At 41.7% G+C, this 144179-nt stretch overlaps 2 protein-coding genes and 1 pseudogene across 5 annotated transcripts; 1 reads left to right on the top strand and 2 right to left on the bottom strand.

The window, feature by feature from the left end:
• Positions 1 to 50899: 50899 nt before the first annotated feature.
• Positions 50900 to 51297, bottom strand: LOC148778714 (protein mago nashi homolog pseudogene; annotated as a pseudogene).
• Positions 51298 to 53816: 2519 nt separating this feature from the next.
• Positions 53817 to 123965, top strand: CXADR (CXADR cell adhesion molecule). Of its 3 annotated transcripts, XM_055421898.2 has the most exons (8): positions 53833 to 53994; positions 81406 to 81572; positions 86292 to 86496; positions 94975 to 95130; positions 96206 to 96328; positions 97341 to 97479; positions 98552 to 98735; positions 123828 to 123965. In XM_055421898.2, the coding sequence occupies exons 1-8, from the start codon at positions 53952 to 53954 to the stop codon at positions 123867 to 123869; spliced, it is 1059 nt and encodes a 352-aa protein (XP_055277873.1). In that variant the 5' UTR covers positions 53833 to 53951; the 3' UTR covers positions 123870 to 123965. The 3 variants fall into 3 exon arrangements, with proteins under 3 accessions (XP_088692211.1, XP_055277873.1, XP_055277883.1); XM_088836085.1 differs by lacking the exon at positions 123828 to 123965 and having other exon boundaries at positions 53817 to 53994; positions 98552 to 103011; XM_055421908.2 differs by lacking the exon at positions 98552 to 98735 and having other exon boundaries at positions 123828 to 123952.
• Positions 120482 to 143189, bottom strand: BTG3 (BTG anti-proliferation factor 3). 2 transcript variants are annotated; one of them, XM_055421973.2, is made up of 5 exons: positions 142931 to 143189; positions 139446 to 139624; positions 134847 to 134984; positions 129979 to 130186; positions 120482 to 125021 (listed from the first exon to the last, which is right to left on the bottom strand). In XM_055421973.2, the coding sequence occupies exons 2-5, from the start codon at positions 139616 to 139618 to the stop codon at positions 124782 to 124784; spliced, it is 759 nt and encodes a 252-aa protein (XP_055277948.2). In that variant the 5' UTR covers positions 139619 to 139624; positions 142931 to 143189; the 3' UTR covers positions 120482 to 124781. The 2 variants fall into 2 exon arrangements, with proteins under 2 accessions (XP_055277948.2, XP_055277937.2); XM_055421962.2 differs by having other exon boundaries at positions 143003 to 143188.
• Positions 143190 to 144179: the final 990 nt, after the last annotated feature.

The raw sequence follows: 144179 nt of genomic DNA, 5'->3' as shown, positions 1-144179 counted from the left end.
AGAGAAGGGAAAGCTAAAGATTTAAGAAGTGCCATATTCGAAATAATACAATGATTCTCTCCACATTTTGTTTTTACTTCCTTATAAAGCCTAGCATCTATTTCAGGGGAAATAGATGGGGAAGCAGAGTCAGACTTTATTTTTTGGGGCTCCAAAATCACTGCAGATGCTGGTTGCAGCCATGAAATTAAAAGACGTTTACTTCTTCGAAGGAAAGTTATGACCAACCTAGATAGCATATTCAAAAGCAGAAACATTACTTTGACAACAAAGGTCCGTCTAGTCAAGGCTATGGTTTTTCCCGTGGTCATGTATGGATGTGAGAGTTGGACTGTGAAGAAAGCTGATTGCCGAAGAATTGATGCTTTTGAACTGTGGTGTTGGAGAAGACTCTTGAGAGTCCCTTGGACTGCAAGGAGATCCAACCAGTCCATTCTAAAGGAGATCAGTCCTGGGTGTTCATTGGAAGGACTGATGCTAAGGCTGAAACTCCAATACTTTGGCCACCTCATGTGGAGAGTTGACTCACTGGGAAAGACTCTGATGCTGGGAGTGATTGGGGGCGGGAGAAGGGGACTGATGGCTGGATGGCATCACCGACTCGACGGACATGAGTTTGAGTGAACTCTGGGAGTTGGTGATGGACAGGGAGGCCTGGCGTGCTGTGATTCATGGGGTCGCAGAGAGTTGGACATGACTGAGTGACTGAACTGAACTGAAATGAACTGAATTTACCCTCTTGATTTACGTATCATTTTTTAAAATTTATTTTGGCAGCATTGGGTCTTAATTGAGGCACACGGGATCTTCACTGCATCAGGAGGAATCTTTCGTTGCTGAGCATGGGCTTAGTTGTCTGTCAGCATGTTGGAGCTTAATTCCCTTTTTGTTGTTCAGTCGCGACGTTGTGTCAAACTCTCTGCTGTGGACCACTGCATCCATCTTCCTCTGACCTCCATCATCTCCTGGAGTTTGCTCAAATTCATGTCCATTGAGCTGGTGATGCTACCTAACCATCGCATCCTCTGTCAATGCCCCCTTCTCCTCCAGCCTTCAATGTTTCCCAGCATCAGGGTCTTTTCCAATGAGTCACTGCTTGCATCAGGTGGCCAAAGTATTGGAGCTACAGCTTCAGCATCAGTCTTTCCAATGAATATTCAGAATTGATCTTCTATAGGATCTCCCTGCAGTCCAAGGGACTCTCAAGAGTCTTCTTCAGCACCACAAATCATGTCAATTCTTTGGTGCTCAGCCTTCTTTATGGTCCAACTCTCACATCCATACATGACTACTGGAAAAACCACAGCTTTGACTACATGGACCTTTGTTACAAAGTGATGTCTTTGCTTTTTAATACACTGTCTAGGTTTGTCATATCTTTCCTTCCAAGGGGAAGCATCTTTTAATTTTATGGCTGCAGTCACTGTCCTCAGTGATCTAGAGTGCTCAAGGTAAGTATCTGGATTGGAAGAAACAAGGTTGTTTGCAGAGTGATAAATTTCTGGTGGAATGGAAACTGAACTGACATTGGCAGGGGAATGTCAAGCCAGCTGAAATCCCTAGCCTGAAATCCAAGGTTTGAAAGGAACAGACAGAGGCTGAGCAAAACTTAAAAACAGGGTATCAAGACTAAAGCTGATTCCTCAAAAATAGCAGGAGGAAACGGGGCTGCCCCTAGAGCTCTGAGCTCTGGTTAAAGCAGGTATTCCTCTGTGAGGTCAATTCAGAGAAGCTGGATTAACCAGTGGGACAGCTGAGAAATGACACAGACCTGAAGCAAAAGTGCAATAGCTGACACAAGCTACAGAGGCACCATTCTGTTTTCCTTCTCAAAATATCTGCTCTTACAGATATCTGCCTAGTGGTTGCCGAGAGAGGGGAGAATGGGGAGTTACTTCTTAATGGGTATGGAGTTTCATTGGGCGGAGAAGGCAATGGCAACCCACTCCAGCACTCTTGCCTGGAAAATCGCATGGACGGAGGAGCCTGGTAGGCTGCAGCCCATGGGGTCGCAGAGAGTCAGACACGACTAAAGCGACTTAGCAGCAGCAGCAGCAGTTTCATTTGGAGATGTGGACAAAAGAAAAAAATGTTTCCTGCCATTCCAGTAAACAACAAGTGATGTCAGCTGGACTGCACTCTGAGGGGAGTTCAGGTTGGAGAAAAATAGGATATTGGCCCTAGATAGTTAAGATGCCTGTCTAAGAAATAACTTCAATGAGCCCAGGCTCCTGAATCTTCCTCTACACAGAAATGCATGAAAATCATTAACTTGAGATGTTTATCTTTTGTGATTAGCTGTAGTTGTTTGATGTTCGAATACACATTTTTTTGTTTTGTTTTGTTTCAGCAGAAACACCTAAATATCCTGGCTCCTCCCTTAGCTCTTCGGAACAGTTCCTCAGAGTTATCTGTGAGGCTGTTTTCTGGGCTAGAGAAGTTAAAGTTTTCTCACAACCACAAGTAAAAACGTTAGCTCCCAATATTACTCTCCCCAAATAAAAAAGATCTTTCAAAATAATAACATATAGAACTGTCTCCTCATAAGTTTTTAAAACATGCAAAATAAATAGGAAAGAGAGCCTTTTAGAATTGTTGCCAGGTGTCATTTAACAGTCAAGAAAACTGAGGATCAGAGAGGTTAAGTATCTTGCCCACAGTCACACAGTCTGAAAGAACAAGGTCTAGCCTGGAATCTAAAGTGGAAGTGAAAGCGTTAGTCACTCAGTCATGTACGACTCTTCGTGACCCCATGGACTATAACTCGCCAGAACCCTCTGTCCATGAAATTCTCCAGACAAGAATATTGGAGTGGGTTGCCATTCCCTTCTTCAGGCACCCAGGGATCGAACCTGCATCTCCTGCATTGTGGGCAGATTCTTTACCAGCTGAGCCAGCCTGGAATCTAAAGCAAACTCTAAATCTTTGTGATTCACAATTTGTTCCTCATATGCAAATGTATTTCTTGCTTCAGGCTATGTGATCATTGTAAATAATTGGGTAGGGACGGGAATAAGGCAAAAGCATTGAGTAATGCCCCAAATAACCAAAGTAAATTGCTTCTAAATAATGAGAGTTCTCATAAAACACTCCACCTGGAACTTCCTCCAAAAGCAGGCCATCAATAAAAAAATAGCAGTGCCAGCAAAAAGAAAGCCATTTTGCAGAGTGGAAAAAGGAGAGTCATAACACGTAATCAGAGCTGAGTGCAGCAAACAGAAATATCTAGAACCAATAGCATAATGTGGGTGAAATGTCTGTTTCCAACTGAACTTTGCACAGTTGTAGACTGTATACAGTTTCTGCATTTAGCCTTATGGCAGGAAGTTCCCAACCTGGCATGAACCCCTATGACACAGCCTAGGATAAAGACTGGAATAAAAGTTTCAAAAGGATTAGCAGGTGAATCAGAGCCAGAACAATCGAGAGAACAGGTACAGAACTGTTTATCTCACTTTCAATTACATGTTTTTCCAACACCCTACTGCAGCCATGAAATTAAAAGACGCTTGCTCCTTGGAAGGAAAGTTATGACCAACCTTGATAGTATATTAAAAAGCAGAGACATTACTTTGCCGACCAAGGTCCGTCTAGTCAAGGCAATGGTTTTTCCCGTGGTCATGTATGGATGTGAGAGTTGGACTGTGAAGAAAGCTGATCACCGAAGAATCGATGCTTTTGAACTGTGGTGTTGGAGAAGACTCTTGAGAGTCCCTTATACTGCAAGGAGATCCAACCAGTCCATTCTAAAGGAGATCAATCCTGGATGTTCATTGGAGGGACTGATGCTAAAGCTGAAACTCCAATACTTTGGCCACCTCATGAGACGAGTTGACTCACTGGAAAAGACTCTGATGCTGGGAAAGGTCGGGGGCGGGAGGAGAAGGGGACGACGGAGAATGAGATGGCTGGATGGCATCACCGACTCTGTGGACATGAGTTTGAGTGTACTCCGGGAGTTGGTGATGGACAGGGAGGCCTGGCGTGCTGTGATTCATGGGGTCGCGGAGAGTCGGACACGACTGAGAGACTGAACTGAACTGAACTGAACTGAGAAAGTGTTGACAGTCAACACCTTTGGGGTCATACATAGTCTAGCTATCTTGGTTCTCATATGTATCCAGAACAATATATCTGTGCATGCATTTATGTGTCCCTGGTGGCTCAAATGGTAAAGAATCTGCCTGCAGTGCAGGAGACCTGGGTTCGATGCCTGGGTTGGGAAGAACCCCTGGAGAAGGGAAAGGTTATCCACTCCAGTATTCTGGCCTGGAAAATTCCATGGAATGTATAGTCCATGGGGTCGCAAAGAGTCGGACACGACTGAGCGACTTTCACTGAAACTTAGCCAGGTCTAGGGTAAACTATGGGCAAGGAGAGGAGCTTCCTGCATAGCTCGGTTGGTAAAGCATGAGCTTGTGATGTGGGTGACCTGGGTTCAACTCCTAGGTCGGGAAGATCACCTGGAGAAGGAAATGGCAACCCACTCCAGTATTCTTGCCTAGAGAATCCCATGGAAGGAGGAGCCTGGCAGGCTACGGTTCATGGGATAGCCTAGGTATTTCCCCATACCCGTTCTTTATGTATCATTGAGGAGCTCCAGTTTCTCCTATTCCTCCCGAATTGTTCTGGAAGGGACTAGACACTATTTGCCACATCAGCTTGGTTTAGTTTTTAACACCATTTTTTTCTCTCTCCTACACCAACTCACTGTAGTTATTAGAAATGACTCTGGTCACTTCCAATCTGCTGAGTAGCAACTGTGATGCCAATGTTTGCTGAGGTTCCTGCCATTGCTGTTGAACTTGCAGAGGTATGCTGTTTGGCAGCCAGTGTCTGCTGGAAAAGGCGACATCTCCTTTCTCTCTCCTTTGAAGTCAGATGGCCTAAGTTCAAATTCCAACTTTTCCATTTAATAGGTATATCAATACTGACAAATCTTTGTATATTTATCAAGTGGGAATTTTAATAGCCCTTACCTGATAAAGTTGTGGTAATGATATGACATAATGCATACAGAAAGCTGAGCACTGAAGAATTGATGCTTTTGAACTTGGTGTTGGAGAAGACTCTTGAGAGTCCCTTGGACTGTAAGGAGAGCCAACCAGTCCATCCTAAAGGAGACTGGTCCTGAGTGTTCATTGGAAGGACTGATGTTGAAGCTGAAACTACAAAACTTTGGCCACCTGATGTGAAAAGCTGACTCATTTGAAAAGACCCTGATGCTGGGAAGGATTGGGGGCGGGAGGAGAAGGGGACGGCAGAGAATGAGATGGCTGGATGGCATCATCGACTTGATGGACATGAGTTTGAGTGAACTCCGGGAGTCGGTGATGGACAGGGAGGCCTGGCGTGCTGTGATTCATGGGGTCGCAAAGAGTCGGACACAACTAAGCAACTGAACTGAACTGAAGCAGTCTGCAGAATGATTGAAGCAATATATTGATACTGTCATTATTGGTAAGAAGCAAGGGGAAGATGCCACTCTCGTATTATATGCAATAAATAGCTCTGCTCATCTTGAACTTAGTCTCTGTACACAGCCCTCACTTTAAGACCTAGACCAGCCTAGAAAAACACTGTGCTACACTCAGAAACAGCCTTCTCCAAAGACCAGATACGACTCACTCCTGGGGTGAGCCAAGTATGAAGGGGACTTCATAAACTGTTCCTAGTTCATTAACTACATAACTCCAGTACAATAATAATTTGTTCATTTTTTAAAGTACCAATTAAAATTGTCATATAAAAGAGGAGAAAACCTCACAGTTTTCAGAGGTTTTCAGCCATTCTTAAGGAAGACCCCAAATATGATAAGTTCCTCTAAAATTTGAGTTGCCCAGGCTCAAAAAACACAAGTATATGGAAGTATTTCTTACAAAGACTCCTGAAGTCTTTTTCCTCCATGAAGAATTTTATGAATTCCTCCTGGGAATTTGTCCTATAAAGACATTTTCATATGTATACACATAGCTATATAAACAAAGGTGCTAACTGCAGCAGTACTGATACATGCATAAAAGGAAATAAATATTAATCTGCAGAGAACAAGGTAACTAAATCATGGAGGCTTTTTAATCGAATTAAATCTCTATGCTCTGATATGAAAGGATTTCTAATATCAATAAGTTTAAAAAGTAGGTACAAAAAACATCTGTAGTGTGTCCTCATTTACTTGTATGTACAAACATTTTTATATATTTGGGCTTATATACATAAAACAATTCCGGAAATATAGAACTTACCAATAGGAGATTCAGTGGCAATCACTATTTCAGATGTTTTGAAATACTTTGCCAACTTTGATTTCCATAAAATTGTGAATGGACAAAATAGACAAAGGACAAATCAATTATATCTACAACCTTTAGGAATCAAAATGATACCCCATACTTCTTCCTCCTGACAGTTTACTTATTTTAAACAATATTTAATATGGCAAAGTTCCAATGAAAGAACTTGGATAATCTCTAGGAGTTTGTTATAAGAAGGATCAATGATTACATAATTTGGGGGATAAAAGGTATTAGACATTATGGTAAATTCTGTTTACTAAACCTGAACTTAGGTTGTCTTCTCTGGGCTCTTACTAATAGCCCGGAACTGGTAGGGCCACATAGTTACTTAAGCATTATCCATTTCCTCACGTTCACAAGAGCTGAGAAATAAATTACTTGTTTGTAGTGCTTCAGACATGAGAGAATTGAATGTTATAATGAGTTATTTAATAGTATTTCTATATCCCCTCACTTCTGTTTGTCTGACCAAATCATATAGGGAGATATTTAGGACCTCATAGTATAAATAATGGAAAAGGAAATGGCAACCCACTCCAGTGTTCTTGCCTGGAGAATCCCAGGGACGTCAGAGCCTGGTCGGTTGCCATCTATGGGGTCGCACAGAGTTGGACACGACTGAAGCGACTTAGCAGCAGCAGCAGTATAAATAAGGCTGTATATGTTCACCCTGCTTATTTAACTTATATGCAGAGTACCTCATGAGAAACGCTGGGCTGGAGGAAGCACAAGCTGGGATCAAGATTGCCGGGAGAAATATCAATAACCTCAGATATGCAGATGACTCCACCCTTATGGCAAAAAGTGAAGAGGAACTAAAAAGCCTCTTGATGAAAGTGAAAGAGGAGAGTGAAAAGGTTGGCTTAAAGCTCAACAGTCAGAAAACTAAGAACATGGCATGTGGTCCCATCACTTCATGGCAAATAGAGGGGGAAACAGTGGAAACAGTGAGAGACTTTATTTTGGGGGGCTCCAAAATCATTGCAGATGGTGACTGCAGCCATGAAATTAGTCCTTGGAAGAAAAGTTATGACCATCCGAGACAGCATATTAAAAAGCAGAGACAATTACTTTGCCAACAAAGGTCCGTGTAGTCAAAGCTGTGGTTTTCCCAGTAGTCATGTATGGATGTGAGAGTTGGACTGTAAAGAAAATTGAGTGCCGAAGAATTGATGCTTTTCAACTGTGGTGTTGAAGAAGATTCTTGAGTCCCTTGGACTGCAAGGTGATCCAACCAGTCCATTCTAAAGGAGATCAGTCCTGTGTGTTCATTGGAAGAACTGATGTTGAAGCTGAAACTCCAATACTTTGGCCACCTGATGCGAAGAAGTGACTCATTTGGACAGATCCTGAGGCTAGGAAAGATTGAAGGCAGGAGGAGAAGGGGACGACAGAGGATGAGATGGTTGGATGGCATCACCCACTCAATGGACATGAGTTTGAGTGAACTCCGGGAGTTGGTGATGGACAGGGAGGCCTGGCATGCTACAATCCACTGGGTTGCAAAGAGTCAGATACGATTGAGCAACTGAACTGAACTGAACTGAATATAAATAAGAAAATGTCTTACAATTAAATTATAAAACAGTTTAATTAAAATATAAAATGAATAAATTAAGAACCTTCAGGTAATATGGCCAAATAACAGAATGATATTTTGGAAAGAAAGAAATATTGCAGTCCGTTGGAGAAGACGCTTGAGAGTCCCTTGGACTGCAAGGAGATCCAACCAGTCCATTCTAAAGGAGATCAGTCCTGAGTGTTCATTGGAAGGACTGATGCTGAAGCTGAAGCTCCAATACTTTGGCCACCTCATGCGACGAGTTGACTCACTGGAAAAGACTCTGATGCTGGGAGGAATTGAAGGCAGGAGGAGAAGGGGACGACAGAGAATGAGATGGCTGGATGGCATCACCGACTCGATGGACATGAGTTTGAGTGAACTCCCGGAGTTGGTGATGGATAGGGAGACCTGGCGTGCTGTGATTCATGGGGTCGCGGAGAGTCGGACACGACTGAGCGACTGAACTGAACTGAAAGGAAAAAAAAAATTAGAACCAAACAATATTAAGTTACAAGTAATGAATTGATGGGCTACCTTTGTGGCTCAGAGGTTAAAGCGTCTGCCCCCAATGCGGGAGACCCGGGTTCGATCCCCGGGTCGGGAAGATCCCCTGGAGAAGGAAACGGTAACCCACTCCAGTATTCTTGCCTGGAGAATCCCATGGACGGAGAAGCCTGGTAGGCTACAGTCCACGGGGTCACAAAGAGTCGGACACGACTGAGCAACGGGACGGAAGGGAATGAATTGATACTAATGACAAGGGGTAAGAAAGACAGGTAAAAGTTACATTACTAAAAGAAATCATTACAGTGAAAGCGGAATGAAAAAGCCAAAGATAGAAGCAACTAGCGAGGGGTGAATAGATATAGAAGATAAAGTATAACTGATGCTCTTAAAGAAGAGAACCTAAAAATGCAAGGAACAGTTTATTCAAAGGTATAATTCAAGAAATATCCCTGAAGTGAGCCAGAAACTGAAACCACAGAATAAAATATGACCTCCAAAGCAAATCTGACATGGAACATTCAACTCACAGACAAACGGATTTTTCAGGCATCTAGGTTTTGAAAGTGAAAGTGTTAGTCTATCAATCGTGTTGGACTCTCTGCGACCCCATGGATTGTAGCCCACCAGGCTCCTCTGTCCATGGGATTCTCCAGGCAAGAATAGTGGAGTGGGTTGCCATGCCCTCCTCCAGGGGATCTTCCCAACCCAGGGATCGAATCCAGGTCTCCCGCACTGCAGACGAATTCTTTATGCTCTGAGCTCCCAACAAGCATTCTAGGTTTTATAGGTAAAGTACTAGCAAGGAAGAGACTGTAGACTGTCTCCTGACTTCTCCATGATAACACTCGATGCCAGAAGGAAAATAGCAGTAGTGGTGAGCCTCCAAGAAGACCTTCGATGATCCCCATCTCCTGGTCTTCACACTGCTGTGTGGTCCACACCCTCAATTTAACAAGGTTGGTCACTGTGACCAACAGAACCTGGCAGATGTGGTGATGTGTCACTTCCAAGGTTAGGTGACAAAAGGCACTTCAGCTGGTGACCTGGTTTCACTCATACTCTCTCTCGGGTGACTCATTCTGGAGTAAGCCAGCTGGTGTGCCAAGGCAAAGGCAATGAGGAACCACCAAGAAAGGAAGAGTCTCCTGACAACAAACAACTGAGAGCCTTCCTGCAAGGAGATCTTGTGGGTCCGGCTAACCCTTGAGATGACTGCTGCTGTGACCCACAGCTTGAATGCATCCTGAGAGATCCTGCATCAGAATCATACAGCTCAGGCTCCCCCAGGCTCCTGATCCTCAGAAATGATGTCTAATAATAAGACTTGTTATAAATGGCTCACATTTCAAGTAATTTGTTGCACAGCAGTGGATAATTAAAATAATCCTCAAAAATGGAAACAGAGTATGACCCAAGGATAACACACAGGGTAACCTAAGAACAACCTACTCTGACAAGATGTTATTTAAGAATAAAAGTAACAAGCAGATATATTCCTGAAAGAAAACCAGGAGGCAATGCAAGATCTGTTAAAAGAACTTGGTAAGAAAAAAAATTCAGCCAGTTAAGAGATTAAAGCAAAAAATTCAGAAACAAAAATCGCAGTGAAAAAACTGACAGTGAGTATTAATTCTGTGAAAACGGAGGCATGACACTACAGACATTTTGCTACAGACTGGAAAAATAAATGTTAAAAACCGTACAATGTATAAACTATAATAACAACAACAATAATAACAGTCTAAATAACAAACAAGATTGGGACAAATTGCAGGAGTGGTAAGGTCCTTGATCTTTCTCAGCAGTATGAAAATAGATAAAGGAAACCTCATTTAAAATGAAGTTGAGGGGTTTCCCTGGTAGTCCAGTGGTTGAGAATCTGCCTGCTAATGCTGAGGACACAGGTTCGATCCCTGGTGCGGGAAGATCCCACATGCCGTGGAGCAACTAAGCCTGTATGCCACCATGACTAAGCCTGTGCTCTAGAGTCGATGGTCCACAAGAGAAGCCACAGCGATGAGAAGCCCGTAGTCCGCACCTGGAGAGCAGCCCCCGCTTGCCACAACTAGAGAAAGCCAGTGCACAGCAATGAATACCCAGCACAGTCATAAATAAATAAATATCTTTTTAAAATAAAAAATAAAATGAAGTTGGGAAACTCTGAAAGGGGTGCTCTCATGCATATCAGTCACCCCAGATTACAGATCTGAACAGGAAAAAACACTTCCTGACCCAGCAAGAGTAAGCTGCTTCTCACCTGCAGCCAGGGAATTATCACCACAGTCTCCCCAGTTTCCTCTGCTCCTCTGTAAAAGCAAGTCCAGCTCCTCTGTTCTTCAGGCCTGCCTATGGTTTGCCACAATTTGCTTGTCCCAAAATGATGTTACTCTGTTCTTCTTGAAAAAATTCATGTTTCTGACTCTTTCTTTTCTTAAGGCCAATAGCAGGATATTAATTACTATCAACTAAGATGCAAAGGCTTTCCTGGTGGCTCAGAGGGTAAAGCATCTGCCTGCAATGCGGGAGTCCCAGGTTTGATCCCTGGGTTGGGAAGATCCCCTGGAGAAGGAAATAGCAACCCACTACAGTATTCTTGCCTGGAGAATCCCATGGACAGAGGAGCCTGGTAAGCTATAGTCCACGGGTGTCGCAAAGAGTCAGACACAACTGAGCAACTTCACTTTCACTTTTCAAGATGCAAAGGGGTTTCCCAGGTGGCACTAGTGGTAAAGAACCCACCTGCCAATGCAGGAGACTTAAGAGATGTGGGTTTGATCCCTGGATTGGAAAGATCTCCTGGAGAAGAAAATGGCAACTCACTCCAATATTCTTGCCTGGAAAATCCCATGGAGAGAGGAGCCTGGCAGGCTACCATCCATAGGGTCACAAAGAGGTGGGCACGACTGAAGCCACTGAGTACATGTTCAAGATGGTTATTACAAAATAAACAAGACTCCAACTTCCTTGGATTTTTCACGGATTCCTTGTTAACCTAAAAAGAACTTTTTAGAAGATATTCTCTCTTGTATTGTAGAACTATGCTTTTAACCAACAAATTAGAGACTTCATTGAAATAAAAAGGTATTTAGTTGGGATTTGTTAGGACTGCAGCCCAGGAGACACAAATTTAAGAAGCACTTGTTTTCAACCTGACTCCAAAATGGAGGAGATTTATAAAGGCAAAAATCCCAAAGTTATAGTTCATTACATGAGTTGTTTATCAAGAACAATAATTGAAGCTGGCAAGAAGAAAGGATGCTTTTAAGTAAGGATTGGTTGGGGTCTAAACAGCTGCATAGTTACAAGGGGAGACCTTGAAACTGTAAAGTTGCAGCTGACAGATGTTCTGAATATGTCTGGCGGTGTCCTTGGGTCTGGTATGGTTCAAAGAAAGTTCAAGTTTTCAGTGGTGCAGAGACATGACCCAGACCAGATCCTCAGTGGCTGCCCAACTCCAGTTTTGTATGCCTGAACTGTGATTACTGCATTATAATTTCAACTTGTCAACAATGTCCTGATTTTGAACCTGTTCAACAATTCCTTTAGTTTCACTTTTCTTATATTGTGTATTTGAATTAAATTGTATTTAGAAATAGGATTATATAATCTCACTTGGAGAGAAGTTTATATTTTAGTCTTCCTTCTTACTTTAACTGTAAAATGTTTTAAGTGAGATTTGTTGTTGTTTAATCACTCAGTTATGTCCAACTCTCTACAACTCCATTGTAGCCTGCCAGGTTCCTCTGTCTATGGGATTTCCCAGGCTCCTGGAGTGGGTTGCCATTTCCGTCTCCATAAGTGAGGTTTACTACTATGATATTTCTTAATGCCAGAATTTAATGATTTTTTTCACTTTCATACTTTTCTGCATTACACAAATTCTTTGTAATATGTATATGTTGATTTTATAATAATAATTGAGTAATTTTTAGCAGTAATATAAAATACTAGAAGCGTATATAATACATTTAGTGATTTATTGTAAATGGGAATATTTGTGTTTGTGATTTTCCTCTTTGTATTTTTCAATATCTCAAAAGGTGAATGAATAAAGAATGATTTTTCAAAAATCAAGATTTTTCATAACATACATGTAATTACTGAAATTTTTTTGTTACATCCATTTTATTGCCATATTGACTATAAAAGCAACCCATGGTTAGTCTTTAAAAAATGTATACAGTGTAAAAATGTAAACATATAGAAATGCTTTAAAATGTAAGAAAAAGATGTAAATAATCATGACAGTTTATATTCCAATACATAGTGGTAGGCCCTATAAATAAGCATTTCCTTCTGGTTTCTCATTGTGTATATAATCAACTACTATGAATGTCCTCCTGGCGAGAGAAAGTGACAATCTGCTCACTGCTGTATCTCCTGTGCCCAGAACAGTACCCACACATACGTGGCACTCAATTAATACTTCCTACTTCAAGTTACAGTGTGAGCTAGCAATCCCCCTCCTGGGCATATATCCAGAGAAAACTCTAATTCAAAAAGATACATGTGTCCAATGTTTATGGAAGCATTATTTACAATAGCCAAGACATGAAAGAAACTTAAATGTCCATCAAGAGATGAATGGATAAAATAAGATGTGGTTTATATACACAATGGAATACTACTCAGCCATAAAAAAGAATGAAATAATGCCATTTGCAGGAACATGGATGGACTTAGAGATTATCATACTAAATGAAGTAGGTCAGAGAAAGACAATACCATATCACTTATATGTGGAATCCAAAATACAATACAAACAAACTTATTTAGAAAATAGAAATAGACTTACTGACAAAGAAAACAAATTATAGTTATCAAAGGGGAGACAGGGAGGGATAAATTAGGAGTTTGGGATTAGCAGACACAAGCTGCTATATATAAAATAAACAAGGGCCTACTGTATCGCACAAGGAATTATATTCAACATGTTGCAATAAACTATAAAGGAAAGAATATTTAAAAGAATATATATGAACAAATGAGTCACTTTGCTATACATCAGAAATACAACATTGCAAATTAACTGTACTTTGATTTAAAAAATAAATAAAACACTTCCTACTTTAATTAACAAATGGTTTTAAACTGAGATAATGCAGTACCTATGGGTTTGCATTTCCCTTTATTCATCTATTTCATATATTTAATAAACTATTCCCCATGTGACTAAACATTTTATTGAAACATTTTTATGTCTACTAATTGCCAAGCATATACAATTCATTCATTCCATAATTTCCCTCCTGTTAAACAGTTAAACTTTTTCTAAAATCTGATTCTTACAGAAGCTCAAGAAACAGTCTAGGACACGATTTTGTCTCCATATCTATTGCTGATTATTTCTCACAAAAGATTCTAAAAATAGAGAATTACTAAATCAATGAACATAGCATTTTTTAGGTACCATGATTTAGTAGTTTATGATACAGTTAAAGCTAACTTTTGAGAGCTTATATTTTACCAGACATTTCACCAAGATCTTCATTATATTGTCTCTCTTAGCTATTACAGTGATACACAATGTTAATACTATTACTATGACTATTCCGCGGACAAGAAAACCGAAGTTAAGAGTGACTTTCCTATTAGTCACACAATTAGTAAGTGGTGGATGCAGGACTGGAAACAAAGCAAGGCAACCCCAGGGCCTAACTTCATCCTCAAAAGTGAAAGTTCGGGAGTGTTTGCCTGGGTTTGTCTCTCACATCCCCAATTTACTAGCTGTGGGATCTATGTAGGTAGTATCTCTTTGGCTTTGGTTTTCTATAAAATTGGAGTTTGTAATAGTACTGTCCATGGTGAGAATTAAATGAGACGATGCACGTGAAAATCTTGCTGGTGCTGATATATAAGAGGAGCTCTTTTTTTTCCGAAGGGGGCCAGAACAGAACTATAATCTCTATAAAAAGTTGACTGTTTACAGAAATGACATCCAAGAAAAGCATTTTATAACAAGTACGTTAGGGGATGTTTTAGCAACAGACTAAAAGTCTGTCTTGCAGCGAAACATGAAAACCCTGACCAAAACTCAACAAAAGTTAGTTACCCAGTTGCTATCTTGTTATAAAGTTCTGAATATACCTTGCACATATTCTATCAAAGCCTCACACATTACATTTCCACCAGAAATGTTGTCAACAGATTTATGCAGCTGCGGATTATACTGGCTTCCAAGAGTGCCAAGAAAAATAATATACAAAGAGATGACCAGTATATAACAGAACATACTTCCTTTTGCTTGCACAACATAAATGCATCCTAAAGGTGTTATTTAAATTTCCCACACTAAGCTTCCTTTGTATGCCACAGTATTCATTTTGGAAAGAGGAATGTAAATAAGTAAAGTGGAGAACTGACAGAATAACTGTGGTAAATCAAACACTTAAAATCAACATGATATGAAACCTCTGGTTAATGGAGGGTAAAACTGAACTTGTTTGAAATTATTGATAATGTCATCCTTATTCTATTTTTTTTTCTATGCATACAAGAAGCCAGGGGAAGAGAAGAAATAATGGTACTCCTAAGACTCTGCTCAGTGTCTGAAATAAGGAAATAGGGGCATATTTAATTTATACATTACGACTTATGTCATTCAATTTTCTCATCCATATTGCAGTCAAATCAAACATCTTGATGTTATAATCAAGATATTCACATAATTTATAGACAACTGGTAGTAATGATCTCAAAAATGTTAAAAATGTAACTATATTAAAAGTATTCAAAATTTGATGATGAAAGTACAAAGTGTAGAAGGTTGGATAAGTATATCCACCAAAATACAGAAATTAAAGGTTAAAAAATCAAATGATAAAAAATTCTATATTTTTTAAAGTATTCAAATACAAAAAAAATTCAAAGATGTGTTGAGCTAAAGGTAAAAAACAAATTAGAGTTAAACAACATCACAATTTTAAATTAAAATGATTTTTTAATACGGAATTTTTATTTACTGTTTGGAAATTTAATTACATTGCATTCATTGTTTTAAACTAAGCATTTTAAACTAATTCACCGTTTTAAAATATGGACCAAACAAAAGCAGACGATATTAAGAAGAGGTGGCAAGAATACACAGAAGAACTATACAAAAAAGATCTTCATGACCCAGATAATGATGATGGTGTGATAATCCACCTAAAGCCAGACATCCTGGAATGTGAAGTTAAGTGAGCCTGAGGAAGCATCACTACGAACAAAACTAGTGGAGGTGATGGAATTCCAGCTGAGCTATTTCAAATCGTGGAAGATGATGCTGTGAACGTGCTGCTCTCATTATGTCAGCAAATTTGGAAAACTCAGCAGTGGCCGCAGGACTGGAAAGGGTCAGTTTTCATTCCAATCCCAAAGAAAGACAATGCCAAAGCATACTCAAACTACCACAAAATTGCACTCATCTCACATGCTAGCAAAGTAATACTCAAAATTCTCCAAGCCAAGCTTCAACAGTGTGTGAACCGTGAACTTCCAGATGTTCAAGCTGGATGTAGAAAAGGCAGAGGAACCAGAGATCAAATTGACAACATCTGTTGGATCATCGAAAAAGCAAGAGAGTTCCTGAAAAACGTCTCAGTTCAGTTCAGTTCAGTCGCTCAGTCGTGTCCAACTCTTTACGACCCCATGAATCACAGCACACCAAGCCTCCCTGTCCATCACCAACTCCCGGAGTTCACTCAAACTCATGTCCATCAAGTCAGTGATGCCATCCAGCCATCTCATTCTCTGTCGTTCCCTTCTAGTCCTGCCCTCAATCCTTCCCAGCATCAGACTCTTTTCCAGTGAGTCAGCTCGTCGCATGAGGTGGCCAAAGTATTGGAGTTTCAGCTTTAGCATCAGTCCTTCCAATGAACACCCAGGATTGATCTCCTTTAGAATATACTAGTTGGATCTCCTTGCAGTCCAAGGGACTCTCAAGAGTCTTCTCCAGCACCACAGTTCAAAAGCGTCAATTCTTCGGTGATCAGCTTTCTTCACAGTCCAACTCTCACATCCATACATGACCACGGGAAAAACCATAGCCTTGACTAGATAGACCTTGGTTGGCAAAGTAATGTCTCTGCTTTTTAATATATTATCAAGGTTGGTCATAACTTTCCTTCCAAGGAGCAAGCATCTTTTAATTTCATGGCTGCAATCAGCATCTGCAGTGATTTTGGAGCCCAAAAAAATAAAGTCTGACACTGTTTCCACTGTTTTTCCATCTATTTTCCATGAAGTGATGGGACCAGATGCCATGATCTTTGTTTTCTGAATGTTGAGCTTCAAGCCAACCTTTTCACTCTCCTCTTTCACTTTCATCAAGAGGCTTTTGAGCTCCTCTTCACTTTCTGCCATAAGGGTAGTGTCATCTGCATATCTGAGGTTATTGATATTTCTCCCGGCAATCTTGATTCCAGCATGTGCTTCTTCCAGCCCAGCGTTCCTCATGATATACTCTGCATATAAGTTAAATAAGCAAGGTGACAATATACAGCCTTGACGTACTCCTTTTCTTATTTGGAACCAGTCTGTTGTTCCATGTCCAGTTCTAACTGTTGCTTCCTGATCTGCATACAGGTTTCTCAAGAGGCAGGTCAGGTGGTCTGGGATTTCCATCTCTTTCAGAATGTTCCACAGTTTATTGTGATCCACACAGTCAAAGGCTTTGGCATAGTCAATGAAGCAGAAATAGATATTTTTCTGGAACTCTCTTGCTTTCTCCATGATTCAGCGGATGTTGGCAATTTGATCTCTGGTGCCTCTGCCTTTTCTAAAACCTGCTTGAACATCTGGGAGTTCACGGTTCACATATTGCTGAAGCCTAGCTTGGAGAATTTTGAGCATGACTTTACTAGCGTGTGAGATGAGTGCAATTGTGTGGTAGTTTGAGCATTCTTTGGCATTGCCTTTCTTTGGGATTGGAATGAAGACTGACCTTTTCCAGTCCTGTTCCCACTGCTGAGTTTTCCAAATTTGCTGGCATATTGAGTGCAGCACTTTCACAGCATCATCTTTCAGGATCTAAAATAGCTCAACTGGAATTCCATCACCTCCACTAACTTTGTTTGTAGTGATGCTTTCTAAGGCCCACTTGACTTCACATTCCAAGATGTCTGGCTCTAGGTCAGTGATCACATTATCATGACTAGCCTGGTCGTGAAGATCTTTTTTGTACAGTTCTTCTGTGTATTCTTGCCACCTCTTCTTAATATCTTCTGCTTCTGTTAGGTCCATACAATTTCTGTCCTTTATTGAGCCCATCTTTGCATGAAATGTTCCCTTGATATCTCTGATTTTCTTGAAGAGATCTCTTGTTTTTCCTATTCTGTTGTTTTCCTCTATTTCTTTGCATTGATCACTGAGGAAGGCTTTCTTTTCTCTCCTTGCTGTTCTTTGGAACTCTGCATTCAGATGCTTATATCTTTCCTTTTCTCCTTTGCTTTTCGCTTCTCTTCTTTTCATAGCTATTTGTAAGGCCTCCTCAGACAGCCATTTTGCTTTTTTGCATTTCTTTTCCATGGGGATGGTCTTGGTCCCTGTCTCCTGTACAATGTCACGAACCTCCGTCCAGAGTTCATCAGGCACTCTATCTATCAGATCTAGTCCCTTAAATCTATTTCTCACTTCCACTGTATAATCATAGGGGATTTGATTTAAGTCATATCTGAATGGTCTGCTCCAGGAATTGGTGATGGATAGGGAAGCCTGGCGTGCTGCAGTCCATGAGATCTCAAAGAGTTGGACATGAGTAAGCGACTGAACTGAACAGAAACTAAGCCTAATTCTAGCATTCACTGTCTGTCAAGTTGCCAACATAAAGAATCATTATCCCATGTCAATATGTCCAGACATATGTATGGACTTGTTATGAGTAACACAAACTCTTCAACCTCACTTGCCATTCTTCCAAATACCATGTGAACACGGGAACATGAATAGAAGCAAGAAAGCAGAAGCTCCCCGGTAACAGGAAAATGACACGTGCATTAAGCAAGGATCTACTGCATTCCCACAATCCGAAGGGAAGGATCTGAGAATCTGTCTTGTCTCTTATCTGGCATTCCTGCTCTGCGACTCCTCCTCACACCATAAGGCAGGGTGTTTTCCCAACACTGACAGCAGCAGACCTCAAGGCTTCAGTTTGATCACAGATGGTCTTCAGTTTCAAGAAACGGAGGAAGGACAAGTATCTCCCTGGAGCCTGAACGAAGTCAGCCACCGGAGTGAATTTAGGGTCACGGACCTCATGGAACCTCATGCCCATGATAATGATAAAGATTCTGTCTTGGGCAGTTCAGACTGCTACACCAGCGTGTCTCAAATTGGGCAGGCAGGAACAACAAACGTGCCTTTCTCCCAGTTCTAGAGGCTGGAAATCTGAGCTAAGGGTGTCAGCACATTTAGGTCTTCACCAATTATTCCTCGGTGCATGCACAGATATTAATTTCTCCTCTTGTTTTTATAAGGGGATTCATCCCATTGCCATTTCCCCTGCCTTTACTCAGCAAGGTCATTTTGAGACATCCACATTCTCCAAGAAGCAGGTAGCAGAAACAATATGATGCTTGTCCGAGTTATTTTCCAGGGACCTGAAGTCAGCTGTGTCTAGTTGGAACTGAGCCAGTTGAGACCGGATAGGACCACCATCCCTCCAACTGGACACAAGCGAGTGTCTGCTCAGTGACCTCATGACATCAGGGGACCAGAGATGATGGTCAGGGGACCACCCACAGATGACGCTGAATGCCTCCCTTTGTTAATGTGCTCAGGCCTGTAGCTTAGTTACACCTGCGCAGAATAACAACTGCCACATCTTTTCCAATCACCTTTCTCCATGTTCCCACACTCCCGAGGCCTCAGATAGCCCTGCTTCACTCTTCTTCTAAAACTGATCATTTTATTTATTTATCTATTTGGCTGTATCGGGTCTCTGTTGCAGCACGTGGAATCAAACTTCGGCCCACTGCATCAAGAACGTGGAGTCTTAGCCACTGGACCACCAGGGAAGGCCCCTGCCTCATTATTTTTTACCCCCAAAATACCTCAAGCTCCTTGCCTTGAAGGAAGTGGATCTGAGACTTGCTCTCCTGTCTCCTCATTTGGGTTTGGCTGCCTTGAGGATAAATCCTCTTTTCCTCTTTTGGTTGCAAACATTGGCATCTCTGGTGGCTCAGACAGTAAAGAATCTGGCTGCAGTGCAGGAGATCAGGGTTTGATCCCTGGGTCTCGAAGATCCTCTGGAGAAGAGAATGGCTACCTACTCCAGTCTTCTTGCCTGGAGAATTCCATGACAGAGGCGTCTGGTGTTCTACAGTCCATGGGATCGCAAAGAGCTGGACACAACCAAGCAACTAACAGTTTCACTTCACTTTCGGCATCTCAGTGTTTTGGCTTGCTGCACGTCAAAAATGAACCTAGTTCAGTAGGTTCAGGAGGCAGTTAACCCTAGTTCAGCAGGCAGCACCCTCAGGACCTGATTTAACCCCAATGCTCCCCAAAGTGCATGCGTGTGTGTGCTCAGTCGCTTCAGTGATGTCCAGCATTTTGCGACCCCATGGACTGTAGCCTGCCAGGATCCTCCGTCCATGGGGTTATCCAGGGAAGAATGCTGGAGTGGGTTGCCATTTCCTCCTCCAGGGGATCTTCCTGACCCAAGGATCAAACCCAAGTCTCCTGCGGCTCCTACAGTGGCAGGTGGATTCTTTACCACTGAGCCACCTGGGAAGTCTCACAAAGATCTGATGCTACATACCATCACACTGGGGGCTAGGGTTTCAGCAAATGAATTTGGGAGGATATGCAATCCATAGTAGGTACCCATGTGTTCTTTTAAAAAAAAATTGTGGATATTTTTGTGACATGCGTGGCCCTCTCCAGTGCGGGACCCAGGGCAGCAGTGACTCTTGACTGGTTCTGAGAGTTTATTACTGCAAGGGAGTGAGCATTGCTCCCATCATCAAAGTTTCTGTCCAGAACACCCAAGTTGAGATTCCTAGAGTCAGAGCTGCTAGCACAGAGCCCTTTGACATTCTCAGTAGGTCCTCTAGGGTAGGCATTCCTTCAGAGGCCAGAATCCCCAGTGAGAGTTCAAGGGGTCAGCTCTTCCATTCACAGTAACAGCAACTCAAAGAGCAGGAGGCCCCAGAAGAGCCAGCTCAGGACAGACAGCGGGGCGAGCCCCTCAAATGCCCTACTTTTCCTATTGATTTAATGTCCGAGGCAGCTCCCTGTTCCCATGTCTTATTTCAGAGGACCTGCTGCATTATTTGCACCCAGGCCTTGGTTGGGACCACCCTCATCCAAATCTATGAATCTACCTGAAATCAAACCTCAGGGAGAAAACTCGGGGTCGGGAGGGGCAAGGATTGAAGTGTTTATCTCTCCCTTTAAGATCCTTGGGCTCCTGATGAAAATGGTTTCCCTCAGAAGCTGGTGTTTAAACGAAATCCTTTTTACCTTTCTTCTGGGCATCACTCAAGCCCTCCTAGTATTCAAAAGGCACAACGAACTACCACCATCTCTACTGGTACAAGGAGGGAGCGGTAACATTTTTGCATAAGAAAAGGAAGAAAATATTCATATAATATCTTTCAGGGTATACATTTGGCAGATAATCCCATTTGGCAAGTCAGTAAAAGCTTGATATTTATATTTTTGTAACGGAGGGAAGGACTTCCCAGGAGGCTCAGGGGTAATGAATTTGCCTACAACACGGGAGACATGGGTTCGATCCCTAGGTCAGGAAGAGCCCCTGGAGAAGGAAATGGCTACCCACTGCAGTAGTCTTGCTTGGAGAATTCCCATGGACAAAGGAGCCTGGTGAGGTATGGTCTATGGGGTTGCAAAAGAGTTGGACATGACTTAGTGACTAAACAACAGATTTAGGGAAACCCTTCAAACAATTCTGAGATATTATCATAGTAATTGGATACATTTGGTAATTCAATGTTTTATCTAGTTAGTGTTCTTGGAGAGTCTCTTTATGGTTTGTCAAAACTAATACCTTGGTTGTTTATTAATGGTTATTGTTAATTAATCCCGATGTTGTATGTTGAATGCTTGTCAGGATTCTGGATTTCACCACAGAGAGGCAATCATAACATATACGTCTTTAAACATGACGTTTCTTAACACTTAGACAAAGAAAAAAATGAGTCAGTGTTTTTATTTCTTCTGGTGTGCACCTCGCACATAAATGGAAATCTTTACTGCCGAGGATGGGGACGTTATGCAATCACACTATAAAACACTTTAAAATTATTTTTATTACCTATAATATTTTTTCTGATTACAAAATTAATGCTCTCTACTGAAAACCTGGAAAATATAGAGGAGCACAGAGAAAAATTAAAATCATACACATTTTAAAATTCAGATATAAACCTCTCCACATTTTGATGCAATACCTACTAGTATTTTTTCAGCATATATATATGTATACATAATTTATTTTAAAAAACTGTGTTCTGAGTATATATTCGGTTTTACAGTTTGATGTCTTCACTTACTATATTGCAAATTTTTTCATGTTATTCAGTATCCTTTTGTGATATTTTATAGTTACTTATTTATTTATTGATCACTCTGCACAGCTTTTGAGGATATTCATTCCCTGACCAGGGATCGAACCCAGGTCCTCGGCAGTGAAAGCACGGAGCCCTAACCATTGAACCACCAGGGAATTCCCTGTGATTTTTTTTTTAATGGTTGAAGAAGATCATATCATATAGCTCTACTGTTGAACCAATCCCTATTTTTAGACATTTTAAATTATTACTAATATTTTACTATTATTATTAACTCCAAGCAAATTTCTAGAAGTAGAATTTTTGAACTTAAGTATCTATACATGTTCAGGTTCCAGATACGTACTGCAAATTGCGCACAGCCAATCACCACTACCTTTCACTACACATTTACCTGAAAGTCCTTGTGTACTCTTCTAAGAAATGCATATCTCTAGCACCTTCCATCATGGAGTGTTATATATGTTTCTCAGTACTGCCAATTTCTTTAGTTATTAAAGAGGGGGTCTCTCTTTTTCTCTTTTTTATATATTTAATTGCTTTTTGTGTATACCATTTTATTTGAGGTGTTAAAGTTTCTTAATGATAGTTTTACTTTGAAAAAGTAAACATTAATTATCCTTGTCATATATTTGTAAACTTTTTCCCAGTTTATCATTTTCTCTAATAATTTTTAACATTTTTTTGACATACAGATGTTTTAAATTATTTGTGCTGTCAACCTTATCAATATCCCCCTTATGTTTCCTTCCTTTGGTTTTATGTCATTACACAGAGCTGCTCACTCAGTGCAAATTTATCCAGCACACTTATGATCTGTGCACTTTTCCATATTGATATTTCGAAACAATTTACCACAGATAGTAGAGATCTTCTCTAGTCTATAACATGCATGTATACACACACCCAATCACACAAATATATATATATATATTTTTTACTTTTTAAAATATTTATTTTCTTTGGGGCTGTGCTCTGTCTTCATTGCTGCCAGCAGGCTTTTCTCTAGCTGTGGCAAACGGAGCCTACTCTTTGCTGCAGTGCACCGGCTTCTCTTCGAGGTGGCTACTTTTGTTGCAGAGCGTAGGTTCTGGGTGCTCGGGCTTCAGTAGTTGCAGCTCGTGGGCTCTGGAGCACGGGCTCAGTGGATGTAGTGCACGGGCTTAGCTCTTCCTCGACATGAGGGATCTTCTCAGACCAAGCATTGAACTAGTGTCCCTTGAACTGCAAGGTGGATTCTTAACCGCTAGACTGCCAGGAAAAATCAGATTTTTCTCCTACTGCTTTAATCCATTTGAGTATATTGCTGTAAAGGGAATTAACTAAATGTATTTTTCCAAATTGTCAATTAATTTTAGCAAAATAATTTTCCTTTGAATAGGAATAAGTTAATACCTACTTTCCCCCAAACCTAAGCATCCACATATGCAAAATTAGTAAGACGGATGGATCTCTTGGCTTTTCTCTGTGTCTGAAGTTCTCTGATATAGTAACATAGATGTTGGAGAATAACCTATGGTGATTGAAAATCATAAGTGGAGGAAACACTGAAATTAAATATAGTTCATCTAACAAGTACATATAGAGGTGAATAACCAACCTAACAGCAATTATGTTCAGATTAGCAAAGTCTATGATATTTAAAAAAAAAAAAAGATGCAGCTGAAGGTAGAAAAACTGTTTCTTCCAGGCTTGTAAGGGAAGTGGTCCAGGGAAGAAATTACCAGAAGCCAATCTAGCCGCATGGCAGCTGAGCAGTTCTTTATCTGATGGACGACCTGGCAGCATGACAGCACCTGCTGTTACTTTTGGTAATGGGGTTTGCACCTGGTCCTGTGGTTCCTGCGCATCCATATATCGCCCATCAGCTTCTGACACTGATTTTGATAGCACGGCAGATTCTGACCTTTCTGTTGTTTGCTGTTTAGTCACTAAGTCATAGCTCACTCTTTGCTACCCTGTGGACTGTAGTCCGCTAGGACCCTCTGTCCATGCAGTTCTCCAGAAAAAATCCTGGAGTAGGTAGCCATTTCCTTCTCCAGAGCAGTAAGCAGGAACCCTGCAAATTCATGGAGGCAGCTATGCTCCCATGTAGCCAGAGAATCACCTCCCACCATGGTAACCTGAGGTCCTTTTAACTCTTTGGTCCCTAGAACATAAGGCTTCGTGAAATTGGCACACCTCCTGTTTGACCTAACACCCAGTGTCAGTTGCTCAGTTCTGTCCAACTCTTTGTGACCCCATGGACTGTAGCCCAGTAGGCTCCTCTGTCCATGGAATTCTCCAGGCAAGAATACTGGAGTGGGTTGCTATTTCCTTCTCCAGGGGATCTTCCCGACCCAGGGATCAAACCTGGGTCTCCTCCATTGCAAGCAGATTCTTTATTGTCTGAGCCACTAGGGAAGCCTCAAAACACAGGTGCTCCAGGAATTCTAGGTACCAATGTTTATTAAAGGCTCATACAGCATTTAATATTATTTATAAAACAACCCATATTTATTGCTAGGGGTTCAGTTCAGTTCAGTTCAGTTCAGTCGCTCAGTCGTGTCCGACTCTCCGCGACCCCATGAATCACAGCACGCCAGGCCTCCCTGTCCATCACCAACTCCCGGAGTACACTCAAACTCATGTCCACAGAGTCGGTGATGCCATCCAGCCATCTCATTCTCCGTCGTCCCCTTCTCCTCCCGCCCCCAACCTTTCCCAGCATCAGAGTCTTTTCCAGTGAGTCAACTTGTCTCATGAGGTGGCCAAAGTATTGGAGTTTCAGCTTTAGCATCAGTCCCTCCAATGAACATCCAGGATTGATCTCCTTTAGAATGGACTGGTTGGATCTCCTTGCAGTATAAGGGACTCTCAAGAGTCTTCTCCAACACCACAGTTCAAAAGCATCGATTCTTCGGCGATCAGCTTTCTTCACAGTCCAACTCTCACATCCATACATGACCACGGGAAAAACCATTGCCTTGACTAGACGGACCTTGGTCGGCAAAGTAATGTCTCTGCTTTTTAATATACTATCAAGGTTGGTCATAACTTTCCTTCCAAGGAGCAAGCGTCTTTTAATTTCATGGCTGCAATCAGCATCTGCAGTAGGGATCAAAAAAGCAATCTATTTTCCATTTACTACTCGGGACAGACTGCCATTATCAACTAACACTGGTTTTCTGTTAGTTTCTTTAATCTCAGGCATCTTTTATAAGAACTCTAGCATCCCTGGGTGTATACTTCTGCATGGGTCTCATTTTGGGTAAAAGAAGTTAGGAGTGAAAAAATGAAAACTGAACAGTAAGACAAAACCAGACCACCTGACCTGCCTCTTGAGAAACCTGTATGCAGGTCAGGAAGCAACAGTCAGAACTGTACATGGAACAACAGACTGGTTCCAAATAGGAAAACGAGTACATCAAGGCTGTATATTGTCACCCTGCTTATTTAACTTATATGCAGAGTCCATCATGAGGAACGCTGGGCTGAAAGAAGCACAAGCTGGAATCAAGATTGCTGGGAGAAATATCAATAACCTCAGATATGCAGATGACACCATCCTGATGGCAGAAAGTGAAGAGGAACTAAAAAGCCTCTTGATGAAAGTGAAAGAGGAGAGTGAAAAGGTTGGCTTGAAGCTCAACATTCAGAAAACAAAGATCATGGCATCTGGTCCCATCACTTCATGGGAAATAGATGGGGAAACAGTGGAAACAGTGTCAGACTTTATTTTTTTGGGCTCCAAAATCACTGTGGATGCTGATTGCAGCCATGAAATTAAAAGACGCTTACTCATTGGAAGGAAAGTTATGACCAACCTAGATAGCATATTAAAAAGCAAAGACATTACTTTGCCAACCAAGGTCTATCTAGTCAAGGCTATGGTTTTTCCCGTGGTCATGTATGGATGTGAGAGTTGGACTGTGAAGAAAGCTCATCGCCGAAGAATTGATGCTTTTGAACTGTGGTGTTGGAGAAGACTCTTGAGAGTCCCTTGGACTGCAAGGAGATCCAACCAGTCCATTCTAAAGGAGATCAATCCTGGGTGTTCATTGGAAGGACTGATGCTAAAGCTGAAACTCCAATACTTTGGCCACCTCATGCATCGAGTTGACTCACTGGAAAAGACTCTGATGCTGGGGGGGATTGGGGGTGGGAGGAGACGGGGACGACAGAGAAGGAGATGGCTGGATGGCATCACCGACTCGATGGAGGTGGGTTTGAGTGAACTCCGGGAGTTGGTGATGGACAGGGAGGCCTGGCGTGCTGTGATTCATGGGGTCACGAAGAGTCAGACACTACTGAGCAACTGAACTGAACTGAAGACATAACCATGCTGTTTTGACTATATTATACTCAAGGGATCGTATAACGAGCTGCATTTTCTACCAAATCAAGGCCTGGTAATTTACTCCAGGAGCACAGAAAGCTTGTCTGTTCAGCTCCCTAATTTATTACTAATGTATATAATAATATCCATCACATACTTATTGAGGAGAATAAAGCGTATTTTTAAAGTTTATTTTCTGAATAGGTAATGTATACACACAGTGCAAAATTCAAAATATACTACACAATATACAATGAAAACTTAGTTTTTCTCCCATGTTCTCCCAGCCACCCAACTACCCTCCTCAGAAGTGATACCTATCATCAGTATTTTTCTATAATTTTTCAGAAATAATGATCATAGGCACATTCACACTCATATACATTTCACACAAATAATGGTATATGATAGACAGTTTTGTGCCTTGCTTTCTTCAGTTATCAAAAAGATCCTTGATACATCATTATTGCACAAAGAGAGAAATATTATTTCATAAAAAGCTGCCTCAATGAAAGATATTTTGGTTTTCTCTCCTAGTAAATATATGAAGTTAGTTAAAACTGGTTTTGCCTTCCAGTGAGAACAATTTTGTAAACTAAATGTATGGTTTTTTAAAAAAGATTTGAATTTCCAAGAAGGCAATAAGAGTCCTGACTTCCTGGACTGGAGTATAGTCTACAATTCAAAATTCTTCCAGAATGTGCTAGGTTTCAGATGGATTCAAGAAGCAGAGTCCTGTCAAAGATCTAAGAGGATCTCTCTCTCTCTGAACTTATGAGTGCTAAAAGCCACAAGTAGATAGTGCCTACCTAAAGTAAAGCCAAACTGAGAAAAGGCAGAACCAAATGATACAGCTAAGTCATGATGTGTTCATTTGAACCTCTGGATTCAGCCATGCCCGAATCAGGTCGGGACTAGGGTGAGGCAAGTGAGGCACTCATGTGTGGCACAAAAGTTGAAGAGGATGCGAACAAAACTTAGTAATCAAAAAAACAGAATTTATGCAAATCAAAACTACAATAAGGTATCATCTCTCACTGCTCAGAATGGCCATCATCAAAAAATCTACAAACAATAAATGCTGGAGAGGGTGTGGAGAAAAGGGAACCCTCTTGTATTCTTGGTGGGAATGTAAACTGCTACAGCCACTATGGAGGACAATATGGAGATTCTTTAAAATGCTAGGAATAAAACTATCATATAACCCAGTAATCTGACTATATATAAAGCGTAATTGAAAAAGACACATGTACCCCAATGTTCACTGCAGCACTTCTCACAACAGCTAGGACATGAAAGCAACCTAGATGTCCATCGACAGACGAATGGATAAAGAAGCTGTTATACATGTATACAATGCAATGTTACTCAGCCATTAAGAGAAACACATCTGAGTCAGTTTGGAGATGAGGTGGATGAAACTAGAGCTTATTATACAGAGAGAAGTAAGTCAGAAAGAGAAAAACAAACATTTATGCATACATATGGAATCTAGAAAGATAATACTGACGAACACATTTGCAGGGCATCAGTGGAGGTGCAGACAGAGCGAAGAGACTTGTGGATATGGTAGGAGAAAGGAGAGGGTAGGACAAATGGAGGGAGGAGCATGCAAACATATATATTACCACATGTAAAGCAGAGAGCCAGTGGGAATCTGCTGTATGACACAGGGGGCTCAAACCAGTGGTGGTCTGTGACAACCTAGAGGAGCAGGATGGGATAGGATCGGGGTTGGGAGAGAGCTTCAAGAGTGAGGGACACGTGTCTACCTATGGCTGATTCATGTTGATGTATAGCGAAACCAACACAATATTGTAGAGCAATTATCCTTCAATTAAAAATAAGTATTAAAAACCAGTATTTTAAATAATATTTTTAAGAATCAAAATTAATATAAAAAATTCCTGATGGAAAAGAATATTGACTTTTTCAATAAAAACAGGATCCTACTCTGTTTTTACACCTACCTCACTTTCCTCCCTCTAATCTCAGATCTGAGACAACCTGCTTAGGTGAGCAGGTAAATCTCTAGAAGTTCGTTTTCTTTTCACCCAAGTTAATTTTAGTTCCATCATGTCCAACTGGAACAGTCCTATCTAAAACAGAACTTCCTAATGTTATGGCAAATATTGCATGATTTGATGCACACATAGAGCTTAGCAAGTATTTGGTGCATATGTGTGTTAGTCACTTGGTTGTGTCCGACTCTATGCAACCCCACGGACTATAGCCCGCCAGGCTCCTCTTTCCATGGGATTTTCCAGTCAAGAATACTTGAGTGGGTTGCCATTTCTTTCTCCAGGAGATCTTTCCGACACAGAGATCAAACCCGGGTATCTCACATTGCAGGAAGATTCTTTACCATCTGAGCTACCAGGGAAGCTGTCAATATAGATGTCAGTTGTTTGGGCTGAAGTTATTCCCTAATGAGTCACCTTTCCTCCCCCACCATCCTGAAATACTCCAAACTCGTACACAAATTTACTACATATATTTTCAAAACTGTAAAACTAGCCCTGTCTACATGGTATCGAAGGGACATTCCCAGGTGCTGTAAGCTGAATTCAACACCATGTGAGTTCCAAAGTCAGGCTGCCCATGAGCTGCTCCCAGCCAATGGCCCCATGTGGTGGGGAAGTAAGGTAGGCTCCTTCCTCACCTGGTGACTTTCTCTTGAGGACTCCCCACTGGCTTGGCCAAAAGGTTTTGAACCCCACTGCAGTGCAAGACTCTTTCCACCCACCCTTCCTTCCTTCCCTCTCTCCTTCACAGGAATCAGATCAGTGTCGTTGTCTGAGGCCTCTCTCAGCTTCCTCTGCTCCGTTTCTCTTCATTCTCCCTCACAGGTATTTTCTCCAAGAAATTCCATGCGCTTCTAACCCTGATTTGACACATGATTCTTGAAGGACCTGAACTAACACAGGTTATAATCTGTCTTTTCTTTCCTGTGTGCATATTTCTCCCTAAATGACTCAGGCCAAATTTAACCATCAGACTTGTTACACACACACACACACACACACACACACTCAGAATCAAAGACCAGGGAATTCCTTGGCAGTCCAGTGGTTAGGACTTGATGTTTTCACTGCTGAGGACACAAGTTCAGGGTTCAATCCCTGGTCAGGCAACTAAGATCACGTAAGCCGTGAAGTGTGGCCAAAACCAAAGGCCAAAACTCCTTGGCCATCAGGTCAGCCTTAGGGACTTGGAGGTGTTACATAGGGGAAGTTGGGCTGTGGTTAAATCAGACTCTCAGGAACCATGAGTACAGGAGAACTATCGAGAAGCTGAATCATGGGCAATTGTTCCTCCACCTCTGTCTTCTGTTTTTGGCCATAATTTATCTACTTAAATTAGTTAAGAAATAGGAATAACCACAGGGTATTCCAGCTTAATTTTCTAAAACATATTCGTGAAAGTGTTAGTCACTCAGTTGTGTCCAATTCTTTGTGACCCATGGACTGTAACCCAGCAGGTTCCTCTGCCATGGAATTCTCTGGGCAAGAATACTCAAGTGGGTTCCCATTCCTTTCTCCAGGGGATCTTCCTGACCCAGGGGTCCAACCGAGGTCTCCTGCATTGCAGGCAGATCCTTTACCATTTGAGGCACCAGGGAAGCACTACTTATATTCTTGGCAATGCCAAACTGGAGCTTCTGACCCATAAACCAGAGTTCTCATTCCCCAACACCCATCTCCAGTTACTAAGACACCACATGGAAACCACAGGTCAGGGGTCCCCCATCTCTGGGAGCTAATGCCTGAAGATATAAGGTGGAGCTGACATAATAATAATAGAAATAAAATACTCAGTAAGTGCAATGTGCTTGAATCATCCCCAAACCATCACCCCTGCCACAGTCTACGGAAAAAATGTCTTCTGTGAAACCGATCCTGGTGCCAAAAAGGCTGGGGACCACTGATATAGCTCCAACACGTTGCCACCTTTTACTTTCCTTTGGATCAGCAGATCCTCTTGGAAAACACAGACACAGAATCCTTATACCTTCAAGAGTTGTTTTACGATGTCTACACTGACCAGCATTTGTTTAAGAGAAAGTCTGTATCCCGGCAGTGAACCAGACTGCTGCTGGTCTAGCCCCACAAGGTATATCAGAACCACAGAAGCGTTTGCTACTTCCCCACCAGGAGCTCACCACACATTCCTTAAAACATAACCCAGCGACAAGAGATATCCAGTGACCCCTGATACACCACAGAGAGGGAAAGCATGCATAACACATGTGCCAGGTCTGTGCCATGCCCTAAACCTCACCAGTAAACCCCAAAGCCTTCTTCTTAACCTAGAGTGGGCAGGGAGGGCTATATTTAGTGGTTTTGTGGTGTGGTCTTCGCTTCAAAGTCATGATGACACCCTGGAAACTGTGGATATTGTTTCAATAATGGTTCATTTTTCCTAGGTACTGAGAAACTACCAACACCATCATTCTTGAAACTGTTAATGGTTACTACTTCCGGAGAAATCAGAGATGATTAGCAGTCAGGGCATAAGTTGTGATTTTTCTTTTTATAACCTTTTATAGTGGACTGAAGCAATTTAGCATGCATGCATAGTTACTGACAACCCCTGTAGCTCAAACAGTAAAGAATCTGCCTGCAATGCAGAAGACCCCTATTCAGTCCCTGGGTAGGGAAGATCCTCTGGAGAAGGGAATGGCAATCTACTCCAGTATTCTTGCCTGGAGAATCACATGGACAGAGTAGCCTGGAAGGCTACGATCGTGAGGTCGCAAAGAGTTGGACACGACGGAGTGACTAACACACACACACTCACACGCACACACACATAGTTACTGAAGTTGGGGCTATATAGTTGCATTATCCCCTCAACAAGCAAACTGTAAAATAAAATAGGTGACTGTGTTGTTCCTATAGGGATTTCACATGGTCTTACTAAAATCAAACCAAGACTCAAAATTCACCCGCTAGGGAAGAGACTCACCTTGGTCTGTTTGGTCTGTACTCACAGACTAAAAGGCCTAAACAAGAAATATTTATCTTACAGCTCTGGAGGCTGGGAAGTCCAAGTTCAAGGTACCAGAAAATTCAGTCTCTGGAGAGGACCCGTTTCCTCCTTCAGTGATGCCTTCTAGCTGCGTCCTCACATAGTAGAAGGAGTGAAGTAGATCTCTGTAGTCTTTTATTACAAGGACTTTAACTCCACTCATGAGGGCTTAACCCCCATGACCTAATCGTCTCCCAAAGGCCTCACCTTCAAATACTGTCATTTTAGGGGTTAGGGTTTCAACAGGTGACTCTGCAAGCAACACATTCACTCTACAGCAACATTTCTCTGCAGTCACTAGGGATCTCTCTGGCACCACACTTTTACAGTGTCTTATTTGTGCCTCCTGCGACAAGAACACATGGGTCTTCCCACTTCACATCTCTGAATACCTCTCATAATGGCCTCCATTCATCCATCTAGAACATGGTGTCTCAAGAAAACTATGGATGCTTTCTCCCATAAGACTTTCCAAGATAGATAATTCCCTAGCTGGCCCCAGTCACTCTGTATTCACCTTTCAGCAGACTGAGACAAGGGGAAATTTTTCTATAGATCAGCGTAGATTCCCCAAAGATTGAGCTTCTTTGGCACTTGAAGTGGAACTTTACAATCCCAATAAATTGAAAAATGCACTGATTACTGTTTTTCTAATGAAAGGATCTATGACTTTGAATCAAATTCTCCAAGTGATTGATAACTGTCAAAAAATCTCAAGAGCATGTAACAGATACTGTAGGTGCCTGGTCTATATATATCCTGCATTTACTATACCCATATTTCCTAGCTCAGTTGGTAAAGAGTCCGCCTGCAACGCAAGAGACCTCAGCTCGATTCCTGGGTTGGGAAGATCCGCTGGAGAAGGGATAGGCTACCGACTGTATTCTTGGGCTTCCCTTGTGGCTCAGCTGGTAAAGAATCCGCTTGCAATGCGGGAGACCAGGGTTCAATCCCTGGGTTGGGAAGGTCCCCTGGAGAAGGGAAAGGCTACTCACTCCAGTATTTTGTCCTGGAGAATGCCATGGACTGCATTGTCCATGGGGTCGGACATGACTGAGCAACTTTCATTTTCACGTTCTATTTCCTATGGGTAACAACCAACGGCTGACTGACTGCCTAAGGACTTCTCCAGGTATGGAGTGTTCTAGGCCCCAAAAGGGCAGATGGGGAATGCTGGGGAGTTACTGTCTCCAGGAACAACCTTGAGCCATTGACAGATGAGAACTTGTGAATAAACGCCCCGACTCCTCACACATCATACGGGACAACTCCAAGACCTACTCTCCATATCTTCTAAGATCTTCCATTAAGATTAACTCATTATTCACAGAGCCAATCTTCTCATCAACATACCTTCCACTGGCTTCTTCCCATGGTTGTCTCACGTCCCCATTTCCCCTCTTGTGTGTCCTGTGACCTACTGAATAAAAACCTGTACTCAAATCTGTACCTCAGGGTCAGTCTAAGTCAAACCACTACCCTTTTGGTTCCCATATAGCTAATCCATTATGGCTGTCATCTGGGTCATCTATACTCCAGCCAATCAATACTAAAATCAGAAGGCCTGTTAATGGGCCTGGTCCTATATCCATCTTAGGAAGCCTATCTGCATCTCCCTCATTCTTCCTGAAGTGGTTACATTAGACCCTACTTCCTATTCAACCTCACCACATTCCACACCACACAAGGTAACTTAAGGGAAAATACATTACTCTCCCTCATATTTTGGGCTTCTATGCACTGCATCACTACTTTAAAAAATCTCAGCAATCCTTTGGTGCCTGAGGATAAAAATGAAAGGAGTGTAAAGGGAGCTGACCTAGGGTATCAGGAGGCTAAGTGTTTATTCCCTCATTCCTTTGAAGATTACAGCCTACTTTGGTTTATTTGTTTCTTTGACTTGAGACTCCTCCTTCTTGCTGCTGTTACTTGGCTCTCATGCTTCCTAAGAAATTAATAGGAGTCTTAGTAGCATTCTAAGAAGTTGGCCCCTGGAATCTGCAGGCGTGTCTTCTGGCAGATGGTTTTTTGCAGTTCTGCAGACCAAACCTAATTATCCTCTTTGAGTTGTCATCTGAGTTTCCATGTGAGTCGCCAATGTTTGTCCATTTGATTCTTCTCCTGTCCATTAAGCAATTTTAGTGCATGAAAGAGCATCTGTAGAAAAAGAACGTCAGGAAACCAACAGCTATTTATTGAGAGCCACATGGGATACGCTGAGACATTCACCAGGAATCCATTTATTTTCTTAATCAAGCAAGTAGGAAACACATAAGAATGGAGTAAAGAACTCAATAAAGGTATTATCTAGCACACCTACAGGTCAGTTTGGGAAAATCCTATCATGTTAACAGAGTCCAATGTATGCGCCAAATGCATTTCTACTTGGTCAAGCAGAGTGTACGTAATCACTATCGAAAATAGTAGAAAGTGAAGAGGAGCTAAAAAGTTTCTTGATTAAAGTGAAAGAGGAGAGTGAAAAAGTTGGCTTAAAGCTCAACATTCAGAAAACTAAGATCATGGTATCTGGTCCCATCACTTCATGGGAAATAGATGGAGAAACAGTGGAAATAGTGTCAGATTTTATTTTTTTGGGCTTCAAAATCACTGCAGGTGGTGACTGCAGCCATGAAATTAAAAGACGCTTACTCCTTGGAAGGAAAGTTATGACCAACCTAGATAGCATATTAAAAAGCAGAGATATTACTTTGCCAACAAAGGTCCGTCTAGTCAAGGCTATGGTTTTTCCAGGGGTTATGTATGGATGTGAGAGTTGGACTGTGAACAAAGCTGATCACCGAAGAATTGATGCTTTTGAACTGTGGTGTTGAAGAAGACTCTTGAGAGTCCCTTGGACTGCAAGGAGATCCAGTCCATTCTAAAGGAGATCAGTACTGGATGTTCATTGGAAGGACTGATGCTAAAGCTGAAACTCTAATACTTTGGCCACCTCATGAGAAGAGTTGACTCATTGGAAAAGACTCTGATGCTGGGAGAGATTGGGGGCAGGAGGAGAAGGGGACAACAGAGAATGAGATGGCTGGATGGCATCACTGACTCGATGGACATGAGTTTGAGTGAACTCCGGGAGTTAGTGATGGACAGGGAGGCCTGGAGTGCTGTGATTCATGGGGTTGCAAAGAGCTGGACACGACTGAGCAACTGAACTGAACTGAACTGAACTGAACTGATAAGCTATAAAGTGGAGCTACCTAAATACTTTGAAAATAAGTGCATATTAAATATGTTTAAATGTCCTTTCCTCAGTTTTGTTATGTTTCAACAAAGGGTCAACTGCCATGCACCTCCCTAACCAGCATCTCGTTTGTCTGACTCACAACAAAAATTAACCTTCTGAAATCACTGATTCTCCCTGTATTCCTTCCTTGCTTTAGCAATTGCAGAACCAGGAAAACAGAAAACAAACAAGCAAAAAACACCCTAAAATCAGCCAGTTTATTTTTATATACAACAAGGTTTAATACGAAAGTGAAATCACAGAACTTCCCTTGCAGTACAGTGGATAAGAATCTGCCTGTCAATGGAGGGGAGACAGGTGTGATCCCTGGTGTGGGAAGATTTCACATGCCTTGGAGCAATGGAGCCCGTGTGCCACAACTACTGAGCCCATGTGCTGCCACTACAGAAGCCCAAAGACCTGAGAGCCCACTTTCCACAACAAAGGAACCCTTTACCGTAAGAAGCCTGCACTCCACAACCAGAGAAACTTCATGTGCAGCAACGAAGACCCAGAGCAGCCAAAAAAAAAGTGAAATCACAGTTGTCAGTGATGACAAGAATACTTAAAAATAAATAAATAAAAGCGTTAGTCACTCGGTAGTGTCCGAGTCTTTGCGACCCCATGGACTGTAGCCCACCAGGCTCCTCTCTCCATCGAATTCCTCAGGCAAGAGTACTGGAGTGGGTAGCCATTCCCTTCTCCAGGACATCTGCCTGACCCAGGGATCAAACCGGCGTCTCCTGCATTACAGGCAGATTCTTCACCATCTGAGCCATTCGGGAAGCTCGTGACATAAATAAGAAGGACTTCTTAAATCTTTCAAGTGCTTTTGAATCAAGGATGTTTAGCTTACTTTTAAGCCCATAAAAGTAGGGACAGGTGAGATCACCTTGACAGCAGGCTCATCTTCACAATAGTAAAGTTCCTCCTAGGACACATTTCCTAGGTCTTCAGAGCTTGAGTTGTAAGTTGGGATAATTTGCTCTCAATACTAGAAATCCCAAACTAGAAGTATCCAACATACCTATGAATGGCTGTCCTAGATAGGGAGTCACCTGGTTATCCAAAGAACAGGCTTTCCCTGCCCATCCCCACTGCCCCGGGCCCTCTCCACATCACCTTTCTTCTCTTCTTCACTACTGATTAGCAGAATGGGTGGCTGATCAAGGTTCTGTTCCCCAACTCCAATGAGCTTGTATGTGTGTGTGGATGCTCAGCTGCTCAGCCTTGTCCAACTCTTTGTAACCCCATGGACAGTACCCAGTAAGACTCTGCTGTCCATGGGACTATCCAGGCAATACTGGAGTGGGTGGTCATTTCCTTCTCCAGAGGATCTTCCTGACCCAGGGAGCGAACCCAAGTCTCTAGTGTCTCTGCTACCAGGCAAGTCTCTGATACCATGTGGGTGTCCTACAATTCAACTCAATTCTGACACTGTTTACCTGGATAGTGCATCAGATTCCACAGGTTAAGAGCTCAGTCCTCCAAGGAGTACCCCTTCTTCCCCCTCTCCACACACACCCTTCAGAGGCTAGTTGAAAGCTCTTATCATCACTGTGGGTCTGATTAACTGGCTATAACCACCTCCATGATGGGTTTAATTAATTTGCTAGAGTAGACTGCAGATGCCAGTCACAAACCCATGTTGTCACCTGTACTTCTGACCAACTGACCATAAAGCAGAGGTTCCCATATCACCCCCCTTAGGTGGGTGAGCTAGTGTGGCTCCCAGAACTCAGGAAACCCACTAGATTATCAGTTGACTACAAAAGGATATTAAAGGATACAAATGAAGAGATACAGAGAGTGAAGTCGTAAACAAAGGAGCCTCTGTCCATAGAGTCTGGGGTCTGGCACAATGGCACATGAAAGAGTTTTGTTCCACCAAGAATTCTTTTGGATTTTTATGGAGACTTTATCACATAAGCAATGATTACATCATTGGCCATTGGTGACTGGTTCTACCTCCAACTCCTCTCCTCACCCAGAAATCAGGGGATGGGACTGAAAGTTCCAACCCTCTATTCACGGTTAGTTCCCCTGGCAACCAGCCCTCATCGTTAGGGGATTTCCCTTAAATCACCTCATTAACATAATGGTACAAAGTTGCTTATTATGAAAATCAAGACACTCATTCCACATTTATGCCTTCGAAGCATTTTCAGGAACTGAGAACAAGAAATCAAATTTTGTAACAAAAGATTCTCCCATTGCTCTTATTGCTAAGGAAAATTCCAAGAGTTTTGGAAGCTGTATGTCTGTCAGGTACTGTGGACAAAGAGCAAATCTATACGAGTTATATATTCCAATCATCTGAATGATATATACATATATGCGTGCATGCTAAGTCGACTCAGTTGTGTCTGACTCTTTGCGAGCCCATGGACTGTAGCCCACCAGACTTCTCTGTCCATGGGATTCTCTAGGCAAGCATACTGGAATGGGTTGCCATGCCCTCCTACAAGGGAACATCCCAACCCAGGGATTGAAACTCGGTCTCTTGTGTCTTCTGCATTGGCAGGCAGGCTCTTTACCACTAGCGCCACCTGGGAAGCCCCATATACATGTAAATGCATATCACAATATTGCAACTGTTATCATCCCAAACTCATCAACAAAGTCTCCAAAGCTGCCTGGGATCTGTGGTCCCAGGCTTTCTATTTTTCCTGATTCACCACTCCTGCTAGTCACTTAACTTTAACCAGGGTCCTTCACTCTGCTACCAGGCAAGTCTCTGATACCATTTGGGTGTCCTACAATTCAACTCAATTCTGACACTGTTTACTTTCCACAGCATCCCCACAAGCATCTAGCCATGTTAGATCACTTATCCCCACCTGAATGATCTACCAATTCTCTCCCTCACTTCTTTAAATGCAAATATAGTCCTCTCTCCCTAAAACTACAAGCAGTACTAGTCTACATCATAATATGTGTGACTTGCCCTTAAACACTGTATGCCCCATTATCCCTGGGGAAGAGAATAAGGTTTGGTATAGAAGTCTCCTCTTCCCTGATGGCTCAGACAGTAAAGAATCTGCCTGCAATGCAGGAGACCCAGGTTCAATCCGCAGGTCAGGAAGATCCCCTGGAGAAGGAAACAGCTATCCACTCCAATATTCTTGCTTGAAGAATTCCATGGATAGAGGAGCCTGGCCAGCTATATTCCACTGGGTCACAAAGAGTTGGACACAACTGAGCTACTAACAAACAACAAACAGAATTCTCGCTCCCAGTTCTATATCTGAGCTAGAGATGTTGCTCTACAGGGGTCCTGTGTTGGCCTTGTAAATTCAAGTCCCCATAGACGCATTCTGATGAATGACATTTCATCTGCTCTATCAGGAACACAATGGTCTAAATGGGTGTTTGTGGGCTTTCTGGGGAAATGAGCACGGCTGCTACGGGATTTACAAACACTATAAGAAAGAAACTCATTCCTCAAAGGAGTGTAATCTAGGTTCTGAAATCTGGACCTCCAGCCAGGTCGTCTCTCTTTCTGGCACTTCCATTTAGACGTCCACGAGGTGCCAAAAACCTAACATTTACACTGCACGGAACCTGCCTGTCCTCTATTCGCTGCTTAGTTAATAGTGCTTTCTCCAGTGACTGTCCAGACCTGGAAACCTGAGATGGCTGTCTGGCTTCCTGCTCCTCACAGGCTCACAACCTGCAAGGCCTTCCCCTGAAATGTGTCCCAAACCTCGCTCACCACCGCAACTTGAGTGCAGACTCCAGCAGCCTTTTCTGTGACTATGACAATAATTTCAATGATTTCCTTCCTTTGTTTCTCCCTACTTTCTTCAGATCTACCCTTGGTACTGCCTCTTCCCAAAATACAGGAGTATGACAAGCCTTGTTGAAAACAAAAGGCAATAGAAACACCACCACCACCACCACACACACACACACACACACACACACACACCTCCTGCTTTCAGAAGATTAATTTTTTTAGGTATATGACAGTGAAAGTCGTTCAATCGTATCTGATTCTTTGTGACCCCAGAGATAATACAGTCCATGGAATTCTCCAGGCCAGAATACTGTAGTGGATAGCTGTTCCCTTCACCAGGGGCTCTTCCCAAACCAGGGATCAAACCCAGGTCTCCCACATTGCAGGTGGATTCTTTACCAGCTGAGCCACAAGGGAAGCCCAAGAATACTGGAGTGGGTAGCCTATCCCTTCTCCAGCAGATCTTCCTGGTCCAGGAATTGAACCAGGATCTCCTGCAGGCAGATTGTTTACCAACTATCAGGGAAGACCCTTTTAGGTATATAATACATTTTTTTAAATTTATTTTTATTTTTTGGGCTCACTGGGTCTTCATTGCTGTGCATGTGACTTCTCTAGTTGCAGTGCAAGGGCTCCTCATTGCAGCGGCTTCTCTTATTGTGGAGCACAGGTTCTAGGGTGTGAGAGCTCAGTAGTTATGGCGTATGGGCTTAGTTGCCCCATGGTGTATGGAATCTTCCCAGAACATAGGTGGAACCCATGTCCCCTGCAGTAGCGCTTAACCACTGGACCACTAGGGAAGTCCTAAAATAATTTTTTTCATTGAAGTATAATTGACTTGTGGGCTTCCCAGGTGGTGCAGTGGGAAAGAATCTGCTTGCCAGTGCAGGAGATGCAAGCGATGTGGGTTCGATCCCTGGGTCAGGAAGATCCCCTGGAGAAGGGCATGCAGCGCAGTCCAGTACATGGCCTGGAAAATTTCATGGATAGAGGAGCCTGGTGGGTTACAGTCCATGGGGTCACAAAGACGCAACTGAGCGACTGAGCACACATGCATAATTGACCTAAAATACTAAGTAAGTTTCAGGTGTACAGTGTAGGGATTCAATATTTCCATGTGTTACAAAATGGTCACCGTGTATAGAGATTACTGCCCACACTGTGTCACTCAACTGGTCAGTACCTCTGCAGCTTTTGCTGGCAACAGCCCCCCAGGCTCTGATGTGAGCCCTATAACAAGGCCAGGGAGCAGACGGCTTGAATGCTTCTAGTGTCAGTCTTGCTCTGTAGTGAGCCCCTCTTGACGGACCAAATGAAAGAGACAAGAAGACTGGAGGCCACAGAGACAAAAGGAAACACAGAGAAGAGACCCGTTCTTGGGTTCAAGCAGGGACTCCTGATACAGAAATAATCTCCTGGCTTTTTCGTCTCACCTCAGATTTCCAAAGAACAGAGAGAAATGTTGTGTTGTTGTGATGGCTCCTCTTAATCAGTTTTTATGCGTTTCCCCCCTTTCACCATTTTCCTGATTTGTCTCTGGTCATATTATTATAATTTAAATGGCTCCAGTTTGAATTAAGTTATGAAAACAGTCTATATATTTTCCTATTCAGATAAATTAGAATAATGACCTAGAATGCCACCATTTTCTTTCTGCTCAAATTCTGAAAGAATTTTGTTCAAATTCCTGAAATTCACATTAATTCAATAAACAAATATATGTCGAGCCCATATTTAGCAGCAAGCACTAAAATTGGTGCTGGGGCTACAATAGTAAGGAAACCAGGTGTGTTTCCTGCCCTCCTGGAGCCTACAGTAGGGAGAGTTGACTAGGCACTAACCAAACAATCTCATAACACGTTCAAGCATAAAACCTCAAGTGTTCTGAAGGGGAGGTGCCTGGTATTTTGAAAAATTATAAAGCTGAAATTTGACTTAATCCACAGGTCTCCTAGGTAGGGACACCTGATCTGAAGCAGGAAGGATGACTAGGAGATATCTACTTGAGAAAGTCAAGTATTCCAGGCAGAGAGAACAGCTTCTGCAAAGTGGGTGTATAAGATGAGCTTGAAGAGGTAGGTAATAGCTAATCCCATTCATAGGTAAGATGTATCTACCATTATCATAAACACAATGGGAGCCCTTCAAGAGCTAACTTGACTGGGAGGGAATGTGTGCCTCCATGTGTGATTATGGTCTAATCAAAGGGAGGGGAAAGTGCAAGTGTTAGTCACTCAGTTGCATCAGACTCTGTGAGAACCCGTGGACTAGCCTGCCAGGCTCCTCTGTCCATGGAATTCTCCAGGCAAGAATATTGGAGGGGAGAATACTGGAGTAGCCATTCCCTTCTCCAGGGGATCTTCCCAACCCAAGGGTTGAATCTGGGTCTACTGTGTCCTAGGCAGATTCTGAGCCACCAGGGAAGAGAGGGGAACTTCTCAATTCTATCTCTGGGATGCCCTGTTTACCCTATAATGCCTCCATGACTCAAGTGTCTTTACCTATAACCAGTTTACTTCAATGAGTGCAGTCTCAAGCGTTGTGAGATATTTTAAGAAACAATGAGTCATAATTGCCGAGCTCTGTGAACTCCTTGGATGAAAGATGCCGTACAGCCTATAAATGTAAAGCATTGTTATTACCTATCAGACAGAAAGCTGTCTCCAGCCAGAAAGAAACCAGCAAAATATAAAGTATTTGAGGCTCCAACTACTTCTATAACACATTCATAATCTAGGTATAAATTAAATGGGTTTAACGCTGGGTAAACTCAGCATCTTTGATCTAAAATGCCCAGAGCACTCTGCAAACATGAGGTCATCTCTTCTTAAAACACCAGCCACCATAATTCATTCCTGAGAGTTATGATCGAGTTCACAAAGTTTACATTTCTTTTTAAAGGTCACCAGCCAAGGCAGGATAAAAGCCCCAGAAGAGGATATAAACTCCTGGTTTATTCTGCCAGTCCTGTTGTTTGTTTGTTTTTCACTCAAGCAAACAAAAATACCTCAAAACCAAAATATAAACTATAGAACATGGAGATGGTGACTTCCCTGGTTGTCCAATGGTTGACTTCACTTTCCAATGTGAGTTTCATGTGAGTTTTTGATCCCTGGTCGGGAAGCTAAGACCCTACATGCCTCATGGTCAAAAAAAATCAAATGTAACCCAGAACAATATTATAACAACTTCAGTAAAGACTCCAAGAAAATAGTCCACATTTAAAAAACATCTTAAAAAAAAAGAACATGGAGATGAAGGAAGAGTTTTTTGTTTTTTTTAAAAAAAAGCAATAAACTTTCCTCCTAGGTAAATGTCTTCTCTCACTGGATTGCCATTTCCGTCTCCAGGGGATCTTCCCGACCCAGGGCTTGAACCCATGCATCTTACGTCTCCTGCACTGGCAGGCAGGTTCTTTACCACTAGGGCCTCCCGGGAAGCCCCTATCTCTTCCTTTAGTACAGGGAAAATTAATACCTTATGTATTGTTGTGGCGTAAGAGGAAAAGTAGAGAAAAGGAAGTGTAGATGAAGACACGACAAGGATAGAGACTTTTGGCAAAAGAAGGAACATAAAGACAGAGATGAGAAGGAAGTCTGCAGGTTGACTCCTCTTCTTTCCTTTCAAAGAAAACCTTTAATATTATTGGTATCTTCAGAACAGCTTATCTTAGGGGTGAAGAAAGGGAGGGAGACAGAACCAAGGCCCAGAGGAAACTTATCCAGGGTCTGTGAAAATGTTTTCATTTCTTTTAAAATTATCTAGTCTGGATTAAACTTGTCTCTATATCAACACAGCCATAAAAGATAATGTAAAAAAAAATTTTTTTATTGGTGGCAGGGGTTCATGGAGGCAAAAATACCCAAGGCCTGTGAAAGTTAGCACGAGCCCTTAGAAATGCATTAACTTAGATATTTTAAAGAAAACTTGCTGAGAAAATCATTGACAAGGATTTATTTATTCTACCCAGGCACTGGAGAATCTCATGAAAACAACTGAATGTAATGTTTTTCAAGTGATGCAACAAGTCAAATGGAGCCAGCTAAATGAAAACATCTGGAGGGCAGTCACCAAAGGAAGACACGATTTGATTTCTCTATACAGCTAATCTAGAGTGTGCAGGGTTGTCATTTTATCTAAAAGGGCTACGGAAGCGATGCAAGTGATGAGTCTCACTGAGAATTCATAACTTCAAGCTCTTCCTTGTGCTGGTTTCTGACCCTAATTTACATTAACTGTGCTATCTGATAAACCTGTTGCAAAAAATTATTTTTTACATTTTCCTGGATTGGTAGTGACCCTAAGATCCCCAAGGAAGCTAATACAAATTATCTCTCAAGCAAGGTATTTAAAAATCCCTCAGATGATTCACACAAAGTTCCACAAATAAGAAGCCAACGATAAGAAACAATCACAGAACATTGAAAAAGGAAGCCTAAAATAATCAAGAACCTGTATAAACAACAAAGAAAAACATGAGACACACAGATTTCAAATAAAATAATTACTGTATACCTAATCTATATTCAGTATACTTAGAGAAACATGAGAGGTATTTGGAAGTACGAATAAGGATTAAGAAAGCAAACAAATAGGAAAAAAGATTAAATGTCTATAAATGAAAAATGTAGTTGAAATGAAAATCCATTCGGAGAACTGAATAGAAGACTCAACACAATTGAAGAGCAAAGTTGTTAACTCAAAGAATAAATTGAATAAATTACCTGAGATTTAGCTCAGGATACCAAATACCTGAAAAATAAAAGAGAGTAAGATATGAAAGTTTGAATGAAGAGGTGTAATATATATCTAATTGATATCTCAGAGGATGATAAAAGAATATGGGGAAAGCAATATTCAACAAAATTTTGAATACTGAGCTTTTTCCAGAATTGAAGGATTACAGTAATTCAGGTTCAGGAAATCCTTGGCTGGATAAACAAACAGAAACTCCAATCTAGACACACTGTAATGAAATTAACAAATTAAAGAGAAGATCTTAAAAACAGCCAGATTAACTACAAAGATCATTAGATTAACTTCATTCCAGCAGCAAAGGAAGACAGAATACAGTGGAACAGAATTTTGAAAGCACTGACAGAACAGACTGACAAGACCCAAACTCTATACCAAGAACTCTACTTTTTAAGAAGGAAGGCAAAACAAAGACATATTTTTGACAAACAGAAATCATTTCTCAGTAAACAAAGTTTCCTCAGTAAAGGAATTTGTAAAGGACATACTTCTGGAAGAAGGAAAAGAAGTGGTTTGACACACAAGAAAAAATGAGGAAGAATGTGAGAATTGTTGACTAAAGAAAAATGCAGAACCTAAAAGTTGTGAGTAAGGTTTTATTTGTGGACCATACTGAGGACTAGAGCCTGGGGCGCAGGCTCTCAGATAGTTACAGGGATCTGTTCCAGGGAAGTAAGGGGAAAGCTAGGACATACCTTATATAGCAATTTGCTGTTGAAAAAGGAAAAAAAAAATACATGTAGTCAAACACCAAAATATTACTACTAACAACAAAAAAAAACCAGATCTCTCAAGTTAGTAATTTTAGTGCTTTGCTATATGTGGGAGAAACATCAATAACCTCAGATATGAAGATGATACCACCTTTATGGAATAAAGTGAAGAACTAAAGAGCCTCTTAATGAAAGTAAAAGAGGAGAGTGAAAAAGTTGGCTTAAAACTCAACATTCAGAAAACTAAGATCATGGCATCTAGTCCCATCACTTCATGGGAAATAGATGGGGAAACAGTGGAAACAGTGACAGACTTTATTTTTGGGGTCTCCAAAATCACTGCATATAGTGTCTGTAGCCATGAAATTATAAGATGCTTGCTCCTTGGAAGGAAAGTTATGACCAATCTAGACAGCATATTAAAAAGCAGAGACACTACTTTGCCAACCAAGGTCCGTCTAGTCAAGGCTATGGTTTTTCCCGTGGTCATGTATGGATGTGAGAGTTGGACTGTGAAGAAAGCTGATCGCCGAAGAATTGATGCTTTTGAACTGTGGTGCTGGAGAAGACTCTTGAGAGTCCCTTGGACTGCAAGGAGATCCAACCAGTCCATTCTAAAGGAGATCAGTCCTGGTTGTTCATTGGAAGGACTGATGCTAAAGCTGAAACTGCAATACTTTGGCCACCTCATGCGACGAGTTGACTCACTGGAAAAGACTCTGATGCTGGGAGGGATTGGGGGTGGAAGGAGACGGGGACGACAGAGGATGAGATGGTTGGATGGCATCACCCTCTCAATGGACATGAGTTTGAGTAAACTCCTGGAGTTGGTGATGGACAGGGAAGCCAGGCATGCTGCAGTCCATGGGGTCACAAAGAGTTGAGCACAACTGAGTGGCTGAACTAAACTGATATATGAGAAGATGCAAGAGTCTGGCCTCACTGAAATTATAAGTTAGACATGCTTCTTTACTATCCAGGGCCTACAGCCAAAGCACAGCATGCTTCCTGTTTTTCTCCATCCTGAACTACCCTCCAGGTGTACATTGGTAGGGGCGGGGTGGGTGGTAGGGGAGGTCGGCAACTGCAGATGTTGATGGCTTGATCCTTGTAGAACTGGAATGGCAGGCAAAATTCTTTGTTTACTGGAATGGCAGGCAACATTCCCTTTCCACAAGACAAATCTAATTAAACAGTGCTATGTAACAACAACAAAAAAATGACAATATATAATTATAAGGTAGACAGAACAAAAACAATGGATTACAATAAATTAGGAGAAGGATTTGGTAGGAGTTAAACCAGTCTAAGATCCTCGTATTATTGGAGAAGAGTAAAGATGTCAATTCTCTTCAGGTCTTAAAATTTTCATTACACATGGAGACACTTAGCCCCAACTGAGGGCAGAGTTTGAAAAAAGAAGGAGAATTAAACACATGCATTTGCCTCTACTCCTCCCAAAGAAAATCTCAATAAATTATAGTAAATGGAACTTTAAAAAAGGCCTCCAGGCATAGGGACAAAGGTAAAAAGGACAGAAGTTAACAATACCAACATTTTAGAAACTGAAAAGCAGATGATGAAAGTTTACAGACTGAATGCACTCAAGAAAGTTGAATTCTAAGCCAGCAGTGGTCCAAGTGAAGCTGGGTACAAATACTTTCTGTGTCCCCATTCCCTGTTTGTAGGAAATAGGCATTATTCGCTTCCCTTGACCTTCCCTGCAGTCCAAAAGGCAGATTCAAACAGTCGCCAATTAGAAAAGTGAGGGAGGGACTTCCCTGGATAGTCCAGTGGCTAGAACTCCAAGCTCCCAACATAGAGGGCATGGGGTCAATCCCTGGTCAGGGAATTTAAACCCACATGCCATAACTAAGGAGTCTGCATGCAACAAGAGTTTTCCTGTCAACACTAAAAGACCCTATGTGCTGCAACTGAGATCCAGCCAAATAAATAAGTAAATAAATATTCTTTGAAAGAAAGAAAAGTGAGGGAATGCAGAGACAAAGGAGGACCAATCAAGAAACAGTAGTACAGGGCTTCCCTGGTGGCTTAGTGGTAAAGAATCCACCCGCTAATGCAAGAGACATGAGTTCAATCCCTGTCTGGGAAGATTCCACATGCCTCTAAGCAACTAAGCCCTCGAGTGGCAACTACTGAGCCTGCATGCCCTAGAGCCTGTGCTCCATAACTAGAGAAGCCACTGCAATGAGTATCCCTCACACTGCAATGAGGACTCAGAATGGCCAAAAAAATAAATAAAATTATGTGTGTGTGTATATATATATACACATATATCAGTTCAGTTCAGTCACTCAGTTGTGTCCGACTCTTTGCGATCCCATGGACTACAGCACGCCAGGCTTCCCTGTACATCACCAACTCCCAGAGCTTACTCAAACTCATGTCCATTGAGTCGGTGATGCCATCCAAACATCTCATCCTTCGTCATCCCCTTCTCCTCCTGCCTTCAATCTTTCCCAGCATCAGGGTCTTTTCCAATGAGTCAGTTCTTCACATCAGGTGGCCAAAGTGCTGGAGTTTCCTTCAGCTTAAGCATCAGTCCTTCCAATGAATATTCAGGACTGATTTCCTTTAGGATGGACTGGGTGGATCTCCTTGCAGTCCAAGGGACTCTCAAGAGTCTTCTGCAACACCACAGTTCAAAAGCAGTTGATGCTTCGGCACTCAGCTTTCTTTATGGTCCACCCTCACATCCATACATGACAACTGGAAAAACCACAGCTTTGACTAAACAGACCTTTGTTGGCAAAGTAATGTCTCTGCTTTTTAATATGCTGTCTAAGTTAGTCATAGCTTTTCTTCCAAGGAGCAAGCATCTTTTAATGTCATGGCTGCAGTCACCATCTGCAGTGATTTTGGAGCCCCCACCCAAAATAAAGTTTGTCATTGTTTCCACTGTTTCCTCATTTATTTGCCATGAAGTGATGGGACCAGATGTCATAATCTTAGTTTCTGAATGTTGAGTTTTAAGTCAACTTTTACACTCTCCTCTTTCAGTGTTATCAAGCGGTTCTTTAGTTCTTCTTTGCTTTCTGGGATAAGGACAGAGATACCATAGGGGCAGAGATGCCAGGAGATACCTGGAGTAACAAGCAAATTTGGCCTTCAAGTACAAAATGAAGCAGGGCAAAGAGTTATGCCAAGGGAATGCACTGGTCATAGCAAACACCCTCTTCCAACAACACAAGACTCTACACATGGACATCGACAGATGGTCAATACTGAAATGAAACTGACCGTATTCTTTGCAGCCAAAGATGGAGAAGCTGTATATAGTCACCAAAAACAAGACTGGGAGCTGACTGTGGCTCAGATCATGAACTCCTTATTGCCAAATTCAGGCTTAAATTGAAGAAAGTAGGGAAAACCAATATATCATGCAGGTATGACCTAAATCAAATCGTTTACGATTCTACAGTGGAAGTAACAAATAGATTCAAGAGATTAGATCTGATAGACAGACCACCTGAAGAACTATAAACGGAGGTTCATGACATTGTACAAGAGACAGTGATCAAGACCATCCCCAAGACAAAGAAATGTAAAAAGGCAAAATGGTTGTCTGAGGAGGCCTTAGAAATAGCTGAGAAAAGATGAGAAACTAAAGGCAAAGGAGAAAAGGAAAGACATTCCCATCTGAATGCAGAGTTCCAAAGAATAGCAAGGAGAGACAAGAAAGCCTTCCTCAGTGATCAATGCAAAGAAATACAGGAAAACAATAGAATGGGAAAGACTAGAGATCTCTTCAAGAAAATTAGAGATACCGAGGGAACATTTCATGCAAAGATGGGCACAATAAAGGACAGAAATGGTATGGACCTAACAGAAGCAGAAGATATTAGAAGAGGTGGCAAGAATACACAGAAGAACTATACAAAAAAGATCTTCATGACCCAGATAACGACTATGCTGTGATCACCTACCTAGAGCTAGACATCCTGGAATGTAAAGTCAAGTGGGCCTTAGGAAGCACCACTACAAACAAAGCTAGTGGAGGTGATGGAATTCCAGTTGAGCTATTTCAAATCCTAAAAGATGATGCTGTGAAAGTGCTGCACTCAATATGCCAGCAAATCTGGAAAACTCAGCAGTGGCCACAGGACTGGAAAAGGTCAGTTTTCATTCCAATCCCAAAGAAAGGCAATGCCAAAGAATGCTCAAACTACCGCACAATTGCACTCATCTCACACATTAGCAAAGTAATGCTCAAAATTCTCCAAGCCAGGCTTCAACAGTACGTGAACTGTGAACTTCCAGATGTTCAAGCTGGATGTAGAAAAGGCAGAGGAACCAGAGATTAAATTGCCAACATCCACTGGATCATCGAAAAAGCAGGAGAGTTCCAAAAAAACATCTGTTTCTGCTTTATTGACTATGTCAAAGCCTTTGACTATGTGGATCACAACAAACTGTGGAAAATTCTTAAAGAGATGGGAATACCACACCACCTTACCTGCCTCCTGAGAAATCTGTATGCAGGTCAAGAAGCAACAGTTAGAACTGACAGAACAACAGACTGGTTTCAAATTGGTAAAGGAGTATGTCAAGGCTGTATATATTGTCACCCGGCTAATTTAACTTATATGCATCATGCAAAATGCCAGGCTGGATGAAGCACATGCTGGAATCAAGATTGCTGGGAGAAATATATATATGAAACAATAGTGCAGCCACAGGGCAGGGTCCTGGGGCCTCCTCAAAGTATATATATATAACAATATCTTTGAGTTCTGCAGGAACTAAGGCGTCCATGAAGCTGGAGGATGGTAACAAGTCTGAGAACAAGATTTCTAGATTACCAACCTGTTACTGTTGTTTAGTCACTAAGTTGTGTCTTACTGTGGCCCACCAGGCTCCACTGTCCATGCAGTTCTCCAATCGAGAATACTGAAGTGGGTTGCCATTTCCTTCTCCAGGGATCTTCCTGACCCAGGGATCGAATCTGGGTCTCCTGCACTGATTCTTCACCGTCTGAGCCACAAGGGAAGCCCAACAAAGACTGATCTCCCCAAATGATTAACTACAGTTAGCTTCCTTTTTCTCCCTTTAAAAGTTTTCATGGTGGAGCAGAATCTTGGGAGTTGGCTACAAGTCTGCCTTCTCCCCAGGTTGCCGGTCTCCTGAATAAACCACCTTTCCTTTCCAACCAACACTTGTCTGTGAGTGCTTGGTCCCTTACTAAGAAAGGGCAATTCATTTAACAACTGTGAGTTATCTGTAAGCTTGATTTGAGGATACCAAACAATCCATAATTTGCACAACCCAGAACTAATGAGATTATCTCACTGCCCATTCTAGGAACATAATTTCCAAGCAGACGGTAACAACAAAGGTTTTTAAGGTGTCGTTAATAAGTTTCAGATTATTGCATAATTTCAGCTACTGTTTATAAGAAATAATGCACTAGTAAACCAAAGTCTAAAGATGACTTCAAATAATTTTTTCCCCTTTTTACCCAGTTTTAATGTAATTTCTAAAAGAAAAAATACTTCATTAAATAGGATAAATGGCTCATTTCAAAGTTATTTAATTCTTAGATATACTCAAGTGTGTGTGCTCAGTTGTATCTGATTCTTTGTGGCCCCATGGACTGTAGTTTGCCAGGCTCCTCTGTCCATGGAATTTTCCAGGCAAGAATACTGGAGTGGGTAGCCATTCCCCAATCCAGAGGATCTTCCTGGCCCAGGGATCTAACCCTCATCTCTCTTACATCTCTTGCATTAGAAGGTGGGTTCTTTACCATGAATGCTACCTGGTAAGCCTTTTAGAGATGATTCATTTGGAAAAATCTATGTTCAGTAATCTAAAGAAGAAAACATTAATTTAGTGAAATTTACCTTTTAGAAGTACATTCTAAAAGCTATATTAAGACGTAATGATTTGTGAGTCACTGTATGGATATTTACATACTCTATTAATATAGTCAATATAATAATTAATACATGAATCAATTCAACAAATCCTAGGGAACCTACTGTGGGCTATGCTCCCCAGAGTAAAAAAGATGAGTAATGTGCCTTTTGGCCTTCTAGAAATATTCGGGAAAGAGAAGTGATTGATAGGAATGAAAATGCCTACCACAGAGGGAGGCAAAAAGCAAGGATTGTATGAGGAAGTACCAGAATAAAAGAGATTAAGATAAAACTAATTTGGGGTAATTTCTAAAGACTTCCTTTAGTAAGTGACTGAGATGACCCCGGAGGGTGGGTTTGATTTCCACGGAAGGAGACACTCAAGGTATTAACAGCAACTTTATAACAAACGTGTGCTGCTTGGAAGTGATTCACTGGAAGAGTCCTCGGAAACAGTCTGAAACTTTACTACGTCCCTGGTGGCTCAGATGGTAAAGAATCTGCCCGCAATGTGGGAGACCCAGCTTTCATCCCTGGGGCTGCCCAGTTGGCTTCCTCCATCCAGGTGGTGATAGCAGTAAAGAACCTGTCTGCCAATGCAGGAGACATAAGAGAGGTGGGTTCGACCCCCAGGGGGGTCAGGAAGATCCCCTGGGGGAGTGCATGGTAACCCACTCCAGAATTCTTGCCTGGAGAATCCCGTGGACAGAGGAGCCTGGCGGTCTATAGTCCATGGGGTTGCAAAGAGTCAGACATGACTGAGGGATTAACAGGTCACAATTGTTTCTCATTTCATAAAGTATAATGTGAAGTGAAGTGTCAGATGCTAGAGCGGGTTGCTGTTTCCTTCTCCAGCAGACCTAGTCAACCCAGAGGAATGGAACCGGGGTCTCCCATATTGTAGGCAGATTCTTTACCTTCTGTGCCACCAGGGTGCATGCTAAAGTATAATTTGGGGCATAAAAATTCAACTTCCAAATATTTTATACAGTACCTTCAACTATGGGCTTCCCTGGTGGCTCACTGGTAAAGAATCCTGCAATGTAGGAGACATGAGTTCAATCCCTGGATCAGGACGATCCCCTGGAGAAGGAAACGGCAACCCACTCCAGTCTTCTTGCCTGGGAAATCCCATGGACAGAGGGGCCTGGCAGGCTACAGTCCATGAGGTCGAAGGCTAACTTCTCCATATGGTTTCCTTTTTATTTGCACTTTTTTTTGTTGTTATGTATTTATTAAAGACAATCACTTATAGTTTATAAAAAAAAATATTGCCCTGATATACACAAAAATGTCTAGATAATGGTAATTAAAAGCAGCACTCCCACCCCCATTGTGTCCACACCATCTAGATTGGCTTAATCTTGAAGTGTAATCCAATAAATCTGAAGACCAAACACTTCAGGTCCTGGACAAGATAATAAAACACTCGTAAGCCTTCTGGATTGATTGACATCAATAAGGGAACCAATTTTTGATGTTGTGAAAGAAATGTGTTCGTCTCCAATGACAATTTCAAGTTCCTGCCGGCCCACTCAGTCAGGAGGAGGCCACAATGCATCATCCTCTTTGGTAATTTCACTGTCATCAATTATTCTCTTCAGTTCCTCCATCACACTTTTATGTACATAAGCCTCTTTTCTGATCATGACATCATTTTTGTAATTGCTGTTGTTGGCATATCTCAGTTTCTCATTGGGCCAGAACTCAAATTCCAGGAATTTGTGGCCGAATTTGCCTTTGTGCCCCACGCAGTAACACAGGTAAACGCAGGAAATGACTTCACCATCACCATCACCTTCAGTTATATCCAGTAGAATTCTTGTTTCCTCAACTAACAGGAAGTCCTTAGCAGTTACTCTGGACTCTTTAGACTTGGTGTTCAGGTATTTGTATTTCATAAAAGTTCTCCAATAATTTTAATGTGCAGCCAGGGTTGCAAACCACCCACCTAAATTGCAGGAGGGCAATTTTGGCCTTCCTGATAACTGTTTCACTTCTTTGCTGGTTCAATAAATAACAAGACTTCTCCATCACTTCTTATTAGCTTCCACTTTGATGAGCACTTACTGTGTGTCAGGCACCATACCAAGCAATCTTTCGAGAACTATCTCATTTAATTTTCATAGCTACCTGTGAAAGTGTTAGTCACTCTGTTGCATCTGACTCTTTATGACCCCATGGACTGTAGCCCACCATGCTCCTCTGTCCAAGGAATTCTTCAGGCAAGAACACTGGAGTGGGCTGCCATTCCCTTCTCCAGGGGAATCTTCCAGATCCAGGGATTGAACCTGGGTCTCCCACATTGCAGGCAGATTCTTTACCAGCCCAGCCACCAGGAAAGACCCCATAAGGTAGGTGCTATTTCGAAGTTACTTGCCCAGTTATTGCCCCTTTCTGGAGCCCAAGAACTCACCCACTGCTTTTCTCCTCTAATTCACTCCTGATAAGGAACTCCTGAAAACACCAAAGTCTCTCAGTAGTGATCCCTGGTGTTTCAGACAGTAAAAATCTGCCTTCAGTGCAGAAGACCTGGGTTCGAGCCCTGGGTTGGGAAGATCCCCTGGAGAAGAGAATGGCAATCCACTCCAATATACTTTGCTGGAGAATTCCACGGACAGAGAAGCCATGGTGGCTACAGTCCATGGGGTCACACAGTCAGACAAGACTGAGTGACTAATATTTTCACTTTCAGTTATAAATAAACATTATCTGCAAAGACCAACCAAGGAGAAGTAGCAAAATGACAGAAGAACAAGTATGGCCAGCCCCTGGAGGCAGAAGTGACATCGCAGGGCTTACCGGGAGAGTCTGGAGATTCGAGATCTCATTCCCAGGTCTCCCAATCACCGCCCTCTTCCCCACCCTGAAGCCTTTAGCCGTCCCTCCGTTCCGTTCAGTCGCTCAGTCGTGTCCGACTCTTTGCGATCCCGTGGACTGTAGCCTACCAGGCTTCTCCATCCATGGGATTCTCCAGGCAAGACTACTGGAGTGGGTTACCGTTTCCTTCTCCAGGGGATCTTCCCAACCCAGGGATTGAACCCGGGTCTCCCGCATTGGAGGCAGACGCTTTAACCTCTGAGCCACCAGGGAAGCCCAACTTATCCCCAATTTTCAAACTCACTAATCCTTGGCCAGTCTCAGGGCTGGAATAACCTTTAAATACAAAGGAGGAAACCCAATCTGGGTATTTCGCAAATTAACTCCATCATTATTGAAGACGCGGAAAAGCCTCTAGCCTTGTAGTACAACCCAAAGGACCCTACCTTATGGGAGCAAATGCCCGGGGACTGCCCAGTTGGCTTCTTCCATCGAGGTGGCGCTAGTGGTAAAGCTTCCCTGGTGGCTCAGACTGTAAAGAGTCTGCCTGCGACGCGGGAGACAGGGGTTCGATCCCTGTGTCGGGAAGATCCCTTGGAGAAGGAAATGGCAACCCACTTCAGTATTCTTGCCTGGAGAATCCCATGGATGGAGGAGCCTGGTGGGCTACAGTCCATAGGGTCGCAAAGAGTTGGACACAACTGACCGACTTCACTTCACCAGTGGTAAAGAACCCGCCTGCCAACGCAGGAAACATGAGAGGAGGGTTCGATCCCTGGGTTGGGAAGATCCTCTGGGGGAGGGCATGGTAACCCACTCCGGAATTCTTGCCTGGAGAATCCCATGGACAGAGGCGCCTGGCGGGCTACAGTCCACAGGGTCGCAAAGAGTCGGACAGTTCAGTTCAGCCGCTCAGTCGTGTCAGACTCTTTGCGATCCCACGAACCTCAGGACGCCAGGCCTCCCTGTCAACTAAGCACACAAGCCCACTCCGGGATCCTTAGGTGGGAGAGCCCGCCCCAGCAGCAAATCTCCAGAGGTAGGAGGAGTGGCTGGAGGCTCCTATCCCTTATCCCCGAGGGTGGGCTAAGTGCAGGCTGGGCCAACTGCTTTAGCAGCCCTTTTGCGTCGGGGGTCAGGTGGGCGAGGGTTGTCTCGTGCCTTGCCTTTAAGCAAGGGTGCGACAGCAGTTTCAATCGTCTGGGGAGAAGAAGAGCTGGCCCGACCCACGTGCACCAACCCGATTGAACTGAAGGCATGGAGGCGGGGATCCAGGCTGCGGCTTGGGGCGAGTGGCTGCTGGAGCACCTCAACTCCCGAGCTCCCGGGGGCAGGAGTGCGTTCCCGGGGCTCCGCGTTGCCATGGCAACCCCACGCACCCGACGGGGACGGCGCGGGCCGCCGGGGCTTGGCGACTACCGGAAGTGACGTGTTTCACCTGCCGAGCGAGGGCGGGGTGGGACCGGGCTGCGAGGTGCGGCCGCCGCCAGCCGGTCGGGAGCGCGCGAGGAGCCGGGAGCCCGGGACCCCGCGGGGAGAGCCGCCTACCTGCCGTCGTCTCCCGCGGCCGGGCCGCCACCATGGCGCTGCTGCTGCGCTTCGTGCTCCTGTGCGGAGTGGCGGGTGAGTCTGGGGGCGCTTCTGCGCCTCGGGTCCCCCGCGCCCGGCCAGCCCTCGGGCGCTCGCCGCCCGCGGCCGCCCGGGAACAATGAGGCTCAGGGCGGCGGCGGTCTGGGGGCGCCGCGGCCGGCGGCGGCGGTGCGCGCCGCACTGCGCCGCGGTGGTTTTGCAGGACCCGACGCGCGAGCCGCGTAGGTGGGGTCGCTGGGAGGGGGGCCAGGCGGGGACGTGGGGTGCCCGGGGCGGGCGGGCGGGCAATCTAGTGTGGGGGGTACCGAGTCCCGGGAAGAGGGGGCGGCGGCGGTGGAGGGGCGCCGCGGGCGCGGGCGGGTGGGCGCGGCGCAGTGGGTGCGCCTGGCGCTTTTCCCCGGACTATTCTTTGCTGCCGGTGCAGGCTTTGCTTTATTTGCTCTCGCCCTTCCCCTTGTTGGCTGCTGTGCCGTGTCCGTCCAGGGTGAATCGATTTCAAAAGCCTTGGGCATCAGCGGGTTTTCAGGTGTCGAGCTGCCCCAGCCAGGAGACCGAATTACAAACGCCATGATTAAGTGTTACACTGAGCTTCTCAGCCCCTCTGATCGTCCAGGCTACCTCTAGGAAAGAGGCGCAGAGCGATCTGTAGGCTGAGCATTCTCGGTCTCTTGGAAAAGGCGAGCTCGAGCTGTAAACTAGACGGTAACTCGGAGAAGTAAACCGTGGAAAATCGGAAGTAGGTTCCGGGAAAAAAAAATGCAGTATTGATTTCGGCAGTCGCCGGGCCGAGTGCAAAGGAGAAATTAGTAACCTTGAGTTTATAATGTTTTGATTCATGTTGATGATAAGATAGGATGACTTGTACGGGGTAATTCCGAAAGGATCCGCCAAGTACATGTTCGACTGATCCTTTGTCAAGGGAGGGGGAAAGGGCTTTTAAAATAATGTGGACAAAAGACGTGGTCATTTGATAGTTTTAAAAAAACGTGTTTGTTTCCATGTCCGTGCTTTAGCCTACTGATCTTGTTATGTCAAAGTAAGCACTTGTCGCATTGTAGAACCAAAAGATTTCCACATCGGTTGGACCCTAGGACGCACACTTTGTGTAGCCCCGGATGGATAATTTTAAAGCGCTCTGAAGCTGAATGGAGTGGCCCGTTGTGTTGGGATGGCTCTCTGCTTCCTGTTGAAACGTTAATTCCATTGTTGGATGCCACAGCTGTGAGCATTACTCATGGGATCAACATTCTATTAACAAGTCTAATTTTCGATCTGAGTCTATATAGCATTACCTCCACCTTCTTAATGCTTGTCATTTCGACATGGCTGAAATATCCAAAGTAAAGCTTCCGGAAAAGATGAAAGATCAGTAACCATTTTAGGTGATAGGTTTTCACCTTGTTTTGGTCAAGGGCTAAACTGAAGAAGTTGAGAACAGTGTGATTTCTGTGGAAAAAAGGAGACAAATGTTTTAGGCTACATCTAAAGCAGAGAAGTGGAGGAGTATAAACTTTGTAGAGGATTCTCCCTCCCCTCCTCCCAACCCCCATATCAGGATAATTTCATTTTTTCTGGATGCCTCACTTTGGTAGGCACAATCTAAACCCAGGATATTTTGATAGGTATAGAGTCCTGCTGCTTGTAAACTGCACCCTGTAGTACAGTGTACACCTCTTTAAAGGACTATTGTCTTCAACTAAACTAGTTTTATTTCAGTTTTCCTGCTTAAGCAACAACTCAAAAACTGTAATTGATATATGGCTTTGAGTATTTCTTCAGATACGTCTTGACACTTGGGAAATTTATTGTCATGAACTCAGTTTGAGTGGTAACACAATTGGAATCTGTTTTACAGTTGGCAACATACAGTGGAGGCTGACTTTAAAAACGAGCCATTAGTGGATCTTCCTCTAGAGTGTTCTCCATGTGGGTGCAGAGTTTTGTGGTGTACTTTGGTTGCTGGTGGAACACTTTTCATTGCCTTCCAAGTAGCAAGCCGTACCACTAGTAGTTAGTTGCATTACTAACAGAGTAGTAGCAGTAATAGTAAAAGTAAGGCTTGACTTTGCAGTTATTGAAGGCCAGTCGCTGTTGTAAGGGCTTTACATGCACTTATTTAATGTACCTTGCAGCCCTGGAGGTTATGTATTGTAGTGATCCCAGCTGCACAAATGGAGAAACTGAGGCACAATGTGATTGTACAGCTTTACTTGCCAAGATCATAAATTTCCTCCTAAATCCCTGCTTTTGTCACTGTGCTGTCACTTTCCTCTTTGATTACCTCTGATCGACACCCTAAATTAATGTCACTGGTTATCTGTCATTTATTAAGAACTTGCTGTTGGTTAGACCACATGCCAGGTACTGAAGCCTTTTATTAGTAGCCTTTTATGAATAATTTCATAATCTTAGTCAAATATTTTCGGACACTCTAAGAACACGAGGATCCAGGGCTTGGTTTGGTGTTGTAAGCTTATGTGGCACGTGACCCAGCGGCATTGTTGTCACCTAGGGATGGCAGTGTTAAAAATGTGAGGTGCTGCTGCTTTTCGCAGTATCAATCTGAGTGAGAGTAAAGTACTGGCCAATGATTCTGGTCCCCAGACTACTTGTTAGCCATTCAGCGACAGCAGGACCCTGTACTCTCTGAGGCTCAGTTGGTTTATGTGTCAAGAATACTTATTCCTTTGCTTTACCAGGAGTATTTTCGTTTACTTAAAAAAAAAAAATAAAGATTATTAGATGTGAACTTTATCCCCTCCATATGCCCGTGTCTTAAGTACATTCCTGTATTCATACCAGCACCAAAAGTCCCCATTATACCAGGGCAAAAGTTGCTTTTCCTCCAAGGCGAGCCACCCAACATTGGCTCCTTACCGTATCTGTTGTGGGGTTTCCATAACATTACCCAATATATCTCACTGCACTGGGTCGTGGGCCTTATCTGTGTTGCTGTCCACTGTCACAGTCCCAGTGTTAGCTTGCGGTGCCTAGCAGATAGCAAGTGTTCAGCAAATGTTGAACGACCAGACGTTTTTAGCCTCTTTGCCACTAGGCTTAAGGATATGATACAGTTGCCATCAGTTACATCGCTTATTCTCTCCTGGTCTCACCCCCCCTACTTCAGTTGTCAAAGGTATCAATAATCACATGCCAAATCCATCCATTTCTTTGGAGCTGCATGACACCTGTTTTGGTTCCTTCCCACTGTGTTCTCCTGCCCTTCTCTGCCTTCTTCACTACGTCCCTTAAATGTCAGCCTCCCCCATGATTTGACCCATGACCATCTTCTCAGTCTCCATCTGAAACCTGGATGACTTCATCTATCCATCACTGCATTCTCAAAATAGTCACTAGGGACTTTAAAATGTTGCCGGCACACCTCTCCTTTGATTTCTGGGCTACTGTTTCCAACTGCCTTCAACATTCAGCCTTCCACTTTGCATTCACTTGAGTACCTGAGACTCTGCAGGTCCTCAGCTGAACTTAGCGTTAGTTAACTGATTAAATGGTCCAGTCATTGAAATATTTATGGCCTGCTGCATACTGTGCTTGTGCCGGATGCCCCAACAATTGTACAGGATTTTGCAAGATGTGCAAGATTTGATGGAACAGTCCCAGCAGATAGAGATCTGGAAGGAAACTTAACTTGCCTTGGGAGCTGAGACGTTCAGGGCATAGAAGGCATCTAACTAGCCCTTCTTTTGATGTTCACCTGAGTCAGAGGGACGTGTGGGGTGGAGCTTGAGGTTTTGCATGTTAACAGGTTCCACATGATGTCATTGCTGACTGCACTTTGGGCAAAGGCCTGGAGACTGTGTGGAGAGCTTAGGGGAGGATCGCTGTCTGTCAAGTAAAGTGTTGTCTTGCCCCCTGCCACCCAGGAGTGGCACTAAGAAGCTCATGGAGGTGTTAAAGGAGAGAGGCTGTACACCGAAAGTGATTCTCTTGAAGAGTGTAGAGCTCCACTGTAGATCTGGAGGCAGGAAGAACCACAGCTCCAAGGCAGGAATCCATCTGGGATGACCTGGACATCTGCAGTCCCTGGAAATACAGCAGGAGTGGGCCCCCTCTTTCATCTGAAAAGTTGTTCTGTGGGAGGTCCAGTATCTGGTTGAACGAGTGGGCTAGAAAAAGCTGGAGGGAAGAGTAAGACTTCTGGCTTGAGTGAGTGGTGATGTCACTAATCTACAGGGAATCAAGAAAAAAGAGGCAAATCTTAGATGACTGAGCTTTGGACCAGTCGTATTTACAGGGGATGCCTGAGGGGAATGGAGGTGAAAGAAATCCAGTGGGAAGATTCCAACAAAGGACTGGATCTCAGGAGCGAGGCGGGGATGGATGGTACAGAATTGAGAATCACTGCTGATAGTTTGGTCTCTGTGTCAGGTTAACCAGGAAAAGCAGGTAGGACTCGAAGAGAAGGTGAAACGTGAAGCTGGGGAACATCAACGTCTTACTAGATGGTGGGAAGTGAGGACCTGGGGACGGGAAGGAGCGATGGGAATGTCGGATAACTGGAGGATGAGGGGTCCCAGGAACTGGTGAAGAAATGAGGCCAGTGGGTCTTACATTAGGAGATTGTTGAGAACATTTGGGGAGTTATTGATTCCAGAGAGAGGACAATTCCTGTACTGAGAGTAAGGCTAGATTTTAGTACATTGAGGAGTGGACATCAGGTAAGCAGAGAATGTACTTAGAGATGTACTTTGCACTTGCCGTTGGTTTAATAGTGTGTGTTGCTGGGACTTCGCTGGCAGTCCAGTGGTTAAGACTCCATGCCTCTATTGCCGAGTAGCAAGGGTTTGATCCCTGGTTGGGGAGCTAACATCCCGTATGTGTGTGTGCATGCTCAGTCATGTCTGACTCTTTTGTGACCTCATGAACTGTAGCCCGCCAGGCTCCTCTGTCCATGGGCATTCTCCATGCAAGAATACTGGAGTGGGTTGCCATTTCTTCTTCCAGGGAATCTTCTCAACCCAGGGATCAAACGGGCGTCTCCTGCATTGGCAGGCAGATTCTTTTACCACTGAGCCACCTGGGAAACACTTTTAAGATCCCACATGCCACCAAAAGACAAACACAAAAAAGTAAACAACAACAAACATGTGTCCTTAATTTCAGGGGACAGCAGCAGACTCCGTGGGAGAATGTAGAAACCAGCAGATAAGAGCTGTAACTTGTATGTGTGTGTTTAATGAAGTTTAGATGACTTACAGTATTTCAGGTGAACAGCAAAGTACATACACACACACATACACTTTTTCATATTCTTTTCCATTCTAGGTTATTACAAGGTACTGAATATAGTTCCTTGCTCTATACGGTAGGTGTTTTTTGTTTATCTAGAACTCTCACTTCCAGCCACCCCGACTTGGACCCTCGTTCACATGATTATTCTTCCTTAAAGCAGTGTATTCCTCTTTATACTCACTTCGGGACTCTGAACCCTTTGGCTTCCCATCTCATTTGTCTCTTACGTAGGGATTCCCATCAACTTTAAGGAAGCTTGAATATCCTTCCTGACATGCCCTCAACCCTTACATCCGTTACATCTCTCCTTAAGCACTCCCCCGTCTCTCTTTTCTCCACCAGATTTCTAGGAGGAGCTTGCTGCGTTTGCTGACTCCAGTGGCTTCCTTCATGTTCATTCCCGTACAACCTCACTTTCACCCCCTCTCCTCTTGTGAAACTGCAGTGGCCGCCGTGGCTGCATCGCGCCGTGGACACGTCGCACTGTCACCCTCTTAAAGCGAGAATGGCTCTATGGGCTGAGCTGTTTTCCCCTTGAGTCGTCCCTCATTGTCCTTAGCGGATCCACTCTCCTGCCTCTGCCTCAGTGTCCGTTTCTGGCTTCGGTAACCATTTCTGTCCCTGCAGCCTCCAGTTGGTTTCTGGTCTCACTCACCCGAAGCTTTGCCCATAAGGTCAAACCGCTCACTCGACAGCACTGCTTACACTCCGCACGCGCACCACCCGTCAATCTAACCTGTCTCCACAGCACTGTTCTCTGGCGCATTAAATGGCATTTTCAGCCACCAGACTCCGCAGGCAGAAATCTAGGTGCCTTACTTGACTTTTCCTATTCTCTCCCCAACCTACACCCAGGTTTCTAGGTCACTTGTATCCTTCCAGCCACCACTCATAGTTCAAAGAGTACTGCCATCTCTTAAGACGGTTGAAATAGCTTTATAAGTGGTTTCTCATTGAGTGAATAAACGGGGAAAGATGGGCCAGGCAGGAGTTCCTGCTTGTTGGCTTAAGAGACCTGGAGCAGGGGCAAGAGCATTTGAAGATCAAGAATCGGTACATCATTTGAGGAGGTGAGCAGGGCTGGGCCCAGCGTCCGGCACAGGCTTGCTTTGTGTGTCAGTTCTGCCGTGAGGACAGTGTTGGGGTGAATCTGTATCACTCCTCCAGTCTCATCGCAGTCCTCTGCTGCCTGGTCCCCTCCTCCCTTCAGTTCCTCTGCTCGATCATACTCAAATGTAAGTCATTAAGTAAAGGCAAGAGTTGAGACTGGGAGCTTTTGTTTTGTTTTTCAAACTTTAAACTTTTTATATTGTATTGGGGTGTGGCCAGTTAACAATGTTGTGGTAGTTTTAGCTGAACAGCAAAGGGGCTCAGCCAAACATGTACATGTATCCATTCTTCCCCAAACCCGCTCCCATCCAGGCTGGCATGGAGCGTTGAGTAGACTTCCATCTGCTGTACAGTGGGTCCTTATTGGCTATCCGTTTTGAACATAGCAGTGTGTACAGACCTTTCCAGACTTCCTAACTATCCCTTCACCCTGTTCCTTTTGGTGCCCAGCAAGTTTGCCAGGAAGCAATATTTAATTTTATAGTTATTAAAATAATTAACAGGCTTCCCTGGTGGCTCAGATGGTAAAGAATCTGCCTGCAATGCCAGAAACCTGGGTTCAGTCCCTGGGTTGGGAGGATCCCCTGGAGGAGAGCAGGGAAGCCCACTCCAGTATTCTTGCCTGGAGAATCCCTGGCGGGCTAAAGTCCATGGGGTCACAAAGAGTCAGACACAACTGAGCGACTAAGCACACCGCCCAAAGTAGTTAATTATTTAGGTAGCCTGAAAAATAATTAAAAAGTTAACTAAAATGAGCTTATGGCTTTATCTTACTGTCTTTCATCTACGTTGCTTTTTAAATGATTTATTAAAACATTTACTTATTTATCTATTTTGGCTTTGCTGGCTCTTGTTTGTGTCTCCAGAGCTCTTCATTGTGGCATGCACACTGATCTAGTTCCCCAGCCAGGGATCAAATCCAGGCCCCCTGTACTGGGAGCACGGAGTCCTACCCACTGGACCACTATGGAAGTACCTTGCATTTCTAAAGAAAATAAATCTAATGTTGTAGAATAATTGTTAGGTTGGTTTTGAAATTAGATTGTTAAGACTGTGATGCTAAGTGGAAGTAAAAAGCAGTCCCCTTCTCCAGCCCTGGCTCCTTTATCTTCTACCTAGTTTGTTCAGTGGGACCAGAATTGCAAATGGCAGAGAGTGAGGTGGCGGGGCACTCACCTTGGCACAGTGACGTCTATGCAGGACGCTGGTGGTTCCTGGTTTGGTGATCTCTTGGGAGCCTCTTATCGGTGTTCTTTGTAATTTGTTCAGTTTGTTGACTCCATTACTGTCTCCACACAAAAGAAAATGGCCAGGAAGTTGAAAATATTTCTGCATTGAGTGGCAAGATGGTGACTTAAAGGGACATTTTATCTCTTCACTCCTTTTCCACTGGTTATAGGCTTTCCCTCCCCTCATGGACTCACCCTTTCTGGTTTCTAATAATGAGTTAGCCAGTTGAAGTTTAAGCCTTAAAGGCCTTTGCTTGACTCAGCAGTATTTGCAGTTCATTTTAATTGGCAGGATTCCGGTAGAAGAAAAGATGATTGCCTTCTCTGTTGAACAAGGGAAAGTAGCATAAGGGACAGTAACAGCCTATTTTTAGGGTGGGTGTGACATCAGGGACATAGTTCAGTTTGTCCTTTGATAGTTGGTGAGAAAAAGGATTAATAGTCACAATTAACCCGTGTTTACATACTGAGACAATGCACTTTTCTTTAGAGACTATTAAATCACTTCCATTCTTTCAAAGGTACTTTACAGATTGGAGTGGGAATAACTTTGTTTCATTTCTAAAAAAATATCAATAAAACTGTTTAGATTTCGAGAAGAAGCAACAGAACTCGTAATGGTTCCCTTTTCACTTCCCCATAGTGTCACTGTATGTTCTGTGTGAGTTTATAGGTTTCTCCGAAGGAAGAAACACCGATAAAAATGCTCTCAAGGAATCTCAAGGAATATGCAGATGCAGTGAAATCAAATGTGCTGCACCACATCTTTGTTGAATTGTTAGAGTGACTCGAGTTGACCCTCCTCGGTCTCTCAGACTCCCCAGTGAAGAGTGCTTTGAACTCTTGAATACCAGGCGATTCCCAGGGGGGTTTTCTTTAATGAACCAGACAAAAACTTTCAAGTGTTTTGTGCCCTGGATAGTTCTACAGTAAGAATTGAGAAGACTCTTTGACCTACTTGGTTGTACAACGTGAAATCTGAGACTTATAGAAGGAATTGGGGCTAGAAGAGTATCTTACTGTGTTTTTAAAGACAATTTCACACGCATCTCATTTGAATCCAGTCTCCTGACAGCCTATGAGTAGGAGGGACACTTTTTTTTAAACGGGAATCAAGTCATAAAGCCAAGGCCTAAGTCCAGTAAATTATGGCATCAGTCCAGACAGTGCCGTCCCAGTAGAAACATAATGCAAGCCACATATGTCATTTAAATGTTCTGGTAGTCACATTTTAAAGTGAAAAGGAAAAGGTTGAAATTAATTTAAATATAATTTTGTTTAACCCAGTATATACAAAATATTAATTCTATGTGTGGTCAAACTGAACATCAATAACATTTTTTTTTCATACTAAGTCTTCAAAATCTGGTCTGTATTTTACCTGCAGCACATCTCAGTTTGCACTAGCCATATTTCATATGCTCAGTAGCCGGGTGTGGCTACCACACTGGTTAGCACAGGTCTAGAACCTGGAGCTTTACTTCCAGTCACTTTCCACTATATTTAGTTTCAGAACATGCTACTAATTAAAATAGCATGGGTGTGGTGTGCCATCAGAGCAGCTTTCTCAGTGGGAAGTGCCTTTGGAATTGCTGTCATGAGATTTTATCTAAAATATTTGTATCACATAATATTCCTGTTGGCAACAAGTTAAATAAAAGTCTCACTTCATATTTAGTTTCTTAAAATTATCAGAGAATTATATAAACTGTCTTTATTTGATAGTTATATGCATTTGTATTTTAGGTATAAGGCAAAAAACCAAATATAGGGGAAAAATAATATTTTCAACTTGCCTATGAGGAAAATAAGTGCATTTATGGAAATATCAAAAGTAAGAATAGAGTGGTCCCTGTTGATGGTTGCTAGGGAAATTTGAATTCATTTTGGGATATTAGAAAGGAAATCATGCCAAGATTGAGGCAGTCAAGTTAAATATACTTACAACAGGAATTTTTTTTTTTTTTGGTAACCTTTTCTTTATTAACTTCACGGATTTTTGTAAGATCAGTTTATTTGCTTGTTTTGCTATAATCTCTTTGCTTTTTTATTTTCTGTGATCTCTAAGACACTTCACCTGCGTTTGTTGTTGTTTTGGCCAAGTACTCACTTTTTCCTCTTTCATGTTAATTAAAGGAAGAAAAGAGAGCCTGAGGTTTTTTTGAGCAAGGAAGCAAAGGCAGATTTCTTAAAATGGAGCGATACATACTATTCTCTGAAGGTGATGAAAATATTCACCATGGCAACGGATCTGCTTTACCCATAATGCAAAATACCCAATTTGCATTTGTTTTGCCAGAGATTTCTGAAATTAGCATCTCTGTATTAGAGAACATGAGGAAAGTAGTATACTACATAGATTGAAAAAGGCTGAGACTTAATTTTAATCAAGAAATGAAATTGGAATTCTTTCCTTAGATGAGTCTGTCTGTGTGCCCGTGTGGAGAGGAGGAAGGAGTGGGTCACAGTCCGGTTCAACAAATAGAGTCTGTGTTTTCACATTCCTGACTCCCCCGTTTGGCTTTACATTGTTGTTTGTGCTTTAACTGCTCCCAGTTTATAAGTTACATATTCAGTTTCTCATACAGGACCTCAATCGCTGTGGAAGAAGTTTGGGGGAATACATAATATGTCCATGTGGGTTAAGTATGGCAGTAGGTTCTTTTGGAGACAGGAGGAAGATGTCATTCCTATACTATGGGCAAGCTTCAGTCTGGAGGAGGGTGGCTGGCATTTAATCCTGAATAAAATAAATAAAGCCATAAATGAGTAGATAAGTAAATGAATAAATAAAGAAAAACAGGTACAGATTAGGGCAGATGTGCTATGTGATGTAAAAACCGTATGGTTTTCTGATTATTCTCTTGAGGACCCACTGGCTTCTCCAAACCATTTCCCCCTTCACCTTGTATGCCCGCCCTTCAGCTCACTGTTCTTACTGCCATTTGGCTACAGTTTTTTTTAAAGTACATGTTTATAAAGCACCAGTACTATAAGGGGTGGAGCCCACAGCAAGGCTTATTGAGTCTTAGTTCCCTGACCAGGAGCGGTAGCAAGCTCGCCGAGTCCTAACCACTAGACCACCAGGGAATTCCCAAAACATCATGTTTTTTAACAAAGACAAAATAAAGACAAGTTTTCTGCTTTAATTCCTTTACCTTTTAAAATTCATTTTTAAATCAACCTTTGACTTCCCTGCTGGCTCAGACAGTAAAGCGTCTGCCTACAATGCAGAGACCTGGGTTCGATCCCTGGGTTGGGAAGATGCCCTGGAGAAGGCAGTGGCAACCACTCCAGTATCCTTGCCTAGAAAAATGCCATGGACAGAGAATTCTGGTAGGCTACAGTCCATGGGATCGCAAGGAGTTGGACACAACTGAGCGACTTCTCTTTCTTTCTTTTCTTTCACTTGTAGAAAAGCGTGCTGTGCTGTGCTTAGTCACTCAGTCATGTCCGACTCTTTGTGACCCCGTGAACTGTGGCCCGCCAGTCTCCTTTGTCCATGGGGATTCTGCAGGCAAGAATATTGGAGTGGGTTGCCATGCCCTCCTCCAGGGGATCTTCTCAACCCAAGGATTGAACTCAGGTCTCGCACATTGCTGGCAGATTCTTCACTGTCTGAGCCACGGGGAAGCCTGAAAAGCATGCAGTTTAGAGCATTGTTTACCAGTGAGAGATCATTATCACAAAGCAGACACATCTATCTATACAGTTATCATCCAGGGCAAGAGATAGAACATAACCCACCATCAAAAGCCCCCTCATGCCCCCTGCGGTCATTTCCATCACTGTCTTCTGATTTCTAGCAGCATAGACTGGCGTTGACACTATATACACAGAATTAAACAGTGTATGTTTTTCTGCCTCAGCTTGGCTTCCTGTCCCGTTGGTGCAGTTGTTTCTGTTGTATAGCTCTAGTTTATTCATTTGCTTTGCCACATGGTGTTCTGTCATAGGACTGTGCCACAGTTGATTTACCCATTCTGCTGTTGATGGACATGTTTTTCCTCTTAGTTTTCTGCTCTTGTGAAAAATGTGGCTGTGACGTTCTCAGCCAGGTGTTTTAATGCCCACGATAACTATGAATGGCATTTCTGGGGTCTTGATTACACATCTGTTTAGCTTTAGGTGATGCTACCAAACGTTTCCCCAGATTAATTGTACCAGTTGACACTCCCTTCTGTAGAGATGAGACTTGCTCCAAATCACGGCTTTCTTCATTTTGTTCTGGTGAGTGTGTAGTGCCACATCATTGTAGTTTTCTTTTTTAAACGCTTTTATTACGGCAAATTTCAAATATATATAAACTAGAAAAAATGGTACGATGTTATGATATAAAACTAGAAAACTTGTATGATAAATGGTATTTATCCTACCAAAAAATAGTATCATAAACATCTTTGCTCCTCTTCATCAGCTATCAGCTCATCTCCATTGCACTTATGGTACCATTCTGCAGTCTCTCGACTCTTCTCCCATTCCTCTTCACATATTAAAGATTTGAACCAGTCTCCGAAAACCTAAGTTCAGTCACTCAGTTGTGTCCGGCTCTTTGCGACCCTGTGGACTGCAGCACGCCAGGCCTCCCTGTCCATCTCCAATTTTCAAACTCATGTCCATCCAGTCAATGATGCCATCCAACCATCTCATCCTCCTCTCTTGTCCCCTTCTCCTCCTGCCTTCAGTCTTCCCCAGCATCAGGATCTTTTCCAGTGAGTCAGTTCTTCACATCAGGTGGCCAGAGTATTGGAGCTTCAGCATCAGTCCTTCCAGTGAATATTCAGGACTGATTTAGGATTGACTGGTTTGATCTCCTTGCAGTTCAGGGGACTCTCAAAAGTCTTCTCCAATACCACAATTCAAAAGCATCAATTCTTCGGTGCTCAGCTTTCTTTAGAGTCCAGCTCTCACATCCATGCATGACTACTGGAAAAACCATAGCCTTGACTATGGACCTTTATTGGCAAAGTAATGTCTCTGCTTTTTAATATGCTGTCTAGGTCTGTCATAGCTTTTCTTCCAAGGAGTAAGCATATTTTAATTTCATGGCTGCAGTCACCACCTGCAGTGATTTTGGAGCCCAAGAAAATAGTCTGTAACTGTTTCCATTGTTTCCGCATCTATTTGCTATGAAGTGATGGGACCGGATGCCATGATCTTAGTTTTCTGAATGTTGAATTTTAAGCCAACTTTTTCACTCTCTTATTTCACTTTCATCAAAAGGCTCTTTAATTCTTTTTCACTTCCTGCCATAAAAGGTTGTGTCATCTGCATGTCTGAGGTTACTGATATTTCTCCCGGCAGTCTTGATTCCAGCTTGTGCTTCATCCAGCCCAGCGTTTCTCATAATGTACTCTATATGTGAGTTAAATAAGCAGGGTGACAGTATACAGCCTTGACATACTCCTTTCCCAATTTGGAACCAGTCTGTTGTTCCATGTCCGGTTCTGTTATTTTTTGACCTACATACAGATTTCTCAGCAGGCAGGTCAGGTGGTCTGGTATGCCCATCTCTTTAAGAATGTTCCTCAGTTTGTTGTGATCCACACAGTCAAAGGCTTTAGCATAGTCAGTGAAGCAGAAGTAGCTGTTTTTCTGGAATTCTCTATCCACATTTTTTCCTGCCTCTTATATTCTAGGTAAATACTCCATTTCTCTCCTTTGTTACAGCAGAAGAAATGTCCTTCCCTGGAATCTTATTTAAAATTGTCTTATCCCTTTTTTCTAGGTCTCATTGTTTCCTTCAGTCTCTGAGTGTTCTGTGTATTTAACCTCCCATTCCCCTTTCCTTCTGACTTTATAAACATGCTCTACATTTCTCACTTCAAAACAACCTTTCCTTGATGACATATCACACTGCTATTTTTCTCCTGCTCTTAAGAGCCACGTTCCTCTAAATAGCAGTCATTTCTGTCTCTGCTCACATACTCAACTTCTATAGTTAGAACTATCCCTCCCCCACCCGGAACCTTTAATTTAAAAAGAAAAATCAGATTTGGTCTAGGGCACCAGTGAGGTTCTGATTGCCAGATCTAGTACATACAAGTCAGTGTCCTTTATTTACATAACAGATTTTAAGTTCTGTGTCTCAGGTGCTGCTCAGTGTGGGGGATAAAAGATTAAAAGACACCTTCCCAACACTACAGGAGTTCATTTCCTAGTAGGAATGATGGGTTTGGAAGACAATAGCGAGTTGTCATACTGGATACTGTTTATCAAAGGAATGATACCTAAGAGCTTTACATGCATTATTGTATGTAATCTCTATGTGGAAGTAAGCATTCTTACTGCTAATGCTCACTTTACAGTAGAAAACATCAATACTTAAAAAAAAACTTGCCCTGCCTAAGCATTTGGTAGGGCTTCCCAGATGGCGCAGTGCTAAAAGAAGCCACCTGCCAATGCAAGAGACCTGGGTTTGATCCCTGGGTCAGGAGGATGTCCTGGAGTAGGAAATGGCAACCTACTCTAGTATTCTTGCCTGGAACATCCCATGGACAGAGGATCTGGTGGGCTACAGTCCACGGGGTCACAAAGAGTTAGACACTGCTGAGTGACTGAGGACGCACGCATGCAAGCATTTGGTAACCTCGGTTTGAATTATAGCACAGCTCGGACTTCAGAGCCCCTGCTACTTGTAGGCAGAACTGCTTGCACAATTTAGCCTGCTCATATTTCAGAAATGTCGGCACTTGCTGTGAGGTACGCCCAGACAACTGTCACTACTGGCTTTGAGTTGTGCAGAAAGGGGAGGGGATGGGTGTTGGGGGAAGGCTTCCTGTTGGTTGCTTGCTTGATTGATGGTCTAAACTTAGGACGTATTTAGCTCTGAAAGAGATAATTTAGCTTAACACCCTTAATTTATGTTTGAGCCCTGGAGAAACAACATGTCCAAAGTGATAGAGCTTTTTGGTGACAAACTTGGCAACGGATCCTAGTCTGGTATAGCTCTTGTTTTAAAAACGGGTCAACCCATACTCCTGAACTAGGTGCTACCTAACATGCTGTCTTGTTGGAAATCTACCATAGGAGGGGAATAGAGAAAATTCCAAACCTTCTTCCACCACAGTGACTGGAAGGGGGTCTAATAATGTACTCACTGTATTATTTTGTAGTGATTTTTAAAAGGAAATCTCTTAATGTCCAGGGGTGTTGACTCATGGACTTCTTCTTGCAGGGTGAGTGTGGCTTGGGAGCCAGTCTGTCTCGTTTAGTATCTTGCTCACTTAGTAAGTAGCTTAGGTACCTCTTACCATCTCTGTTTCGTCACTGTAAAATTGAGATGATAGTAGTAACGCCCTCAGAGTTGTTATGAGACTTGAAGGAGTTAATGTGTATAAAATATTTTGTAAAGTGCCTGGCACATAATCTAACACACCTGGTGGCTCAGACAGTAAAGAAGCTGCCTGCAGTGCAGGAGACCTGGGTTCAATCCCTGGGTCAGGAAGATCCCCTGGAGAAGGGAATGACTACCCACTCCAGTATTCTTGCCTGGAAAATTCCGCGGACAAAGGAGTTTGGTGGGCTACAGTCCATGGGGTTGCAAAGAGTGAGACACGTCTGAGCGACTAACCCTGGCACTATTAGGTACTCAGTCACCGCTCATTACTATTTATGGTTAAGGTGATGGCTTCCCTAGTTCCATCTCAGTTTATTTTCCTGGCACTTCCTTTCTGATTACTTGTTGCGGGTGGGAAGCTGAGAGTTGATTTTAAAAAAACAGCATAGAAAAGCAAATAAGTATACCTAATGTTGTTTCTCATTGTTATTAACTTATCTGACTCTAAGTATTATTTTCTTAGCTCAACAGTACATATTAACATACTGTACTGAGTAACACATGGGAATTAACTATAATTCCTTGGACAGAGGAGCCTGGTGGACTACAGTCCATGGGATCACAGAGAGTTGGATGTAACTGAGTGACTCACACACACACACACACTCTAGGCAGCACAGAGGGTAATGTCTACCTTCCAGTGTTTTTTTTTTCTCTTCCTGAGCAATGTTTAAAGGCCTAGTTGGAGTAGTTAACTACCCTTAACACATATTAAGTTTTTCTTTTTCTTTCCTAAAGAGAAACGCTTAGTATTTAAATTACTTTTAACATTGCTAATCCCAAAGCAGCTCCCTGGTAAGAAGGAAATTGGCAGATTAGATTTAAAGTCTAAATAGCTGGGCAGTTGCAATTTTGCAATATTTAAAACATGGTTTAAAGCATCCCAGTGAGTTGCTTGCTAACCCAGGCATCTGATTTGTAGTATTTGTTATCAGACATACACAACAAAATTATACTCGTCCCAATCAACTTCTTAAACATACCACTTCCTGATTGCCCTAATGAATTGTTTTTGAGTGTTTCTGTGTTTTTATGTAAGGTTCCCAAACTCCATATTCTGAACTCAGCAATACAAGTGAATATCTTCTCTATTTAAAATAGTAACCTTTATGACATTCTTTGATATTTCTCACAAAAGTCAATATCAAATAAATTCTTTATAAAAAATGACATTAAGATCATTCAGTTCAGTTCAGTTGCTCAGTCGTGTCCAACTCTTTGCGACCCCATGAATCACAGCACGCCAGGCCTCCTTGTCCATCACCAACTCCCAGAGTTCACTCAAACTCATGTCCATCAAGTTGGTGATGCCATCCAGCCATCTCATTCTCTGTCGTCCCCTTCTCCTCCTGCCCCCAATCCCTCCCAGCATCAGAGTCTTTTCCAGTGAGTCAACTCTTCCTATGAGGTGGCAAAAGTATTGGAGTTTCAGCTTTAGCATCAGTCCTTCCAATGAATACCCAGGACTGATCTCCTTTAGAATGGACTGGTTGGATCTCCTTGCAGTCCAAGGGACTCTCAAGAGTCTTCTCCAACACCACAGTTCAAAGGAATCAATTCTTCGTTGATCAGCTTTCTTCACAGTCCAACTCTCACATCCATACGTGACCACTGGAAAAACCATAGCCTTGACTAGATGGACCTTTGTTGGCAAGGTAATGCCTCTGCTTTTTAATATGCTGTCTAGGTTGGTCATAACTTTCCTTCCAAGGAGTAAGCGTCTTTTAATTCATGGCTGCAGTCACCATCTGAAGTGATTTTGGAACCCCCAAAAATAAAGTCTGACACTGTTTCCACTGTTTCCCCATCTATTTCCCATGAAGTGATGGGACCAGATGTCATGATCTTAGTTTTCTGAATATTGAGCTTTAAGCCAACTTTTTCACTCTACACTTTCACTTTCATCAGGAGGCTCTTTAGTTCTTCTTTACTTTCTGCCATAAGGGTGGTGTCATCTGCATATATGAGGTTATTAATATTTCTCCCGGCAATCTTGATTCCAGCTTGTGCTTCTTTCAGCCCAGCGTTCCTTATGATGTACTCTGCATATAAGTTAAATAAGCAGGGTGACAATATACAGCCTTGATGTACTCCTTTTCCTATTTGGAACCAGTCTGTTGCTCCATGTCCAGTTCTAATTGTTGCTTCCTGACCTGCATACAGGTTTCTCAAGAGGCAGGTCAGGTGGTCTGGTATTCCCATCTCTTTTAGAATTTTCCGCATAAGATCATCATCAGTTCAGTTCAGTTCAGTTCAGTCGCTCAGTCGTGTCCGACTCTCCGCGACCCCATGAATCACAGCACGCCAGGCCTCCCTATCCATCACCAACTCCCGGAGTACACTCAAACTCATGTCCACAGAGTCGGTGATGCCATCCAGCCATCTCATTCTCCGTTGTCCCCTTCTCCTCCCGCTCCCAACCTTTCCCAGCATCAGAGTCTTTTCCAGTGAGTCAACTCGTCGCATGAGGTGGCCAAAGTATTGCAGTTTCAGCTTTAGCATCAGTCCCTCCAATGAACATCCAGGATTGATCTCCCTTAGAATGGACTGGTTGGATCTCCTTGCAGTATAAGGGACTCTCAAGAGTCTTCTCCAACACCACAGTTCAAAAGCATCGATTCTTCGGCGATCAGCCTTCTTCACAGTCCAACTCTCACATCCATACATGACCACGGGAAAAACCATTGCCTTGACTAGACGGACCTTGGTTGGCAAAGTAATGTCTCTGCTTTTTAATATACTATCAAGGTTGGTCATAACTTTCCTTCCAAGAAGCAAGCGTCTTTTAATTTCATGGCTGCAATCAGCATCTGCAGTGATTTTGGAGCCCAAAAAATAAAGTCTGACACTGTTTCCACTGTTTTTCCATCTATTTCCCATGAAGTGATGGGACCAGATGCCATGATCTTTGTTTTGTGAATGTTGAGCTTCAAGCCAACCTTTTCACTCTCCTCTTTCACTTTCATCAAGAGGCTTTTGAGTTCCTCTTCACTTTCTGCCATAAGGGTAGTGTCATCTACATATCTGAGGTTATTGATATTTCTCCCAGCAATCTTGATTCCAGCTTGTGCTTCTTCCAGCCCAGCGTTCCTCATGATGTACTCTGCATATAAGTTAAATAAGCAAGGTGACAATATACAACCTTGACGTACACCTTTTCCTATTTGGAACCAGTCTGTTGTTCCATGTCCAGTTCTAACTGTTGCTTCCTGACCTGCATACAGGTTTCTCAAGAGGCAGGTCAGGTGGTCTGTGATTCCCATCTCTTTCAGAATGTTCCATAGTTTATTGTGATCCACACAGTCAAAGGCTTTGGCATAGTCAATGAAGCAGAAATAGATGTTTTTCTGGAACTCTCTTGCTTTCTCCATGATCCAGCGGATGTTGGCCATTTGATCTCTGGTGCCTCTGCCTTTTCTAAAACCTGCTTGAACATGTGGGAGTTCACAGTTTACATACTGCTGAAGACTGGCTTGGAGAATTTTGAGCATGACTTTACTAGCGTGTGAGATGAGTGCAATTGTGCGGTAGTTTGAGCATTCTTTGGCATTGCCTTTCTTTGGGATTGGAATGAAGACTGACCTCTTCCAGTCCTGTGGCCACTGCTGAGTTTTCCAAACCTGCTGGCATATTGAGTGCAGCACTTTCACAGCATCATCTTTCAGGATTTGAAATAGTTCAACTGGAATTCCATCACCTCCACTAGCTTTGTTCGTAGTGATGCTTTCTAAGGCCCACTTGACTTCACATTCCAAGATGTCTGGCTCTAGGTCAGTGATCATGTTATCGTGACTATCTTGGTCGTGAAGATCTTTTTTGTACAGTTCTTCTGTGTATTCCTGCCACCTGTTCTTAATATCTTCTGCTTCTGTTAGGTCCATACCATTTCTGTCCTTTATCGAGCCCATCTTTGCATGAAATGTTCCCTTGGAATCTCTAATTTTCTTGAAGAGGTCTCTTGTTTTTCCTATTCTGTTGTTTTCCTCTATTTCTTTGCATCATCATAACATAACCCTTTTCAAGAAACCAAAGAATTATGCCAGACCTTTGGAAAATGAAGTTAAATTACTCTTTTTTTTATTCCTAGTCTCTCCCTTTTGTTAATATCTTTGGCATGACTCCAGATATTTTGAGAAAACATGTATAAGTGTATAACATTTTTCTCATTTTGTTTCATGTTGTTCTGGAGGTAGCTGCAAGACAGACAAGCAACTTTTTCTTCATCCCTAGTTGTGATTTTAGTGAAGTACAAGTCACTCAGTCGTGACTCTTTGTGACCCCATGGACTATACAGTCCATGAAATTCTCCAGGCCAGAATACTGGAGTGGGTAGCCTTTCCTTTCTCTAGGGGATCTTCCCAACCCAGTGATGGAACCCAGGTCTCCGGCATTATAGGTGGACTCTTCACTGGCTGAGCCACAAGGGTTGTGATTTTAGAATATTCACAAATTAAAGTTTTAATGTCATATTTCTTTCATGTTAAGATAAATTTATGGCCTTCCCAAGTGGCACTAGTGGTAAAGAACCCACCTGTCAATGCAGGAGACGTATGAGATCCCTGAATGGGGAAGATCCCCTGGAGGAGGACATGGCAGCCCACTCCAGTGTTCTTACTTGGAAAATCCCATGGACAGAGGAGCCTGGCAGGCTACAGTCCATGGGGTCACAGAGAGTCACATACAACTTAAGTGACTTACACGCAACATAACTATACAGTTGAATCCATGTTAATTTTTTATCACATCTACTGATATTTCTTTTGATGTGAATATTAAAGTAATAGGCGTCAGTCTTTGCTCCTGTTAGCGTACAGCCAGGCTTGCTCAGCTCCCTCTGAGCTGCATGCATCCCCAGTGGCTTCGCTGTTCTTTTACTCCGCTAGATACACAGTCTTCCCATGGCCCTCCTTCCCATGACTTTCCCAGAAGGTTTCATGATCTTTTCTCCCATCAGGATTCCTCTTTCAAACAGCTCCTTCACTTTCAGTCTGCCCAGAACTCCCACTCTACGCTTGAGCTAAGCAGTTTCTTCTGAGGCAGGTCCAGGGTGTGTTGAATACGGCTTGGAACATGCCCTCCAGAGATGAAACCCTGGGACCCTGTTAAGCAACTGAAAGTGTGTGCTTAAGGGCGTGCGTGCGTGCTCAGTCGTGTCTGACTCTTTTTGTGACTCTAGAGACTGTAGCCTGCCAGGCCCCTCTGTCCATGGGAGTTCCCAGGCAAGAATACTGGAGTGGGTAGTCACTTTCTCTTCCAAGGGATCTTCCCGACCCAGGGGTGGAATCTGCACCTCGAGAGTCTCCTGGATTGGCAGTTGGATTCTTTATACCCCTGAGCCTTCCAAGAAGCTCTCAGTTAAGAGTGGGAACATGTCAGCAACTACGTGCAGTAGAGGTGCAGGTTGTGTAACTGCAAGCAGGAAGCAATTAACACTGCCTGTGGGGATCTGGGGGGAGGAGGCCACAAGTGAGAGGCGTTGCATGGCTGCCAGGTGCTTTCAGTGGGAGAAGGTGGGCCTTGCAGACGCGGGAAATGTGTGCAAACACAGATGCTCCACAGTGTGGGTGCACTTAATTCATCTCACCACCGCGGTGCTTCCTCTCGAGTCTTTGATTTCCTTTGATGATTGGCCCCTGACCAGGATGCCTTCACCGGTGTGATTCCATCTTTGATAGAAAAAGACCTTAACTTACTTTCACCTACTTTTCCCCCGCACCTTGTTAATTTTTCTTTGCTATTTTGCATGGAATACCTTTCATTTGGATAGATTCTGTCTCCTTCCTCTTACACAAAGGGACTACATGCTTGTGCCGTAGTTTTTCTTTTCCTATTTTTAAGTCGAGCACTAGAAGTTTTGCTCCGCTAAAGGAAATATAGTCAAGAAGCTTTGGCTTCTAAGTCAGATGTGTGTAGGGTAGGAAGTGTTACCAGGTCCAAGTTCGCTCTGCTTATTGCATGACAGGCCACTGAGTCCAAGAGACAAGGAGTTGAGGCGAAGAAAAGACTATTCAGGGAGCCGGCTGACTGAGAGGATGGCAGGCTAGCGCCTCAAAATAGCCATCTTATCGGGGTGTGGATACCAGGTTCTTTTATAGATCAGAGATTGGGGGCGGGGGCAGTGTGAGGAAGTGAAGTAAAAAGGCCGTTAATCTTGGAACCATCTCCTAGAATGGCAAGCCTCAGGCAGGGGGTGTGTTAATTTCTTCCTTCCTGCCATCCACAGGCGGACAGGGGTCCCAACAAAGGCACTCCAGTTTAACAGTCAGGCAGAGGGGCAGGAGTCTCAGGCGCAAGCCATTCTGTGTAATTATAATAACAAAAGCAAGTCAAAGAAACAGTTCCACCTTGGAGTCCGAATTGTCTTCTTCTCTGCAAAAGAGCACTTCCCAAGTGGCGCTAGTAGTAAAGAACCCATTTGCCAGTGCAGGAGTCATAAGAGTCGCGGGTTTGATCCCCTGGAGGAGGACATGGCAACCCACTCTTGTATTCTTGCCTGGACAGAAGAGCATGGGGGGCTATGGTCCTTCTGGTCACACAGAGTCGGACACGGCTGACTGAAGCGTCTTAGCATGCACGCACTGCCCCAAAAGAACACAAAGTAAAGAAGCAGCCTCAGTGAAACAGGGAAAGTGCTCGTGATGGAGGCTTTATCCAGTCAGTCAGTCAGCCGATGAGGCCTCCATCACGAGCACTTACCCTGTTTTACTGAGGCTGCTTCTTTACCGTGCGTCTTTTTGGGGCAGTGTGTGCATGCTAAGGAGCTTTGGTCATATATGACCCTGCACTGGTTTCTCAGTTGTTGGACAGCTGGTTTTTTGGATTCAGTCTCTTGTTGTTTAGTTGCTCAGTCATGTTTGACTTTGTGATCATAAGGACCGTAGCCTGCTTCTCTGTCCACCGAATTCTCCAGGCAAGAAGACTGTAGGTTGCCATTCCCTTCTCCAGGGGATCTTCCCAACCCAGGGATCGAACCCGTGTCACCTGCATCGCAGGCGGGTTCTTTATCACTGAGTCACCAGGGGAGCCCTTATTTGAGCACAAAGAATGCTTTCTGGGCCAAACTGCCATAATTGCCCTAAAAGGTGGGCTTGAGCAGGGAAGGCAGTGTTGTAAAGTGTGTGGGTGCTCAGTGCTGAGGTACACATGGGGAGTGGGGGTACTGAGCAGCTAAAGGCAGGGAGGGTCATAAAGGGTGCCGAGGAGAAGAAAGGCATCTGAGCGAGTGTGGACCCACCAGCAGGTTTCAGACCACAGTGCGTAGTGAACACTCTGGGGGATGTATGGAGATGGTTAGAGTGAAGTAGAGTGGGTGCAGGGAAGACCTCAGGCTTAGCCCACGGGAGAGAGAATAGAGGCCTGAACATGTTACGGAATCTGAGCTCAGCCTGCTCACCGCACGGCAGGAATTCGGAATTTGGAGATTAGAAAAAGCAAGCAGAAAACCGGGAGATGTTATTTCAGTCACTGCCAAAAAGGGACATGACTCAGCTCGTTTATTTACATAATCCAGTACTTACAAGACTCTGCAAACATGTACTGTGCTACATATTTCATCACATTCTGAATATACGGTTGAGTAAAATTGTAAGAAGGTTTGTTACATGATTTAGTTTGGAGATCATGTTTGAACTTGAAAGTAGTTTACGAGTTAAACTATCCCTCATGTGCTGCATAAATAGAATCGGGCAGTATTAAGAATATCCAGAGACGCAACAGGAGACCAAATGTCTGCATTTGTCTTCTACAGTTTGTGACTGATGCGTGCATCAATATTGAAAAACTATGCCTCCGTGCCGAGAGGCCCCTTCGGAGTTGCTAGGAAACCCAATAACTGTTTTGTACCATCCTGAGATTTTAATTCCTTTCTAGTGCAACACAATGAAGAGCAGTTGAATGTTTCAAACATTTTTGGAAAAAAGAAGGACTGCAAGTCTTTAAAAGTCTGTTTAAAATCTCTTATAGTGGTGTACATATTAAGGAAATCTCATTATAACTCACCTTTCTTAAAATCTCTGTTGTGAAAAATAACTGCTTTTGTCTATCCAGGATCACTTTTATACACATGTAACTGTTTTCTAAGATACTCTCTGAAAGAGAAGTAATTTTATGTATCAAAAAGGACAGAATGGATGATACTATCATGAAAGGCCTTAAGTCAACGAAGCAGGACTGGAACTGAGTTACTAGAAATGATAGAAAGTATTCGTTCAGAGAATTGAATGTTAATCAGGAGAATTAGCTGTAATTATACACATAGGTATCAATTCATACCATCTAAACCAGAAATGTGTACATAAAACAGAGCTTGGGGTAGTACGGCCTTTGGGTTATGGTAAATGTACAAGCAGGTTTTAGAAAAGGCAGAGGCACCAGAGATCAAATTGCCAACATCTGCTGGATCATGGAGAAAGCAAGAGAGTTCCAGAAAAACATCTATTTCTGCTTCATTGACTATGACAAAGCCTTTGACTGTGTGGATCACAATAAACTGGAAAATTCTGAAAGAGATGGGAATACTAGACCACCTGACCTGTCTCTTGAGAAACCTGTATGCAGGTCAGGAAGCAACAGTCAGAACTGGACATGGAACAACAGACTGGTTCCAAAGAGGAAAGGGAGTACGTCAAGGCTGTATATTGTCACCCTGCTTATTTAACTTACATGCAGAGTACATCATGAGGAACGCTGGGCTGGAAGAAGCACAAGCTGGAATCAAGATTGCCGGGAGAAATATCAATAACCTCAGATATGCAGATGACACCACCCTTATGGCAGAAAGTGAAGAGGAACTCAAAAGCCTCTTAAAAAGAGGAGAGTGAAAATGTTGGCTTGAAGCTCAACATTCAGAAAACAAAGATCGTGGCATCTGGTCCCATGACTTCATGGGAAATAGATGGGGAAACAGTGTCAGACTTTATTTTTTTGGGCTCCAAAATCACTGCGGATGCTGACTGCAGCCATGAAATTAAAAGACGCTTACTCCTTGGAAGGAAAGTTATGACAAACCTAGATAGCATATTAAAATGCAGAGACATTACTTTGCCAACCAAGGTCCGTCTAGTCAAGGCTATGGTTTTTCCCGTGGTCATGTATGGATGTGAGAGTTGGACTGTGAAGAAAGCTGATCACCGAAGAAAGGATGCTTTTGAACTGTGGTGTTGGAGAAGACTCTTGAGAGTCCCTTATACTTCAAGGAGATCCAACCAGTCCATTCTAAAGGAGATCAGTCCTGGGTGTTCATTGGAAGGACTGATGCTAAAGCTGAAACTGCAATACTCTGGCCACCTCATGTGATGAGTTGACTCACTGGAAAAGACTCTGATGCTGGGAGGGATTGGGGGCAGGAGAAGAAGGGGATGACAGAGAATGAGATGGCTGGATGGCATCAGCGACTCGATGGGCATGAGTTTGAGTGAACTCCGGGAGTTGGTGATGGACAGGGAGGCCTGGCGTGCTGTGATTCATGGGGTCGCAAAGAGTTGGACACGACTGAGCAACTGAACTGAACTGGACTGAAGTAGTTCATTTGGGCTGAATCAGAGATTTCGGATGGCGTATCATTAATATTTGCTGTTTAACAAACCAGCCCAAGCTTGAGAGGCTTTAAAGCAACAATCATGTGTTAGTTCGCAGCCCTGTCCGGGCTCAGTCCAGGGCTGCAAGCGGCTGGGGAGGGGCCGGGCCTGTGTTCCAGGGTGACTGTGTGTCGGGCACTTGTCGCTGCTGTGCTCACACCTCAGATCTCTCTTGTGTCATGCACATGGTGGCAGGTGGCAGGGACCCTAGTGGGCCAGAGCGGGGGCAGCAACACCTCTTGAAGCCTGGCCTCAGGAGGCTCAGCAGTACACAGACCACAGTCTATTAGCCAAAACAAGGCCAGCCTCTCGTTTAGGGGAGGGTGTGCAGAGCGTCTGTGTCCAGTTGTCTTTTTTCACTACTTTTGGCTGTGATGGATCTCTGTTGCTTCGTGTGTTTTTCTAGTTGCAGTGAGCGGGGGGCTGCTCTCTAGTTGCGGCACACTGGCTTCTCGCGGTGGTTTCTCCTGTTTCTGAGCACAGGTTCTAGGGCGCACGGGCTCAGCAGTTGCAGCTCCAGGGCTCCAGCGCACAGGCTCGGTAGTTGTGGCACACGGGCTTAGTTGCCCTGCAGCATGTGGGATCTTCCCAGACCAAGGATCAAGCACGTGTCTCCTGCACTGGCAGGCAGATTCTTTACCCCTGAGCTACCAGGGAAACCATGTGTCCAGTTTTAATTTGCTGTTTGATGAGCGCACTTAAATGTGATAGAAGCTTAGGATGGTGCAAGAACACAAATGGTCTCGAATGTTACTTGACTTTTCTTTCATTCTCAAATCTGTTGGCTTCAGCCTTACTAACATTTTATTACAGCTGATAATCCATGTGTATTAAGCCTCTTCAAAGGGCTAACAGGAAGGATCGTATAATGGCTGATAATACAATTCTTCATTTTGGTTTGTCCTGTTGGAATGTATCATTGGAAAACCAGCAATGAAATCATCATTATGGAGAATTAGGACTGGGATTACTTTTAGTTTTGCTCTGTGTTCATTTTTACAGTGTGAATGGGGGGGAGGGGAGAGAGGGAGGCCCCATGTATCGTCATCTTAGCACTTGGGGCCCCTTCCAGGTCATCTCTCAGCCCTGAAAGGCAGGGTCGGATGATGCAGAGGTCGAAGTGGTGGAGCCGCTCAACAGAAACCGGTGTGTGCATTTGAAACTTCAGATCTGCATTATTGCACATTTGTCTTTACATATAACAGAATGTGGGGTTATCGCAAGGAAAACATACAGTGACAGGCTGGTGCTGGGCAAACTTTTATAGTGTAAATAGTAAGAAAAAAATTTAAGTTTTGTGTAATAGTTCATTTACAGACTGAATTTACATTTTATGTTAAATCGTTGGCTGTTCAAACTGCAGTCTTACTATAAGGCATAAGTAGTGAACAGACCTATTTTTATGTGTGAATTAATTAAGCTGGATTTTTTTTTCCCTTATAGGTAAGAAAGAACATCATTATATTCATAGTTTGTTCCATCTTTTATGCATGTAATAGATACTAGTTTTGTTACAGTAAGTCATTAACCACAAGGAGGAGACTTTTTTTCAGTTCTTACCGGATTGTACTGAGTTTAAACCATCTCACCAAATCAGTCAGAAGAAACTATGTTGGAATTTTTGTTTGGAGCTCTGGACATCTATTTTTGCTTTTAGAGAGTTTTTAAATATTGTTATTCAGCATTAATTCTCTTAGTAATCTAAGTGGAAGTTTCATAGGATACAAATTTGAAAATAAATTATAGAATTTTAAGATGTCTTCTTAAAATTATATAATAGCTTTGACTTTTTCAGAAGGGAAATGGGAAGAGATAAAGTAAGAAATGTCATAGATAATATTGAGGTCAACATTTTAGTATGTTTAAAACTATATAAATTGACAGTGTTTCTTCTGTTAAATTGTCATCAAAATTTATTGCTTAAAAAATTTTTAAGCACTCAATTAAAGTCACAAAATCAAGTTTAATAAGAATTTGGAATTACAGAAGCCTGGACACAAAATGTGTCAGAATTCGGGCACTAGCATGTGCCCAGTGACAGAATTCCAAGTGTGTTTCTGACACCACGGCGAGCATGGACTAATGTGGCCTTGAACTAGACTGACGTATCTGACCTTTCGTTATGACCAGCCTAGATAGCATATTAAAAAGCAGAGACATTACTTTGCCATCAAAGGTCCATCTAGTCAAGGCTATGGTTTTTCCCGTGGTCATGTATGGATGTGAGAGTTGGACTGTGAAGAAAGCTGATCTCTGAAGAATTGATGCTTTTGAACTGTGGTGCTGGAGAAGACTCTTGAGAGTCCCTTGGACTGCAAGGAGATCCAACCAGTCCATTCTAAAGGAGATCAATCCTGGGTGTTCATTGGAAGTACTGATGCTAAAGCTGAAACTGCAATACTTTGGCCACCTCATGCGACGAGTTGACTCACTGGAAAAGACTCTGATGCTGGGAAAGGTTGAGGGAGGGAGGAGAAGGTGACGACCGAGAATGAGATGGCTGGATGGCATTACCGACTCTGTGGACATGGGTTTGAGTGTACTCCAGGAGTTGGTGATGGACAGGGAGGCCTGGCGTGCTGTAATTCATGGGGTCACGGAGAGTCGGACACGACTGAGCGACTGAACTGAACTGAACTGAACTGGATAATAAAAATCCTGTCCAACTCACATGAGAATGCTGTTATTCCAAATAATATTGGGAAGTTTCCAGTGCTCTGAAACGAAATTGTATTGAATAGGATGGGTATTAGTATTTGTATTTCTACGGAGGCGTGCACGCACAAACTGTGACCACCGAGTTGGGGTTTCATTACTCTGGTCCCCAGTGAAGTCCTCTTTCCCCCACACCCTGTGGTCCCTCTGGACAGTTGAGGTGTCCTGAGGGTGCTGCCAGCCTGGGAGCAGATGCTCAGTCCATGTGTGTTTCATTTTCTAGATTTCACCAGAGGTTTGAGTATCACTACTCCTGAACAGATGATTGAAAAGGCCAAAGGGGAAACTGCTTATTTGCCATGCAAATTTACCCTCAGTCCGGAAGACCAAGGGCCGCTGGACATCGAGTGGCTGCTGTCACCAGCCGATAATCAGAAGGTGGATCAAGTGGTAAGTGCGGCTGACTCGGCAGATGTCGAGGGAACCTGTGTTTGGTGTCTGTCACTGTGTTGATACCATAGGTGAGGGGACATGGGGAGCTGTGAAGAAAGCCTGAGACTCCCTCGGCTTGCAGTGTAGGGGAGAAAGGCAGATGCTTGGAAAGTAAGCCCCCTGATTTAATGGCGTGAAATGGATAAGTGACCTCAGATTTCAGAGGAAGGCAAGGTCACCAAACTTAGAGAAGGCTGCAAGGAAGAAAGGAAGCTTGAGAATGCTCTGAAAATCTGGCCTTGGAAGTGTGTGTGGCCCGGGGGCATGGGAGACGTGTACGGAGCAGACATGATAGTCTGCAGGGATGTGCATGACATGTCGGGGACGCCATCATAGGTCATCTAGATAAAGATATGGGGGGACGCATATACTTTACCGTCTCATAAGTACGTCAGACTTCCCTGGTGGCTCAGTGGTAAAGAATCCATTTGCTAATGCAGGAAACACAAGTTCGATCTCTGGTTCAGGAAGATCCCCTGGAGAAATGGCAACACCTGCTCCAGTATTCTTGCCTGAGAAATCCCATGGACAGAGGAGCCTGGTGGGCTCCTTGGGGTCGCAGAAGAGTTGAATATGACTTTAGCAACTAAACAACAATATATATATGCCATCTTATTTGAGGGAGCTGAGTATCTGTGGATTTTGGCATCTGAGGAAGGGAAGGGGGAAAGGGAGGAGGTCCTAGAATCACCCCCCCCCCAACCCCATGGCTACCAAGGGATGACTGTATTGTTACAGAATTTTTTCTGGTTACACCTTAACAGGGACCTAATGTAGAAAACCCCGTTACTTTGTGACCCGTAATCAGAGGCACTTTTATAAAGGTGATTAAGGAATTAAAAAAATAATTAAGGCATGCTTGGTCAGTGAGGGCAGGATACAAGTGGAGGGGTTTTATAAGCTGTTCTCTTGTATGCTATTCTGTAAGACAAGCTCAAGACTGTGTTAGTCACCAGTTTCCATTAACCCTGTGGGGCGCGATTTCAGCCCCGTCTGCAAATACATGTATCACACTTTGCCTTTTAATGGTACCATAATATTTCACTTCATTTAGAATGCTTCATATTAGCTTTGTCTGACATACTTAAAAATAGATCAACGTTAACAAATACTATTAAAACAGGGAGAGAAAAAGAAGTTCAAATATTTGGAGTAATGTTGTACTATGTATATATATATATTTGGAAAGGAAATTTTTACTTGTGGCCCATATTTAAAAAAGGGGTTATCCAGGCAGTTAGTGGCTGAATCAGTGCAGTTAGGTAATTAACTGTTTTTGGCAAATGCAAGTAGTGTGCCCATGATGTTTTTGTGAAGGAAAAAATTAAGGTGCTTTCCCGAGTTGTAAATGGCTGGGGCCACTCCCTCCAAGGATATATCTCTACCCTGATTCTGACATGAGAACTCCCTTCTCTCCCTGAAGGAAAAGAAACAGAGCCCGACTCCTGCTGTCTCCTCAGCCCAGGTGCCCTGTCCCCCTCCCGTCTTGCTCGTCACCCCTCCACTCTTCCCATGACAGTCCCAGCACCCTGATCTCAGGCTTCTCAAGCCCCTGCACACCCCTCATTCCTTTGCCAGTGAAGTGCCCACCTCCTTGAGAGTCCAGGACTCTGGTTCCATGGTGAAGATGTGAGAATGGAGAGCACAGATCCTGGCTTAAGGCTCAGGGGTGAAACCCTGTGACAAGGTGCCTCCTGAGACCAAAAAGTCCAGCGTGTCCTGCAGCCTTGTGTTTCCATTCAGGGAAGGAGAATCCAAGGACTTCTGTGCTAAGTGGGAGGCCCAGCCTCACTGTCCACAGGACTAAGAGACAAATGCGATAGAGGGTGCTGGGCTGAAGTGTCCGTTTCTGGGTTAAGACACCCAGCCCCTGACCTAAAGCACAGTAAATAAGGCCTAAAGAAAGAAGGGGTAGGGAGAGATTGATGCAGAGGAGGATGTGTGCATAGAATTACAGCTGTGCTACAGTGCTTGCTAAATCCTTCTTGTAATATTTTTAAGCCAGCAGGCAGTGTGATGGAGGCTTGGGCTGGAGGAATTTCCCTCCTCATTCCCTGTGTGATCTCTTTAATCAGCAGTTATGATGTACTCATGCACTTACCGTGTGCCGGGCTTTATATACTTTGTAAACCCTGGACAGGATTTTATATGCTTTAATTATATATACTTAAGTTTTAAAACAACACCCCAGAATGAAGATCATTATACATGCTAGGGGGAGGAAAAGGAGGCCCAGGAATTTGAAGGAGCATGCCCAGGGTCACGTACCTGGCAACAGACACAGTGGGGGTTTTGAGCCCAGATCTCTCCGACGACTCCCCCCACCCCCTGCCCTGACCCCATCTGGATTATCTTTTGCAGTACCATGTACTGCCTTCCATATTTCATAATCCTCTGTTTCCTCATATGTAAATTAAAAACAGGTACACCTGCTTCTCAGGGTTGTGATAGGAATTTTCTGAAAATACTGTATGCTTTAGTGTTTTCTGAGTCTACAGGTCATGCAGAAATGTTCATGCAGGCAGCCTGCAATGCCAGACCGGATGGATCTAGTTTGCATCGCAACTGTGTGATTGAGAGAGTTGGTCTGTGACAGCCACTGCCTTCCGCAGGGTTAAAAGGTTAAATGTGGATCGTACCTCCATCCCCATTGGGCTGTAAAGAGGAATCAAAATTGCCTGGTACATGTTACTTCCCTGTTTCTTAGCTACTGTTTATAAAATTGTTTTCATGAGAACATGACCAAGTTAGTTTACAAAAATGACAGTGAAGACACATTTGTCATGCCCTCCTTGAAAGGCTGGGCTTCCAGGTGGCTCAGTGGGAAAGAATCCACCTGCCAATGCAGGAGACTCCATTTCGATCCCGAGATCAGGAAGATCCCCTGGAGAAGGAAACGGCAATCCGCTCCAATATTCTTGACTGAGAAATCCCACAGCTGTATGGTTCATAGGTTCGCAAAGAGTCGGACACGACTTAGGGACTGACGACTAGGGCCTCCTAGAAAAGTGCATGCGTGTGTGTGGCAGAATGAGGGGTTCAAAGTATCATGGGTTGAACTTCCTGACTTTTCACAAGAAGAGAATCCATAGGTTAATACAGAGGAAGATATACTTAAGGAGTTCTCATACTGCCTCCTAGAAAGGTGAGATGTGTGTGTGTGTGTGTGAATACAGAGGAAGATACACTTAAGGAGTTCTCAGTACTACGTCCTAGACAGACACGCGTGCATGTGTGTGTGTGTGTGTGTGTGTGTCAAAATGAGGGATTCAGAGTATCATGGGTTGAACCTACTGGCTTTTCACAACAAGAGTCCATAGGTTAATACAGAGGAAGATACACTTAAGGAGTTCTCAGTACTGCTGTTGACGGGTGGATGTGGGCAGAGATGGAGCAAATAAAGTGATGGTTTGTGTTTAAGGAGCAAGTCAGCTGTGGACCCTTCAGCTGCTTTCATTTATTAGTGAGCTGATATTGAGTGCTTCCTCAGTGCTGACTCTTCACATGTAAGCGAAAGAGCTTTAGTGAATTAGGAGCGGGGTCAGCATGGCAGAGGAGGTGATGAAAGAAGACCCAAGTCTGTGCTCGTAGTGCTGGTTCTGATCTTACTGAACACGTGAGATAAACGGTCTCCAGGATGTGTGCTGTAGTTTTCTGGTTATTACTTAAGTTTGGTACTATTGCTCTTTGGCCCTTGGGTCTCAGATGGCCAGAATGAAGGACTTCATGAGTGAATAAAACGTATGGCGTATTTAAATTCATTTTAGTGATAGTTAAAAATGAATCAAAGCCTACAACAGTGGTTCAGAAAACTCGGTGAGGGTAGGAAGGGTCTTTGCTTTTAGTCACTGAAGATTAATTGGAAGGTCCTGTTAACCAGGCTGGGCAGACACATCTTAACAGGTTAATGATTTTATCTGTTATAGTCTGGAACCCTCAAGTGCCCCCAGCTTAGTATATGAAGATAAAAAAAAGTCTTTGTTGTTGTTGCTGTTCTTAAGTTCCACAGGTAAATTATCATAAGCCCTCTTTGGGGAGTAGTGGTGGTGGTTGATAACCTGATTTTATACAGTTGATTGGCATCCTTCTTTCTCTGAGGCAGCTGAAAAACAGAGTGTATAAGAATTCACAAATCCACGCTCTTGTGGGTCTCACTGAATGGCTCTCATAGAGGGCTGTATTATTTAATCATGTCAGGTCTTGGTTTCCCCATCTGTAATGACCGCGTGTGACCATACTTAAGGATCATATTGGCCTCTTTCTGTTTTCTTGAGAGCTCGTTTGGAGATTCTAGCAGGAGAGCACAGCTCCTCTTTATACCCTTGACTGAAGACCGATCCTCCTCTTTCGGGGATGGTCTTCATCTCCCACCAAGTGCGCAGCTGTGGGAGGGGCGCTCCTGGAGCAGTGAGGGAGTCAGGGGCTAATCTAGCCAGCCAGATTAGCTGAATCAGGCCTGGCGATCAGTGGGCTGACAGATATTGCAAACAGATCGCCCTCACATCTTCCTTCTGTTTTCTTAACCCGTGGCTTGAATAATTGTAGATTCCTCAGGATATTGTGTTCTTTTTTTTTTGGATCCCTACAGTACTGTGGTGTATCCAGAACTCCTTTAACAAGACAGGGAGTTCATTTGCTTGCTTGTTTTCTCATTGTCTTATTTTGGCTTTCTTTCAGATTATTTTATATTCCGGAGACAAAATTTATGATGACTACTATCAAGATCTGAAAGGACGAGTACATTTTACAAGTAATGATCTCAAATCTGGTGATGCTTCAATAAATGTGACAAATTTACAGTTGTCAGATATTGGCACGTATCAATGCAAAGTGAAAAAAGCTCCTGGTGTTGGAAATAAGAAGATTCAGCTGACAGTTCTTGGTAAGTTATTTGTACCAGTGTTACTTATTAACAGGGTTAGGGGTCCCAGTTCTGTAGTAGCAGCATTTACGTGAGACGAAACTTACCATTCTAGAGTGGTAAGTTTAAATATTTGACATACTGTCCGCAAATAGCATAAAACATAAAGCTGGCAATTTTTTATTTTTGATAGAAAAAATAAGTGAACAGCTTTTTCATGAAGTTCATGAATCATTTGAAAGTAAATGAAGGAGTTGTGTGATATGGGAGATGAACCCTCAGGCAGGGGTAGGGGATCCAGACTTTTTGCCTTGTTTTGCCCTGGGAATTAAATAAAACCTCTTCATTTCCTGGGCCTCAGCCTACATTTTCGAAACAAAAAAATAATTATCATTAAATCTCTTTGCAGTTTCATTCAACTCAGAATTATGACGTGTGCTTTAAGCTTTATCAAACCGCATGTCCCAAGGAATAAATGAGATTTCTATCATCAATACTTGGAGTATTTGAAGTAGAGGAGATGGAGTATGGTAGCTGGAATATTGAATTGGAGTAAGGCCATTAGACCTCGGACAGTCCTTTAACCTCCCTGAGCATCACGATTTTTTCATCCTTAAAAGTAAGGAGGTTAGACAGATGGCCACTAGGACGTAACTCTCCAGGACAGTTAAGAAGTAGAATAAGTATAAACTGCTTTGTGAACATCATAGACTGAAAAGTTTATTATTCTTCTCTAGATTCTGTGGTCATGCACAAGCACCCTTACCCCCTTCAAACTGAGAAACTCTGAAAGGTATTGCTCAGAAAGATACTTCTAAAATCTTGCTGTGGTAGCTTTGCCCAAAAGTACAGTGAGCTGCCATGTAGCGAATCTCAACAGTCTGGCACTATTATATGACAGTAAATTCCCGTGTGACCTAAGGTGTCAGGTTTGGGGGACACTTGGGGACCCACTTTACATAGGAAATGCTAACTGCTGAAACTGCCTTCCATATCCCTGGAAATAACTCATCTGCACGAGTCTCCCTCACATCGACTTCGACCTTGTGTTCCTTTTAATTTAGAGAACTGAACAGGGGTTAAGTGTGTTGGGTTCCAGACTCACTTAAAGCAGGTCAGGTCAGTTCAGTTCAGTCGCTCAGTCGTGTCCAACTCTTTTTGACCCCGTGAACCGCAGCACGCCAGGCCTCCCTGTCCATCACCAACTCCCGGAGTTCACTCAAACTCATGTCCGTTGAGTCAGTGATGCCATCCAACCATCTCATCCTCTGTCATCTCCTTCTCCTCCTGCCCTCAATCTTTCCCAGCATCAGGGTCTTTTCAAATGAGTCAGCACTCCTCATCAGGTGGCCAAAGTATTGGAGTTTCAGCTTCAACATCAGTCCTTCCAATGAACACCCAGGACTGATCTCCTTTAGAATGGACTGGTTTGATCTCCTTGCAGTCCAAGGTACTCTCAAGAGTCTTCTCAAATACCACAGTTCAAAAGCACCAATTCTTTGGTGCTCAGCTTTCCTTATAGTCCAACTCTCACATCCATACATGACTACTGGAAAAACCATAGCCTTGACTAGACAGACCTTTGTTGGCAAAGTAATGTCTCTGCGTTTTAATACACTGTCTAGGTTGATTATAACTTTCCTTCCAAGGAGTAAGCGTCTTTTAATTTCATGGCTGCAGTCACCATCTGCAGTGATTTTGGAGCCCAAAAAAATAGCCAGTAGAGACTAATTTTTGTGCATCCCAGCAACAACTCCCAGGGTTGTTGTGGTTGATAAGGCAGTCTTCTGGCAAGATCGTCGAGGGCGTCCTGGTAAGAGGCACTCCATGCTGAGTGGAACTCCTTCAGAATATGTCTATGGTATGAAAGCAGGTGAACCTGAAGAGGAACTGGGAAAGGCAATATGGTAACATTGGAAATTCTAGCCTTTTGTGTCTGCATTCAGCAAACGTGGAGTTGCCTTTCTTTTTTATAAACGTGGAAGCTGGTAAAAGTTTAATAACTTGTCTGAACTCTTATCCCAGACTATGGCATACCTGAAATTATAACCCTGAGTGTATCTTCTTTAGGGCTTCCCTGGTGATTTCAGATGGTGAAGAATCTGTCTGCAATGCAGGAGACATGGGTTGGATCCCTGGGTTGGGTAGATCCCCTGGAGGAGAGAATGGCTACCCACTCCAGTATTCTTGCCTGGAGAATTCCATGGACAGAGGAACCTGGCAGGCTACAGTCACTGCTTTCCAGGAAGCGTTGAGTTAGGATATATGTGGAATTTTAACTGGTTCCTGATGTACCAAGCAGATTATACGTATTTGTCAGAATTATTTACTGTGGAGTCCCTGTTTGAGGGGGGCAGGTACACTGGGAGGGATGTGATTGGCACATGTTCCTGAAATAGGTGTGGACAGATACTCTGTGTATCTGTGTGTGTGTGTGAGAGAGAGAGAGAGAGAGAAAGATCTCGTAGAGGCTGTCATAGACTCTGGCCAGGCACACCCGAGGCAGCAGGCATGACTGTCGGGCAGGAAGGATGGCCTTTTACATTAAACCTCACACCTCTGACATCTTCTTCCTCAGCCTGGATGGGTGGGAAACACGGACACTGTACCTCCTTTTGTTAGCTCTGTGTGGGATCACCATGGCCAAGCAAGCCCTGGTGTCAAGCCAGGGCGGGAGGGAGAGACTGAATGGGGGGCGCGGGGAGAAAGGGGACAGTGGTGGCTGAAGGGGGAAGCGGGGATGACCTCTGACCCTGAGGATGACCTCTGACCTGGTGAGACCGTCTCAGAGCCAGAGGAGAACTTCTTCACTTCTCCTCCACATTTTCAGATGAGTCAGGACCCCTGTGGCAGAAAACACTAGAAGTTTCTCTTGAAAGTGAGAGCTGGATAGAAACAATTTGTTTGCGTTTTTCCTGAAAATACTGCTTAGGCGTTCTGGTGGAAAGATTAAACAAAATGCCTTCTAGAGACCAGACCATCCAGTGGAGCTTTTGATTGCTTCACTGTCAGAGGCTAGGCCTGATACTTCGATTTGCTTGTCTGAAATCTGTAGATGCCACCACGGTGTCCCCATAGTAATGAAAACTTGTTCGGGGACTTCCCTGGTAGTTCAGTGATTAAGACTCAGCTCCCAATGCAAGGATCACAGCTTTGATCTCTGGTTGGGGAACTAAGATCCACATGGCACAGCCAAAAAACAATTTAAAAAAATAAAAGAAAGCTTCTTCAGAGCCCTGGGTGCTGTACAGACACAAACGGGGATGACTATTAGCTGCCTGGGTGTGAGTGGTGGCCTGTGGCTATCCCATGCTCTGTTGCTCGGGCCCGCCCCACTCTTTCAGATGCGCCAACTGTACACGTAGATGCAACTCAGTAAAGAAGCTGGACAAGGGTTAATATGGTGGCTGCTCACTGCCAGCACCTTCCCTGGGAACTTCAGAAAAACCTATTACTGGGACCTTTTGGTGTAAATAGACTTGGCTATTATGGTGTATATGGTGTACTCAGCCTGCACTCACACCATAGAAGGGCATGTGCAGGGATTCAGTCAACAATGGGATTTATTTGGGGTTTTTTTCACTTTTTATTCTGAAATGATTTTAGTTTTACAGACAAGTTGCAAAACTAGCAGAAAGTTCATGAGAGTGTACCCATTACCTAATTTCTCCTAATGGTAACATTTTGCAAAATCGTAATACAACTTCTAAAACCAAGAAATTAGTATTGAAGCTATACTATTAACTATGGGCCTAATTTGAATTTTATACCTTCCCATTAATGCCCTTTTGTTCCCGGGTCAAGTCAAAGGTCCATGCTGAATTGATGTCCCCTCGAGTTAATGTCAAGGGGCACATGTTGTTCTGTCTTATTGTTAACCATGATTACTTGGTTTAAATTTTATCTGATAGATTTCTCCATTATAAAATTACTAATTTTCCCTCTGGGATTGAAAAATACCCCCCCCCCCAACCCCAAATACCAGCTCTGAATATAAAAGTTTGAAAATCTCAAAAAAAAAAAAATACTAGCCCTTTTAATATATAAAAGTTTGAAAACTTCAACAGTAATAACAAAAAATAGTAGCTCTTTGTATATAAAATAAAAGTTTGAAAACTTAAAAAAATCCCAGTGGGGGAGCCACTTTGAGACTTTGCAAATATCCTTTCTCCTCAAACTTTTTGCCCCTTGATTTTTAGCACCTATGCATGGATTTCACCAGAAGTCGAGGTATTTTGAACCAAGCAAAAATACTATTGCTGAGTGGATGACGTGATGATAAAAGTATATTCTGTCCCAAATAGAGATTTAGAGTATTTTCTGTAGTCTGAGGTAGTGGGCCCCTAGCTTGGAGGGATGATGATATAACGCACAGATGGAACAAAGCATTACTAAATTGGTGGGATGCCAACCAAGTGCAAGTTGAAAGTCATGGATCTTTAACTGAGAAGGATTATTTATTGGTCTCGTCACTGAGCATGATGACAGATGTTCCAAGGACAGTGATGGGGTACCCTGGAGCCCCAGAGCAAAGAAACGTTAGATGATAGAACTTGATCTTCGTTCCCTTTCTGGCTTTCTCTTTCAGTCCAACAAGGTGCCATGGATTAAGAGTTAATCTTCCCTATATCGGGATGGGTAAAATTATAATTCAGAAAACAAAGATCATGGCATCTGGTCCTATCACTTCATGCAAATAGATGGAAAAACAGTGGAAACAGTGTCAGACTTTATTTTTCTGGGCTCCAAAATCACTGCAGATGCTGATTGCAGCCATGAAATTAAAAGACGCTTACTCCTTGGAAGGAAAGTTATGACCAAACTAGATAGCATATTAAAAAGCAGAGACATTACTTTGCCAACAAAGGTCCGTCTTTTCAAGGCTATGGTTTTTCCCGTGGTCCTGTATGGATGTGAGAGTTGGACTGTGAAGAAAGCTGATCGCCGAAGAATTGATGCTTTTGAACTGTGGTGTTGGAGAAGACTCTTGAGAGTCCCTTATACTTCAAGGAGATCCAACCAGTCCATTCTAGAGGAGATCAATCCTGGGTGTTCATTGGAAGGACTGATGCTAAAGCTGAAACTGCAATACTCTGGCCACCTCATGCGACGAGTTGACTCACTGGAAAAGACTGATGCTGGGAGGGATTGGGGGCGGGAGGAGATGGGGATGACAGAGAATGAGATGGCTGGATGGCATCACTGACTCTGTGGACATGAGTTTGAGTGAACTCCGGGAGTTGGTGATGGACAGGGAGGCCTGGCGTGCTGTGATTCATGGGGTCGCTAAGAGTTGGACACGACTGAGCGACTGAACTGAACTGAACTGAAAATTATAATATGGTTAGTGGTTAGGGTTGCCATGTAAAAGACTTGCACTTTCTCCTCCCTTTGGAAAGCAGGTAGCCACCTCTAGGCGGGGTTTCCCAGGTGTCACTAGTGGTAAAAAGCCTGCCTGCCAACACAGGAGACATAAGAGATTCAAGTTCAGTCCTTGGGTCGGGAAGATCCCCTGGAGGAGGATATGGCAACTCATTCCAGTATTCCTGCCTGGAGAATCCCATGGACAGAGGAGCCTGGTGGGTCACAGTCCATGGGGTTGCACAGAGTTGGACATGACTGAAGCAACTTAGCACACCTGCACTCCTAAGCGACACTCAGAACTAGTGTTGGTAAAATCTTGCTCTGTTGTGGATGGAGTATCTTGAAATCTCAAACTTGTGGGACCCTGACTTCCTGAGCAGCTGCTATAAATAACTGCCCATTATTGGATATGTTTGGGAGAGGGACATTTTCAGTAGAAAAACAGTTTAGGGTTAGAATGCTGTGTTACCAGTAGATGCTTGATGTCCAAAGCATTGCTTCAATATCTCACTTACTGCTAGTCTGTGTAATAAAGGATTTATTGGCAGTTTGAAAAAATGGAGAACAAGACTCATTTCGTGGAGACTCAAAGGATGAAATAATTGTGCGAAACTGCTTCAGAAGTCCAAATGTTGTAGTTTCCAGGGCGACTGACAGATGCGAAAAAAAAACAGATTTGCTTAGGAAAATCAGCAACCCAGTTAAATGCATCTGTTGATCCTTATTAAAATGTGTAAGTTGTAACAGACGAAGGGGAGAGATACAATTAAATTTTAGCATTATCAAGAAATGTGTGACGTGAGACCATGATCAACACCCTTAGTTAAAGAGGCCCCACTGGGTATGACAGACCCTGTCGGCCAGATTTGGAAAAGTTTGACATTTTCTTAGAGTTGAACATTCACTAACCTAATGTGAAAAAGGAAAACATATACCAGCACTTAACAAGCAGCGTTGTTTATAACAGTGCAAAACTGTAAAACCCGTTCACATTTATTCTTAGTAGTGAAAAAATAAAAGCCCCACCAGGACTTGAAAGACTCAACAAAGAAAAATCAGTCCTGCTATTTTTCAGACTGGGAGGATGGCTGCAGATAGTCAGGTCGATGGTCTATGGGAAGGTTGCTTTCCCAGGGGTGTGGGGCGCTGGTAAACTCTAGCCTGCAGCTGTCTCCTCACTTGCCCCCCAGAGACGTGTGCCCTGCTCCTCCTGTCCTGGGGTGCTCAGGTTGCTGGATTGTCCTCATCTCCAGTTTAATCCCCACTTCTCCTAATCCTGCCGCAGAAACGGCATCAGATTCAGAACTGGTCTCTGCTCTTGAAGACTCTTCCCTGAACCTTCAGACTCTCTCGCTGCCTTGTCCAGTGACATGCCACCGCTTTCCACAGTGCCTTCTCACCAGTTCATCTGATTCCCACCGGCTTCACACCTGCTCCTGGTCTAACTGGGCTTTGGTAGTAACCCCCAGACAGAAACAGCGTTCATCAATATCTGAATGAAAAAGCAAATTTATGTTACAGTCAGTGTGATTCAACAGATAAGTGATATATATACAACAACATGGATCAATTGGATCAATCTCAAAGTGAAGAGGAATTAAAGAGCCTCTTTATGAGGGTGAAAAAGGAGAGTGAAAAAGCTAGTTTAAAACTCAACATGCCAAAAAACTAAGATCATGGCATCCATTCCCATCACTTCATTTCAAATAGAAAGGGAAAAAATGGAAGCAGTGGCAGATTTTATTTTCTTGGGCTCCAAAATCACTGCAGACAGTGACTGCAGCCAGGAAATTAAGACACTTGCTCCTTGGAAGGAAAGTTATGACAAACCTAGACAGCATATTAAAAAGTAGAGACATTGCTTTGCCAACAAAGGTCCATCTGGTCAAAGCTATGGTTTTTCTAGTAGTCATGTATGGATGTGAGAGTTGGACCATAAAGAAGGCTGAGCACCAAAGAATTGATTCTTTCAAGTTGTGGTGCTGGAGAAGACTCTTTGAGAGTCCCTTGGACTGCAAGGGGATCAAACCGGTCAATCCTAAACGAAGTCAACCCTGACTCCATTGGAAGGACTGATGCTGAAGCTGAAGCTGTAATACTTTTGCCACCTGATGCAAGGAGTTGACTCACTGGAAGACTCTGATGCTGGAAAAGATTGAGGGCAGGAAGAGAAGGGGGCGACATAGTCTAAGATGGTTAGATAGCATCACCGACTCAATGGACATGAAGTCGAGCAAAGTCCAGAGATGGTGAACAGCAGAGGAACCTGGCATGCTGCAGTCCATGGGGTCACAAAGAGTTGGACATGACTGAGCAACTGAAAAACAATAACAGAAGCCTTATGATGAATAAAAGAAGCAAAAGTACATACTGTGCCTTCCATTTATGTGACTCACAGAGAAGCAGAACCAACCTATAGCGATTATGCAGTTCAGCAAGAGGGTACCACCTGCCAAGGTGTTAACTAGTATTAAGGTGGGTTGCATGTAATGGAGCTATTAGCAGCTGCTCTAAACAGCACCCCAGAGAGACCTGGAGTATAACCTCAGAATTGCCTTTTTATAACACTGCTCTCGTGGGGGGGTGGGGCTTGGATTGCTATAACTGTGGAATGTAATTGGCCCTTGCTGCTCTTATGTGAGTTGTCCCTTTTATCGACATACCTTATCATAAACCCCCGATTGTGGGCAAACAGAAGATGTGACAGAGCACACACACTCCAAGGGGACTACATATGCTTGGAAAACTATGCTACATGTCAGGCTCCAAATAGAAGAATAGGTTTAGGACTGGAGGGGGAGCGTCCTTGGGTCTCAAGTAGCCCAGCCTGCATCATTCTTGCTTCTTTCAGATGTGCCCCGTGGAATGGAGGGGCACAGACCCGCGTCTGAGCCGCTGCCTGGCCTCTTACGCAATGGCTGCTTGCCTGAGCTCATTCTCGCCTGTTCTGTGCTGGACGCAGCTAAGGAAACTGGCATTGGCAGCCTGTTTCAGTTTTTCAGTCTTGCCTACTCCAAACCCAGGACTGCTGCTCTTGATTTAGCGGTTTGCAACATGCTGTGTTTGTTTAAATCAACATTAGAAACATACATTCCGTTTTTCTGTATAAACTTATAATTTAATGTCTTTTCTTAGTTAAGCCTTCAGGTACACGATGTTATGTTGATGGATCAGAAGAAATTGGAAATGACTTTAAACTCAAATGTGAACCAAAAGAAGGTTCACTCCCACTACGATATGAATGGCAGAAGTTGTCCAACTCACAGAAACTGCCCACCTCATGGTTACCAGGTACTGCTGATTATACAGCTTGATTCTGTGCCATCGATTTGAACTTAAGCCTACTAGGATTTGTACACGTATGCATAGAGTTTTTAATCCCCAAAGCCTTCCCTTTCCTAGACAGAGCAATCAGGATTCTAAGGGAATTAGTGTTTTATAATGACAACTTGGTGTCATGTCATATAAATGAAGAGACATGTTTGCTGCTGCTGCTGCTGCTGCTAAGTCACTTCAGTCGTGTCCAACTCTGTGTGACCCCATAGACGGAAGCCCACCAGGCTCCCCTGTCCCTGGGATTCTCCAGGCAAGAACACTGGAGTGGGTTGCCATTTCCTTCTCCAATGTGTGAAAGTGAAAAGTGAAAGTAGGATATTATAATTGATTTCTTTGGTGTATATTTTTAATTACCGGTAATATTGATGGAAAGAGTCGGACACGACTGAACGACTGAACTGAACTGAATATTGCTAGAAACTTCATTATCATAAATTAGTGGCTAATCTACAAGGAGAGATGGATCTTGAGTGTTTTGGATTCAGGTTGAAGATATGGTTATTTATACATGGCATGTCTGTAAAAATAAAACAAAATAGCTGTGTGACACTAACCACTGTGTTAATCTATTCAAACTGATTAACCCCTCTCCACGCCCTATCCTCCTAGAATCTCTCCACCTCTGTGTCTTTTTTCAGACTAAGAAGCTGAACAGTAGGACCCCGTCTCCTTTTCTGTTTCTTCTGTCTGAGGGGATGAGATACATTTTGCAGATCTTGCTGCTGCACCTAAGAGCTTTCATGCCACGGAGTATTTTTTTATAATCAGTGTGGCTCTGTTTCATCGGAGACTTTGTGCCTGACCGAAGGGTTCATGATTACTTTGGCTCTGACATGAATGAACCCGAGGTGCAATGGTTTGCATTTGGGAGACATGCACGTGTCTTGCTGCGTTTGTTCTGTGTCTGGCTTCAGTTTGTCTCACTTTTACCTGGATTGTCAACCAAGTTGGGTTTGCCTTTACTAGAAACTCAGCAGTCTGTTATTATAAAAGTGGGTTTTGTTCCCTCACCCCCTCTTTCTTCCCATAGAAATGACGTCACCTGTTATATCTGTGAAAAATGCCACTGCCGAATACTCCGGGACGTACAGCTGTACGGTCCGAAACAGAGTGGGCTCTGATCAGTGCCTGCTGCGCCTGGATGTCGTTCCGCGTAAGTGATCTTCTCTGTGCTCTGATAAGGTGGTTTCGTGATGTTTATGCAGTCGCCTTTGGTTCCATCAGCAAATGTGTGGTTGGGCAGTGGGATGCTGCCTTTGAGCACAGCACCCTGGCCTGGTTACTCGCTTTTCTAAGACATGGAAGGGAAAGAAGTACTACATTTCATTAATAAAACCTTCATTATCGTACCACCATTATGGAGGCAAGAGTTGTCAAGTTAATTCTTGTACCATATTTAGCCAACGTAAGTAAGGCTCCCCTGGTGGCCCTAGTGGTAAAAAAAAAAAATCCACCTGCCAATGCAGGAGGTGTAAGAGATGCATGTTCAGTCCTTGGGTCGGGAAGGTCCCCTGGAGGAGGGCACGGCAACCTGCTCCAGTATTCTTGCCTGGAGAATCCCATGCACAGAGGAGCCTGGCGGGCCATAGTCTGTGGGGTCGCAAAAAGGTGGACACGACTGAAGTGATTTAGCATGCATGCGACTAAGGACAAATTATTTAGAACATTCTTATGCCAACCTAGATAGCTGTGAATAGTAAAATCTTTCAGAGTGATTTTATTGTTTTTATCCTTGAAATGGGCTTCCCTGGTGGCTCAGAGGTTGAAGCGTCTGCCTCCAATGCGGGAGACCCGGGTTCGATCCCTGGGTCGGGAAGATCCCCTGGAGAAGGAAACGGTAACCCACTCCAGTATTCTTGCCTGGAGAATCCCATGGACGGAGAAGCCTGGTAGGCTACAGTCCACGGGGTCGCAAAGAGTTGGACATGACTGAGCGACAGAATGGAACGGAACGGATCCTTGAAATAGATTATACAGTTCAGAAGAAAGTTCGTTTACTAGATTTCCCCCCAACCAGAAAAAGCTAGCTAATTTGTCTCTTAAAGTTAATATATGCAATGAAATCAATCTGTTATTGTATATCATTACCTTCAATATGACTAGGTAAAAAATACTTTTGTGTTGTTTTCACTATTAATTATTTTCTTGTTAACATCTTATTCTAGCTTCAAATAGAGCTGGGACAATTGCAGGAGCTGTTATAGGAACTTTACTTGCGCTCGTGCTTATTGCTCTTATTGTCTTTTGCTGTCATAAAAAGCGCAGAGAAGAAAAATACGAAAAGGAAGTTCACCATGATATCAGGTAATTAAGTGACATAGGAGTTGACTGATATACTGAATTTATTACATCATTAAAGCATTAGTTCTCTTAACCATCTGAAGCATTTGGCTGCATGAGAACTGGATGAAAGCTGTAGCTTTTCCCCTTAACACATTTGAAAGCATTTTAATACTTATTTCAAGTGTGTGGAGCCAACTAACCTCTCCCCTACTTTGGGCCCTACTTTAAGAACCACTGCCGAATGCTTATCTCAGGACTATTTGCCTTCTCCCAGTAAAGTACAGGCATGAAGTTTTCAAGAAATGAAGATGTTAAAGGTTGGTTAGTTTGCTTTTTAAAGGTCTGATTGTATCTAGTGACGTAGCTAGTTAATAGATCTATTGGTAATGTGATTTAATTTTTTTAAAATATTCTAAACCAGTAGATCTTAACTAGAAGTGAATTATAACATTGAATTATAGAACTTGGAAAAATAACAACATATGACCAAAGTAACACCCAGAAAATTGACATTTGCTGAGTCTGGGGTGGGGTCTGACACTTTTCTTTTTGAAGTATACCAGAAGTAACTCAGATATATATTCTATGTCAGTGCTTATTATGAAAATTCTTATGCCTGCTTCTCAGTTTTTGCAAACTTAAATCTGCTAAGTTTTCAGCTAAAGTCTTAGATGAGTAGCTTTCATAATAAAAAGGAAATTTTGTCTTGTTCTTTTTTTTTTTTTTGGTTGAAATATCTGTCGGTTTATTGACTATGAAGTATTACATGACTATAACCAGATTATCTAGATCAGTGATACTAGAATATGAAAATATTTGAAGTTTGTTCTTTGTGAGACAGCATTATAGAGTCATGCATTTCTGTAAAACCCACATTTCATTGTGTGTGAAGATAGAAACTCTGTGTTGACGAACTTGGGCCAAACACACAGTTGATGACATCATGCCTTCCTGTGCTTGTTTTCCGTGTGTCATTCGCACTTTTACACACGTGACGCTTAAATAGCAGCTGTTCCCTCATCCCTACCCATGATTCACAGCTCAGGTAGTCTAAGATTTTTTAGAAACATTCTTTGGGATCTTCGCTTTCTAGAGAAGACGTGCCTCCTCCCAAGAGCCGAACGTCCACTGCCAGAAGCTACATCGGCAGCAATCACTCATCCCTGGGATCCATGTCCCCGTCCAACATGGAAGGATATTCCAAGACTCAGTACAACCAAGTGCCAAGCGAAGACTTGGAACGCGCTCCTCAGAGTCCGACGCTCCCGCCCGCTAAGGTAGCTGCTCCTAATCTCAGCAGGATGGGGGCGGTGCCCGTGATGATTCCAGCACAGAGCAAGGACGGGTCCATAGTGTAGGGCCTCTGTGCCCTTCACCCGTGCCCTCCTCCGCAGATATGAACACCCGTACACTTTGCTACCAGCCGCAAAATACATGAAAAAAAAAAGCTAACCAAAAACTATAAGAATAATACATCAGAAAGTTTTGTTTGGTCATATTGAAATAGTAAAGGCATTGAAGTTCTGAGGACAGATTCACTGTCTAATATTTCCTTTAAAAGCTTGAGTTTATAGGTTTCTGAATATCAATACTTAAGTCAGATGTGGCACTTTGAATATGAAATCAGAGGTGAAGAAGGAAATTGGTGAACTTTTGTGCGCACCAGCTTGATACTTGAATCATCTGAAATTTCTGCCATTGTCTTTAGGTTGCTTTTTTTCCACTTAGTTTATGTGACCTGACAGTGTTCCCCTAACCCCCTCAAAATCGGTAAAGAAAGATTCATGGCAAAAATACTTACATGCATTTATGTTTGTTCTTGTTTTCCCTTCTTTGAAAGCTTTGTGTTTGAAATGTCTCTAATAACTAGAAGACACTACAGTGTTCTAGAAATCACCTAGTTCTGCATAATTCATAAGCCTTGGATATGAAATGACTTCTAAAGTATTTAATGGATAGATTGCTGTGGGTGGCAGGGACATAGTAGGGGGGCTCTTTGGTATGCTAAATTAAAAGAATCATTTATCTGATTCGTTTAGAAAATTTGCTGTTACCTGTATACAGTGATGACATTAGTGGTGAAATAGTGAGGATGGATTTTGCTGATTAATGTCCCAGTACCCTGAGGCCTGTGGTGGTCTGCTGATCAGTAACCTGCTATCAAAGATGTATAGTATTTTGCAGTTCCCAAATAAATGCTGGCCCTGCGCTTTAGGTGATATTTTCCTAATAAGAAAAAGAGTGATAACTCATTTATTGTTTGGCAATTACAGATTGTCATTCTCTAAATTATTGGTTCTAAATTGAAGAATTTTTTGTTTTTCTGGTTCGGTTTTTTTGTGTTTGTGATGGTGTTGCATAGTATATGTTCTAGAAAGGTAATCTGAAATTTACCCTCTTGAATGCAGTTCCTGGAGGATATTTTCTTCATAGACTTAGAATGATGAACTACATTTTAAACTAGTAAGTGTCCTCTGTCAGTTCTGTATTTCAGACTTGGGAGGATGTACAGTTGCTATCGTATGGCCAATATGTCTTGTGTAGTTTCAGAAAATCAAGTTGAGCTTGGAAAAGTATGTCTTAGTTTTGTGGAAGTGACTTAATTTTTAAAAAAGAGAGAGAAATGAAAGGAAAAGGAATTAGAAAAATACTCCTACTGCCAAATGTGTTAAATACTGTTTTAGTAGATGAAAGTGAACTTATTGTATTTCCCTTAAGATTGTGAGGGAGTGTGGATTTAGTAGAATGAGCCAACAGTTTCTTTATAGTAATAAGGTCTGCAATAAGTTATTTCACTAGCTCTAAAACCTTTTCCCTAGATTTTAGTAGGGAGTTGGTTTCTGTTCATCTCTTTGGGTGCTGTGGTGGTAAATGCTACATTATACATTAATGTTGGCATGTATTTATGATTAGGCAGAGTATTGTATACATTTTTTTAATGGAAAATTAAAGCTGAATGTGTAATGGATTCGTGTATAGTTTTACATATTTGGAAGCATTTTTAACATAGGTTTTTAACGTTACATAATGTTGCTTTTATACTTATGTTGACATTTTCATCTGTGCCTTTTGGGTAATTTAGTTTTATTATGAATTTCTGGTGCCTATGAGCTAGCTATCACCTGAAAGGTGCTTAGAGGTGAAGGTACTGTTCCTAAAAGTGCATCACTGTGATACCTATCTATCCTTATACCTTCAGTCTTGCCTCTTCCTGTTCTTCTTGGATACAAGGTAACTGATTGCGTTACTCATATACAGTTTTTAAAATGTCAACATCCCCTACACTCTTTGACTGTGTTTCTGATTTTATAATAATAACTATTTTTGAATATCAAATCTCTGATCTGTTTTATATGAATAAAATGTATAAGGTATTATAGAAGTAAATAACCTAGCACAGACATTACTAATAAGAATTTTGGTCCTTCCTAGTCCCAGTTTTGTAATGAAAAGTATGCTATCAGTGTAAGTAGAAATCCCTACAAAAAGTGGACATATGTAACGCTTTCCTTACCTTAGACTACGTAGGTAATCTGGGGTTTGGCTGTAGAATCTCTTCCAAAAGTGCTTTTCAGGCAAGAATACTGGAGTGGCTGCCATTTCCTATTCCAGGGGATCTTCCCTACCGAGGGATCGAATCCACATCTCTTGCATCTGTCCTGCATTGGCAGGCGGATTCGCTACCGCTGGTGCCACCTGGGAAGCTCCCCATTGCTTTCTCTTCCCTTAGACTTCGCAGTTAATCTAGGATCTGGCTGTAGAGTCTCTTCCAGAATGCTTCCTTCCAATTCAGGTCCATTACCACCTACAGCCTGAGAAACAAGCTCAGGAGAAAAGGCCACTGTCATGACCTCAAGAGACCTGTTAGATGTGGTTGAGTTTAGAGGACAGAACTCAGTTTTCAGTTTATAGCTCCAGCTACTCGTAAATTTCAGTGAACCTAAAAGTCAGATAGTACTGATAACTTCCTAAATAATTCTGACTGGTAGTTTCCACTGAACTAGAGATCAAATATTTGTTCTAGAATTACTGTTGGTAATCATTGAGCAAGTCAACAAAAGATTATTATTCAACCATTTTGAAACGTCAGGCAAGGACAGCACTGAACCATCAAAGCAAAGCTGTTCCATTCCACTTTGTACCTAAGAGATTGACACCGTCTTTTTGAATTAGTTGGGGTACCTTTAAAAGAAATATAGAGGTAATAATTCTGTGTTTTGAATATGTAGATTACAGGTGTTTGTTTTCATATGGCAACCTTATTAATATTTCCCTGTTTGGAGATCAAAAACAAAAACAATATTGATTAAACTGGCCAGTTATTCCAGGCAGATAACCTTTAAATTTGGACTGTCATGGAGTTGTTACAATGGAAACACAGACTGAGTGTGTCTTAGGGGGAGGTTAATTCAAGAAACACAATTAGATTATTGGTATGAAGACCTGGTTCTTATTAAAAAGATGATTTTTTAGGATTGAGTTCTGGAAATTTGTAGCAGGTGAAGGGGCAGATAAGACAGTTTGATTAAATATGAAAAGAATTCATTGCATGAAGTTGGATATCCAGTCCTGTAATGTATGGCTTCTTAACTGTTCTCTGTCTTTCTGTGTGCATACAGCATGTAAATTTGAAGTTATATAAACGTTTAAAGGTTTTTTTTTTCTAATCTTTTTTCATCTCCATAGTGTTTAGGGCTTTCAGATGGCCTTATTCCAGTGTGCAAGAAAATAAATTCATATTTTTTGTGGTTAATGCTTTGATGTGTCATGTAAGGAGTAGTTCGTAGAAAATGTTGGCACAATTTTAACTTTTTAGTGGCTTGTGACATATATTATATATATGTGTATATATATATATATCTGTAATATTCCTGTGTTTAGTAGTATAAATGTTCTGGGCAAGTTTTAATATTTCAAATGCCTTTGGATATTCTTGCAATAAAGGCGACGTGTTCTGTAGTTAGACCTTTTTTACTCATTTGACACTAAAATGGTTCATAACTGAGCACAAATTCTACCTAATAGAAATAGGAAAGAACAATATATATATATTGGTGAATTGTGGTTCTGTTTGTCTTATGAAAGGTAACACCAACATGCATTTGTTGTTTTGGCTTCTCACTGTTAATTAAAATCTAGCTTTGCAAAATACCCTAGTTTGTGATTTCAGAGTGTGGTCAATGTCAGTTGAGTGATTTAGACCTCAAACACTGAAAGCTCCAAAGAACTCTGTTTTCTACTAACTTATTTTATGACACGAGTGTTGAGAGAGCCACAATTCACTGATTCTCCTATTCTCATCCCTAACTGTGAATTTTTGTGACAAATACACTTGTGCTACTGAGAAGAAATATTTTGACACTTCACATATGCAAGTAGAGAACTGCGAGTGTCAGTTTCAAAAATGATTTTTTTGTATTTCAAGTTTCTGGCTTAAATATCCAATGGTGCAGATTTTGAAATTTGTAAGAACAAAGTTTGGTTTCAAAAAAGCCAAAAACTTGCTCTAGTTTTGTGACCTTGTGTACTTTGAAAATAAAATCAAGAAAGCAACTTTTTGCCTCATGGTGTGGCTTCCTTGTGCCTCTTATTTTTTAAAAAAAGTCTACTTTATAACGTTTCATTATACCATTCTCCCTGCTTTCCTGAGCCAGGGTTTCTTCCCCCGCACCCCCCTTGCATCTTTTATTAAACAAAGATCAGAACAATCACACAACAATGAAAACTTATCAATGAAAATTTCTCCAGCCCTGTGCATCTATATGACAGTGTGTAACGATGTTTTTGGGGTTGAAGCCTCCAAAGTTCCATGGAGGATGGTGTCACAATTACAGTCTAAGCTCAAGAGTTTTCAGATACATTAAAAATATGTGTACGGTGACTTCTCTGCTGGCCCAGGGGTAAGACTCCATGCTTCCCATGCAGGGGGTTCGGGTTCAGTCCCTGGTTGGGAAACTAAAATCCCCCATGCCCCATGGTATGGCCAAAAAGAAAAAATGTTCATGCATATATGTATTAAATACACATACATCTAGTTATGTTTAAAGCTATTTTCATTGACTCTAAACAGTGATTTCAGGGGGGGAAAATGGGGTATTAATGCTTTTGTAAGAAGATATTTTGAGAAATATTTTATTTTTACTATAGTTTCTCAACCTTGGCTCTTTTAACATTTGGGATGGATGATTCTTGGTTGAGGGGGATTCTTGTGCATTGCTGATGTTTAGCGGCGTTGCTGACCTTTACCTACAAAGTGCCCATAGCTCCTGCCCTCCCCGCCAAGAGGTGACAACCAAAAATGTCTTCAGTGTTGCCAAATTGTCACTGGGGTGGGAAAAAACCACCCCTGGTTGAGAATCAGTGGTTTATACTAAGGTGAAGCGTTCTACTCACATTAAAAGAAGAGCATAGACTTTGGAGTCAGACATATCTGAGTATCATTTATTACTCGATGCTTTACTTCACTTCAGTTGCCTGGTGTTTAAAACGGGGATAAAAATACCTGCACCACAGGGGATGCTGGAAGATTTTAAAGAAATAAAATTGATATAACGAAAATTCTTTGCATTTGTCCCTGTTTGCTGGGATACTATTAGTGAGGCACAGATTTTCAGAGCATCAAGATTACAATAATATAGGCTTAGTGAAACTACTAAGTATAATTTAATGCTTTTCTTTTCATTTAGATCATATTTTAATCATGCATTTCTGAAGGTCAGATCATACTTCTGGATAATTATGTGCCAAATGGCAAAACTGTTTTAATTGAGACAAAATTTGAGCATGAAATAATTTGTTGTTAAATAAAAATGGTTCAGCTCTAAGGTGTAAACAAATACAATTTCTAAATGTGGCAAAGGCAGCCAAAAAAGATCAGGCAGCCAGTGCTAGAAATTTAGCTGTTTTTCTTGCTGGTATTTCTGATGTGTAAATCATATGGGATTTGTTGTTTTTCTACTTAAGTGATTTTTCTGAATTTTTAAGCTATTTACAGGGGAAAAAAGTCATCCTAAGATAACTGCAGAGAAAGTAGAATTTCCAGAGTTAATGAAACACTGAGAAATAAATTTCAGTCCAGTTAACCAAGGACTAGGTTCTCGATCAGTATGCTTCTTGGTTTAAGTGCTGAGCTTGGAAATTCTAACTCTAATGGAGAATGAGAGGAGGTGAGAAGTCACGGGAAGTTACAGAAGTGACATCTGATGTTAGCTGCCAAGAAAGAGCTAAAAGCCATCATCATCTTGACTTTGTCTTTCCCTAAGTCATTTGTTGTTTGTGGTCCTAGCGGATTGGTTGTCTTAAAGTGTAAATCTGATCGTATTGAAATTTAAACCAGATCATCTTAACCTGATATAGAAGGTCTCTGATGACCATTCCATTTCTCTGTGGTTTACTTTTTGTCCTGTTCTAGGTGCATCTCTGTGATAGCCATACTCCAGAAATAAGGGGAAGGTCTCATAACTTTGTGAACGTACCATTTTTTCCACCAGGAAGGAACCCAGCCTTGTTGATCTGCCCAGTGCATATTTGCCTGCACCTATCAGTCCACACTGTCTCCTTGGAAACGTTTTTCCTATTCACAACCCTGCCCCTCAACTCAAGCTAAACTAGGGGTGCAGAACCCTCAACATTGCCGGTATGGGTCTTTATGGCACAGAACCTTTTGCATTCTAATTGTTCAGCATGCTCAGTATATCTTCTTGATGAGTTTGACTGACCTTTATGCCCAGTTCTTAACTCTAATTTGCATATTGCTTAGTAAATGCTGAATAAATTTTTGGAAGGGACGTTATGGGCATGTGTCATGTATTTCGTAAGACAATTGGCCTGATTTCTTCCAAGAAGGCAATATCAAGAGAAAAAGGGTGAGTGAGTATGTGTGGTGATGGAAAATTCTGCTGCATAGGGCTTAAAAAGATAACTTGTGCAAATAAAGACTAGGTGAACTGACTCAATAAGAGCCAACACAGAAACAACCTATTATTATACAGACCTAGAGCAGTGGAGAAGCATTGGAGGAATACATTTCTGAAACCCTCCTCAGAGATTCTGAGTAGGTTCAGGTAAGGTCAGTGGGTCTGTGTCTCTCCCAGGTTATTTTCAAGAATCACCCAAACTTGGGAACTTCTGAATTGTTTGGAAAACTCTGTGCAGATGACTGGTGTCCATGCTACATCACTTGTGATAGAATGTTTTTTCTTGAGCTTCACGAACTTTCAGAAATATTTGAGTCCACCTTCAGTGAGACCAGAAAACTTAAATACTTAGATATCATGGCCTACTTTGAATATCAAAATAATATTTCAGAATTTAGGGAAACCTACTTAGGTAAATAAAGCATCATATCTTAGAAGATTTAATTTTTAATGAAAAAAAATTTTTACATGACATTATGTCAGTTGTTTTCAAGTCTCTTAAAATGATTAGTCTCTCGAACAGACCTGGTCATTTATAATTAATTCTGCATATAGTTGTATTAGTTTGCTGGGGCTGCCATAACAAAGTACCACAAATTGGGTGACTTAAAAAACAGAAAGTTACTGTCTCACAGTTCTGGAGGCTAAAGGTCTGAGAGCAAGGTGATGGTAGGGTTGGTTCCTTCTGCAAAAAAATTTGAAGTATAGTTAGTGGATTTACAATATTGATTTCAGGCGTACAGCACTGTGATTCAATTTTTTTAAAGTTATAAAGTTTATAATTTATAATTATAAAGTTTATAATTCAAAGTTATTATAAAACAAATGGCTGTATATCCATGTGCTGGATGATAAATACTTATAAGCTTATTTTATACGTAATAGTTGGTACCTCTAAATCCCATACCTCTCTCCTCCCCCTCTCTCTCTGCTGATAACCACAAGTTCTATATTTGTGAGTCTTTGTTTTGCATATATGTTTACTTGTATTAGTTTTTGATTCCATGTGCAAGTGATATCATACAGTATTTGTCTTTCTCTGACTTAATTCACTAAGTATAATATTCTCCAGGTCCACCCACATTGCTGCAAATGGCAGAATTTCATTCTTTTTAATGGATGAGCATTATTGCATTATATATATATATATATGTGAGATTTTATATATATATAAACATATGAAATTTTATATATATGGATATAGATATATATGGTGGTGGTTTAGTCATGTCCCACTCTTTGCAACCCCATAGACTGTAGCTCACCAGGCTCCTTTGTCCGTGGGATTTCCCAGACAAGAATACTGGAGCAGGTTGCCATTTCTCCACATCTTAATCAATCATCTGTTGATGGGCACTTGGGTTGCTTCCATGTCTTGGCTATTGTAATTGTGCTGTTATGAACATTAGAGTACACTTATCTTTTCAAATTTATGTTTTCATTTTGTTTGACTGTATACCCAGGAATGGAATTGTTGGATCGCATGGCAATTCTGTCTTTAGGTTTTGAAGAACTTCCATACTATTTTCCATAGTCGTCAGTTCAGTCACTCTGTCGTGTCCGACTCTGCGAGCCCATGGACTGCAGCATGCCGGGCTTCTCTGTCCATCACGAGGTCCCAGAGCTTGCTTAAATTCATGTCCATTGAGTCGGTGATGCCGTCCAATCATCTCATCCTCTGTCGTCCACTTCTCCTCCTGCCTTCAATCTTTCCCAGTATCAGGTATTTTCCAGTGGGTCAGTTCTTTGCATCAGGTGGCCAAAGTATTGGAGCTTCAGCTTCAGCATCAGTCCTTGCAATGAATATTCAGGGTTGATTTCTTTTTGAACTAGCTGATCTCCTTGCAGTGCAAGGGACTCTCAAGAGTCTTCTCAAACACCACAATTCAAAAGCATTAATTCTTCAAAGCTCAGCTTTCTTCATAGTCCAACTCTCACTTCCATGCATGACTACTGGAAAAACCATAGCTTTGATTAGACAGACCTTTGTTGACAAAGTAATATCTCTGCTCTTTAATATGCTGTCTAGGTTTGCCACAGCTTTTCTTCCAAGGAGCAAGCATCTTTAATTTCTTGACTGCAGTCACCATCTGCAATGATTTTGGAGCCCAAGAAAATAAAGTCTGTCACTGTTTCCATTGTTTCCCCATCTATTTGCCATGAAGTGATGGGACCAGATGCCATGATCTTCATTTTTTGAATGCTGAGTTTTAAACTAGCTTTTACACTCCTCTTTCACTTTCATCAAGAGACTCTTTAGTTCCTCTTCGCTTTCTGCCATAAGGGTGGTGTCATCTGCATATCTGAGATCATTGATATTTCTCCCTGCAGTCTTGATTCCGGCTTGTGCTTCATCAAGCCCGGCATTTCATATGATGTACTCTGCATATAAGTTAAATAAGCAGGGTGACAATATACAGCCTTTTCCATAGTAGCTAAATATTTTCAGTAGTAGCTATATCAATTTACATTCCCATCAACAGTATACAAGGGTTCCGTCTTCTCCACATCCTCACCAACGTTGATTTGTAAGACTTTTCAGTGATAGCCATTCTGATGGTGTGAGGTAATATTGTGGTTTTGATTTGCATTTTTTATGGTTAGTGATGACCATCATATCATGTGTACCTTTTGGCCATTCATATGTCTTTGAAAAAGTATCTATTCGGGTTTTCTGCCCATTTAAAAAAATTATTTATTTTTAATTGAAAAATAATTAATTTACAAAATTTTGTTGGCTTCTGCCAAACATCAACGTGAATCAACCATAAGTATATGTACATCCCCTCCCTCTTGAACCTCCTTCCCATCTCCCTTCCCACCCCACCCCTCTAGGTTGTTAGCCCCTGTTTGGGTTCCCCGAGTCATACACCAAATTCCCATTGCCTGTCCATTTTTAATCAGCTTGTCTTTTTGATATTGAGTTACATGAACAATTTATATATTTTGGATATTAAACCCTTACCCATCTTATTATTTTCCCATTTCTCTCTTTTAGTAAGATGTCTTTTTGTTTTGTTGACAGTTTCCTTTGCTGTGCAAAAGCTTTTCAATTTAATTAGGTCCTATTCGTTTTTGCTTTTGTTCCCTTTGTGTTAGGAGATAGATCCAACAAAATATTACAGTTTGTTTCAAAGAGTATTCTCCCTGTGCTTTCTTTTAGGAGTTTAATGATTTCTGGTCTTATATTTAGGTCTCTAATTCATGTTTAGTTTAGTTTTCTGTATGGTGTGAGAAAACATTCTAATTTCATTCTTTTACATGTAGCAGTCCAGTTTTCCCAACACCACTTACTGAAGAGACTGTCTTTTCTCCATTATGTGTTCTTGCTGCCTTTATCATAGATTAATTGGCCATAGGTGTGTGGGCTTATTCTGGGCATTCTATCCTGTTCCATTTATCTATTTTTGTGCCAGGACCCTATTGTTTTAATTACCGTAGCTTTGTAGTATAGTCTGAAGTCAGTGAACATGATGTCTACAGCTTTGTTCTTTACCCCCAAGGTTGCTTTGGCTACTGGGGATCCTTTGTGGTTACAGATAAGTTATAGGATTTTTGTTCTAGTTGTGTAAAAAATGTCATGTGTGAAATTATCCTTCAACTGAAAGATATAAAATGTTTTTAAATGTCATGGGTATTTTGATAGGGATTGCATTGCATTGATAGATTGCCTTGGGTACTATGGGCATTTTAACAATATTTCTCCAATCCTTGAACGTGGAATTTCTTTTCATTTAGTTGTGTTTTCAGTTTCTTTCATCATTGTCTTATAGTTTCGGAGTATAGGTCTTTCATCGCCTTGGTTAAGTTTATTTCTGGGTATTTTATTCTTTCTGATACAGTTGTAAATAGGATTCTTTTTCTTAAATTCTCTTTGAGATAGTTCATTGTTAGAGTATAGAAAAATAACACAATTCTGTACATTAATCTTGCATCCTAAAACTTTGGTGAATTTCTTTGTTCCAATAGTTTTTTTGGTAGAGGAGGTTGGTTCCTTCTGATTGTTGAGGGAAGTCCTCTCTCCGTGGCATTTAGACGGCTGTCTTCTCTGTGTCAGTTCAGGTCACCAGCCCTCTGTGTGTCTATCACTGTGTCCTAGTTTTCCCTTTTTATAAGGACACCAGTCATATTGGATGAAGACCCACCCTAACGGCCTTATTTGAATTAATTGTATCTTCAACAACCCTATTTTCAAATAAGGTAACATTCTCAGGGACTGGAGATTAGAATTGCAACATAGGAATTTGGGGGCACACAATTCTATCCATAACAGTAATGATGATTTGAAATTGTAAAGCAGAACTAATAAAATAGTGGAAGTTGGACAGAATACATTCCCAGAAAGTTTTCCTTTTTTTTTAAAGCTGTTAGTGGTATGGTAGAATAATATCAGCACCTAAGTAAGGAGGCCTGGCGTGCTGTGATTCATGGGGTCACAAAGAGTCAGACACAACTGAGTGACTGAACTGAACTGAAGTAACTATGCCAGTTTAGTTTTTTCATAGTTTTCAGTCTCCCCCATTCTTAACCCAGGAGTATACTGTCTTTATTTCAAAGATGGAATGACCATGATACACTATTAACCTCACATCTGCTTGTCAGGTGAAAGAGTCATTGATGAAATGATTATGGATTGTCTTCTTGTGAATCTTGCTGACAAGGTGAAACTATTTTTCCAGGGAAATAGATTTTTGAAGTTCTGTATTTCAAGTTGCTAATACAGTTTTTTGTGAAATGAACAGCTTTTTTAATGTTTCAGATAGTGCACACGATGTAGTATGAAATGTAAATCACCTTCTCAGTCACGTTTTTCAGTTTCTGTCCTCAGTTTCCTTCAAGAAACGTAACAGAACTTTTTGTTAATTTTTTAAATAAGTAGTTCATTAATGGGGTATAAAATTCATAAGGTATAAGAGCATGTAGTGAGAAGTATGATCAGTTTCTTATTTATCCTTCTAGAAATACTTTACACTTATAGAGATACATGTCTGTATTTTTAATACTTATTTTAAAAAACTAACAGTAAATGGATTGGCCATAGGGTTATGAGGGGATATTGAGTGGGAAATAAAAACATTGAATCCTGTTTCTATTAGAATTCATTGGAATCTATGCAGGATGATAGTAGGCAGCTGCATCCTGAACCTGGATCTAAATAGAAAACTCAGGGCCAGAGATATAAGTGTGGCAGCCATAAGCATGAAGACAGATTTTAAAGACACAAGACTAGATCATGACAGAGAAATAATAAAGGTGGAGATTGGAGCCATGACTCTTTGAGTGTTTGAAAGTTAAGCTAAGGAGTTCAGTTTTGAACATGTTGAGTTTGAGAAGTTTATTATGTGTATTAATGAAGTGTTGGATGGATACACGGATATGTGGATCTAGAGTGTGAGGGGTGGGCTGAAAATGGAAGTCATGTGTGAAAACTTTGGAGGTTACTCAGGAAGTGATGTAGGGGACGATGAGTGACCAAACCAGGCACTTCACTTATGGAACTAGTAAGAAAATGAAGGGGGAAAAAGTGTATGTGTGAGAAAGGTTTGATATTGTGGGAGTCCAGTGCTGTCAGCCAGTGGAGAGCTAAGTATTCCTGGAAACTTTGGAAGAGCTGTTTCAAACCATCTTTCTGTTCCTGTTGAGAAGGTTTTTCTGGTATTTTGAAAAGAGTTTCTGTTCCTCAATTTTGGATTTTTATTTTGTAGGGGATTGCTGCTTTAGTTGGAGAGAAAAGTACCCAACAGGGATCCATTTATTGAACACATTTTACTTTGGTATTACAGGCAGTCAGTGTAGCATGGGGTTGGGGTGGGGCCTTCAGACAGGGTAACACTGTAAAATGAGTTTGGAAGACAACTTTCCTGGTTCTGTCTGGGTAACCGTAGACAAAACACTTTACCTGTATTCTCCTTTTCCTTAACACTACAATGAGAATAATAGGACCAACTTTGTGGAATTTTTCTGAGAATGATTAGTACATCTGAGGCACTTAGGCTGGCACATCAGTGCCCTGTAAGCTTTGGTTGCTGTCATGATATTACTGTGTTGTAATAGCAGTATTTGCCTCATATCTTATGGGATTGGGTGACTGTCCCTTTCCCCAAGACAGTTCTGTCTTTGCCTGTTATCTCACTGTAAATACAAACAGCAAAAGATGTTTTGCTCTAGAAAATGTCTCAGTTTGGACAGCAAGATCTGCCATTACACTGCCTTTGACATGTATGGAGTCATGGTGATGTAGTACTCGGCATGAAGAAAGGAAATCTCTGTGTTCACTTTTTCTGACATTGTTCAGTGAAAAGCAACACCAATATATTTACATATAATTAAATTTCCTTTATGTTTAGGTTATTCCTAAAAGCCTAGAACATGCACCAATACGACTATAACACATGGGATTGTCCCATGTGTTACGTAGGAATATTTGCCAGTATGGAAAGTAGTGAAGAAGTGTCAGTTCCAAAATAGGTTTAACTCATTATACATTCTAAATTTGATTTCATCTGTCTTGAATGGTGGGATATTTTGAAAAACCCTTTCCTTATTAAGATAGCATTGTAACAACAGTTAATGAGTTCAAAAATAATTTCACCTAAGTGACGTCACCACCAAACACCTTTCTGTTCCATTTCTCTTCCAGTATATTTAATATCCCTGTTACTTTTAAAGTGAATGTCCTCTATTTGATTTCTTTCTCCTACTTGATATTGTATCATATTTGTATATCTTACCTGTTGTTAAAAGTATTTAGATAGATACATATATATCCATTTTAATAGCTGCATAATGTTTCATTAAGATGATCTATAATTCATTTTTTCCCCCACTTTTGGATCTAGAAGTTGTTTCTGATTTTTTGGTTATATGTAATTTGATTTGCATTCCTAGAGTCTCCCCTATTCTTTGAGATATTTCAGAGCACAAGTATTAAAGCAGTGGGTTGTTAGGGCAAGTTAAGTTGTGGGATTTAAGTGAAAGTACTGTTTAGTTATTTCTTATACAACTAAACTAGATTATTTCACAAGCTTCTTTTTGTGAATGCAAAGCACAATTTGAGGAACGTAGTAAGGTGAAAAAGTGAAGTTCTGGCCTTTTTAAGCCAAAGGCATATATATATACATTAAATCTGCCAAAAAAAAAAAAGGGAGGGGTGAAATCACTCAGGAGAGAGTTGCGTGGGATGAGACAAGGACCCGAGTCAGCCCTCTGGAGCACAGCAGACTGAAACAGAAACCATTCTGGGAATGAAGTCATTCGTGATGACAGACCAGTTCTGGTGGAATGGTTGTCCCAACCCCTTAGTTCTGTGGGTGGAAGCATGGGTGAGAGCTGAGGATGATCTCGAAACATACTTAACATTCAAAACACGCCCCACTCAAATTAAATCCTACCGAGTCCAAACGGTTCTTGTTTGTCTTCCCATAATATCCCCACTGGCTCTTGAGATGTCTGATTCATAAGATGCGATTTGAAAGCTATATTAAACTATTCTTTTCATATTCTTGGCCATGAAGGGAAGGAGGAACGCAGAGGAAACAGTAACTAGAGTGGGGTAAAGTTTAACTACTTTGTGAGGCTGTGGAAAAGGAGTCTGGAAAGAGGAAGGGGTCAGAACGGAATGTGGGAAGGATTGAGTTGACAGATCAAAGAGAACGTCTTCTTCTGAGATTGAGGGGAAAAGTCAGTGAGGTTGGGAGCAGATTTAATAGGATTGTGACTGTGGATGGAATATAATTAGATAGTCTCACTTTTCTCTAGGAAGTAAAGGTGAGGTCATACTCTGGGAGGGTGGAGGGTGGGAGGCTAGGTGGTAAGAGGACTGAGGAAAGAGATGAAATTAGAAAGTTTTGGTTGAAGAATGGGAGAGGGAGGAGGCTAACACACACAGAAAAGGGACCTCAGATAATCCTGAGAGAGCAGATGCGCTTTCGACCATGAATGTGTTACGCCTAGCCTGTTTAGCATCTTGGTACTAGAGCTGACTAAAATTAAGTATTCAGTGAAAGTGTGCTTGTATGATTTGTTTCAGCTTTGTTGCTTTTATAAAAAGATATCCTTTTCCATTCATTTACTCCTTGCTTGGAGAGAACTGGAAGCATCTAACCTCAGGAAGACCTGAAGATGTGATTGTTGCTCAGTCACTGAGTTGTGTCCGACTCTTTGCGACCCTGTGGACTGCAGCATGCCAGGCTTCCCTGTCCTTCACCAGCTCCTGGAGGTTGCTCAAACTGATGTCCATCAAGTCGGTGACGCCATGCAACCATCTCATCCTCTGTCTTCCCCCTGCTCTTGCCCTTGATCTTTCCCAGCATCGGAGTCTTTTCTAATCAGTTGGCTCTTTGCATCAGGTGGCAAAAATATTGGAGCTTCAGCATAAGTCCTTCCAATGAATTTTGGCTGCTTTTGATAGAAATAATCTATTTGATTTTGAAGCGAGTAGATGACCATTTCTCTGTAGTTACCTTTGTTCAGACAAAAGTTGATTAAAACTCTCTGATTCAAAGTTAATCTTAAAACACTTCAGCGCACTCCCTTGCTCGAAAGTTTTCCTAGACAACATCTGAAGTCCACACTCTGCCTACCTTTAAACATTTACAGCTAGCTCTCCACTGCAACATTTACTCAATGCTTATGCTTGCATACATGTACATGTATATCGTGTGTTCAGTCGCTCAGTTGTGTCCAACTCTTTCCAACCCCATGGACCGAAGCCTGCCAGGCTCCTCTGTCCCTGAAATTCTCCAGGCAAGCATACTGGAGTGTGTTGCCATTTCCTCTTCCAGGGGATCTTCCTGACCCAGGGATCAAACCCAGGTCTCCCTCATTGCAGGCTGATCTTTACCACTGAGTCACCAAGAAAGCCCCACATATGTGTTTTTTAAAATAATGTTTTATGCACACATTTTTTTTTTAACAAATCCTGTCAGACCATCCTACATCTATTTATTATCTATCATTTATATATCTATCTGCTGCTGCTGCTGCTGCTGCGTCACTTCAGTCATGTCCATTATGCTGCTAAGTCACTTCAGTCGTGTCCGACTCTGTGTGACCCCATAGACGGAAGCCCACCAGGCTCCCCCGTCCCTGGGATTCTCCAGGCAAGAACACTGGAGTGGGTTGCCATTTCCTTCTCCAATGTGTGAAAGTGAAAAGTGAAAGTGAAGTCGCTCAGTCATGTCCAACCCTCAGCGACCCCATGGACTGCAGCCGACCATGTCCATTATATATCTACCTAAAATAATCTTATGTTCAAAACTGTATAATAGTACTTCAGAGTGCTACACTGTAACTTACTTAACCAGTCTCCAATTGGCCACTTAAGTTGATCCCATCTTTTTGATACAGTGAGTAAAATTATAAGTAGTATTTGTCTATATATCAGTTTTCTTATGTGCAAATATATCTTTAAACTTCTAGAAGGGAGAGGTATGAGTAAAGCCTATTTTGATAAGGTGTTGTTATAATATCTTCTTTAATTAATGTAGCAGCTTATGCTTGCAGCGGATAAGAGTGCTTATCTCCCTCCAGTTCCTCACCAATACTCTTCTCCAACATTTTTTATCTTTCCTGATCTCTGCGAAGAAAATTTTGTCATGGCTTAAAATTCTATTTCTGTGTAGTTAATTGAGCATCTTTTCCTATGTTTAAAAACCATCTGTGGCTTTGAGAACTATGTTCATATGCTTTCCCCATCTTCTTTTATATTACAATTCTGCTTATTTGGTGTGTGTATTGTGTGTGCTAGTCGCTCAGTCGTGTCCGACTCTTTGCGACCCCATGGATTGTAGCTCACCAGGCTCTTCTGTCCATGGGATTCTTCAGGCAAGAATACTGGAGTGGGTTGTCATTACCTCCTCCAGGGGATCTTCCCAACCCAGGGATAGAACCCAAGTCTCCCACATTGCAGGCAGATTCTTTACTGTCTGAGTCGGAGCTCTTAAATATTATAAAAATAGCCCTTTGTGATATGAGATGAGCTTTTTTTTCCTTTTACCAGGTTACCCTTTTTCTTCCATTCTGCATATGGTCTTCTCGTTTTGTGACCATGTAATCACAATCATTTTTAAGCTCTCCTCTTAATTTTTTCCTTCTTGAGATTGTGCCCTCCAAGGAAACTGAGGGTCCCCTGTCTTCACCTGTCTGTCTCCTCTCTGTAAGCAGATGTCACACTTCTCAAAGACAGATCATGTTTACATCCAAATGACCAATGCATAGTAGATTCTCAGTTAAACTCTGTTGATGGAGTAGGAAATGGCAACCCACTCCAGTATTCTTGCCTGGAAAATCCCAGGGACAGAGGAACCTGGCAGGCTACAGACCATGGTATCACAAAGAGTTGGATACCACTGAGTGATTAAGCACATGCACTCAAACTTTGTTGATAATAATTGGAGCAGTTCTGACTATGTTCATATCAATTAATTGCCGCAAGTGTACCTATCACTGTGTATTTCTTCATTATTTATCCTTGGTTTCTTCAAGTTTTTGGAGTTTTTGCCCAGAACAGTTTTATGGAATCAGCACAAACTACTAATGGTGAAAATGAGTTATCTTGCACTTGAAAAAGATGTGTTGGTCACGTGTTAGGTCAACTGTCACGTTGGCTACTGGCACTGTGTTCTTTCTATGTTGCTAAGTAGGGCATTTTTCCTCATGGAGTCCCAGAACTGTCAACAGTGAGAACATTTCTAGAGACAGTAGAGTGACCTTGCAATTCTGAGAGGAGACAGTGATGGTGAAGATCCAGTAAGATCCCTTAACCCTGGGGCATACAGTCCAAGACCCCTCTTGGACACCTGAATCTGCAGATAATACTGAACCCTGTGTTTACTGTGTTTTTCCTACACGTGCATGCCTGTTTTACTGTTTCATTTATAAATAGGCACAGGAAGAGATTAATAACATAACTAACAATAAAGTGAGAAATAGATTTAAGGGACTAGATCTGATAGATAGAGTGCCTGATGAACTCTGGATGGAGGTTTGTGACATTGTACAGGAGACAGGGACCAAGACCATCCCCATGGAAAATAAATGCAAAAAAGCAAAATGGCTGTCTGAGGAGGCCTTACAAATAGCTGTGAAAAGAAGAGAAGCGAAAAGGAAAGATATAAGCATCTGAATGCAGAGTTCCAAAGAATAGCAAGGAGAGATAAGAAAGCCTTCCTCAGTGATCAATGCAAAGAAATAGAGGAAAACAACAGAATAGGAAAAACAAGAGATCTCTTCAAGAAAATTAGAGATTCCAAGGGAACATTTCATGCAAAGATGGGCTCGATAAAGGACAGAAATGGTATGGACCTAACAGAAGCAGAAGATATTAAGAAGAGGTGGCAAGAATACACAGAAGAACTGTACAAAAAAGTTATTCATGACCAAGATAGTCACGATGGCGTGATCACTGACCTAGAGCCAGACATCTTGGAATGTGAAGTCAAGTGGGCCTTAGAAAGCATCACTACGAACAAAGCTAGTGGAGGTGATGGAATTCCAGTTGAGCTATTTCAAATCCTCAAAGATGAGGCTGTGAAAGTGCTGCACTCAATATGTCAGCAAATTTGGAAAACTCAGCAGTGGCCACAGGACTGGAAAACGTCAGTCTTCATTCCAATCCCAAAGAAAGGCAATGCCAAAGAATGCTCAAACTACCACACAATTGCACTCATCTCACACACTCGTAAAGTCATGCTCAAAATTCTCCAAGCCAGGCTTCAGCAATATGTGAACCGTGAACTCCCAGATGTTCAAGCAGGTTTTAGAAAAAGCAGAGGCACCAGAGATCAAATGGCCAACATCCGCTGGATCATGGAGAAAGCAAGAGAGTTCCAGAAAAACACCTATTTCTACTTCAGTGACTCTGCCAAAGCCTTTGACTATGTGGATCACAGTAAACTGTGGAACATTCTGAAAGAGATGGGAATACCAGACCACCTGACCTGCCTCTTGAGAAACGTGTATGAAGGTCAGGAAGCAACAGTCAGAACTGGACATGGAACAACAGACTGGTTCCAAAGAGGAAAGGGAGTACGTCAAGGCTGTATATTGTCACCCTGCTTATTTAACTTATATGCAGAGTACATCATGAGGAACACTGGGCTGGAAGAAGCACAAGCTGGAATCAAGATTGCCGGGAGAAATATCAATAACCTCAGATATGCAGATGACACTACCCTTATGGCAGAAAGTGAAGAGGAACTCAAAGACCTCTTGATGAAAGTGAAAGAGGAGAGTGAAAATGTTGGCTTGAAGCTCAACATTCAGAAAACAAAGATCATGGCATCTGGTCCCATCACTTCATGGGAAATAGATGGAAAAACAGTGGAAACAGTGTCAGACTTTATTTTGGGGGGCTCTAAAATTATTGCAGATGCTGATTGCAGCCATGAAATTAAAAGATGCTTACTCCTTGGAAGGAAAGTTATGACCAACTTAGATAGTATATTAAAAAGCATAGACATTACTTTGCCAACAAAGGTCCGTCTAGTCAAGGCTATGGTTTTTCTCGTGGTCATATATGGATGTGAGAGTTGGACTGTGAAGAAAGCTGATTGCCGAAGAATTGATGCTTTTGAACTGTGGTGTTGGAGAAGACTCTTGAGAGTCCCTTGGACTGCAAGGAGATCCAACCAGTCCATTCTAAAGGAGATCAGTCCTGGGTGTTCATTGGAAGGACTGATGCTAAAGCTGAAACTGCAATACTTTGGCCACCTCATGCAATGAGTTGACTCACTGGAAAAGACTCTGATGCTGGGAAAGGTTGGGGGCAGGAGGAGAAGGGGACGACAGAGAATGAGATGGCTGGATGGCATCACCGACTCTGTGGACATGAGTTTGAGTGAACTCCGGGAGTTGGTGATGGACAGGGAGGCCTGGCGTGCGGATTCATGGGGTCGCGGAGAGTCAGACACGACTGAGCAACTGAACTGAACAATAAAGTAGAAGTTATAACAATATGCTATAATAAAATTTATGTGAATGTAATCCCTCTCAAATTGTAAATTTAATGCCTTTTGCATTTAATTAAATACCTGCGCCTCTCAGTGGCTATAACTTGGCAGTTTGAAGTATGACAGCAAAACCAGCACAGATTTTTTTCCTTTTTCACAATTTATGGATGAAAGATTTATTCTTCCTGTAGATGTTAGCAACCTCAGCAGTTTTTTCTTAAGTATTTTTTACATTTTCACTTAAAGAAAGCACTTTACGGCTTTTCTTGGGCTTATTACCATTACCAGCATCACTACCCTTGCACTTTAGAGCCATTATTACGTAACATAAGGGGTTACTGGGACACGAATGTCCATCTGGTGTCTGAGACGGTCACTAAGTGACTAGCAGGTAGGGTACATGGGACGAAAGGATGCTTCGTGTCCCAGGCAGGATGAACAGCATGGCGCAGTATTTCATCACACTGCCCAGAACAATGTGCAGTTTAAAACTTATGAATTGTTTATTCATTACAGTAATATTAAATGGAAAAATGTTTGGACCATGGTTGACTCCAAGTCAGTGAAACCGTGGAAAGTGACACCATGCAGAAGACCACTGTGCCAATGATTTGAAACCTTTTGGACAATCAGCCCTCCGTCATTCAGTCTCAACCAGGCTTTTGACTTCCCAATAAGGGGGAAGATGATTTATATGTTCACAGAAACAAGAGAACACAAAGTAAGATAATTACATGAAAGGAAAAGTAATCCTGCCTTGCCAACTTAAAGATACAATCTGTTACATCCAAGACACTGGATAGTAGCCAACAGAACTTGATGAACACATGTTTTTGTAGGTTTGATTTTTTTTTTGGTGTGTGATTTTGTAGCATTTTAATTGTCACAATATTATGGGCAAAAGATTTGTAATATAGTTAAGTGAAGAAAATTCATATAGCAGTTAAATTTGGTAAAACCCAAACAAAACAACCCCCAAGATATCCTTGGGCTATGTTATCTAATGCAATATCATTTTATGAGGGCTTCCCTGGTGGCTCAGTGGTAAAGAATCCACCTGACGATGCAGGAGACTCAGGTTCGATCTCTGGGTCCAGAAGATTCCCTGGAATAGGAAATGCCAACTCGTTCCAGTATTCTTGCCTGGAAAATTCCATGGACAGAGGAGCCTTGTGGGCTACAGTCCATGGGGTCACAAGGAATTGCACACAACTTAGCAACTAAACAACAAATATCATTTTATGAAAATATCAAGATTCAGAAAGGTTTGGATTTACCAAAGCAAATAGAAATGAAATTCAGGTCTCCTAATTTTATTTTTTTTGGCTATGTGGGCTTCTCTGATTGTTGTGCACTGGTTTAGTTGTGGCATGCATATGAGATCTTAGTTCCCCAACCAGGGTCAAATCCTCTTCCACTGAATTGCAAGGCAGATTCTCAACCACTGGACCACTAGGGAAGTCCTGATATTAGACGACTGACTGTATATTGATACATTTTAAATATTTAACATGTTTAATGGATAGATCATTTGTAATGGTTTCCCACCTAAACTTTTTGACTGGCAATCCTAATCGTGCTGCTGCTGCTGCTAAGTCGCTTCAGTCTTGTCCAACTCTGGGCGACCCCATAGACGACAGCCGACCAGGCTCCACCATCCCTGGGATTCTCCAGGCAAGAACACTGGAGTGGGTTGCCATTTCCTTCTCCAATGCATGAAAGTGAAAAGTGAAAGTGAAGTAGCTCAGTCGTGTCGGACTAGTAGCGACCCCATGGACTGCAGCTCATCAGGCTCTGTCCATGCGATTTTCTAGGCAAGAGTACTGGAGTGGCTTGCCATTGCCTTCTCCGCCTAATCGTGCTAGGATTGGTAATTTTACAGTAAATCTGCATGCCAAATCCCTGTAAGACAGCTTGCATTTTAGTTCTTTGTGTATTCCTTTCCAGATTTCACAGTGACTATCGAGCATCCACAAGTGGTCTTTTCACAATTATTTGTGAAATAATTTGATCTTATTAGTTATCAATATCTGATTTTAAATATGGTCTCTATTTACATTGGCAATATTAGGAAACATGAAATAATCAGATTTCACTTTAACTCAGATGAAAAAATTTAAGTTTACATTTGTCATGATCCAGTCACTTTAAACAAAGTTTATAAATCAGTAAATTTTATTTCATGTCTCTATATGTGTTTGATGAATGATCAGTAAGATTCAAAAACAAAACTTTTTTTTTCATTGAATTTAGTGAAACAGTCCTATTTTTCTGTTGAAATTTTACAGCTTATTAACTTCACTTTTAAGAAATTTATCGTCTATAGACTTTCTGTACGTAAATTAAACTGGCAGCTCCAAAACCAATTTCCTCATTTATTTCTGGACTTCAAAAGAATACCTCCCTTCCCCCAACCACCTCCAACAAAGGAGTATATATTTAAATAGTGTGGCTAAAAAAAATTTCCTAAAGAGATCGGTAGCTTAATAGCTAATGATAAAGACTGGTTAAACCAAATAAGGTACATAAATATGAATACCATGAAAATATTAAAAGTCATGTTTTAGGAAAAAAATCAATGACATAAGAAAATGTTCCACATTCTCAAATTGTGAGACCATAGAATGAGTATATTTCATAACAACAAAACAGAAGTCTATAAAGTAAAAGCTCCCTCTTTTAAATATCCCCATCCACTAAAATAGTAACTCAGCTACTAGATAAAATAGTTTGCTAGATAAAATAGTTATCTCAGCTGGAAAGATTATAGTTAATTTTGATGATCTCTTTCTTTGTGCTTTCAGGTACTTTTATTTCCTAAATGAACTATACATTTTTTTTTTAATTAACAAAAATAATTCCAGTAAAGCAATGTATGTAATAACTTCGGCATACTTAACATTCTCCATTACAAGAAGCAACTTCTGTACGTAGCTATCTAGGAAAAACAGTGATTTAAACTAACCACAAATACTTTTCCTTGGAGAAAGGAGATTGTTTACAATTACCACCTTTAGTTTGGAAGTTGGAAAAAGAACATCTGATGCCCTCTTGTGGCCGATAATTTTGATAAGTGATTTTTCTTTTTCATTGAAATACAGTCTAAACTAAGAGAATACCATAGCTCAGTCGGTAAGGGGCTTCCCTGATAGCTCAGTTGTTAAACAATCCACCTGCAATGCAGGAGACACTGTGATTAAATAATTTATATACATAAGTATGTGTGTACATATATATATAAACTCTTATGAAGTGTATACCAAAATGCACATGTTCAGTAATCGTCAGCCATTTTATAATTTGTCACTATTGGCTCCTGCTCATGAGTCTGCCTTCCTGAGACACTCTTCTTTGCACTACTCTCATTCCTACCTGCATTCTTTTCTTTCTGCTCTTTAAATATCAATGTTTGAATAAGCATTCACTATATATTTCAGAAAAAAAAGTAGATACTATGGTTTCAGTTCAGTTCAGTCGCTCAGTCGTGTCCAGCTCTTTGCGACCCCATGAGTCGCAGCACGCCAGGCCACCCTGTCCATCACCAACTCCCAGAATCTACCCAAACCCATGTCCATCGAGTCGATGATGCCATCCAGCCATCTCATTCTCTGTTGTCCCCTTCTCCTCCTGACCACAATCCTTCCCAGGATTAGGGTCTTTTCCAGAGTCAACTCTTCACATCAGGTAGCCAAAGTATTAAGTTTCAGCTTCAACATCAGTCCTTCTAATGAACACCCAGGACTGATCTCCTTTACGATGGTCTGGTTGGATCTCCTTGCAGTCCAAGGGACTCTCAAGTCTTCTCCAACACCGCAGTTCAAAAGCATCAATTCTTCGGTGATCAGCTTTCTTCCCAGTCCAACTCTCACCATCCATACATGACTACTGGAGAAACCATAGCCTTGACTAGACGGACCTTTGTTGGCAAAGTAATGTCTCTGGTTTTAAATATGCTGTCTAGGTCATAACTTTCCTTCCAAGGAGTAAGTGTCTTTTAATTTCATGGCTGCAATCAGCATCTGCAGTGATTTTGGAGCCCAGAAAAATAAAGTCTGACACTGTTTCCCCATCTATTTCCCATGAAGTGATGGGACCAGATGCCATGATCTTAGTTTTCTGAATCTTGAGCTTTAAGCCAACATTTTCACTCTCTTCCTTCACTTTCATCAATAGGCTTTTTAGTTCCTCTTCACTTTCTGCCATAAGGGTGGTGTCGTCTGCATATCTGAGGCTATTGATATTTCTCCCAGCAATCTTGATGCCAGCTTGCGCTTCTTCCAGCCCAGTGTTCCTCATGATGTACTCTGCATATGAGTTAAATAAGCAGGGTGACAATATACAGCCTTGACGTACTCCTTTTCCTATTTGGAACCAGTCTGTTCCATGTCCAGTTTTAACTGTTACTTCCTGACCTGTATATAGGTTTCTCAAGAGGCAGGTCAGGTGGTCTGGTATTCCCATCTCTTTAAGAATTTTCCAGTTTATTGTGATCCACAGTCAAAGGCTTTGGCATAGTCAATAAAGCAGAAATAAATGTTTTTCTGGAACTCTCCTGCTTTTTCGATGATCCAAAAAATTTGGATCTCTGGTTCCTCTGCCTTTTCTAAAACCAGCTTGAACATCTGGAAGTTCACGGTTCACGTATTGCTGAAGCCTGGCTTGGAGGATTTTGAGCATGACTTTACTAGTGTGTGAGATGAGTGCAATTGTGTGGTAGCTTGAGCATTCTTTGGCATTGCCTTTCTTTGGGACTGGAATGAAAACTGACCTTTTTCAGTCCTGTGGCCACTGCTGAGTTTTCCAAATTTGCTGGCATATTGAGTGCAGCACTTTCACAGCCTCATCTTTGAGGATTTGAAATAGCTCAACTGGAATTCCATGACCTCCGTCAGCTTTGTTCGTAGTGATGCATGTGTAAAAAATTGCATATGGCTTCTTGCTTCCCTGGTGGCTCCAACAGTAAAAAGTCTGCCTGCAATGCAGAAGACCTCGGTTCAGTTCCTGGGTCTGAGATACCCTGGAGAAGGGCATGGCAACCCATTTCAATATTCTTGTCTGGAGTATTCCATGGATTGAGGAGCCTGGTGGGCTACAGTCCATGGTGTCGCCAAAGTTGGACACGACTCAACAATTATTAACACTATTGAAGAGCACAATAACAGTAAAACCAGAAGTCTCTAAGTTTTAAAAGTTAAATTTTCTGTTGAGATTGCAGACATTTTGAATTCCATGTACCCTGAGAGCTATGTATCTTTATGATTTGTGCACTTTTCTGGTAGTCTATACTCAACAGAATTTATCACCAGGCAACAGGAATATCTGGAACAGCCAAGGACATCCAGTGTTTATTAGCAAGTGGTGATTTTTCTGATCAAATAATTTAGGACTAGAAATTTAAAGATGTGGATAATAAGAAAGTGCTATGTTCTTAGTTTACCTTAGGGAAAAAAATCCAATTTTTTTTTTTTAATCCAAATTTTTGTATCTCTTTTTCTTTTTGTAGTTCAAGTACACTTACGAGACTGATGGCACTACAGTGGTATAAATACGAAGGACCACTGAAGAATCTGAAGTACTGTACTGTTTGACTTTATTTTAGACCACTAATAAAGACTTTAACATGTTGAAGAAAAAAAGCACAAGGCAGGGTTTAGAGCATCTACAAGAACATTTCTGCTTTATGCACTGGCACTAAGCATATAAGTCAGATGTCTTATCAACATTTGTACAGGCCAAATTCTAGGCTAAGAAAATCTTATGTATAGTGATTTGATGACTGAAAGATGTTTCACTATATTTATATTTTCAATTAGCTACTACTAACAAATTTTAAGACTTTTTATATGAATCACTTGCTACTATAGCCTTTGGGAAAGTTATAGTTAATAAAAAAATTAATTTTTTAAAGAAAAATGGAAATTGCTACATTGCTTTTTCTTTGCTAAATATTTAATTAAACACACTGCAGTGAGATATCCCTTTTGCTCTTCTTCCCTGTTTATGCACAGAACAGAAGCACACATCGTCATGCCTCAAACTACTTTTTATTTGCAACTACATGATTTTATGCAATTCTTCTAAACGACATAAAATAGATTTTCATGTGTATAAATAACTTACATACTTTTCATAAAGTAAATGCTCAAAGGTGCTAGAACAGATCATCCACTCCTACAGTATCCTCATAAGCAATAGAGCTGATGCACAATATATAAATACTCATTTAATATTAAAAACTCAGGCACTTGACTAACTTTATTTATAAAGTTTCTCAAACTATATCAATATATCTAAAGTGCATATATATTTTTAAGAAAAGATTATTCTTAATAACTTCTCTATAAAAATAAGTTTGATGGTTTAGCCCATCTAACTTTACTACTTTAAGTATGAACTTTTAATGTGTAGTCAGGCTTATTCTACCTTCTCTCAACATGACACCAACAGACAAAAGCAGCTAGTGAGGTGCTAACATGTGAGGATTAACCCAGTGATTGCGGTCACAATGCATTCCAGGAGGAGGTACCCATGTTACTGGAATTGGGCGATATGGTTTATTCTTCCGTCCCTGATTTGGATAACCAAATGGAATGGGAGGAGGGTAGTGATTTTGACTGCCATTCCCTCGATACATTATTGGCTTTTTTCTGGGCAACGGATGCCACATTGGAAGAGGTGGGAATATCAATTCTGAAATCTGTAGGAAAAAGAAAATGGTAAATTAATAAAAAACAAACTCACTCACCCACAACCCAAAGAGTAGCTCTAAGGGACATTCCCTACAGTCAAGTCTAAATATGTTAAAAACTTCAAGTAAGTGATCAGTGTTTTTCAAATGAACGAAAATTAATAAACTCAAACACACCCCTCGAAAATCAGGTAGTCTCTGGCTCTATCAACCAGAAAAGATGAAAACAAAGAATGAGTAGAGGCCTATAAGGACACATCATGATTAAGACCGCTGGTGTCCAAAGCCGGCTAAAGAGTCACCTATGAAGCTTTTAAACACAAAAACATCATGCCCCAGTCCTGTTCTACTGAACAATATTAACAAAATTTTAGGAAGAGAGGCCAGGTATTTTGATGACACTCTGCAGGTGATTCTAATGTAGCCAGTTTAGCATTTTGGAACAACAGTCTTAGATTATCCTGTAAGTCAAGTGGAACATTGTAAGTCAAGTGGGACATCAAGTTCACATTATGCAAAATGTTTTCAGCAGTTTTGGACCTCTCTGCTTAGAATACTGTGCCCTGTGACTATGAGTTTCAGAGTTCTCTGATTTCTAATCTGCTTTTAGCATAGAGATTAAAAAATTTATATTCTGTATAACAGCACTACATTCAGGATAGAAAATTCAAAAGGCACGAAGTTGTATGTAGTAGAAAAAAAAGTCTCTCTTTATCTGATTACCAGCTACACTCTCAGAGGCAGCAGACACTAATCAATTTTTTTATTACCTTTAGAGATATTCTATGAATATACTTGTGTGTACATCTATATACACATTAAATATCCACAATTCTGCATACTGCTTCTACACTTAATAATACATATCAGAGACATTCATATCAATATATAATGACTTTTTTCATAAATCTACAGCTAGATAGTAATGCAATGACTACGCCATAACTAAACTAAGTGGTATCTTGTTGACAGGACGTTTTGGCTGCTTTCAGTCTTAAAAAAACAATGCACAAAAGCAAACAAAACAATGCTGCAGTGAATAACCTTAGTATGCACAGTTTTCTTGATTACCTACAATAATGGGGAAATGAAAAAATTTATGAGTTCCAACTAATAACTGACCTATACTACAAACTAATAGCGAAGTGGAATGTTTTCATTTCTTTCTAGATTGGGGTCCTGGTAAGCTTTTAAAACTCAGAAAGTAGACACAATTCTGGAACACTGGTTTCCACAAGTAACCACTGTTCAAATTTCTATCACAGACTGAGTTTTCCCTGTTTGTGAACTTCATATAATTGGAAGGTATATATTCTTTTGTGTCTAACAATATTCTTTTTGGGGAACTGTAACACATGACTTGTGGGATCTTAGTTTCCCAACCAGGAATCAAACTTGTGCCCTTGGCAGTGAAAACAAGAGTCCTTAACCACTGGACCACCAAAGAATTCCCTGGCAAAATTCTTTTGCTCAACAGAATGTTTTTTTGGACCACCAAAGAATTCCCTGGCAAAATTCTTTTGCTCAACAGAATGTTTTTTTAGGTCCTTCCGTACTGTGTCTATTATGAAATGTTTTATTGCTATTATCCTACTATATGAATGAATATCTGACTATCTTCCCCCATTCACTTGTTAAAGGATTTCTTTTTACTGTTATACAAAAAAAGCTTAGTTATAAACATTCTAGTAAGAGGCTTTGCAGATATGGTTCTTTTAATTTCTCTTGTTAAATACTTAGGAGTGGAACTGTTGGGTTATAGGGCAGATGCATATGTAAGTGCCAAGCAGTTTTCAAAGTGGTTGTACCATATTTTACACTTCCATCAACAATTTATGAATCCAGCTTCTTCACATCCCTGTCAGCACTTGGTACTGTCAGATGTTTTAATTTTAACCATTCTGAAAGTAGTGTTTCACTGTGGCTTAAATTTACAATTACCTGATAACAAATAAGGTTGAGCACCTTTTTCATTTGCTTACTGGTCATTCATATAACTTCTTTTGTACAGGTGTTTCTTCACATCTTATACCCACTGTTGTTGGATCATTTGTCTTTTATTGTTGATTTATAGGACTGATTTTTATATTCTGAAAACAAGTCCTTTGACAAATATATGTATTGAGAATATTTTGTTCCAGCCTATACTTCTGCCCATTCATTTTCTTTATGGTTTCTTTTGATGGGCAAAGATTTTTAATCTTGATGAGGTCAAATTTATTAACATTTTTGGAAGAAATCTTTGCCTATTCTAAATAATAAAGGTATCTCCCTATCTCCCTATGTTTTCTTCCAAGTGTCAGAGATTTAGCATTTATGTTTAGGCCTGTGACCCATTTAAAATGAGTTTTTTTTTAATGTATGGTATCAGGTAGCAGTTAGGGTCACTTTCAAAAAAATGGATTATCCAGTTGTTTCAGTACCAGTTCTTATAGATTTTCCCCACTGAATCGCTTTGGCACTTATTTTAAAAATTTTTGTACATATAGGAGTATACTATCTGTTCCAATAATACATTTGTGTTTTTCTTTAAACCATTAATTACCACAGGGATTCCCTAGTGGTTCAGTGGTAAAGAATTCAACTACCAGTGTAGGAGAGGAGGGTTGATTCCTGGGTAGGGAAGATGCTCTAGAGAAGGAAATCATAACCCACTCCACTATTCTTGCCTGGGAAATCCCATGAACAATGGAGCCTGGCGGACTACAGTCCATGGGGTCACAGAAGAGTCGGACACAACTTGGCGACTAAACAACAATAAACCATTAACACGCTGTCTTGATAAACATAATGACTTGATATTAGTGTGAGATCTCTGACTTGATTCTCCTTTCTTTGAATTTTATCTAGAAAAAAACCTTTTGGGATTTTGATAGCAAGGTGAATCTGTAGACCAATTTGGGAAGAAATTACATAATCTTCATTCTTAGTGGAGAATTATCTTTGGAGGTTCCTTTAAGAAAACACAGACCCCTATCAGAGAACAAAGACCCCCAAGCTAGAAATTATTTTGTCTGTACTTTGATAACCTCTTTTTTTAAGGTTCTTCTTGGTAAAGCCAGATTCAAGATGAAAAGAATGGACAGGTAAAAAAGATCTTAAAGTGGACCATCTGCTCCAACTTTCTACACAATGACTGTGAAGAGCTGAACTATGTTTCTCCATTATGAAACGTTTTGTAAGTGAATGTAATGTCGAGAAGAACTGTTTTATTTTAAAAGCACATAAAAGACACTTCCATTTCTATGCTTTTCTGTTAGAATTTTATCCCAGTAGTCTTTCAACAAGGGGGAAAACAAGTACAATTTAGTTTTAAAAGAAAATCTAAAAATTAAAGGTCAATTTACTTGTAAAAATTAGTAGCAGTAAGTTCAATTTGGGATTCATATTCTTGCTTTACTGAGTAACAACAAATAAAATTCTAAGATAAAATTATCACACATCTCAATGAATTGCAGGTAATTTAACAATGGTAATTTGTAGTACATAATGCATCACACAAGGGGGAAAAAAGTCCAAAATACTTATGTCAGTGTCTTAAAATGATCCCTGAAATACAAATATTATGTTTACTTATCTATATAGGGACTCTCTTGGGAAGGATACAAAAGTAACTGGTAACAAACACCTTCATGCAAGGGCACAAGACTGGTGGTTGGGGAAGAGGACGTGTCACTGTAATACTCTGGCTTTCCAGGTGACGCTAGTGGTGAAGAATCTGTCTGCTAGTGTAGGAGACGTTAAGAGATGTAGGTACAATCCCTGGGTTGGGACGAGTCCCTGAAAAAGGGCATGGCAACCCCTCCAATATTCTTGCCTGGAGAATCCCATGGACAGAGGCACTTGGTGGGCTACAGTTCATAGGGTTGCAGAGTCGGACACAACTGAAGTAACTCATCATGGATGCACATACTGTTTCAAGTTAATTTTTTAAAGGTTCAGTTTCTAATACTCGTGATACTCTGATTTCTTACTCATTAAGGTCTAAATTCTTATTTTAGGCCAAATCAAACCCTACCAGAAACCTGTTATGTTTAATTATGTCTAATTAAAGCCAACTTAATAAAAACAGGTATATTTAAAAATAGACTCAAAATCAGAAAAAGTACATGTACAGAATAAGGCTCAACTCAAAAGATTTTTCATTTTCTTTTTTTACTTGAAAATGTATTTCCTGTTGAAAAGTACTGTTGTTAAGAATTTTTCAAACTATAATACATTCACTGTTCTTTGGTATGTGGGGTATAAGTAATAAATAAGTGAACAAAGTACACGCATGACTGCTATGTGTTAGTTGCTCAGTTGTGTCCCACTCTCTGTGACCACAAAGACCGTAGCCTGCCAGGCTCCTCTGTCCATATAATTCTCTAGGCAAGAATACTGGAGTGGGTCACCTTTCCAGGGGATAATCCCAACTCAGGGATCGAATCCAGGTGTCCTGCATTGCAGGCAGATTCTTTACCAACTGAACCAGCAGGGAAGCTCTCATGCTTGCTATATGTATGATTCTTTACATGTTAAGGCAAAGAAAGATATTGTTTTGGTTTGAATGTAAAATTAACTAAAGAAAAATTTATTGAGGTTTCTTTTAAAAAAGAGGAACATGAAAGTTAAACCTGAAGTTACAAATTGGAAGTGTTAAAGGCTACAAAAAAAGAAAAAAAAGTGGCTGTTTCTGAAAGCACTAAGGATTTTAAAACATCAGGAATGTTTTATTTCCATGATTTTTCCTATTCTTTTTGAAATATATTTATCCTGCTTATTGAATAGTAAAGCAGACCTTTGATAAAATGACTCAGGATGCCTATTCTCATCTCAGATGAAACAGCTTCCCCTTAGTGTGGAAAGGCAAGAACTGTGATCTAAAATCTCAAGTCAGAAACCCTGGGCAATATGAGCAGGACTACCCAGGATGACCTTGCAAGCCCTGCTCAGGACTTTCAGTATGGAGCCACTTCATGGTTACCTGGTACACAGGGCTGGGGGTCGCAGCCACAGAATTAGGTTTCACTTCCACTTCCTTACATGTTTCTTCATCTGAAGAAGAGGATCCTGAATGATAATCAGAGGTAACCTTATCAAGAGCCCTGGTAACTTTCTTGGAAATCTCATCCTTGTTCTCATCCTCATTTTCAAAGCTGGCAACAATGAATGCATTATTTTTCTCTCCATACCTAATAAAAAAAATCCAAAACCAAAAAACTTAGAAACCTTGAAGTTACATCAACAAAGCAATAAATGTCCATAAAAACAACTGAACAGGTCTGGACATGCCACCAGTCCCAGGCCAAGAAGGAACCCTCCCAGAACTTGATTCTACATATATAGTATGTTAACCCAGCTCCATGCCAACAGGCAGGCCACAGTTTTCCAGTCTATTAACATACCAAGTGACCTCATTCTTTCTCTTTTCCAATTTTCTTTTCTACTGCCTCCTAATGTCCAAGAGAAATTCATTGATTACACTTTTGTATGCACCATTGAAACTGGCCATACATTAATGTATTGGCCATTTACATTAATACAGTAAAACTTTCTAATGAATTTTTAATTGACCCTAATATTGTAGATCATAGTAATTCAAGTTAAAAATCAACTAGATGTTTCTTATGGGATTACTTTTACTGCAATTAAATTTAAAAAGGGGCCTGTGTTTCCTATTATCTACACTGACAAAAATGAGAACTGAGGCAACTGTTGAGGTTAAAAAGAAAAAGAAAATACAGCTACTGTTGAGGAAAATAAAAGGATTTTTCTTGAATTACACTGATGATTTCACAGAGATTCTTATGATAAATGTTCACTTCTTTTAAGTTAAGCAGTGTTTTTAATCCTTCCAAAACATTTTTAAAGCCTTGCTCTAAGAAAAACTGTCAGGATATCTAACTTTGGCTATTGGTTACTAGAAAAAAAAATCTGCAATCAGGGGAAAATAGCATAATACACAGTAAAACTAGGAGTTTTCATTGAGAGGACAGAGGAGAAACCCACAAATCCATTCAAATAAATTATACATCATAAACACTATGGAACAATTTCTAGGAAGTGTTAGGACAAAGGAAATGAACTCTTAAGCAGTCTTACACAACATGTAATTAAAAGTTAAACAAATGATTCCAAGCTTACAAAATATAAGAACGACTTCAATAGAAAAATAAGGTTAACTACGATGTCAATTAATTTCAAGATAACTCGTCTCAAATTATTTCTGAATCAGGATTTTACAATTAAGTAAAAGGTCTAATTACAACAAAGTCTACGAACATTAAAATGGTAATCAAGTAGTCTCATAGGTGAGTTCTATTTCTTTCAGCTGTGCTATCTTCCATTCTCATGGGCTGAATGGGGCCATAAATGCAATCTAAATACAGTATATAATTCCCTTTTTCTATTCTTTCTCAGTCTATCTCATAAACTGCTATAGGATGGTAGAAAGAGCACTAGACATGTTTTTGGTTCTGCTCTGCCATGTACTAGCTGTGACCAGGTACAAGTTATTCAATCTCTCCAGGCCTTAGTTTCTTATCAGCAGGATGAGGAAGCTGGAAATAGTTGGATAGTGATTGTTCTTCAACTGGTGATTCTTCTTCGTAGAAAATGCCTTTACAATTGGGTGAGTTCTTCACAACACAGAATTCATGAACTACAATTTCAACTCAGGCAAAAGAAACTACGTTAACTTGAAAAATATCAATAGTATCTAATGCTCTTTATCAGGAAAAGAAAAGATTATAGAAATTACAAACAAAAAAGAAGTGTAGACTACTGAGTAGATAATAACATGCCAGCTATTTGCAGGATTTCTCCTTATAAAGATCTGTTTTCTATTCAGTATAATCTGAAGTATTTCATGAAGTGATAACCTTTCTAACTATATAACGCTTTTGCATTCTTCCAGTATCTATCCTGATGGAATAATTTTTGAAGAATGTTCTGAGTAGATTTCAAATATTTTTTGCAACCATAGCCTTTAGTATACAATGATTTATTATTTTAATGACTCAGATTATTTATTCAACTATGTAACTGCTATATCAAGTTTTAATTTTCAGAATATTCCCAGTTTGGATTCAAAAGCACTAATGAATATCTCAATTTCCTTTATTAATTTACAGCAATCATCTCTACCCAATTAGTACACTTTGTTTCCCCTGGGATTTCTATCATTACTTAATGAACATTCTGAAGATAATTTTTCTATTAACTGTGAAGAAACTCACATCATAGTCAACGTGGGGCAAAATTTTGATCATACAGAAGGCAATGCAAGGATTTTCTTATACTAGCAAGATGAGAAAGCTCAGTAATTTTTCATTATCTGGTATTATCAAAAATGAAGTATTCACTTAAGTAAAATAGAATGTCCACGTAACTAAAGCTTTCCTCTTCAGGTGTCAAGATATGGTTTAAGCATTTCAAATAAATATGTCCAAAATGTTCATGTAATTCGCTAACTGCTTAAACATCCTTGGATACAGAAACTTTCCCCTAATGATTTAAGACTGTTGTATTAAATATTCCTTATTTGACAGTGTGATAATATATTTGGCTCAACTCTTGCTTTTTTGTTCCCACATCTATGTTAAACTATTACTTTTTTTGTAGATTTATGACAACAGTATCCTGGGGGACTGGTTCCAGGACCATCTCCTCACCCTCCTCTCCCAATGCCAAAATCTATGGCTGCCCAAGTATTGTACCTTAAATAAAATGGCAAGGTTTTTGCATACAACCGGCCCACACCCTCCCATACACTTTAAATTATCTCTAGATTACTTATCATATCTAATACAATGTAAATATTATGCAAATACTTTGAATATTATGTAAATGCTACGTAAATAGTTGCATAGCATGGCAAATTCAAGTTTTGCTTTTTAGAACTTATCTTTAATTTTTTTCCCCTCAAATATTTTTGAACTAAAGTTGAATGCGTGGATATGGAGCCCTCAGATATGGAAAGTCAACTGTATTTTGAACAATCCCCCTTCAAATGTCATGTAAGTCTTTATGGGCTTAAAAAACTACACAACTAACTTAAAGAACTGTGCATGAAGTACGAGTAAATCAGGATCAAAGTGTAGGCCTTGAAAAAGTAAGTATTTCAATATAGTTAACTTTGTGATACCTATTTCTTGCATACTGAAAAGTCTTCTGCAGGGATTCAGTGGACCAAGTGTATCTACAAAACAAAGTCTGACCCTGGCCTGAAGTAAGTCCTTCCTTAGTCCCAGACTCTAAAAATTGTCTGACCTTCTCAGACCAAAAATTGCTGCTGTTCCTTTTTACGAGAAATAAGTACTGGAGAATCTACCTGCCCCCAGTTTCCCAAAGCAATAAGTTTACGTAAGACACCAGCTTATATCAAGCAGCTCCAGAGTGGTTCAGAAAATTGTTTCCAAATAACCATTTATTTATCCAGCATGTCTTCATCACCACTCTGATTGATGGAGATCAAGTCACAGCCTATAACCACCTTTAGAACATATTAGGGTTACATCAAAAGCACCTCTACTACAATCAACGGGTGAACTGTACCTCTAGACCAAAGAGAAAACCCTAAAGGAACAGCTGGAGGAAATCACTTGCAGGGGGTTCCATGCATCTGTTCATCCTGTTCCTCCTGCCTGGAAACATCTTTCCTACTTTGTCGTCTAGTCAACTGCAACTCATCCTTCCCCACTCAGCTCAAGTATCACCTACTCAATAAAATCAGTCCTCTGTATCCAGGGGTTCTGCACCCGTGCATTCAGCCAACCACAGGCCAAAAATATTTGGAGAGAAAAAAATCTAGAAAGTTTGTAAAAGAAAAACTTGAAAAAAAAAAAAGAAAAACTTGAACTTTTTCAATTTAAGGCAACTATTTACATGGCATTTACATTGTATTAGGTATTATAAGTAATCTAGAGATGATTTAAAGTAAATGGGAGGTTATACATAAGCTACATGCAAATACTGCACTATTTATATAAGGGACTTAGGCATCGAGGATCTTAGTTCTGGCTGTGTATGCGCACGTGTGTGTGGTGAGCAGTGTCCTGGAACTAATCCTTCACTGATATTCCAAGGGCTGACTACAGTCTTCCGTGAGGCAGTAACTTTCTCCTTTGTGCCACCCACCAGTGCATCTTGTACATATTTCTGTTATAGCATAAATCTCACTCTGTTGTTATCTGCTTATTCTTTCTTCTCCCTTATTACACTTTCAACTACCTGAAAGAATAATGTCACTTTCATTTCCACAACTAAGAATGCCTGGTCCACAGTGAATGCTTTTAGAGTGAATGAAGTTCAATTTCATACCTAACACACCTACCTTTTACAATTCTGCTCATTAGGAGACAAGAAATAATTTCCATTATGAAAATAAAACCACGAAAATTTCACTCAGCCACTTAAAAGCCAAGAAGGGGGGAGAGAGGCAAGAGTAGAAACAAACAGCAACAGAGACCAACCAAAAGTAATTATCCAGTATTATTTGGGATTAGCAACTTTCCTAGTTTGAAGAGGGGAAAGACAAGGGCACCATCAATGCGAGAAGGTAATAATCGACCTACAGGGAGTCACGGTATCCAAACTCTACAATAAATTTGGTAAAGCTCTTCAAAAAGAACCCTGCTCTATCATTTCCTAAGTTTCTTTAGTTGTAAAACAGGAGTGTAACCAGTCTTACTATCACCTCCAAGAAGAATAGTTTACAAAATTAACATCTAAGAAAGCCAAACAACCAGCTCCTGGCCATTAAGGTACTTGTATAGGCAGTACCTGAGAGAAATATCATAAAAATCAGTTCCAGCATGGTAATCAGTTCAGTTTCCAAACTCAGGAACTCACCTACAGCACACCTCACATGGGTCCACCCACAGAGTGAGTTCCTTTGGCAAGCCCAGGTCACTGTACAAGATGCAGCTGTTCTCACAGGCTTTCAGGACATCAGGATCAACTCTCTGAAACTTATTGACACGAATGCATCTGCAAAAAAGTGGAGTAATGTTAATAGCTTTAAATAAATTTAAATCAGAAACTTAGTTATATCTACTAGTATTTGCCAACATGAATGTAAAAAAAAAAAAAAAAAGCCCTGGTAAAGAACTCAGGAATACCTATCCTGAACAGATAACAAATCTGAACCAAAGGCAAAGAGGCAGCAGCAGCATCAACGCTACCCAGCCTGGTAGAAAGAAGAGGGCATCTGCATGAGCACAGGGAAATCAGTAGAACTGGCTCCACCTCATTTCAGATAGTAACTACTCAAACTCACATATACTTCAACAAGCAAGGAGTATGGAAGTTGCATGAAATTACTTAGAATTTTGAATGCAAAAAATTAGCCAAATTCCTATATAACAAAATCTCCAGCTAACAAAAAGACCTCAACTAATGTTTTAAACAATATTCAGAAATTCTTGTGACAAGTTTTGCTATGTTGTTACTTTGTTTAAGAACGGTATCCTTTGCCTTACCTGTAACTGTTCTCTAAATACCAAATCAGTCAAGGACACAGAACCATTTATATCATGTATTAAGAGTAAAATATAATCCGAAAGTGTTACTGGCTTATTTAAGTTGTGTTACTCAAGGGTTTTCTTATTTTTTAGTTAGCAAAAAAGTGAAAAAATTCTAAACTAATAAAGACTGTTCCAGCACACAGTGTACAGGATCTTAGTTCCCTGACCAGGGATCAAACCTGGGCCCACAGCAGTAATGGCACAGAGTCCTAACCACTGGACCACCAGGAAATTCCCATCTGTCCCAATTTTTCTTTTAACCTAAGAAATACCAACCACATTTACTTAACAGAATGCTCAAAGATGGCTCTCCATATGAATGCAAAAATACCTGTTAAAATAAATATCCTGCTTATATAGAGAAATTTTTAGTTACAATTAAAGTATTTACTGCCTACAGCTAAGAAATGAACCAAGAGAATCCAGGTTTTCGTACTAATCTTGATTTATAGGGTGAAAGTATGAGAGTAAAAGTGTTAAGTCTCTCAGTCATGTCCAACTCTTTGTGATCCCCATGTACTGTAGCCCCCAAGTTCCTCTGTCCAAGAGATTCTTCAGGCAAAAATACTGGAGTGGGTAGCCATTCCCTTCTCCAGGAAGTCTTCCCATCCCAGGGAATAAACCTGGGTCTCCTGCATTGCAGGCAGATTCTTTACCGTCCGAGCCACCAGAGAAGCCTGCGATTTACAGGGTGAATTTAGATTAAATCATTTTACTTCTTCTTCAGACCCAAAGCTTTAAAATATAGAAAATATAAGTTAATTGACAAATATTGATAATACTACTAAGTGTAATACTGTAACATCAAGAGAATAATGTGTTTATATTTAATTAGTCAATTTCCATTTTCAGTTAAAACAGTGAAAAAGTTCTCATTAGATAATAGCTAATATATATTTCTAAGTAATAAGAATAACACTTTTTGAAGGTTTATCATGCAATGGAGAGTTTTCTAAATACTTTGTATGTGTGGCCTTACCTCGGACATTGTGGGTTGGTTAAAGACGAGAGCAATAAAGTGAGTATCACAATAAAAGCAGTCACATAAATTTTTGATTTCTCAGTGTATATAAAAGTTATATTTACTCTACACTGTAGTCTATTAAGTGTGCAATAGCATTACATCTAAAATACAATATACATAGCTTTATGCTAAAAAATGCTAACCATCACCTGAACCTTCATCGAGTCTCTGTAATAGTAACATCAAAGATCACTTATTACAGATCACCAAAACAAACAGAATAACGAAAAAGTATGAAATACTGTAAGAATTACCAAAATGTAACAGAGACACAAAGTGAGCAAATGCAATTGCAAATATGGCGCTGACAGCTCAATGCGTGCTTGCACAAACCTTCAATTTATACAAACCACAATGTCTGTGATATGAAATAAAGCAAAGTACAATAAAACAAAGTATGTCTATATTAACTCTTTAAATTTTCACATTGATCCTGTGAGTTAGATACTATTTTCTCCATTGCAAGAAAGAAAGGAGGCAGAGAGAGTTTAAGTAACTTGCCCAACATTACCCAGCAAGAAAGTAGCAAATGCAGGTTCAGATCCAGACCAGCTGCCAAAGTTCATCTTATTAAACAACCCAATTAGGCCTACACTTACCGGAACATCACCATTAACAATTTAGCAAATTCAGAGTAAAAATTAAAAAAAAAAAAAAAAAAAACACTAGTTTAAAACATGTAAGAAAATCTTTGTTCCTTTCTATGAGATGGTCTTATGTTATAGATTCTAATGTTGTGTAGGTTGATTCAAAAGTCCCATGTGCCCAGGATCAAAATCAGTTAAGGGTAAGGAGTTAGATCTTACATGTATATATATATATGTGTTTTTTAACATACAGTGAAGATGTAGGCTCTATGCTTAAAAAAAAAATACGTAAATATAAAGGCTTAGAGACTGTTTCAACAAAATTTGCATACCATACATATTTCTATGCTATTTTTTTTCACTCTAAATACTGTGACTACTCACCCATTAACCACTCTTCAAAAACAAGATTTTAAAAGTTGCATAAAAATAGTCTGTCATTTACTTGACAGTGTAGTGCTTTCCAATTTTTTGCAATTATAAAGTATAAGAAATATCCATATTCATACATATTTGTCTGCATTTCTGATTATGCTTCTAGAATAGATTTTAGGAGACTCAGTTTTCAAAGACTGAATATTTTTACAGATCTTGGTAATGTTGCCAAATTGCCCTTATTTGTATATGTTGCAGAGAAACATACTAATTTATAAAAACTTTAGAAGAAAAAGAACACTTCCAACCTACTCTATGAAGAGTCTAATAACTTTGGTTAATTCTATAGTCTACTCATTTTTATAAAAGAAACAACCCACTATTAACTCTAATAGTTTTCTACTTCAAAGATGGCTTCAAAAATGACTCAATAATGATAGTTCTGATTACATGCCAATTTAATTCTGTTTGGCTAACTTTTTCTCAAGTTTTTAAAATTAATGGAAATGAAATTGTACACTGTCTGATCTTTAAGCATTTACTTGACAGTGTCTCCTTTTTCAGTAATAGTACAGTGGCTTGGCACTACCAAAAGCCTTAGTCCAATGTCAATTACATCAGTGTAAAAAGCCTCAAGAGCTCTAATTCACAAAAGCTGTTCACTTTATCAGAAATGAAGATGTGCAGGAAAAAATTAAGAGAATCAAGTGAGAGGATAAAAAACAATAACTTGAATTACATCCACATTTCTACTTTCACGCACCACATTTTCCAGTATACTAGGAAACCTCTTTGGATAAAAATGAGAGAGAAATATATCAATTACTTTGATTCTTTTCAACAGATCACATGCTTACCTTACTTTTCACAAATGAGAACTAAACAAGTCATATTTTCACCTCCTTTGGACACTCTGAATAGTCATACACTTGACAAGAGGTCAGTGACTGAAAGAAAATTCTTTTTACTGTGAAGTGCTGATTTGTGGAGGAATCTTTAGAGGCAGCAACATGCATAAATAAAAGAATTTGTATTCATGACAGTCACAACTGTTCCACTTTTATTTTTTTGGTCACGTCCACAAATGGGACACAGTTTGACAGCTGAGTTTAGTAGAACATTCTTAACTCAGGTTCCCAAGTAGTCACATAAATACTAAAGAGAGAACATGTCAGGACATGTTTTACAGGAGTCTGCTCTTCTTTAAACTGTATATGGAACTTATAAACTGGAGTACAAAAGATAGCTGGGAGTGAGAACTGCCTTTACTCTCAGAGACAAGGCAGTGGTCAGACTGTGGTGTAACAGAAAGCTCCTAAGAATTTAGGGTGAGTTAGACCTGAATTCAAATTCCAGAGCTAGTATTTACCATTTACGAATCATAGGGAAGTTACCTTCATCTATAAAATGGTTACACTGGCTTCTACTACAACAAATTATGCACAGTACAAATGAAATCATTCCTGTGTCAAGAACATATCAGATGTCTAATAATCTTATTTCTCATTTGCCAGAAAACTTTTAATATGTCGCATGTAATTTACTTTTAGATACAAGGAACTCATTTCTCTCAACTCTTACCATGCCCTTTACTAAGTGATAGTTTTAGGGGTCCTCTACAATTGTGAAAATCCTCAGCTACCTGTGATACACAAAGAAAAACACTCAGTAGTCATGCTGTCACCACAAGACTAATTCCCAGGAGTCTACAGATTGGCCTCCCAAGTCCAGGCTATAGGAGTCCCAACAACAAATGCTTGTATTTTAAAGTGAATAAGGAAAAAATAAATCTGAGCCACTCCTGAGCTGGGTATGATGCAGCTAAACTGTGAAAGACATGGACAGGACACCATCACTCCTCTGGCCTGGCACTTATTTGAGGAGCTGATGATCATCCTCTTCACTCAGTCCAATTCAAATGTCCAAGCTAATCCTTTACCTATAGGCTTGTCCTTTTGATGGTTTTTCCGGATACCAGTGATTTTTATATTTTTCTTGAAGTATTAGGGTCAATTTCTCAGCAAACCTCTCGACTGCTTCTTTTTTCAATTTATCATGTTTTCGAACTAGTCTTGTGAAAAAGAATACTACAGCAGCAATTTCGTTCTTCATTTTCTCCTGCAAAGATAAAATAGTTTTTCTCAAAAAACTGAAACATCAGAATTTGAAGATAAAGCTCTGTGAAATATACCTCCTTTACAGCCCCCTTTCCTCCTCCCAATTTTATCTCATGTTTCATTGGCTGATATCTGGAGCAGGGAACAGTCACTAATTTATGCCATAAAGACCTTATTATTAAATAATGTTTAAAAATTTTATCACCTTTGTAAGGAGTTTACTAAAGAAAGCACACCAAGTTGCTTCTGTTAGCTAAAATAAAAATCAGAGATATCACTCAAAGAGAAGCACTACAATGATTCACTATATAGCTTTTACTACATGCAAAAATATTTAACTACAATAATTCAAGTTTAAAATTCTAAGAAATAACTGGTACTTTAAAACATAAAAAAGTCCACTTTAAAATCCAGTATTGTAGAGCCAATATAGAAAACAGTTTAGCAGTTCCTAAAAAGGTCATATATATATGGCTACCATATGACCCAGCAATTCTACTCCTAGCTCTATACCCGAGAAAAATGAAGCCATATGTTCACACAAAAACTTGTACACAAATGTCCACAGCAACATTATTCATAATAACCAAAAAGCAGAAACAAACTAAATGTGGAGCGACTGATATATGCATAAATAAAATGTGGAACATTATTCAGCAACAGAAATGGCAAACTGATAGGTGCTACAACATGTATGAAACTTGAATACATTATTCTAAGGGAAAGAAGCCAAAAGACCAAATACTGTATAACACTAATTATATGAAATGTCCAGAATAAGCAAATCTATATAAACAGGAAATAGATTAGTGACCTAGGGGTAGGAGAATGGGGGAGAGTGATGTCAGTGAGTATAAAATTGCCTTTTGAAGTGATGAAAATGTCCCAAAATTGACTGTGGTGATGGTTGGACAACTTAGTGAATATACTAATACCAAATGAACTGTACATTTTAAATATATGGATTATACAGTGTGTGAACTGTATTTCAACAAACCTGTCATACACAAAGAAAAAGATCCACCATCGAGCTTCTGTAAGCATTCTTTCAGGACCACAGACATATTTACCTTTAGGTAAATATGACCAAAAACCCCAGTTCTATCAAAGCATATTTAAGAAAGTGGAAATTCAGGGTCATTCATGGAAAATCAAACTAAAAGGAATAATTAGAGATTCAGCTGCATTTTGGAACTGCCTCAAGAAGGATTCTTTTTAAATGTCAGATCTGATTTATCATTGATTAATCCATAAAAGCAAAAACCTTGTACTGGATATCTTGTACTGGGATTGTTTCAATGTATATTCTGTCTTTACCCGATGAGCTCATTCATTTGGCTGCTGTAAGTAACTTGGAGTTATCAGATGCTGCATTTACTAAGCAACACCACCTTTTCAGAGTCAATTATTAAAGACACACAGCCCCTGCTATGTTTGGTGTAAAAACTGACTAACCTAGCCTATAGTTCTTTCAGATTTAAAAACTAAAGCTGATTCTGTTAGCTTCCTTTTTCTTTTCCCAAACCTCCTCTTAAAGTCTGTCTTCATAATATGATTCCTTTCCTCCTTGTGCAAATTCAAACAAGGGATGTCAGTGTGAAATAAATTCTGTATGGTATTTGAGAAGTAGGCTGGCAGCCATAGCTACCCTGATCCTAGATGGGAAGACACCCAAATCTTCCTCCTGGAACCCTAGAATGGGTTTCTTCTATGGCCAGCAGCACACAACCCCAGCCCTCTGCAACTGCTGTGCAGCCTCCTGTTGAAAAAAAGTCAGCCATTTCCACGTATAAAGCTATATTTATACTCCACCACGTTATGATAGACAAGAAAACCCACTGCAATTTAATATATGCTTTGGGATGAAACTTGCTGATGGAACTACATCAGCCTCCACCCCACCAAAGAAAACAAAGAATCACGCTAAAGAAATATACCCCACCCCCAACTCATTTTCTTCATTCAATTTGCCAACTCTGCTCTACATATCTGAGTTTGGGGTTTTGTTTTCCTTTCCCGCCCCCCCTCCCCCCGCCCTCTGTTTCACATCAGAAAATAAAAGGAAGAAAGGAAGGAAAGAACCACTTAGTGGTGGCTTTGGGTTGTAACACAAGATGAGTCATATGGAAATTTTTTTTTTTTTTTCACTTTTGAAGGAATAGTGCCTGAAATGCTGACAATTTAACCCACCCTCACAGGTCAGTATTCCAGGAGGATCCGAAGGGTACGCCCCAGAGGGGAGGCAAGAAGCAGAACCCAGCAGGGCCCAGAAGACCGAGGTACGCAAGGGAAGTATCTCGAGGAAGGGGTCGCAAACCCGCCACCCACACTCGGAGCGAAAAGCTCCCATTTTAAATCTCGCACGGTGACGTCACTCGGGGACGTAGTCACCGCGGCGGCTCCTCAAGTTCTACTTTGTTCCACAGGCTCCTCGGCTCCCGGCGGCGGGCGGAGAACCCCAAGGAAAACCCAGCCCTGCCTGCCAGGAGTTTATAACTTTGTACACATTCTCCCTCGCTTGTAACCAGAGGCGAGTCGTGTCCGCTTCTGGAAACGAGTATTTTTCCGGACAGACTTTCCCAAGGTTGAGGGAATCCCAGCCGCGGGGGGCGGGTGAGGCGCCCCGGACCAGCCCCTCGGCGGCGCCGGACCCCGAGAGGCAGGCTCTTCAAGCCCCGGCAGCCCGCGGCCCGGCACTGGCGCGGGGCTCCTAGGTGAGGGGGCGCCCCACGTCCCCACCCGCTCCTGGAAGAACCGCCCGCGAGCGCGTCCGACTTCTGCAATCGCGGCGGCGCCCGGGTTAAGGGGGCAGGGCCCCGAGCCCCGCTCCCTTCCTGCCCCGCGAGGAGCCGCGCGGGTCCGCCGCGCCCGGGCAGGTTCCAGCCCCCGGCGGCCCGGGTTCGAGAACCCGACTGCCCTGAGGCGCGACCTCCCTCTACCCTCCAGACAGCAAGCAGGGTCTCCGGCTCCAGAAAACCCACGGCCACGCGAGGAGAGCCGTCGCCCACCCCGAGCGGAAGGTAACGCGCCGTGGAAACGTGGCAGGAGCCTCTAGGCGGCGTCTCCGCCGTCGCGGTGCCCCTGAGGGGCTCGCGGAAACCCTCGCGGACCGCCCCCTTCGGCCCCAGCCCTCCCTTCGCGCCGGGCCGGAGCCGATGCCCGCCGGTTGGACTCCGCACTCCTCGCGGCTCCCCCACGCACTGCCCGCCCGCGAGCCTCCGACGTGGCCTCCAGGGCGCCCGGACCACCCTCCTCCCGCTGCCCTCAGCCCCGCCATGTCCGCCTCCTCCCGGCCCAGTCCCCTCACCGCCGCCGCCTCCGCGCTGGGGGCCTCAGATTCGGCGACCCCGACAGTCCGCGGGCCGGGAACCGTACGTACCGCCTCAGCGGACCGGCGCTCGGTGGTAAGGAGCGCCGCAAGCCTCGTCCGGCCGATGAGGCTCCCGCGTCGTCGGGCTGCCAAGCGCGCGCTGAGCGGGCGGGCTGCCTAGCGCGCGAGAGCTAGCGAACGCGGCCCAGAAGCGACGCGCGGGGGGCTCGCGGGCCGGAAGAGGGGCGGTCCGACGACCCGGGAAAGGGATGGCGCCGCTCGGGACTGGCTCGCACTCCTAGAGGGGAGGGGCCTGGGGCGGGGCTTAGCCTAGGCCACGCCCCCGAGGCGGCGGTCTCGCGGCGCGGGCGGCGAAGCACCCTCAGTCGCATCACGCGCGCGGCAGACCCTCCACTCCGAAGGCAAGGGCAGCAAGGCCACCGGCTTCCCCTGTCCGGAAAGAATGGCACTGAGGGTCTAGCGGACCCTCGCCAGCCCGACCCACCTGCTGCAGCCCCTTCGGGGGTCTCCTGGGCCACTTCCCCTCTGCTGCTGGGGCCTCTGCTTCTCCCTCTCGCGTCTCCTTGTCGCCCTGCGCCCTGACACCCCGTGGCGGGGAGGGCGAGTTTTAGAGGCTCAGCTCTCTAGTCCCCGGACTTGGGGGGCGGCGGTGGGGGGTGCGAGTAGGGGGCGTTTACACAGATCAGACGGAAGGCAGACGTTACTTTTGTGGACAGAACCTCTTCATCGGTTTGATAATTAGGAGCACGTCAGCTGTGCAGCCTCCTGGTGACATTTCAGTTTATATCAAAGTCCTAGTTGGGCCCCTCCCTGAGCTTCGGGTAGCTCCCTGAGAGCAGGGACTGCCGCCTGCTGACCTTTGTGTCCCAACCGGACACTGAATACAGGGTCTTTGTTGCACAGAAGAGTCTCCAGGGATATTAGCTGAATGAAACCTTGAGAGTCCAAGCTTTCTATTTCCCAGACACTTGTAGTCAAGGACTTCCACATGCAAAGTTTAATCTTTGAGCAAATACACGTGCGAAAAATGTACATTAACTTTCTGGGGGGAAAACAAAACATCTTTCTAACGTTTCTCATTGGCGCCATGGTATCCGTTTTGTGAAAGCACTTGAATACATTAAACAGGCCAGAAAAAGACAAGATATTTCTATTTTTTTCTTTTAACTGAAAGCTAGCTTTCACTGTTTCTAGCCAAAGCATAATGCAAATTACTCAAGAATTT

This window comes from Moschus berezovskii, chromosome 1 (assembly GCF_049115385.1).
Source record: "Moschus berezovskii isolate FMDL1 chromosome 1, NW_MosBer_1.0, whole genome shotgun sequence".
NCBI classification, from domain to species: Eukaryota; Metazoa; Chordata; class Mammalia; order Artiodactyla; family Moschidae; genus Moschus; species Moschus berezovskii.
This window is presented reverse-complemented; position numbering and strand designations above follow the sequence as displayed.

Coding starts and splice junctions, on each gene's coding strand:
- CXADR (XM_088836085.1), top strand. CDS start 53,952: ATGGCGCTGCTGCTGCGCTTCGTGCTCCTGTGCGGAGTGGCGG. Junction 81,573..86,291: donor ATCAGAAGGTGGATCAAGTG/GTAAGTGCGGCT, acceptor GCTTTCTTTCAG/ATTATTTTATATTCCGGAGA. Junction 96,329..97,340: donor GCGCCTGGATGTCGTTCCGC/GTAAGTGATCTT, acceptor ATCTTATTCTAG/CTTCAAATAGAGCTGGGACA.
- BTG3 (XM_055421973.2), bottom strand. CDS start 139,618: ATGAAGAACGAAATTGCTGCTGTAGTATTCTTTTTCACAAGACTAGTT. Junction 134,985..139,445: donor TCAAAAGGACAAGCCTATAG/GTAAAGGATTAG, acceptor ACTTTTTTGCAG/ATGCATTCGTGTCAATAAGT. Junction 125,022..129,978: donor CCCCCAGCCCTGTGTACCAG/GTAACCATGAAG, acceptor TTTTTCCTACAG/ATTTCAGAATTGATATTCCC.